At 42.4% G+C, this 119,673-nt stretch overlaps 1 protein-coding gene across 7 annotated transcripts; it reads left to right on the top strand.

Moving 5' to 3' along the window:
- The first annotated feature begins 4,835 nt into the window (after window positions 1–4,835).
- zc3h13 (zinc finger CCCH-type containing 13) lies at window positions 4,836–97,611 on the top strand. 7 transcript variants are annotated; one of them, XM_078409392.1, is made up of 20 exons: window positions 4,836–5,040; window positions 21,909–22,041; window positions 28,732–28,841; window positions 34,547–34,658; window positions 38,370–38,484; window positions 43,332–43,471; window positions 44,420–44,568; window positions 49,269–49,469; window positions 52,177–52,362; window positions 57,528–57,835; window positions 63,287–64,684; window positions 66,846–67,037; window positions 68,834–69,281; window positions 74,210–74,307; window positions 75,592–76,590; window positions 79,183–79,644; window positions 82,946–83,095; window positions 88,881–89,081; window positions 90,322–90,485; window positions 97,179–97,611. In XM_078409392.1, the coding sequence occupies exons 2-20, from the start codon at window positions 21,925–21,927 to the stop codon at window positions 97,347–97,349; spliced, it is 5,721 nt and encodes a 1,906-aa protein (XP_078265518.1). In that variant the 5' UTR covers window positions 4,836–5,040; window positions 21,909–21,924; the 3' UTR covers window positions 97,350–97,611. The 7 variants fall into 7 exon arrangements, with proteins under 7 accessions (XP_078265518.1, XP_078265517.1, XP_078265516.1 ...); XM_078409391.1 differs by having other exon boundaries at window positions 4,837–5,040; window positions 57,531–57,835; window positions 82,943–83,095; XM_078409390.1 differs by having other exon boundaries at window positions 4,837–5,040; window positions 82,943–83,095.
- The last annotated feature ends 22,062 nt before the right edge of the window (window positions 97,612–119,673 follow it).

Genomic DNA, 119,673 nt, shown 5'->3' with positions numbered 1-119,673 from the left:
GTACAAGCTATGATTAAAGACCTTCTTTTGAAGCTTTTCTTTTACAATAGATTTATATTGTAAAATGGTTTACAGCTTTTACAATATACGATACAATAATACTTTATTGTCAGATCAAGTCTAAAATCTTTCTTGCATCTCAGCAGCTCCACTTGCAACATCAACAAAGACAAAGAATGTAGGACAAGAAACAAGGCTACATTCACCATAACATTACAATCACAAATGACGACACATTCAAGACCCTTCAACGTACATTTGATCTGGGATTAAGTTCTATGTTTAGTTTCAGGATTGACTGGTGCACAAAAGAGTGCTTCAGTCTAACCTTATTAAATCTTGGTACCCTTTACCTCCGATTTGATGGTAACAATTCGTATTCACTGTTCAGGTCATGGTCAGGGTCAGAGACAATGTTGTTGGCTAACCTTAGCATGTTATTGTTGTAGGCTGATTCATAGAGTTTCTCAAGGAGTTGACTGACGATCTTTGAGCAGATTTTCATTTGGTGGAGCAGTTTTGACTTTAAAGTGGTGGACAAACACTTGTACCATGTAGTATTACAATACTGAAGAACACTCATAATCACAGAAGTAAGGAACAAAAGAATTTGTCTACTCACCCCAAAGGATCTAAGGCAGCGAAGAAAATAATAAATCTATTGACAGTGTGACAGACATTGATAATGCTGTAGATTATCCTGTTGAATTTTTAAATTCTGTCACCAACTAGTGTGCCATCACATAATCTTGAACTAAAATTATGCTACTTGGGAATGTGGATCCACCAAAACAATGCAACAGCACTAGATTATCAGTTCACAAATTATTACCCCATGTAAATTAAGCTACCGTAACAAGTGGCAATACAGATGGAAAAAATATCTTCATCCCTCGGGGACCAGTTATCCCATCTGATCTACCGATTCAAAATCAAGTAATTTTGTTCTCTGTTCAATTTAGTTTTGTATATCAAGGTGCAAAGACAAATCATTAAAACTGCTTGGTCTTAAACTCAAACACAATGTTTTTTCCATTATCGTGGAAGATAATTTGTCACTTATCCTCATATGATCTGTGGGTCAGGAAGTCGAAGATCCAGTTGCAGTGGGAAAGTGCTGACTCCAAGTTACATGAGTTTGGAGGCGAGTTTGGTTAGGATAATAGTATTGAAAGCAGAGCTATAGTCGATAGTTTGACGTAGGTGTTGAATTGAATACTTTATTGCCACATGTGACAAGTCACAGTGAAATTCTTTGCTTGCATACCCAAGGTCCTCCCCTCCATTGTTCATCCCCCTCCCTCACGGCGGTCCCCCCTGAGCCGGGTCCTCCTTTGTTCATTCCCTCAGCAACAGCATCCTCACTTCCATGTGTCCGTCCTCATCCATCGGTTGGCAGCCATCATCGACTGACACACCCACCTCCATTATCGCTGCCGGGTCCTCTCCGGATCCCTCTGTGCTGCCAACCCAGGTCCCAGCTGCGGGCTCCGGCGACCCAGGCACCATTGGCCGTGAGCTTTATCAGTTCGTGAGGCTCCACCTCCGACCTGTGAGTCCCAGGCTCAGGCCCGCAAGGCTCTGGGCCCCGAGGGCTGGCCTCGGCTTCTCAGCGGCACCTCCAGTCGGCGTCTGCTGCAGCGGCACCTCCAGAAGATGTCCTTCTTATCCAAGTCTGCCAGCAATAAGTGTTGGGGCAGGGAGATGGCTTCAGCTGTGGACCTGTTGTGGCAGTAGGCAAACTGCAGTGGATTAAGGCTGCTTGGTAGGCTGGAGTTAATGTGTGCCATAACTAGCCGCTCGAAGCACTTCATGATGGTGGTACCCATCTTCTTAAAGTGGTGGCGGCGGTAATATGCCGATGACCGGAGAATCTAGTATGCTTTAAGTACAAACTTGACCAGTAGCCTAAATTGTTGCATGAATCATAGCCTCCTATATTTTGTGTCATGTGTTTAATGAGGCCTCTTGCCCATACCTGACAATTATCCAGTGGGGAGAGGAAACAAGGCCTTTGGGATCAAGTTTAATTTTGGACAAAGTAACCATCAATTGAAATTTTGAACCACCTGTATTGAACTGAATAGTATTTTGACCTTAGTAAGAATGCAGTACCCAAGGCCTTGTTGTTTTGCCATCCAGCCAACCTACTATCCATGCTAGTGTCTTCCCTCTGATATCATGGGTTCTCATCCTCTTTAGCATTCCTCTGCACAAAACACCTCCTCTGTAGGATAGACTAGGAATAGAGTTCCCCTGGTCTTCCCATTCTACCCCACCAGAATACACATTCAATTGATAATCCTGATCAATTTCTCATATCTTTAGTGAGATTCCACCACCAGACACATCCCCCCACATTCAGTATTTTAAAGATTATTCCTTTCACATCTACTGATTCTGTTTTCCATCTTCACAAACCACTCCGTTTTCAGCATTTTCTCATGTCCTGCCAAACCTGCAGTTACAATGAGGCCTAACACAAACCTAGGGAGCAGCATCTCTTCTCATCTTCCATCTGAGCATATCGCAGCCTTCCAGACCGTACCAAATTCTGCTATCAGAACAAGCGTGGTCATACCATCTGTGACATTGATTTTTTTCCTCTCCATTAGCACAGCCTGACCTGATGGATACACCCTGCTCTAGTCAAGAGTCAAAAGTGTTTTATTGTCATGTGTCTCAAAACAGAACAATGAAATTCTAATTTGCAGCAGCACAACAAATGTAAACATAGTGTAGGAAGGAAATGCAGATGCTGGTTTAAACTGAAGATAAGACACAAAAAGCTGGCGTAACTCAGCGCGATAGGCAGCATCTCTGGAGAGAAGGAATGGGTGATTTTCGAGTCGAGAACTTTCTTAAACATACTCTGTAAGCACTATAAACAAACAAACTTGTGTATACAAAACAACCAATACAAACAATAATAGTTCAGTGACAAAAACAATGCCTCCCAAGTCTATGTATTTGGAGGTTATAGAGTTTATTAGCATGATTGTTGTTGGGAAGAAGCTGCTCCTGAACCTGGACATTAGATTTTTCAGGCACTGATACCTTCTTTCTGATGCTGGAGTGAACTAAGAGTGTGGGCAGAGTGGCGTGGGTGTCTGATGATGATGGCTACATTTTTGAGGCAACGACTCCTGTAGATCCCTGTGATGGACTGAGCAGTGTTCACCACTTTTTCCAATTTGTTTGTTCCTGGGCATTCGAGTTGCCAAACCAGGCCATGATGCAACCAGTCAATATGTTCTCTACTGTGCACCTATAGAAGTTCAAGGGAGTATTCATCAACATATCAAATCCCTTCAATTGTCCAAGGTAGTAGAGGCATGTTAACTACCTGCAACAACCCATGAACCGATGACCTCTACAACCTATTCTCCTGTACAACACGGTGGTGCAGCGGTAGAGTTGCTGCCTTACAGCGCCGGAGACCCAAGTTCAATCCCGACTATGGGTGCTACCTGTACGGAGTTTGTACGTTCTCCCCGTGACCGCGTGGGTTTTCTCCGAGATCTTTGGTTTCCTCGCACACTCCAAAGACGTACAGGTATGTAGGTAAACAGGCTTGACTGAGTGAATCGGAAAATCCAGTGGCGGGCTCTGGGCCAGTAATCCTTTAGTTTTTAGTTCTGCAAGAGATTGGGATACTGCCAGTAAATAGTTCCTTAGGAACACGTCGTTCCCTGGTATTGTTCCCTCTATCTTTCCTAAGTACGGGAGCCCGAATAACATTTCATATGGTGATACCCCTATGTCTTTCCGAGGTGCCGTTCGGATTCTTAACAAGGCTATCGGAAGGCACTCGTTTCCTCTATTAACTTGGTGATTTGGGTCTTAAAGGTGCCATTCATTCATTCCACCTTTCCGGAACTCTGGGGATTCACTTCATTTTACAATTGTTACACCTTTAATTCCTCCCCTTCGGGCTCCTTCCAATCGGAGCACTGAGGTGCACAATCTACCGTCACTGCCCCTGTTGCCTTCCACATCATACAGTAATATTCATTTATTTCATTAGGCAAGCGCAGTACTTCCCCGGCTACCAGGGTCATGGACGGGAACCTGTACCCTTACACAACTAATGATGCCCTTCACCATAGCAGTAGAGCATGCGGTCAAAATCAATGAAGGAGGCCGACGACAAAGGAGAGAGGTGAGAGGATCATTCGACACACACATCTATATAGATGCAATAGGGGTGCCAAGAGGGGTACCCGATGAATTCAAAGCCAGAAACCAGAGTCAAGCATGGTCGAGTCAGCTATTTCTCAGGATCCTTAGTCTAAATCAATTATCCCTTTTTACCCCTCTCTCACAGTATAAGTGTCAATTGTCCCTAATGTGTGTAAGATGGTGTTAACGTGTGAGGATTGCTGCGCCTGTTTCCGCGCTGTAAACTAAACTAAACAACCGTAGCCTCATCCTACCAGGTATATTCCCACTGTCCTATCCATCCCCACACCAATTTAATACTAAAACAGACACAACGGGCTGGATTAACTTAGTGGGTCTGGCAGCAAGTCCGGAGCACATGGATAGGCGACGTTTCGAGTCGGGACCCTTCTTCAGTTCAGAATAAGTTGTTTTCTCTCCTTTCCAGTTCTGATCGACAACGGTTTTCGACCCTAAAACATTTACGCTCTTTCCGCGGGCTGTTTCCGCTTTAATTCTTATATTTCTAGATTTTCGTTCAATTAGTTGTGACGAAGTCTGGTCAACCAAAACTGTAAGTTTGATTCTCTGCCAGACCCGCTGAACGTTTCCAACATTGACCGTTAATGTTCAAGTACACGCCTCGCGCCTTCCTGCCGCCACTCACAACGTTCGCGTCCTCCACGCGCATCGCCTGCGCACACCAAAGGAGCACCGTCGCGCGACGATGACGTCCTGACCGAAACCGGACGGGAGCGCGCGTACGAGCCCGAGGGAGGAGACGACGACGGCGAGGAGGAGGAGAAGGAGAAGGAGAAGGACAAGGACCACCACCACCCCCAGCCCAGCCCAGCCCAGCGGCGACTTCAACCGCTCCAGGTAACACGGTCATCTGCATCGCAGCCCTGTGTCCACAGGCCACACACTGACGGGCGAGGAGAGGGGAGGCGGATCATGGCAGCATCTGCTGAGGCCTACCTGTCTGATGAACCTCGGCCCTCAGACAGTTCAGGGTGGTCCGATGGATGGTCCCCACAGGACACAAAGGCATCGGCAGGCCCCGATTGTTTTTTTAAAATCTAGCGTAATCAGTGTGCGTTTAAGGGAATCGGGGATCAGCCATCTGTGTGTTTTTAAAAGGAATCAGCCATCGGCGTGTGTTAAAGGGAACCCTACCTGTGTACATTCTATTCTCACTATTAAGACCTCCCTCAATTCGTGCCCTCAATCAGCACAGATATTCGCATTATCTGTCCTTCTTTCTTGTAGGTAGTACCGTAATTTGCACTAGAAGGATGACTTTGGGTGTTGAATTGCCTTCCCCATGTGTAAACATCTTGTAGAAATATGTCCTAAATCACATTGTCTACTGTAATTCTCTTTAATTCTGTTAATTCTTTAATACTTTAATTCTCCTTCCCATTCCTACAACAGACCTTTCTGTCCTCGGTCTCCTCCATGGTCAGAGCGAGGCTAAATGCAAATTGGAGGAACAGCATCTCATATTTCGCTTGGGCAACTTACAGCCCAGTGGTATGAATATTGATTTCTCTCACTTCAAGTAGCCCCGGCATTCCCTCTCTCTCTATCCGTCACCCACCCAAGTTGCACTAGCTTCTCATTTTCACCCTACAAACAGCTTACAATGGCATGTTTCCTTAATCATCGTTACTTTTTTGCACATCTCTCATTCATTGTTCTTTATCTCTCCACATCACCTATATCTCTTGTTTCCCTTATCCCTGACCAGTCTGAAGAAGAGTCTCGACCCGAAACGTCACCCATTCCTTCTCTCCAGAGATGCTGCCTGTCCCGCTGAGTTACTCCAGCTTTTTGTGTCTATCTTCGGTTTAAACCAGCATCTACAGTTCCTTCTTACACATTTTGTCTACTGTGCGGATCCTTGCTGTCAGTTTTGTGCCGCAACCGAAGAGTTACCACTCTATATTCCTGAAATAAGAATTTTAGAATTACTGAGTGGGTCAGGCTGTGTCTGTGGATATAGAAATATTACAATTTTGCAGATCTATAGTACTTTGAGATCCTATGTGCATTGAATTATTTCATTTGAAAATATTAGATACCCTTTATTTGAAATTCTCTTGTTGTGGCTCTTCATCCAGAAAAGCATGCTGCCAGTTGGGGGAGTAAAGTACTAACTTAAGTAGCAGTATTGTGCGCTAGCTCTTGGATGTAAACTGAAGTTCTGATTCCTGTTTTCAATCAGTTTTCCATTAATTAAATCATGGAATGGCAGCAAGGATAGGTACTCAACTAAGTGAATTCCATGCGGATAATGAATGAACAGCAGTTCCGCAGACTTTGTATCTACTTAGTATTTTGTTTTCTGATGTATCTACTTCTCTTTAGCCAGGGCTATCAGCTTGATGATCCATCGTAGTTTCCTTCTGAAATCCTTGCCATGATAGAAACTGTTCCTCAGCCAATTTGCTTCACTCAAGGAATGGCTGAGAATGCTGGATTTAGCTCAGGCAACGAGATCTGACTGGAGACACAAGGAATTGCAGATGCTGCAGGAGGAATGGGTCCTGATGGAGGGCTTTGACCTGAAATGTTGACTATTCCTTTTTCCCCCAGTTGCTACTTGACCCACTGAGTTCCTCCGGCAGATTGTTTGTTGTAACTTATTAGCTGTGCTGTCAGAGATTTGCATCTCAGAGGTTAAAAGAAAATGCAAATGCTGGAAGTCTGAAATACAATTAAAATGCTTCTGTGCAGTGAGTATTTTGAGCAAATTTGAGAGTCCTAGAATCATACACCACAAAAGCAGGCTGGAAATAGGCTTGACTTGCTGAAGGAGACCAAAGTGACACATCTAAGCTACTGCGATTTGTGAGGTTTGGCCCATATACATCTAATCCTTTGCTTTACATGTTACTATCCAAATGTAATTTAAATGTTGTTATTGTACCAGCCTCAAGTAAGACAAACTGGATAAGGCATCAAAAGACAAAAACTGTACTTCTTCAAGGGTTTCTGTCAGAACTGGTGAGAAAAGTAGTGATAGAAAATGTGGAAAAACTGGAGATATTGGCAATGGATGTGGTAGAGTGTATTTTGTGTAGAGGTTAGAAGGGAAATGCAATTGTGGACGATAATTCACAACCAATTCATATTAAAATAACTCTTTTACAGATCCCTACTGAAGCATCAGCTATTTATTGATCATCAAGCTTTTGTCTTGTCACTTTATTTAAAAAACTATATGTCAAAAACAAATATTTTTTTAAATGATTTAAATATATATATAATTTGGAGGGTGGCGCAGCTGATGGAGCTGCTGCCTCAAGTGTCAAAGACCGAGGTTCGAACCTGACCTCAAGTGCTATCTATGTGGAGTTTGAATGTTTTACCCGTGACCATGAGGGTTTATTCCGGGTGCTCCGATTTTTTTACCACATCCAAAAGATATGTGGAGTTTGTAGGTTAATTGGTGTCCATAAGAATTGTCCCTCGTGTGTAGAGGAGTGGCTTCGAAAGTAGAAAAATATAGAACTAACAAGTGGACCCGTTGGGTCCAAACCTCTCATGCATTGGTGCAGCACCCTCCCCTCCCCTACGCCCTCCCCCTCTCCCATCCCCTTCACCCCTCCCCTCTCCACCCCTCCCTCCAACCCTCCCCTCCCTCCCCCCTCAGCCCAACCGTGGAGCCATTGCCGGGCGGGGAGTGCCCCTGTGGCCATGGGTGGGCAAGGGGGGACAGGGAAAAAGCACTGACCTCGCCCCGTTTCTCCTGCGGGCTGGGCGTGGAGTCGAAGTGTCTCCTGACTGCATGGACCCGTTGCCGGGTGGGGAGTGTCTCCCAGGGCCGTGGGTGGGCGAGAGTGGATAGGGAGAAGGCAATAACCATTTCGGGCTGGGCGTGGAGCTGAAGCCTCTCCTGCAGCTCGGCTGCGAGCGGCGGGGACGGCCATCTTGTGGATCTTCTGCTGCGCGCTGCACCACGAGAGGAAGGTCAGGCGCAAGGCACGCCGGGACGGGCGCTGGTCCTCGGGGGGGGGGGGGGGGGGGGGAGACAATATAAGATAAATTGTTTTTAAAAAGTAGTAAAGGTGGGTTTATTCAGACCACAGGGGAATAGTGAGTAAGGTGGGCTTAAAATTGTCGTGCTATCGTGTACCGTTTTGGCGTGTCAAGCCCCAAACCATATAATGCACAAACAAACAGTTTTAGTAATATATTTATATATATATACTAGACCAAGTGGACCCGTTGGGCCCATTCCTCTTAGAGGGGGGGGGGGGGCAGGGAAGGGGAGAGAGTGTGAGTGAGCCATGGACCCAAAGCCTCTCTTGTATTGGTGTAGTACCCTCAAGCCCCTCACTCAATCCCCATTATCCCCCCCCCCCACTGACCCACTCAATGCCCCCTACCCCACCCCAACTTGCCCCTCCCCTGCCCCACCCCCAATTACCCCTCCCCTGCCCCCATTCCCCTCAGCCCTGTCTCCACCCCATTCCCCCCTCCCCAGGCCCCCACCTCCCTCCCCCACCCCCATTCTCCCTGCCTGCACCCCACTCTCCCCCCACCCCAATCTTCCGTCCTCCCCACCCCCACTCTTCTCTCCTCCCCACCCCATCCTGCCCTCCCCAGTCCCACTCTCCCCCCTACTCTCCTCCCTCACCCTCACTCTCCCCTATCCCCCCACCGCACTCTCTCCTCCCCCCACTGCCTCACCCCCACTCTTCCCCACCCCCACTCTCCCCTGCCCCCCACTGTCCCCTTCCTCCCACCCCATTCTCTCTTCCCCCCCACCGCTGCCCCCCACCCCCAACTGTCCCCCACCCCTCCTCCTCACCACCCCCACTCTTCCCCATCCCACCCTGCCATCCTCCCCAGCCCCACTCCCCCCCCCACTTCCTCCCACCTGCACCCCCTCCTCCCCCCACCCCTCCCCCCACTCTCACTCTCCCCACCCCCCTTTCCCCACCATCCCCCTCCCCACCCCCACTCTCTCCTCCCCATCTCCTCCCCCAATCTGCCCTCTTCCCCACCTCCACTCTCCCCTGTCCCCCTCCCCCAACCCACTCTCTCTTCCCCCAACCCACTCTCTCTTCCCCCACCCACGCTCCTCCCCCCACCCCCTTCCCCCATTCTTGCCTCTTCCCCACCCCCACTCTCCCCGACCCCTCCTCCCCTACCCCCCTCTCCCCCGACCTCCTCCCCCCACCCCCTCCACTCTTCCCCCTCTTATAATTCCTGTAAATTATAGTTTTCCAGAACTTTTCTTATCACAACAGGTGGACTACATGGGTCATTATGAAGTTGTAAATTGCTTGAATTGCTGAAATAAAATGAAAAGGGGACATGTGGAACTAGGTTGTGGAGAAATTCTCCTCACCGTGTATTTAAGGCAAGATATACTAAAACCATTGTGAACGATTGGTAAAATTTTATATTTCATCATGGATTGAAATTAAAGGCTTTGTTGCTCCTTGGCTCTGAATGCATCTTCATGGTAACCTGTCTCTTGAATGATAGAAAAAGTAAAAAGATAATAGGTGAAAATATTCCATCTAAAAACTAGCAGTTCTACTTGCAACTGGCATAATTTGCCTACGTAACTGGTTAGAAGATGAATACTCTGAATTTTGGTTGAAATCCTGCGTTCTGCTCTGCTGCTCAACAATCCTGGAATACCTGTACTGTCTAATGGTTTAATGCAAACGTGCTCATATTTCTCAGCAAATCCAAATGTTACATCAAATGGGAAGAGGTTTGGGGCAGCACAATGGCGTCAGCAGTGCCGGAGACCTGGGTTCGATCCTGATTATGGGTGCTGTCTGTACAGAATTTGCACGTTCTCCGTTTGGGGTTTTCTATAGGTGCTCCGGTGTCCTCCCCCACTTCAAAGATGTTCAGGCTTGTAGGTTAATTGGTTTTGGTAAAATTGTAAATTGTTCGTAGTATGTAGGATGGTGCGATTGTATGCGCTGGTCGGTGGGTACTTGGTGGGCCGAAGGGCTTGTTTCCATGCTGTATCACTAAAGTCTAAATAGCTGCAAATATGTTAATTTCCTTTTAATTTGATTTTATTGAGTTGATTTAATATAGTTAAGTGTTTTAATTGCCCTAGTCTCTTCGTGGTTTAATTTTATTTAAAATTATTTAAAAAAGTTAATTATTTTAAATGTTACTGCTTCTTGAATTATTTAATATCTGTTAATGTTAAAGATAGTCTGCCATAGATAGATTTCATTTCCTTGAGCTTAGGTCCACAGGATGGATCAATGTAAAATGGTCAGGGGTAATTTGTGGATTATGGTAATACATGTATCTCAAAAGGCCAATGTTACACTTTACAGATTATTGTTTATTATGTTTGCAGTAAAGCCACATCAAAAAGAATGTATAATTTATGCTAGAGTTGCAATTGTTTCTTGATGCAGTTGTCTTCAGTGTTGTTCTGCCATTCCTACCATCGCTCTGTGTCTGGAATACTTTGCTAAACATTTCTACAATCCGCATAATTTGTCAGCATAAACCTACGGGTTTAATTTTGAATGTATACGATCAACAGAAGGTGTTGGAAGGGTCATAGGGAGAGACACAGACAGCATGGAAACAGACTTTTCGGCCCACCAAGTCTGCACCAACCATTAACCATCCATCCACATAGAACGTGGCTTTTAAATCGGGATTCTATGCTTTCAGAATCACTGCTAAAGGTTAGTGCTGATAGAGAATACCTGGGGTCTGGAGAGTGAAGATAATTACAAATGGATTCTGACCCTAGTTTTTATTTTTTTTCTGTTAATTTTGAAGCTTTGTTTCTTTGATGGAAGAAATAGCCAATTGAATCTTAGGTTTGAGAATCTCTTGGACATTAATATTTTGAAACCTTTTTGAGGAGACTAAAGATGGATCTATCATGTTCCAGCCTTGTATCCCAATAAGGATTTAATTCAAAGTTTTGATGAACCTAATCATGATGACAGTGTGGATGTGGTGCACTCTGTACTGGGGCAGCACAGTGGCGCAGCAGTATTGTTACCTTGCAGTGACGGAGACCCGGTTTCGATCTTGACTACTGGTGCTGTCTATATGGAGTTTGTACGTTCTCCCTCTGACTGCGTGGGTTTTCTCCGGGTGCTCCAGCTTCCTCCCACAATTCAAAGTCATGCGGGTTTGTAGGTTAATTGGCTTCTGTAAATTGCCCCGTGTGTAGGATAGACCTAATGTGAACTGGAGATTGCTGATCAATGTGGACTTGCTGGGCCAATCCGCAATGTATCTCTAAAACTAAAACTTTTACAATTTGAGTTGGAGTGCTTGCTTTCCAATTTGATAAAGGGCAACATTTGAATCACTTTCTCATTATAAATTTGAATAATGTCATCCAAAGCCCCCATACAAACCATAGTTGTGAGGAAATCTGGGGATAGGGTTCGGATGGGGATTGTTGCTGATATACAGACAGCACCCTTGACTGCTCCTTGAAAGTACTCACTGAAGAAGGGTCTCAACCCAAAACGTCACCCATTCCTTCTCGCCAGAGATGCTGAGTTACTCAGCTTTTTTTAATCAATCTTCACTGAAATAAACATGTTATTCTTCTGTCATTGTGTCAGTTGAAACCAATTTAGCCAAAACAGTCTTAAATGGGTACATAGTAATGAGTACAAGTTCCATAAGCTGGTTAACTTCAGATTAATCATGCATGATTGTGGAATTTTTGATTCAATGGGCAATAATTAAATTACAGCAATTCACAGGAAAGAAAGAGTAGTCAAATTTCACTGTGAGCTTCCAAATTCAAGAAGTAGGTTCTACTTCTAACCCCTTAGTTTGATGGCAGTTGATATATTTTGTGTGTAGGATGAATGGTCAAAGAGGTCCACAGTAATAGTGGTATAAATGCTAAGTAATGTGATTTCCATCCATTAGTTGAAATATAGTCCTTGGCATTCTCAGTGAGAATGACAAATCTTAATTTGTTTATTTATTACATTCTGATTGGGATGTATGCACGCTCATATCTCTGACCTCTTTCAGTGGTGAATGTAAGCACTCAGTTGCATTGGGAAAATAAAAATTAAATACTTGAAGTGGGACATGAGTGTCAAGCAAAGTCAAGGAAGCAGGACACGTGTCAAGCGACGTTTTCTTTATTCCTCAAGCACCATACAGCTCACCAAAAAAACTGTTCAAATCCTCCTGGAACTTCACTACCAACTGTCACTCCTTCCCATTCCAAGTTCCGTGACCCCACCCCCGGAGCCGAGGGTTTGCACTACGCATGGTTCACCACCATGGACCGCCACAGGACCCCCCCCAGAACCAAAGGCACGGAGCCGAACGAGGCAGCCAGACCTCGTGCATACATCTACACGCACAGGGGACACACGCAGTATAGACGAATTTTGGGGTAACCGGGATGGCGGAAGCCCCCGATGACGAGGCTGGGTACCCGCACTAAGGTCCAAATGGGCCGGCTTCAAACGAGCCACAGACACAATCTCCCGCCGACTACCCATGTTCAAAACAAAAGTAGTAAGCCCATGAGGTAAAGAGACCCTCATATGGGCGCTGCAAAGGCGACCTGTGGGCGTCGTGGTGCAGAAAAACACGAACAGTCCATGAGAGCCGGAGGCACATGGGCAGGAGCCACCCCATGGCGAGACATCGGGACAGGAGACAGGGCGCCGACCTTCTCCCGCAAACGGATCAACACAGATGACGGCTGCTCCCGGGACGCACTAGCGGCCGGAATAAATTTCCCGGGAACAGTGAGCGGGACGCCATAGACTAATTTGGCTGAGGACAAAGCCAAATCCTCCTCCGGGGCGGTCTGACTACCCAGCAAAACCCACGGCAACAGCCATCCATTCGGGGCCTGTGAGGCGTGCCTTCAAAGCGGCCTTGAGATAGCGGTGGAACCGCTCCACCAACCCATTAGACTGGGGATAATACGCCGTTGTGTGGTGAAGCTGTGTCCCCAACAGGCGAGCCATTGCAGACCACAGCTCAGACTTGAACTGGGCATCCCGGTCCGAGGAAATGTCCAGCGGCACACCGAAACGGGCAATCCAGTGGTCCATGAGGGCGCGAGCACATGACAGGGCAGAAGTGTCCATGAGCAGAATGGTCTCCGGCCACCGCGTAAAACGGACCGCCACTGTCAGAAGATGCGAGGCATCCCGGGATATCGCTGCCCCACGAACATGGTCAAAGCGCCGGCAAGGCACTACAAACTCCTGCACTGGCGCCCGGTCATGCCGTTGCACCTTCGATGTTTGGCACGGAATGCATGTCCGTGCCCAACAACTGACTTGCTTCCGCAACCCAAGCCACATGAAACGTGCAGCCACCATCGCGACCGTCGCACGGATAGACGGGTGGGCCAACCCATGAATGACGTCGAAAATCCGGCAACGCCAGGCAGCTGGGACAATGGGCCGCAGCTGCCCCGTGGAAACGTCGCACAGGACAGTAACACCAGAGAGACCCAACGGCACGTCGTCCAGCACCAAACCAGGAACCGCAGTTCACTAGGCTGGTATCTCATCCGCCAGCTGCGCCGCAGCTAAGACGGAATAATCTATGCCTGGGGCCACGTCGAGGACGGCCTCATTAGCTGGTCAGGACAGGGTGTCAGCAGCCAGGTTGCATTTGCCTGCAATGTGGCGGATGTCGGTCGTGAATTCAGAGATTGCCGTGAGCTGGCACTGCGGCCGAGCAGACCAGGGATCCGAAACCTTAGCGAATGTAAAGGTAAGGGGCTTATGGTCAGTGAAGGCAGTAAAGTGCCGGCCCTCCAGGAAATAGCAGAAGTGTTGTACTGCCAAGTGCAAGGCGAGGAGCTCCCGGTCGAACGCGCAGTACTTCAGTTCCGCCGGGTTAAGCTGGCGACTGAAAAAGATTGGTTTATGATTATTGCCACGACTGACAAATATTATTAATAGAGCTTTACATTTCTTTGTTGCTCAAAATGCACTGTGCCCACAAAAGTGTAATGATCTCTGGACTCCAGCATTCATGATATCATCAAGTTGGCAAGCTAATCAGTCAGATCTTAAAAATAATATTCAGCGAATCAGGTAGCAAAATGCATGATTATCTTTTTAACAATGAAAATAATTAGTTGCCTCTATATAGTTAATATGCAGAAAATAAAATAAAATGTCACAAGCTTTGATTGTTTTAAATAAACATTGAAAGATCAAATATTAATGAGAGAAATACAATCTACATATACGGTGCATTCAGAAAGTATTCAGACCACTTCACTTTTTCCACATTTTGTTATGTTACAGCCTTATTTTAAAATGGATTAAATTTGTTTTTTTAATCATCAATCTACACACAATACTCCATAATAAAAAAGCGAAAACAGGTGTTTAGAAATTTTTGCAAAGAAATTAAAAAATAACTGAAATATCACATTTACATAAGTATACAGACCCTTTGCTCAGTACTTTGTCGAGGCATCTTTGGCAGTGATTACAGCCTCAAGTCTTCTTGGGTATGACGCTACAAGCTTGACACACCTGTATTTGGGTAATTTCTCCCATTCGTCTCTGCAGATCCTCTCAAGCTCTGCCAGGTTGATGGGGAGCGTTGATGCACAGCTATTTTCAGGTCCCTCCAGAGATGTTCGATCGGGTTTAAGTCCAGGCTCTGGCTGGGCCACTCAAGGACATTCACAGACTTGTCAAGAAGCCACTCCTGCGTTATCTTGGCTGTGTGCTTGGGGTAGTTGTCCTGTTGGAAGGTAAACCTCCACCCCAGTCTGAGGTCCAGAACGCTCTGGGGCAGGTTTTCATCTAGGATCTCTCTGTAGTTTGCTCCGTTCATCTTTCCCTCGATCCTGACTAGTCTCCCAGTTCCTGTTGCTGAAAAGCAATACCACAGCATGATGCTGCCACCACCATGCTTCACCGTAGGTATGGTATTGGCCAGGTGATGAGCGGTGCCTGGTTTCCTCCAGACGTGATGCTTGGCATTCAGGCCAAAGAGTTCAATCTTGGTTTCATCAGACCAGAGAATCTTGTTTCTCATGGTCTGAGAGTCCTTTAGTTGCCTTTTGGCAAACTCCAAGTGGGCTGTCATGTGCCTTTTACTGAGGAGTGGCTTCCGTCTGGCCACTCTACAATAAAGGCCTGAGGTTGTCTTTCTGGAAGATTCTCCCATCTTCACAGAGGAACTCTGGAGCTCTGTCAGTGACCATTGGGTTCTTGGTCACCTTCCTGACCAAAGCCCTTCTCCCCCAATTGCTCAGTTTGGCTGGGCGGCCAGCTCTATGAAGAGTCCTGGTGGTTCCAAAGTTCTTCCATTTAAGAATGACGGAGGCCACTGTGCTCTTCGGGACCTGCAATGCTGCAGAAATTGTTTTATACCCTTCCCGAGATCTGTGTCTTGACATAATCCTGTCTTGGAGGTCTACGGACAATTCCTTCGTCTTCATGGCTTGGTTTTTGCTCTGACATGCACTGTCAACTGTGGGACCTTATATAGACAGGTATGTGCCTTTCCAAATCATGTCCAATCAATTTAATTTACCACTGGTGGATTCCAATGAAGTTGTAGAAACATCTCAAAGATAATCAAGGGAAACAGGATGAATCTAAGCTCAATTTTGATTGTCATAGAAAAGGGTCTGCATACTTATAAAATGTGATATTTCAGTTATTTATTTTTAATTGCAAACATTTCTAAGCACCCGTTTTCACTGCTTCATTCTGGGGAATTACAAAATGTGGAAAAAGTGAAGGGGTCTGAATACTTTCTGAATGCACTATAAATTTGTTTATTTTTTATATGGGGCAGGGGGATTGCTATTTATGATTTATGGTTTAGTGCACATTTAAAAAGCTATTGTAAGCATTGTGGCAAAGTATGTACCAATTACATTAATAAATTGATTCGGATGGATTGGGAAATTAGATTGAATAGTATGAGTTGATGAATAGTGGCACAGATTTTTTTTAAGTAATTGCATTCCATTGGAGAAAAAGATATAAAGCTTTTATTTGAAATTATGTTTCATCCTATGATTAAGGATAGCATTGGATTAAAATAAGAGGCTATAATGTTTAAAAAAAACGTAAACCTGAAAATTGAGGCAGTTTAAAAGAATGATCAAAAAAATTTAAATTTAATGCATTGTACATCAGCCAAGAATATAAGCATATGTTGTAAGTGCTCCAATGTATGTAAAAAGGTTGAAAATAATGAAAGTAAACAATGTCAAGGCCGGAGTTGTGATTGGGAACTGTGCCTGAGACATTAATTAAATATTTCGCACCAGGCCTCACACAGGAGCATTCTAGACATTGTGAGGAGAAAATGGTTTGATCTTCACTCTATAACTTCTATAAAATCTGGCACATCCTCCATCCCTACTGGCTTTTATACTAAGTTCCAGAAGAGGTGCCACAATGATCTTGGAAAATTTCCTAGATTTTAGAATAGTTTTCACAGTTGCAAAGCAGCAAATTATACGGGGACTGCTTAGTCTGGCAATAGTTTTTTAGAAAATATAGTCTAGTATTGGGAAAGTGATAGTGGGATTAGATTAGAACAATATGATTAGACAGAGTCATTATGATTTTGTGCAAGTGAAATCATGTTTGACCACTTTATTAGAGTATTTTGAGGGTGAGACAACAAGCATTTTTAAAGGGGAACTGGAGGATAATGTATTTTGATTTTCAGAACCTACTTCTTGAGGTGACAAAACTTCACATTTCCTGGTTCCCACTACCTCATCTTTGCCATGGAAATCCAGTTCCTTTATGCATCCATTCCCCATCAGGATAGCTGTGCGAGTCAGTGGGAATGTAAAAGATGTCTGTGGATAGTATGGCTTAAATAGAGTCAGAGAAAACAAGAAAGCAGAGAGTAATGTCAGAAATGGACCAAGTGAATTTGAAGACAGGGTGGAAGTTGGAGGTAAAATTGATGAAATCAACAAGTTTTGCATCAATGCCGTTGTCGATGTAACAGGGAAATAGTTTGGGAGTGGTGCCAGGGGATGTTTGGAACAAAGAGTGTTCAATGTAGCCAACAAAAAGACATTCCATGTGAGTGCTCATGGCAACACTTTTGACCTAAAGAAAGTGAGGGGAATTAAAAGAAACTGTGCTGAAGGACAAGATCCACAAGGTGGAGGAGTGTCAGCTGAAGGGAACTGATTGGGTCTGTTCTAAACACCCCCAAAAGGCTCTGATCAATCAAAATTTTCAAGACAAATCTCAATGGGTTTTTGTTTTTGTTTAGTTAGAGAATTGAAGAAGTAATAGAAAAATTATAGAGTTGAATTATATATTATTCTGAACACCAACAGAACTGGCAAAACCTTCATTGACTATCCTTTACGGGCATTATAGGCATATCACTGGGCCAGTTATTTGGTTCACATTTTTGTGTTAATTGTTCTTAGACAGTCCTTATGAATTGAGAATGACTTACTTCCACTACAGCTTTGTGGGTGAAGAGGTGATTAATACAGGAACCACTGTCTTTTCCACCAATGGGACTAGAAGCGGCTATTAGGGTGGAGTATTGGTTGTTTGTGAGCTTATGCAGGGATATTACATGCTCCAGATCCATGGCCTTGAGGTGCTTAATACCGCCCCACCTGCTCTTTATTCACTTTGGTCAGAAGTTTCCAGGAGACCTTGTGGATGTTACACTTCAAGAAAGCTTCCTCCTACAACAGCTCGGAATATATTAAGATGCACGGGATTCACAGTGACTTGGTCATATGGATTTAGAACTAGCTTACTGATAGAAGACAAAACGTTGTGGTGGAAGAAATTATTCAGGCTGGAGGTCTGTGACCAGTGACGATTTGCAGGGAAGATAGAAACAAAATGCTGGTGTAATTCAGTGAGTCAGGCAGCATCTCTGGAGAGAAGGAATGGGTGACTTTTCGGGTCGAGTCCCTTCTTCAGACTGATGTCAGGGGAGGGGGCGGGACAAAGATAGAATGTAGTCGGAGACAGGAAGACTAGTGGGAGAACTGGGAAGGGGAGGGGATAGAGAGGGAAAGCAGGAACTATCTGAAGTTAGAGAAGTCAATGTTCATTCCGCTCTGGTGTAAACTACCCAAGCGAAATATAAGGTGCTGTTCCTCCCATTTGCGCTGGGCCTCACTCTGACAGTGAAGGAGGCCCAGGACAGAAATGTCAGATTGGGAATGGAAGGGGGAGGTGAAGTGCTGAACCACCGGGAGACCAGGTAGGTTAAGACGGACTGAGAAGAGGTGTTCAGTGAAACGATTGCAGGGGAAAGTACCTGGGGAAGGGGTGCTTTGGGTGGGAAGGGACAAGTGGACCAGGGAGTTTCGGAGGGAACGGTCTCTGCGGAAAGCAGAAAGGGGTGGAGATGGGAAGATGTGGCTAGAAGTGGGATCCAGTTGGAGGTGGAGAAAATGTTGGAGGATAATATGTTGTATGTGATGACTGATGGGGTGGAAGGTGAGGACAAGGGAGACTCTGTCCTTGTTACGAATAGGGGTAGGGGGAGTAAGAGCGGAGCTGCAGGATATTGAGGAGACCCTAGTGAGAGACTCATCTATAATGGAAGAGGAGAACCCCCGTTTCCTAAAGAATGAGGACATCTCCGATGCCCTAGTATGGAACACCTCAACCTGGGCACAAATGCGGCGTAGACGGAGGAATTGGGAGTAGCGCAAAGGGTGGGAAGAAGTGTAGTCAAGATAGCTATGGGAGTCAGTAGGTTTGTAGTAGATGTCGGTCAATAGTCTGTGTCCTGTGATGGAGATGGAGAAGTCCAGAAATGGTAGGGAGATGTCGGTGATGGTCCAAGTAAATTTAAGAGCGGGATGGGAATTAGTGGTGAAGTTGATGAAGTCAGTGAGTTCTGCATGGGTACAAGAGGTAGCACCAATGCAGTCGTCGATGTAGCGGAGGTAGAGTTCGAGGATAGTGTACGCCTGGAACAGGAATTGTTTGACGTACCCTACAAAGAGGCAGGCAGAGCTCGGGCCCATGCATGTGCCCATAGCTACACCTTGGATTTGGAGGAAGTGGGAGGCGTCGAAGGAGAAGTTGTTGTGGGTAAGGACCAGCTCTGCTTGGTGGAGGAGAGTATTGGTAGATGGAAATTGTCTGGTTCTGCGGTCGAGGAAGAAACGAAGGACTTTAAGACCCTCCTGGTGGGCGATGGAGGTGTCGAGTGACTGGACATCCATAGTAAAGATGAGGGAATGGGGGCCTGGAAAACGGAAGTTATTGAGGAGGCGGAGAGCATGTGACGTGTCTTGGACATAGGTAGGGAGGGATTGGACCGAGGGAATGGGATGGAGTCGAGGTAGGTGGAAATTAATTCGGTGGGACATGAACAGGCAGAAACAATGGGTCTGCCAGGACAGTTATGTTTGTGGATTTTGGGGAGAAGATAAAATTGGGCCGTGCGGGGCTGGGGAATGATAAGGTTGGAGGCTTTAGAGGGCAGAGAGCCGGAGGTGATGAAATCAGTAATGGTGTTTGAGATTAAGTCCACCTCCAACAGGATCCCACTACTGGCCACATCTTCCCATCTCCACCCCTTTCTGCTTTCCGCAGAGATTGTTCCCACCGAAATTCCCTGTCCACTCGTCCCTTCCCACCCAAACCACCCCCTCCCCAGGTACTTTCTCCTGCAACCGCAGGAGATGCAACACCTGTCCCTTTACCTCCCCCCTCGATTCCATCCAAGGACCCAAACAGTCTTTCCAGGTGAGGCAGAGGTTCACCTGCACCTCCTCCAACCTCATCCGCTGTTCCAGGTGTCAACTTCTCTACATCAGCGAGACCAAGCACAGGCTCGGCGATCATTTCACTGAACACCTCCGTTCAGTCTGTCTTAACCTACCTGATCTCCCGCTCCCATTCCCAATCTGACCTTTCTGTCCTGGGCCTCCTCCATTGTCAGAGTGAGGCCCAGCGCAAATTGGAGGAACAGCACCTCATATTTCGCTTGGGTAGTTTACACCCTAGCGGTATGAACATTGACTTCTCTAACTTCAGATAGTCCCTGCTTTCCCTCTCTATCCCCTTCCCCTTCCCAGTTCTCTCACTAGCCTTCCTGTCTCCGACTACATTCTTTCTTTGTTCCGCCCCCTCTCCTGACATCAGTCTGAAGAAGGGACTCGACCCGAAACGTCACCCATTCCTTCTCTCCAGAGATGCTGCCTGACCCGCTGAGTTACTCCAGCATTTTGTGTCTTCCTTCGATTTAAACCAGCATCTGCAGTTTTTTTCCTACAAGTTTTGCAGGGATCTGTGCTTAGGGGGTCTGTTGTTTTTTTCATGTACATAATGACTTGGATGTAAATGTAGATGGGTTGGCTAGTAAATTTGCAGACAATGCCAAGATTGCTGGAGTAGCTGACTGAGGAAAGCTGTCAAACTATATAGCAGGATATTAATCAGCTACAGAAATGGGTGGAGAAATGGCAGACGCAGTTTAATCCGAGCCATGTGAAGTGCTGCACTTTGGGAGGTCGAATGTGAGGGGAAAGTGTGCAATTAATGGTAAGAGCCTTAACATTGATGTACAGAGGGATCTTGAGGTTCAAGTCCAGAAAATTCCTGAGAGGCAACACAAGTGGATAGGGCGATAAAGAAAGAATATGAGACAATAACTGCAGATGCTGGTACAAATCGAAGGTATTTATTCACAAAATGCTGGAGTAACTCAGCAGGTCAGGCAGCATCTCAGGAGAAAGAATATGATATTCATTGGTCATTGGTAATGATTATAATAGTCAGGAATTCATGATGCAGCTTTATAGGACTTTGGTTAGGCCACATTTGGAGTGTTATGTGGAGTTCTGGTTGCAGCATTATTAGAAGAATGTAGAGGCTTTGGAGAGAGTACAGGTTTGCTGGAATGATGCCTGGATAGGGGGTATTAGCCATTGGGAGAGGTTGAGCTGACTTGGATTGTTTTCTCTAGAATGCCAGGGGTTGCAAGGCGACCTGATAGAGATATAAAAAATTATGAAAAGTATAGTTAAGGTAAGACACTCAGATCCTTTTTCCAGCATTGAGGGCATAGTTTTAAGGTGAGAGGGGCAAAGTTTAAAGGAGATACGCAGCGCAAGTATTTTACAGAGGATGGTGTGTGCCAGGAACTTGCTGCCAGGAATGGTGGTGGAAACAGATACGATAGTGATATTTAAGAGACTTTTAGGTAGACACATGGATATGGAGGGATGTAGTTCATGTGTTTGCAGCTGAGATTAGTTTCTTTAGCATCATGTTTGGCATAGACAATGTGGGTCGAAGGGCCTGTTCCTGCGCTGTACTGTTCTATGTTTTGGCAATCTAGTAAGTTTGAGTATATTTAGCATTCATCCCACAGAATGATTGCTGCACAGAATGGGTAGCTGGTTCTAATAACAACAGTAAATGGGCAATCTATGTTGGGTTGAACTTTCCCACATTAATTTTTTCTGTGACCTTTTGAAAATCTTGGCTGTGAAGACTGTGGAATACATTTTTTAGAGATTCATGGCTGGACAATCCCATCAAGTGCAATTAACCAAACCCCAAAGCAGGTTTAAACCAAAGAAGCCTAGTCTTATAATATTTGTGTTTCAATTTGAAAATTTATGTTCCTGAGGAAACACTCCTTTGTTGTATAATCTACTTAATTCAGAGCTACATCTGATGCTTTAGTTTTCAGTTTATCGCAATTAAAGCTAAAAGTGCAAATGAAGAACCTAAATTTTGTCCTTTACACTTTCATATGGTTTGTCTTTTTATTTTTAGCTTCCAATGAATCAGAATGTCAAAAGTGAGACGGAAGGTTACAGTTGAAAATTCAAAGACCATTTCTGAGAGCACGTCTCGTAGACCCAGTGTGTTTGAAAGGCTTGGGCCTAGCACAGGGCCAAGTGCTGAGGTCAGTATTTCATGACTGGGACAGCTTTTACTTTTCACTATTTCTACTAAACATTTTCTTAAAAGGATGGTCTTGTTGTTGTTGTTGTTGTTCGTCCTTCGGGTTCGAAGATGACCATGACTTCACTTTCAGTTGGTGGATTGGTGAAGCCAATCCGGGCCCGGAAGGCACGCCCACACGTAGGACACAAGTGGATGGGTGCTGCAGTGGAAGTGGAGGTAGCCCGGGCCTTGCGCCCGGTGCATTTCCTCTGGGCCTCTGCAGTGCGTCTGTTCTCTGCTGCACGGGCTCCTGTGGTGAGCTTGCTACGCCAGGTTGGACGGTCCAGAGCAAGAGACTCCCAAGTGCTGAGGTTGATATCCAAGTCTTTGAGGGACACTTTGAGGCAGTCCTTAAACCTTAACTTTCTTCTGTCCTCATACTGAGCGCTTGCCCTGACACAGTTCTCCATACAGAAGTTGTTTTGGCAGTCGACTCTCGGGCATTCTGACGACATGGCCTGCCCATCTGGCTCGGGCTTTCCGTAGGAGGGTGTGGACGCTGGGGATTCCGACCCGTTCCAAGGCCTCCGTGTCGGTAATTTTGTCCTGCCACCTGATGTGAAGGAGTCTGCGTAAGCGGCTCAAGTGAAAGTGGTTGAGCTGTTTGGCATGTCTGCTGTAGACAGTCCCCGTCTCACTGGCATAGAGAAGAGTGGTGAGTACCACTGCACAGTAGACCTTCAGCTTGGTGGTAAGGCTGAGTCCTCTCCGCTCCCAAAAATTCTCACGGAGTCGCCCAAAGGCAGCGCTGGCCTTGGCAATCCCATTGTTGACCTCAGCGTCAATGTTCACCTCTCACGAGAGTGTACTACCCAGATAGGTAAAGCTGTCGACTGCCTGTAGATTCTGCCCCTTCACCGTGATGTGTGGTTCCTGGTAGGGCTTTCCAGGCGCGGGCTGATACATAAATTCAGAAGTTTTGGTGCTAATGGAGGGACCAAGTTGTCACAGGCCTGTGAGAAGCAGTCCATTTCATGCTGCATCTTCTGCTCTGTGCTGGCGTTGAGGGCGCAGTCATTAGCAAACAAGAAATCTCTGATGATGGTCTCCTTCACCTGGTCTAGATATACAGCAACAAATAACTTAATATAACAAATGGCACAATTACATTTAATTACTGCATTGATTGATCTAAGACCTTTGATTTTGAATTACTATTTACAGATGCAAATTTAGAGTATTTTGGCCCACTTGGAAATTTATTTCTCCACTTTTCTACATGCCATTCTCCAGCTGTATAATGCTTCATGAATTAAAAATAACTAACAACTGCGACATTGTACATTTTAGCTCCGTAATATTCTAGAACATTAACTCACTCACATTTTGAAAAGCTTGTGTGTTTTTGTTTGCCCTATACAATACAAAATGTGTATTAGTGGCCAGAGGTCTGTTGAACTTTATATGCAAATGATTGTTGATGAAAGAAATTTATGATTTCAGGAGATTAAGTTTTTAAAATTAAGTATTGAGAGCAAGGGTAGAGTAGTGTGAAAAATAATTGCAAGTTTATGCTTATGGAAGAGATTGAATGAGATTTAGTCAGTAATAAATACTTTCTAAACCTTAAACCAAACATGTGGGGCAACAGAGACATTTATAAAGTAAAAATATTAACGCAGACGATAAATAGACTCAGTGTGAACTCCTGAAATGTCCAGATATTTTATGAAGTATTGTCAAATCCCAAAGTTAATTGTAATGAAATCAAAGTTTTAACTATTAAATGTGTTTCAGAATATTAATTAATTTACACCTTTCTTATTCACCCTCTTTATTTACTTTTTTCTTAATATACCAACCATATCCCTGTAACTAGTTTGTTTATGCATTGTCTTGATATTTGCAGGTACAGTCCTTATTGATGACTTATTGAAGTCTGTTTTTTACAGTCTTGTCCTTCAACAAGCTGGAAACCATGGCCTTCTATAAAAAGTCTTGAAACTTGAGGATTTGAATGACATTGCAGCATCTTCATTATTTAGATGACATCTTTGTGTAAATGTGTTTAGCAGCTGAGGATTGAATAGTGATCTCGGAACCAGACTGCAATGTTTGAGATATATGTGAAATTCACTGTGACTCCTATTTTTATCATGGGACTTGAGCTTTAAATAAAATGCACACAAATAACTTCAGTTCAGTTGGCAGCCTTGTTGAGAGAGAGAAAACAAGGTTGTTGGTGAAAGTACACAAAATGTTATTGTTACAAAAGAGGATGATTATCTGAAATGGCAATCCATTTTTTTTACACAGGCCATACACTAATTGTAATGTATATCAGATATGAAAGTACTTGATGAACCCAACACCAAAACCAGGAAATTATTCCAGTTACAATCATTAATATGTCATCTTGATAACCAAATTCACAAAAGCATAATAAATGACATTTAATATTTCTCTGGTTCCCTGGATTATAATGAAAAACGTATTATTGAACTTCTTGTGTGTTAAATGATTTCAAGGTTCAAGGTCAGTTTATTGTCACATGTACCAATTTGGGTACAGTGAAATTTAAGTTACCATACAGCCATACTAAGTGAAAAGCAACAAGGCACACAATCACATAAAGTAAAAGTTAACATAAACATCCACCACAGTGGATTCCATATTCCTCACTATGATGGAAAGCAATAAAGTTCAAACTTCTTCCTCTTTGTTCTCCCATGGTCGGGGCAGTCAACCCATCTGCAGTCGGGGCGATCAAAACCCCCGCAGCCGACGATCGAAGCCTCCATCGGGATGATCGAAACTCCCGCATCGGGGCGGTTGAAACTCTCTCCGCGGCATGGAACTCCCGAGTCAGCCTCTTCTTACCAGAGACGGCTTCACGATGTTAAAGCCCACAGGCCCTGCGGTTGGAACTTTGATCCCCGGCAAAGGGATCACAAGCTCCGTGATGTTAAAGTCCCGCAGACTCCCGTGGCTTGGAGAGACCGTCGGTCTCCAGCAAAAGCCGCGCCATTTCACGGTGTTAGGCCGCAGTAGGGACGGAGATACAATATGGAAAAACATTGCATCTCCGTCGAGGTAAGAGATTAAAAAAAGTTTCCCCCAACCCCCCCCCCTCACACACACATAAAACAAACCAATGAACACCAAAACATACTTTTAACACATACTTAAAATACCAAAAACAGAAGAAACTGTTGGCGAGGCAGATTATGTTTTCACAAATCAGTTTGTGACGGGGTGCAGCCATGACATCCAAAATCAAAGCATTAAATTGCAGCATTGAATGTTAGACTGATCCTAATGATTCATTACTGTGTTAATGTAGGCTCTGCATTTTTCACTTTATTTCACCTGTTGTTTATTCTCTTATTTAAAAGTAAAGGCACAAATTGCTAGAGTAACTCAGAGAATCAGTCAGCATCTCTGAAGAAGGGTCCCAACCCGAAATGTCACCTAGCCTCCAGAGACGCTGCCCGACCTGCCAGGTTACTCCAGCACTTTGTATCTTTTTTGTAAACCAGCATCTGCATTTGCTGTTTCTCTCTTATTGTTAACAATTTTTTGTTAATTGTTCTACCACTACCTTATTGATCAACATAAAGTTTCTCCCTCTGGTGTTATATCTTAAAAATGTCTCCTTCCAACAAATTAAACAAAATGTATCAGTTTGGTTATAGGTGCTAAAGCACCTCTGATTTAGCGGAGGGGAGAAAGTTTTCAAATTCATATGCTATTGTTGTATTAAATGTCCACAAAATCTAGGGTCAACATTTTACTATTTCCACAATTACAATATAATGTTCCTCTGCTTATGCCAGCCTACAAAATACTACATCTGAATACATTCAAGAAAAACCTTGTATTAACTACCTCTTCATATATTATAATTACTGGAGGCTAATTTCGTATGTCCAGTATGACTTTACAAATCACCATTCTCGACACCAGTTTCATTCCAATATTTATTTTGTGAGCATGTTTCATAGTCACTATACAACATTGACTATACCTTCTAGCCCAAAGATAATTTACCCATAACTTTAGAGCAAGAGATCACAAATGTTCCTGTAAAATTTATGCTGTCATTGGCGTGCATTTATTGAGTAATAATTGCCAGAATTATCTGAGATGAAACAAGACTGTCTCAAAATCTAACTGTAGAGGTATTTGTCATGTGTTTCAATTATATTGCTCAGAAATCAACTATCGCCTATTATTGATATTGATCGAGTAGGATAAACAAATTTAAGGTTTGGGCTGATGCCTTGTTTAGGATATTTTTAGCCAGATTGTGAAGTGGAGTAGAGGGAAAGTTTAACTTGTCATAAGGTGAGGTAGCAGCATCTGTGATTTTACCACCTCGCCTCGTCTGCAGCCATTCTTGTTCGTATCTCTAACTGGCTTCCACCCTTGTTAAGCACATTGGATTTTGTGATTAGATGACAACCAACCTCTCAACTTGCTCTGCTATGGTTAGGATTTAAACACTTGGCTGGGATGCATGTTCTGTTTATCAACTTTATTTACTTAAAAGTAAATGATATCCAAATAACAATTAATTCAATAAAATTACACTTGTTATATATATCCAAATTATTTATTCCCTTTCATTGCCGATCAAAACAGAAACATTATTTGTTTAATAAAATTATAGTGTCTAATCAGTGCAGCATTATCGCTGAAAAATAATCTCAGAAAGTACTCTATATGAATTCAGAACATGGGCCTTCAATGTTGTATCCATGTTATAAATGAGCAAAATATGTTTTTAACCACCTATGAAGTAATAAAACAAGAGAGACCCTTTGGAGTAAATGCATAAGCAACCATCCTTTCCACATATCCTGCCTGGCTGCTATGTGGTCCCAGCATTTCTGTTTTTGTTTTTTTAATTTTCATTAACCATAGAATTTTGTTTTTACACATTCAAACAGTCTGCATTACCTAATATTTGAAAAGACATCCAAATTACAATCTTTGACATATGAAAGTTTTGCTTTTAGGAGCTTTAAACCTTCATAATGTACTTTTTTGGTGTAGTTACTAAGGATTTCTTAAATCAGTTTTCAGACCCATAAATGTACTCTTTTTCTTAGTTATTAAAATGGTTAGGATTGAAAGTTTGTACCTTTATAACAATATTAACAAAATGTGGCATGCATCAATGGTTTGAAGTCTTGTAATTCTTACCTGCACAGATGAAAAAGAAGAGCTGAGTTTGGAAACGGACCTTACCTCCTTAGTTTCCAAACGTGACAGAAGTTATGAAAATTAATTTACCAGGATGATGCAGCACTCCGAATCAAATTCATTTTATGTTCAAAACAGAGAAAAGGTGCGGGTTGCTTTAATTAAATTAAGAAGCTGTGAGGGTTGGTGGATATATTCCTGTAAAACTAGGTTTTTATATCTTAAGTTGTTGAATAAAATGCATAATCCCCAATCCTTCAATAACAGGATATCCAATGGGTATATTTGCCCTCTGTTTACCAGCTTACCTTACTGTCAAAAACTACATAATATTGCAAAGTACAGGAAACTGCTTTCTGAACATTTTAAATCTAAAACTATCAGCCATTTCTTGTAAATTCTCGAGCCCACAGATCAACAATTTTCTTAACGATGTGTTCTTAGGTAGCACAAAATGATATGGAAACAAAAACTAACGTGTTTGCAGTAGATGTAACTTTTGTAATGCATTCTCCTCTACTAAAATGTATAATTTTAATAATAGTGCTTTGTATTGCATTTATCAGCTATCAAAAAATAAACTATGATCCAGGAGCAAGATATGAGGCACATGCCGATCTAGTTTTCAAAATCCTATATGAACAGTGTTTAGTTTCTAATAAGGGTATCATTGCCGAGCCAGATGAAAGGTAATTTGGCCTAATTATTATTGATGATTGTTTCTTCTCTTTCATAATAATCATTATCATGTCAGGCTAATTCTAGTTGGAAATTAACATAGTCATTCCACTGATAATATAACTTCCAAGGTGGCTGCAGACAATTTCTAAAGAGTTTGCGTTATTTACTTCAGGAGGTAATAGTTAATTAGGTAGTATTTTGTTTCATTGTATGGTAGAACTTTGGAATGGTTAATTAAGTATTTGATTGCTTTAAATTTCACTATGAATTCAGTTAAACTGGGAAACTTATTTGAAAAAATCAAAACTGGGATGTGAGCATTAAGAATATTGTGTGTTGTGCTCACGTCATGAACTCTTTATAATCGTGCCTTTCACAGAATTTTGTTTGATCATTTCAAAATTTTGTCACACCTTACATTGTCATGTAACACCAATGTTAGGAATGTATGGTATAAATTAAATACAACAATTTAATTCGGGTGTTATTTTATATTTTGGTATATTGGCTATCTACACTGCTGCATTTGAGCTTGTTTGCATCATAAAGTGTATGCAACTCTTTGTGAAAGTTATATTGTATCAAACCCATTAAAGCGCTGACCCAAGAATTAGTCATACACAGAGGGGATAAATGTTAGAATAATTGTAATGAAATCAAAATATCTCTGCACAGATGTATCTCATTACCTCTATATAGCATAAGATTTTGTGTTTAAAGTCGTAAGGAGGACAATCTCTGTTTATTGTATGAATCAAATATGTTTTTAAGAATTGTTCTAAACAATTGTATAATTAAACATTTCTGTGTTTTAACCTAGACACAATGTCGTAATTGGATGAAAACTGGTCATTGTCCATATGGGAATACATGTAGGTTTACTCATGGATCCTCCCCTAGAGGTAAAGGATACAGTGCCACATACAGAAGGTAAAATGTAACTGATTCTTGAGAACTTAAATGTAAGGGTAAAAAGACCCTAATGTGAGTTATCTATAGGCCCCCAAACAGTAGCCTCGACATAGGGTGCAAGTTGAATCAGGAGATAAAATTGGCGTGTCACAAATGTAATGCTACGGTGGTTATGGGAGATTTCAACATGCAGGTAGACTGGGAAAATCAGGTTGGAAATGGACCCCAGGAAAGAGAGTTTGTAGAGTGCCTTTGAGATGGATTCTTAGAACAGCTTGTACTGGAGCCTACCAGGGAGAAGGCAATTCTGGATTTAGTGTTGTGTAATGATCCTGATCTGATAAGGGGACTAGAGGTAAAAGAGCCATTAGGAGGCAGTGTTCACAACATGATAAGTTTTACTCTGCAAATGGAAAGGCAGAAGGGAAAATCGGAAGTGTCAGTATTACAGTATAGCAAAGGGGATTACAGAGGCATGAGGCAAGAGCTGGCCAAAATTGACTGGAAGGAGGCCCTAGCAGGGAAGACGGTAGAACAGCAATGGCAGGTATTCCTGGGAATAATGCAGAGGTTGCAGGATCAATTTATCCCAAAGAGGCGGAAAGACTCTAAGGGGAGTAAGAGACACCTGTGGCTGACAAAGGAAGTCAAGGACAGCATAAAAATTAAGGAGAGGAAGTATAACATAGCAAACAAGAGTGGGAAGACAGAGGATTGGGACTCTTTTAAAGAGCAACAAAAGTTAACTAAAAAGGCAATACGGGGAGAAAAGATGAGGTACGAGGGTAAACTAGCCAATAATATAAAGGAGGATAGCAAAAGTTTTTTTAGGTACGTGAAGAGGAAAAAAATAGTCAAGGCAAATGTGGGTCCCTTGAAGACAGAAGCAGGGGAATTTATTATGGGGAACAAAGAAATGGCAGACGAGTTAAACCGTTACTTTGGATCTGTCTTCACTGAGGAAGATACACACAATCTCCCAAATGTTCTAGGGGCCGGAGAACCTAGGGTGATGGAGGAACTGAAGGAAATCCACATTAGGCAGGAAATTGTTTTGGGTAGACTGATGAGACTGAAGGCTGATAAATCCCCAGGGCCTGATGGTCTGCATCCCAGGGTACTTAAGGAGGTGGCTCTAGAAATAGTGGAAGCATTGGAGATCATTTTTCAATGTTCTATAGATTCAGGATCAGTTCCTGTGGATTGGAGGATAGCAAATGTTATCCCACTTTTTAAGAAAGGAGGGAGAGAGAAAACGGGTAATTATAGACCAGTTAGTCTGACATCAGTGGTGGGGAAGATGCTGGAGTCAATTATAAAAGACGAAATTGCTGAGCATTTGGATAGCAGTAACAGGATCGTTCCGAGTCAGCATGGATTTACGAAGGGGAAATCATGCTTGACAAATCTACTGGAATTTTTTGAGGATGTAACTAGGAAAATTGACAGGGGAGAGTCAGTGGATGTGGTGTACCTCGACTTTCAGAAAGCCTTTGACAAGGTCCCACATAGGAGATTAGTGGGCAAAATTAGAGCACATGGTATTGGGGGTAGGGTACTGACATGGATAGAAAATTGGTTGACAGACAGAAAGCAAAGAGTGGGGATAAATGGGTCCCTTTCGGAATGGCAGGCAGTGACCAGTGGGGTACCGCAAGGTTCGGTGCTGGGGCCCCAGCTATTTACGATATACATTAATGACTTGGATGAAGGGATTAAAAGTACCATTAGCAAATTTGCAGATGATACTAAGCTGGGGGGTAGTGTGAATTGTGAGGAAGATGCAATAAGGCTGCAGGGTGACTTGGACAGGTTGTGTGAGTGGGCGGATACATGGCAGATGCAGTTTAATGTAGATAAGTGTGAGGTTATTCACTTTGGAAGTAAGAATAGAAAGGCAGATTATTATCTGAATGGTGTCAAGTTAGGAAGAGGGGATGTTCAACGAGATCTGGGTGTCCTAGTGCATCAGTCACTGAAAGGAAGCAAGCAGGTACAGCAGGCAGTGAAGAAAGCCAATGGAATGTTGGCCTTCATAACAAGAGGAGTTGAGTATAGGAGCAAAGAGGTCCTTCTACAGTTGTACCGGGCCCTGGTGAGACCGCACCTGGAGTACTGTGTGCAGTTTTGGTCTCCAAATTTGAGAAAGGATATTCTTGCTATTGAGGGCGTGCAGCGTAGGTTCACTAGGTTAATTCCCAGAATGGCGGGACTGTCGTATGTTGAAAGGCTGGAGCAATTAGGCTTGTATACACTGGAATTTAGAAGGATGAGGGGGGATCTTATTGAAACATATAAGATAATTAGGGGATTGGACACATTAGAGGCAGGAAACATGTTCCCAATGTTGGGGGAGTCCAGAACAAGGGGCCACAGTTTAAGAATAAGGGGTAGGCCATTTAGAACGGAGATGAGGAAGAACTTTTTCAGTCAGAGAGTGGTGAAGGTGTGGAATTCTCTGCCTCAGAAGGCCAGTTCGTTGGATGCTTTCAAGAGAGAGCTGGATAGAGCTCTTAAGGATAGCGGAGTGAGGGGGTATGGGGAGAAGGCAGGAACGGGGTACTGATTGAGAGTGATCAGCCATGATCGCATTGAATGGCTGTGCTGGTTCGAAGGGCTGAATGGCCTACTCCTGCACCTATTGTCTATTTAAATAAATCTTTTGTGAAGCATTGTTAAATGATTTTTTTTTCTCCTGTTCTAACCAATTTTTCATTTAGCATTTTATATAATTTTTTAAATGTCAATTAAAATTTGTGTTCTGGGCTCTTCACTATCCTGATTCACTGCTGAGCAGGTTTGATGATATTACAACTGACGGACACCATGAATCAGAACCAGTGGTCATAGTCTCAAAATAAGAGTGGCCACTCAGGACAGAAATGAGAAGAAATTTTAAAACACAAGGGATTTTTGGAATTCTCCATCCAAGAGGGTGATGGAAACATGGTCACTCAGTATATTCAAGACTGAGATTAATAGATTTTATAGATAGTAGCGCAGCGGTAGAGTTGCTGCTTTACAGCGAATGCAGCGCCGGAGACTCAGGTTCGATCCTGACTACGGGTGCTGCACTGTAAGGAGTTTGTACGTTCTCCCCGTGACCTGCGTGGGTTTTCTCCGAGATCTTCGGTTTCCTCCCACACTCCAAAGACGTACAGGTATGTAGGTTAATTGGCTGGGCAAATGTAAAAATTGTCCCTAGTGGGTGTAGGATAGTGTTAATGTACGGGGATCGTTGGGCGGCACGGACTTGGTGGGCCGAAAGGGCCTGTTTCCGGCTGTATGTATATGATATGATATGATGATATGATAGGTGAATCAATGAACGTAGGTTAGGAGTAAGTAGTCAGCCTCAATCCTATCTAATGACATAACATACTTGAGGGGGCAAGCAACCTACTCCTGCTTTTAATTATTGCGACCAATTTGCATAGCTTGCTCTTAGGGTCAGGGTTAGTTTGTTATTGTCACATGTATTGAGGCATAGGTAAAATCTTTGTTTTGCATGCAATCCAAACAGATCAGATATACCATATATAGATACAATTAGTTTAAACTCAAGTACGATAGGTAAAGCAAAAGGGAAGATACAGGGTGCAGAATACAGTTCTCAGCATTGTAACACATCATTTTCTTAGACAAAGTTCGTTGTCCTCAATGGGATAGAGGTGAATCGAACAGTACCCTAGCTTATGGAAGGATCGTTAGATGGACCGTTATGGATTGCCATATCAATACTTATGGAAGCTTATGGAAGGACCGTTAGAATCCTGATAATGGAGGGGAAGAAGCTGTACATGATTCTGGTGGTGCGTGCTTTCAAGCTTCTGTACGTTCCCGGATGAGAACAGGGAGAAGAAGGAATGACCGACCGGGGTGGAACACGTCTTTGATTATGTTGACTGCTTTTTGGAGGCAGAGTGAAGTGCAGATGGAGTCATTGGTGGGAAGTCTGGTCTGTACGATGGATTGGGTTACACTAAACCTAATTTCTTGTGGCTTGGGCAAAGCGGTTCTCAAACCAAGGTATGATGCAACCTGACAGTTTGGTTTCTATGGTACACTGGAGACATTCCAAAATTCCTCAATTTCCTCAGGAAGTAGAGGTGTTGGTATGCCTTCTTGGCTGTCGCATCAAGTAGTTGGTCCGCGATCATTGGTAATTTTACCATCAAGGAACTTGAAGCTTTCAACCATTTCCACTTCCGCACCATTGATGCTGATTGGGGCATGTACTCCACCATGCATCCTGCAGTCAATATCTTGCTCCTTCGTCTTGCTGACATTGAGAGAGTGGTTATTGTCACAACTCCGTCTTTGTGGTACATCTCGCATATTAGCAGCTTTAACACAGTAAATAGCAATTTCCACATTATAGTGGCAAAGCAGCTCATTTTTCCAATTCATTATTGCCACGGAGTGATTTAGAAATTGAGGGTATGAACTCGTTGGTTTCCATTTTTTTCATGTAATGGTGCGGTTTGATTGCATAGTCGAGTACAAAACATCAGCACTATATATCACATGATATGGGCTATGCTTTGGGACATTTTTAAGAGCTGTGGCAATATGATATAAGTATGGGTTCTTTGGTAGCATCAAACTCAATATGTTTTAATGTTCATCTTTAATGGAAAGATGTAAGAATTAACTTATTTGAAGAAAAAAACTTTACAATGTACTTTATGATGTCAGGATGTAGTTGCTGTGACTTAAGAATTGATATTATGATCTCATAAAGTTATATCTTCCCTGTGAACAGTGAAATTTATGACTAAATGTCCTTGAATGCAGACCCAATCTCATATATGAAAGGAACTTAATTTTTTTTGCCATCCATGTGGGCAACTGAATACCTCGCTTGTGCCACAGGTCCTAATGAGTTGTAGGCATGCACTTGTGATTTTTTCCATTACTACTAGCCTGATGTGTATGTAATATGTGCCAATTACATATTCTTGTGTTGCAACGTTTAACATTTATTAGAGCTACGGTATCTGTTGTGGATGCAGTAATCAACTTCCATGCATTAGAACTTAAAAAGATCAATTGTGAAATTTATGAATAATTCCACATTACAGTCCATAATCTCACTGTTATTAAAATCTGGCAGACCATAAAGTATTGTCATCCACTACTTAATATGCAGCAGAATTGGAGTAGTAAAACACTTAATTGACATCAAGCACACATTGCAAAACAATTATTGCACATGTACTAACTGATTTGGTTGTACTAATCGAAGTTCTGGCTTTAAATATCTGTGTTTGGATATTTTTAAAGCTTTCATAAAATATTTGCATTTCTCTGCAACTAACTTAAATTGTAGGACTATTCTATATTTAAATAATTTATGATATATCAAGTTGCAGATGTTCTTGAGTTTATGATATTCTTTATTTGTCCCTTAATATTGTACTTTAAATTTTGGAGTCGACAAATGTTCATTATTTGGTGATATCCCATTGATAATTGGAAAAAGTGCTTGCATCAAGATTCTGTATTTGGATGTGCCTGACATTTTGTTTATTGGGTTAATGCTGATCTAGAGATTCTATAAATGAAATAAAAGTCTGGGATATCTGTAAATATAAATTCTAATGTCACTAAAACATTGGTTGTATACGTTCCTTTATAAATTTTAGCTAGACGATAGAAACAAAAAACCTTTAAAGGAATCCCTAATTTTTCAAATTTGTCACTTTTTTGTGGATATGCAGATCTCCAGAAAGGCCAACTGGTGATTTACGAGAGAGAATGAAGAATAAAAGGCAAGATGTAGAATCTGAACCACAGAAGAGAGCCCAGGATGAGTCCTCGTCTCCAACGAGGGTAAAAATAATTGTCATTCTAAATGTATCATTTACAGCAATCTTCCAGTTAGAAACATAGAAAATAGGTGCAGGAGTAGGCCATTCGGCCCTTCGAGCCTGCACCGCCATTCAATATGATCATGGCTGATCATCCAGCTCAGTAACCTGTACCTGCCTTCTCTCCATACCCCCTGATCCCTCCAGCCATAAGGGCCATATCTAACTCCCTCTTAAATATAGCCAATGAACTGGCCTCAACTACCTTCGGTGGCAGAGAATTCCACAGACTCACCACTCTCTGTGTAAAGAAATGTTTTCTCATCTCGGTCCTAAAAGACTTCCCCCTTATCCTTAAGCTGTGACCCCTGGTTCTGGACTTCCCCAAAGTCCATATCCCTCAATTTCCTGCCTGTTCATGTATCTGTCTTAATGCCTCTTAAACATCACTATCCAATCTACCACCTACCCTGGCAGTGCATTTCACTCCCTTTGTAATGAAACATATACAGGAATCAAGGATTTGGATCAATGAATGGAGGAAGCACACGGTGAAGAGCACAAATAACTATTTATTAAGCAAACACAAGTAAAACACAGAAAAACTATCAACTATCAATAACGAAACAATACAAAATAACTCTTGCGCCCCTCTGCGTATTCAAGTCTCCTATCTGCATTGGCTGCCAACGGCACACACTACGGTCCAAGCTCTTCCTCTCTCTCTCTCTCTCCTTGGTGCAGCTCTTTTCTCGCCCTGAAGATGAAGCTCATGCTCTCATGGTAGAAGCATGTATTTATATAATAATTTTATCACTAAGAACAACAGATGATTATGTGTCAAGCTCGCTACCCTCCTTGGTACCATAATCGTGTGAGTTATGTGTCCTATGACACCGAGCTAGTCTCGGATGTCTCTGGGAAAGCAAAGCTTATCTCAGTGACCTCGCAGGTGTCCTCATGATCTACTGGTCTCTTTGAATTAGCCCAAGCATTCTTCGAAAACATCTACTTGTTTTCCTAAGCAGGGTTCAAAATACGGTGCTGCTAATTTAGCTGACAACTCAATTTCAGCTCACAGTCTGTTTAACCCTTACATTGCACCCTTAAACACTTTCCCCTCTCATCTCAAACTTCTGACTCATCTCAAATCCCTGGGTAAAAAAATTGACCATTTGGTCTATTCATATTTCTCATAATTTGACACACCTCCATCAGATCACCCTCTGATGTTCCAGTTAAATTAACCTTTCCACCTTGGGCTTGAGAACTATTTTTTTAATGAAAATATAAATAAGTTTCAAGTGTGAAAGGAACTGTAGTTCTTCTTTCACAAAAGTGGAATTCAAGTGGAATAAATAGATGTCTTTTTTTAGTTTCATGAGCACTTTATTGCATGGGAACCTTAGATTTCAGTATCTATGGATTTTTAACCTAAACAATCCCATAGAACAGACCTGTCCAAAGTCCGGCCCGGGGGCCAATCGCGGCCCGAGGTCAGATTTTATACGGCCCGCAGCTTCCGTCTTAAAATTTATTATTTATGGCCCGCCAGCACTGTCTAACAGAATGAAGGTAGGGGGAGAGGGCGACTACACCTCCCGGCAGACAGCGCTGCCCGACCTACATCCCACCGCCCCCCCGTCCCGAGCGGGAGAGGCGACGGCGACTACACTTCCCGGCGGCGGGGTTCAAGGCGTGCGGGGGACGGGAGAGCAGCAGCTGAGCTCTCCACACCCAGCACGCTCATTGGTAGGCGCTTCCGTCAGTCGGGCGGGTGCCGCTTTCCCCCCCCCCCCCCCCCCCCCCCCAGCGGGAGAGGCGACGGCGACTACATCTCCCGGCGGTCAGCGCTGCCCGATCTGCGGATTGTCAGACGCGAGGTCCGGGGGGAGCGCATTAGTTAAAGGGGGGGGGGGAGCGCATTAGTGAAGGGTCCGGGGGGGGGGAGCGCATGAGTTAAAGGTCCGGGGGGGGGAGGAGGAGGAGGAGGAGGAGGAGGAGGAGGAGGAGAGCGCATTAGTGAAGGGTCCGCATTAGTGAAGGGTCCGGGGGGAAGGGGGAGCGCATTAGTTAAAGGTCCGGGGGGGGGAGCGCATTAGTTAAAGGACCGGGGGGGGGGGGGGGGGGGGGGGGGAGCGCGCGCATTAGTTAAAGGTCCGGGGGTAGCGCATTAGTTAAAGGTCGGGTGGGGGGGGGGGGAGCGCATTAGTTAAAGGTCCGGGGGGGGGGGGGGGAGCGCATTAGTTAAAGGTCCAGGGGGGGGGGGGGGGGAGAGCACAAGAGTTAAAGGTCGTGGGGGGGGGGGGGGAGAGCGCATTAGTTAAAGGTCCGGGGGGGGGGGTGGGGGGAGCGCATTAGTTAAAGGTTCGGGGGGAGGGGGGTGGCATTGGCCCTTGGGTATTTTCACATTATCAAATCTGGCCCTCTTTGAAAAACATTTGGACACCACTGCCATAGAACATAAAGAACACAGAAGATAGAACAGAACAGTAGAGGAATAGGCCCATTGAAGCATCATGTCTGTGCTGGCAGTGATGCCAATCTAACCAATAGCATCTGCTTGTATATAGTCCATATCCCTCAATTTCCTGCCTGTTCATGTATCTGTCTTAATGCCTCTTAAACATTACTATCGTATCTACCACCTACCCTGGCAGTGCATTTTACTCCCTTTGTAATTAAATATATATGCAGGAATCAAGGATTTGGATCCTCTGATGTTCCAGCAATAAATAATCCAAGTTTGTCTGACCTTTCCCCATAGTTAACACTCTCCAATCAAAGCAACATGCTGGCGAATCTCCTTTGAACAATCTACAAGGCCTGAACATCCTTCCTATATTGCTACAACCAGAACTGCACACAATTCAAAATGTGGCCTAACCAAAGTTTTATACAGCTGAAACGTAACTTCTCAATTTCCACATTCAATACCGTAATGCAAGCCATCTCCACCACCGCATCCACCTGTGTTGCCACTCTCATGCAGCTGTGGATCACTCCCGAAGATCCCTCGGCACATCAATGCATCTAAGGGTCCTACCATCGACGAGACACCTGCACCCAACCTCCTAAAATGCATCACCTCATACTCAGCCCCGATTAAAACTAGCAGGCAGCGGGAAAGATTTAATGGGGTTCTCAAGAGTAGGTTTTCACGGAGTGGATGGTGGATATATGGGACGAGCTGCCAGAGAAAGTGGTGGAGATGTAATTACGGTTTACCAACATTTAGACATGGGGGTACATGGATAGGAAAGGTTTAATGGGATACGGGCCAAATGCAGACAAGTGGGACTAGCTCAGGTAGGCAATTTGCTTGGCACGGATGAACGGCCTGTTTCCGTGCTGTGCTCTTTGACTCTAGGATTCCATTCGCTATTTCTTTGCAAAACTTAAAATTGTGTATGGTAATTAATGGCTAAAATAAAGTTATATTTGAGATGAGAGTTGCATGCAAAGGTAGGAAATAGTGGAATAGAATTTTGCACTTGTAAATGGATAATATTTTCCTTGTATCAGTATAAAGTTAGTGAGATATAAAGTCATAAAACAAGAAACATCAACCCACCATGCCCATGCTGAACTTCAGGAACCCCTTTATACCAATTCCATATTTCCAAAACAGTAATTTTTTATGCAAGCGAGATTTGTGGCAAAATGAAACCAGAGAAGATGATGTGCAATAAATGCATTTTTGTTTTCTGCTAAAACAAGTTATTTTATTTAGAGGGATGCTTCAAGAAGCAGACGTCGAGAAAAAGATGATGCTAATCTGAAAATCACAAAGGAACGCACCCCAGAAAGTGAAGAAGAATCAGCTGAGTGGGAAACAGGCAGAGATGGTAAATTGGATTTTATCAGAAAATATTTAATTGTGACCATTGCAATTATAAAATGAATTAGCTGTGATGAAGCTAACTATATATAGGTTCTTTCACAAAAAACATGCCTCGCCCCGCCGCTCACCTAGCCTTGCCTCTGGCCTCGCCGCTCGCCTGGCCTGGCCTGGCCTCGCCCCTGGCCTGGCCTGGCCTCGCCCCTGGCCTGGCCTCGTGCCTGGCTTCTCGCCTGGCCTGGCCTCGCTGCCCGCCTGGCCTCGGCACGCCTCGCTGCTCGCCTTACCTCGCCGCCAATCAGCGCTGCACTCACTGGGCACATGTAAGTCGCTTTCACTGCCAACGGATCCACGAATTGGTAGTGTGAGGCCTGTTGATGTTGAGAGGGGATGGGGTGGGTGAATGGGGGGTGGAATGGGGTTAGGGGGAGGGGGGCAGGGGAGTGGGGGGAGGAGTGGGGGGGAGAAGGGAGGTGTGGGGGGGGAAGGTAGGGGTGGGGATAGGGGTTGGGGGGGTCGTGGACCGTTGTGATTTGCTGTTGACCACTGGAGCAAGTATGTCTTCAATAAAATTGGGTATGTGCAGTTTTAAATGAAATTTTCTTCATAACTTAGTCACACATTTTATGACCATTGTTCTTTTATTCAATACCAAGAGAATGAGATGTGTAAGGAAAAAGCAAAATAGAAAAAACAATACAAAACAAAATTTTCATTGTGTTATATAAAGTATTTCTGTTCAATAACCTTTCTATAAATAGTAGAATATACTCATGATAGGCCTGACATTGTACATGTAGTCCAAGAACTATAGACTTTTGGAAATAATAGTCGTTTTTTTCACACGTGAATGTAGTGCAACACGCATGCGCATTTGGCATGCATAATTTTTTTGCGGAAAAGTTGCATTACACGCCATATTATGAATTTTGATGTAAAATTCTGAAATTTGGGCATCAAAATTATGAATTTATAAAATCAAATGTTGGGAGGTCTACTGCTGTAACCTGGGGAGGACCTGTATAGGTAGATTTAACACATGTAGTGTAAGAATGTAGGTGAAGAGACTATTCAAAAAGAGCACTAAAGCAATTTGGGGGGATTTTCCCTGAAGGTTTGGCACATGTTTTTCAGAAGAATGCAACATGTATATGCAGGGTTGAGACTAAGAAGGAACAATCGTTTATAATCAAATTTTCTAATCTAAGCTATTTTATTCATGGAGATGGAAGAACGTCTTCATCTAATAGCGATATTACGCCACCAATCATTTTCTGCCATTGTCCCTTCTATGGAAGTCTGATGAGGAAAATAATTGTTTTAATTGCCAACCCATAATTCAGAATCTGAGATGAAGAATCTGAACCAAAATGAAGGCATACATATCATAAATCCTGCAAGGATTAGGAGTGGAGGGTGCGTGGCAGTTAGTGAAGAAGTCGGAATCACTGGGATGTGAAAGAACTTTCAGAAACAATTTTTGATAGATTGGGAAAGGCGAAAAAAGATTTTAGGAGTGAATCTTGTTCAAAATACACTTAAACGATTTTCATGATATACCTGTAATAAGAGCACCAAAACATCCTCAAGAATGCTAACAAGGCTAAAACAGGAAAACATAGCTAAATGATAATACTGTAGAATATTAGCTTAGTCACAAAACATATGTCGAGTAGCAGTTGAACTATGATGAATAATTTTAATGTAATTTTAACATATGCCCTGATAATTATTCAAATACTATTTTTTAAATTGTAAATTTATTTGTTACATTGTTGCGTTGATGTCCTTGTAAAATTTGCAGCAAGTAAGAATTCCATTGTTCCATCTTTAGTGCATATGACAATTAAACACACTCGATCCCTTGATTCTACAGCTTATGTAGGGTTTAACCCCACTGATGCTATTCCACATCATGACATTTCCTATGACTTCTTCAGCTTGATATTCTCAAATAAAATATCTATTAATTTTTAGACTTCCCCTTCCTCTCCCTGGTAAGGTTCAAGTTTGACAGGAGACTGGCATTCTTTATACTCTGCAACTGTCTGTATCCAGTCAGGTTTCTGGGTGAACCGGGAAAGTGATAAAGGGAATTATCTTTGCCTTAGACAAAGGTAATTCACACCCTTCTAAAAGACTTACCTCGAGGATCAGTTGGAACAATATTAGAGAAAGGATGCAGGATGCCTTTCCCAGCATAATCTGATTTCCTGCGATGTATTGCTGGGGAACTGATCGAATACCTGTGCATTTTTGAAGCCACTAACCCTAAAGAAAACTTGGCATTTATCCCAAATACTAAAAAATTAGACATTTAAGTGCTAATAATTCTAAGAACATTGATTGAATGTTGTGGGCGTCTCTGGATTCCAATTATAATTTCAAAATCTCCTAACTCCATCATTGTAAGCCCCCCAAGCTAGGCAATTATAAATGAACAGATTTTCTCCACATCTGGTAATGCAATGCAGCTAAGCTAATTAAATCACCAAAACAAGGAACTGCAGATGTTGGTTTACAATAAAAAACACAAAGTGCTGGTGTAACTCAGCGGGACGCAGCATGGCAGCATCTCTGGAGAACATGGATAGATGACATTTAGGGTGGACCCTTTTTCAGACTGATTTTGGTTGAGGGGGAGGGGGGGAAGAAAGCTGTGAGAGAAGAGGGGCAGGATAAAGCCAGTCAAGCGATAGGTAGATACAGGTGAGGGGGGTTGATAGGCAGATAGTCGGACAAATGCCAGAGATGAAAAGGGAAATGCTGTGAGATATGGATAGAAGAGTTGTGAATTGTGAAGCCAGAGAAATGAATGGAGAGGAGGGGAAGGGAGATGTAGATGTGAGTCCAGGTGGGGCACAGGGAGCAGAGTTGGGGTAAGGATATGGCGGGGGGGGGGGGGGGGGGGGGGAGGGTAGGGGGTTCTGGTTAGTTACCTTAAGTAGGAGAATTCAATGTTCATACCGTTAGGCTGTAAGTTACCCAAGTGGAATACGAGTCGCTTTTCCTCCAGCCAGCCTGTGGCCTCACTCTTGCAATGGGGGAGGCCCAGGACAGAAAGGTCGGTATGGGAATGGGAGGAGGCATTAAAATGATTAGCAACAAGAAGATCCAGTTGGTTGGACCGAATGCACATGTAAGGCAAGACGGTCGCCAAGTCTACACTTTGTCTCACCAATATACAGGAGACCACATCGGGAATGCCAGGTGCAGTACATGAGGTTAGAGGAGATGTACGTAAACTGCTTTCTCACTTGGAGGTACTGTTGGGGTTCCTGGATGGATGTGATGGAGGAGGTTTAGGGACAGGTTACATCTTGTGCGATTGCAGGGAAAAGTACTGAGGGAGAGGGTGGTTTGAGTGGGACAGGCCGAGTGAACCAAGGAGTTGTAGAGGGAGCAATCTGCAGAAGGTGGACGGGGGTGGGGACGGGAAGATGTGAGAGGTGGTGGGATCACGTTAGAGGCGGCGGAAATGTCGGAGAAAGGTGTGGTGGATGAGGAGGCTTGTGGATAGTTTACAACGCAATGGTATAATCATTGAATTCTCCAATTTTAGGTAACTAACCAAACCCCCTCCCTTGCCCCCCCCCACCACCCTTCCATTGCCCTGTGCCCCACATGGACGTACATCTATTTCTCCCCTCCCCCTATCACCTATCTTCTGGCTTCACGATTCACACTTCTTTCATGTCTCTCAGCTTTTATCCTTTAGTCTCTGGCCTTTGTCCAACCATCTGCCTATCAAACCTCTGTATCCACCCATCATTCACAAATAATTGCGGCATCTTATTAAAGTAATAAATATTTGGAATTGTTGCAAAATTGCTTGTGTGGTATCAATGGAGGGAAGTGGACAGCAGGACAAAATGTTTTTAGAATCATTTAAGCACCGTTGTTGTTTCCAGTTTATGTAATCAACTTGCATGCCATTAAAGTTCTCAGGCTGACTTTGTTCTACAGTGTAAAAGTGATTTCAGCTTCAGTCAATGCATCACTACAACTGTCCCCTGCAATGCCCAAAGTGGTGCCTTGCTCTCTTTCAAAGTTTTTCAATGCTTTATAACTGTTTTAAATGTGACTTGTATTAAAAAATGTAAAATGTCAGTATTACAAAAAAAACATCGGTAAACATGCAAAATATATTATTATAGACATAAATCAACGAAATAATTAAGAACAAAGCAAATAATTGAATTTACCTATTGAATTGAATTGGATAGTTCTGATCTCCAAGTGGGAATCACAATTTAAATGAATAAAGATTCCAGTCCTCTGCAGGTTCTGATTGATATAGGTTCATGGAGGTAGGTTCCCTCGAGTGACAGATCACCACGAGAGATGGATCATCAGTACCTGTTATCCAGCTCGCCCTGGATTTGCATAAATCCAAGAATGAATAATGCGAGAGCATCTGAATGTCAGCAGACCCTTTGGAACCATCAGTCACAGCCAGGATGATTCATCTGATGGCTTGACATGCAATCACCAGAGGAAGTGAAATGTTGAATTATATGAGCAATTTAGCAGAGTACAATTCTAAGTGGCATTCTTTGACTGATTATTTATTGAAACCAGCAGTATTTTGAACTGTTAAACATTTATAGCCAAGTCAGAACACTTAACCACATTTAAGGTATCTCTTTTTTTGGCAAATAAAAGAAATGTGCCTAGGCTTTGATCAATGCGATACTTTGAAATCTCATAGGCTATTTTTAAGTGGCTCCTTTTATGACTTCGTCAATTTGGTAATCCTGCCCAATTGGAGAGAGATGGACTAAACTTCATACAATTTACTGAGAATATTTTAAAAGTATGGCTGGTTTGCTTTCATGGTTATCTGTGTTACAGATTCTGATAATGGGGATGTAAACTATGATTATGATCATGAGCTGTCCCTTGAAATGAAGCGGCAGAAAATACAACGGGAACTGATGAAACTTGAACAAGAGAATATGGATAAAAGAGAAGAGATAGTCATCAAGAAGGAGGTAGGTATGCAAGGAAGTTGCTTGTTTATAATATTGCAGTGAGAAAATCTAGAAAACATCATGGATTAATTTATTGCATTTAATACTGTGACTTTAAATGAACTCTGAACTAAATATATAAATTAAGAATTAGGAAAAAAAGAGTTTTTGTACTGATGATATAGACTGTACATCTCTGAACAAGATGCAGTTATAAACTGTGAAAAAATAATCATTCAATTATTATTGAATTATTGAATTATTCAATTATTATTTCCGGCTGTATATATATGATATGATATGATATGATACAATTACAACCAGGAGCATTTTACAATGTTGAAAATTTGTGACAAAATACTGATGCCAATTTGTTAATGTCAGGGACGCTGGTGGACGCAGATACAATAGTGGCATTTAAGAGGTTTTTAGATAGACAAATGGACATGGATCATGTGGAGGCATGTGAGATTAGTTTATCTTGGCATCATGTTTGGGATAGACATTGAGGGCAGAAGGGCTGTTCCTGTGCTGTACTTTTCAATGTGCCAATGGAATGACCAGAACCGCACACAATACTTCAAATGTGACCTAAACCATTATAGTGCTTTATAAGTCTTATTATAGAACACCAACATGGTTGAAGTAAAATAACCTTCATCACTTCTTGAAAAGAAGTTTGCTAAACTATCATTTTTTATAAACTCTGTTTTTGGCATTTAAGATATGTTGTTGATATATTTTACACCCACAACTGAAGTTCCACATCATTTGGTTTATAAAGTGGATGTTTGCCTTCCTCTGAAAATTGGTGTTAATGACAAACTAAATTTGCAGCATGGAAAAACTATGTTGGGTAATACTGGTACCATCAGATGAGACTGCTGTTAGGCACGTTTTACACGGAATGACTTCATTTTGCCGTAAATTTTAATGCCTCTTACCAAGTAAAATGTTTCTCTATTAAAGATATCTCCAGAACCAGTGAGAAATAAGCACTCCCCATCTCCAAGAAATGCAAGCAAATCGCCTAAACATAAAACTAGTCCAAAGTTGCCTTCTGGTAAGAAGGAGAAAAAAGGATCAAGATTGTCATCTCCCCCAGGCGACCAACAAAGGTTTGTATGATGAATTTAAAATGTTGATTAAATTAAGATTATTGAGATTGTTTTTTAATATTGTACAGTTAAAATTAACCGTAATTAATTGCTATTTTATTCGTATAGTTGAACAGTAATAAAGTGCAATTATTTTTGAATGGTATGTGGTAATAACTTTTATTTATAGACTAATTACTTAACTTAAAATTATTGTCTAAATTTTGTAATAATAGTTGGCATGTAGAGTCTAAGTTTTGTTACCAGTTTATTTTCCTGTCATTTCCACCCAGGTGTTTTTAAACATGTTGAGGCATTCAAATAATCTGTGGTTCATTTCATTACCTTGACATCACCATCCCTCTCCAGCAAGCAGTCAGAATGAGAGCAAATATTTAGCAAGTTTCAGTGAAGTTCAAAAATAATAATTCTGAAAAAGTAAACAATCTGGGTGGAATCTTAGGAAATGAATAGGCCATTTGGCCCTTCCAGCATGCTCTTCCATTGAATAAAGATACAATATGGTAACGTGATTATTGAAACTGAAGGCATGCATCCTGTTAAACAGGTACTTTGTTTGTTTTGTGGAAGAGGGAGCTTTCCATTTAGAGTGAAAAATATGAAATTTTGGAAATGATAAACATATTCAGGGGCAGAATCTTTAAAACTGGACAATTTGGCATTTATTCTGAAGTACTAAAAAAAAATTAGACATTTAAGTGTTAATATTTGTTGGGCTATTGTTTGAATATTGTGGCCATCTCTAGATTCCCGATGTGCTCATGTAATTTCAAATACTGAAAATGTAAACCTACTAAGCCAGGCAATTATAAATGAACAGGTCTTCTCTACATCTGGTAATGCAAAGCAACTAAATCAGCCAAAACATGACCACCTACCTAGTCCTCCGTGTGCTGCTAAAACAGCGACGACCCGCCGAGGCATGGACTCTACAAGGCCTATGAAGGTGTCCTGTGGTATCTGGCACCAAAACACCAAAACATTAGCAGCAGATCCTTTAAGTCCTGTAAGTTGCGAGGTGGAGCCGCCGTGGATCGGACTTGTCGATCCAGCACATCCGACAGATGCTCAATCGGATTGAGATCTGGAGAATTTGGAGGCCAGGGCAACATTGTGAACACTTCATCATGTTCCTCAAACCATTCCCGAACAATGTGTGTGTTGTGGCAGGGCGCATTATCCTGCTGAAAGAGGCCACTGCCATCAGGGAATACCATTGCCATGAAGGGGTACCTGGTCTGCAACCATGTTTAGGTAGGTGACAGGTGTCAAATTGATGTCCAATGAATGGCTGGACCCAGGGTTTCCCAGCAGAACATTGCCCAGAGCATTACACTCCGTCCACCGGCTTGTCGTCTTCCCACAGTCGTTTCGGACCAGACGGGATAGCCTTCATTGCCCTTGCGCATCGATGAGCCTTGGGTGTCCAACACCCTGTCACCGGTTTGTGGTTTGTCCCTCCTTGGACCACTGTCGATAGGTACTCACCACTGCTGAGGTACTCACCACTCACCACAGCCTTGCCATTTCAGAGATGCTCTGACCCAGTCGTCTGGCCATAACAATTTGGCCCTTGTCAAAGTCGCTCAAGTCTTCACACCTGCCCATTTCTCCTGCATCCAACACATCAATTTCAAGAACTGACTGTTCACTTGCTGCCTAACATATCCCACCCCTTGACAGGTGCCATTGTAACAAGATAACCAATGTTATTCACTTCACCTGTCAGTGGTCATAATGTTTTGGCTGATCGTTGTATATTGCCATTGTGCATTCATAAGAAGGTGGTCCATAAACAACCCTGTGGACTTTTTGCATGTAATCTCCCAGTTGTAATGTAGAAAACCTCTTTAGGGTGTTGTAACTAAATTTACAATTAAGGATGTAGCATGGTCTCTCAATATAATTTTCCGATTCTTTTTGATGGCAATATCGTGTTAAAGAAACGGAGGCGGCTAATGTCATGCAGTATTTCAAAAAGAAGTGGTCAACCTAAGTAATCACAGGCCTGCTACTCCTAATATTGATGATCTACAAGTTATTGGAAAGTTTCTCTTGAATAGCGAGAATCAATATGTAGAGAATCACTGTTAATCAAGAACAGTCAACATTTTAACTACTGATTAAGATTGTTGAGATTGCAAGGAAAGTCGCTGAAGATAAAGATTTTACACGGTCCTCGTGGAGTTTAGTAAAGTGCTACATGGTTGAATGATCAGTAATGTAAAAGCCTTCAGGCCTGACAAATGATATGTTGGAAAAAAACTGAGTAAAACAATGGCAGTTAGGAGTTCTAGTGATGAAAGGTTCCATGCAGTGGGATTCTGCTGATTACATAACTTGCCTTTCATGTGTATTAAGGATCTTGACATGAAGGTTTGAGCTATGATTTTGTTCCGGATTATAAAACCGGCAGTGTGTGATTAATATGGAGGAAGAGGTTTTGTAGGCTGCAGGGTGATATTTACATGGGCATAAGCATGACAAATGGAATTAAGTCCAGAAAAGAATGAGATAATGCATTTGCAAAGGGTAAATAAAGTGTGAAAATACTAAAAATGGTAGAATGCTAAGTGTAGAACAGAAACTTTAGAGTGAATGTCCACAGATCCCTAAAAGTGTCAGGACCAGTATTTAAGTAGGATACAAAAGCATATAGGTTACTTACATTTACCATTAACACTTAGAGTATAAATGTAGGGAAATCATGTTGGGAAACAATAAAACATTAGTTAGGCCATGATTAGAGTTCTGCCTGTGATTCTGGATACCACATATTACAAGAAGCTGGTCTGCACTTGATCATTTGGTTATAATAAATTTAAAAAAACAAATTGCAAAGCTTTTGAACTATGAGGAATTAATCTATCATCTAGATTTGAAAGCTGGTAAATAATCAACTTCTTATGGACCCAGAAATAATATTTCAATTTGCAGCAATCATGTAATGGATGTAGTCAAAACACAGAGAGTCTAATATTTCAGAGACTGAACAAAAAAAGTTCAAACTGAAATTCAAATTATCTTTAAGTAAATTAATTCAAAAGTAAAATCAGTGCCCCATAAGTGGCTAAGAGAAATCGTGAAAGAAGCAAATGAGATTGTTCTTTTTGATATCAGTTTAATCTTGAAATCATTGCTCTAGCCATTGTTTTACATGATTTAATATGTGATATTTTAAGTATGCAGAGCTATTATTCCTTCACTAAATGAATATTCCAAACTCCATTTGATAACTTTAAAAAAATTGTTCCTTGACAGTACATTTTTTCTGACTGAAGTGTTACTTTTGAAGCTAAGACGTAGCTACGCCTGCCTCTTTGTCGGGTACGTCGAACAATCCCTGTTCCAGACGTACACTGGCCCCATCCCCGAACTCTACCTCCGCTACATCGACGACTGCATTGGTGCTACCTCTTGCACCCATGCAGAACTCACTGACTTCATACACTTCACCTCCAATTTCCATCCTGCCCTTAAATATACCTGGACTATCTCTGACATCTCCCTCCCGTTTCTGGACCTCACCATCTACATCACAGGAGAAAAACTAGTGACGGACATTTACTACAAGCCCACCGACTCGCACAGCTATCTGGACTACACTTCTTCCCTCCCGGTCCCCTGCAAAAAGTCTATCCCCTACTCCCAATTCCTCCGTCTACGCCGCATCTGCGCCCGGGATGAGGTGTTTCCGAGATGTCCTCGTTTTTCAGAAAACGGGGCTTCCCCTCCTCCATTATAGATGAGGCTCTCACTAGGGTCTCTTCTACATCCCGCAGCTCCGCTCTTGCTCCCCCTCCCCCCACTCGCAACAAGGACAGGATCCCCCTCGTTCTCACCTTCCACCCCACCAGCCAGCGGATCCAACATATCATCCACCAACATTTCCGTCACCTACAACAGGACCCCACCACTGGCCATATCTTCCCATCCCCTCCCCTCTCTGCGTTCCGCAGAGACCGTTCCCTCCGCAACTCCCTGGTCCACTCGTCCCTACCCAAACCACCCTAACCCCGGGCACTTTCCCTTGCAACCGCACGAGATGCAACACCTGTCCCTTTACCTCCCCCCTCAACTCCATCAAAGGACCCAAACAGTCTTTCCAGGTGAGACAGAGGTTCACCTGCACCTCCTCCAACCTCATCTATTGCATCCGCTGCTCTAGATGTCAACTTATTTATATCGGCGAAACCAAGCGCAGGCTCGGCAATCGCTTCGCTGAACACCTGCGCTCGGTCCGCATTAACGCAACTGATCTCCCGGTGGCCCAGCACTTTAACTCCCCCTCCCATTCCCAGTCTGACCTCTCTGTCATGGGCCTCCTCCAGTGCCATAGTGAGGCCCGCCGGAAATTGGAGGAGCAGCACCTCATATTTCGCCTGGGCAGTTTGCGGCACGGTGGTATGAACGTCGACTTCTCCAACTTCAGATAGCTCCTCTGTCCCTCCCTTCCCCTCCTCCTTCCCAGATCTCCCTCTGTCTTCCTGTCTCCACCTATATCCTTCCTTTGTCCCACCCCCGACATCAGTCTGAAGAAGGGTCTCGACCCGAAACGTCACCCATTCCTTCTCTCCCGAGATGCTGCCTGACCTGCTGAGTTACTCCAGCATTTTGTGAATAAATCGATTTGTACCAGCATCTGCAGTTATTTTCTTATATTATAATTACGAGGGTGCCCTTGTTTCTTTTCTTTACAGAAAATCTTCAAAAGTACAGCAGAGTAAAAAGAAAGGACCTCGTACTCCAAGCCCACCACCTCCTATTCGTGAAGAAAGTCTAACAACAAAAAAGCATAAGGAAAAGCCACGGGGAAAAGACAGAACTGAAGAAAAAGCACGAGAAAGTAGAGAAAGAGGAAGGGATATAGAAAGACATAAAGAGAAAAAAGAGAAACACAGGTGGGTGATACTGTGCTTGATACAGTTTATTTTATTATTTCATTTTCTTATTAAAATTGGTAGAGCTGCCGACAATGAAGAAGGCTGTTAAAGGTTACAGCAGGTTATAGATTAATTATAGATATGGGCAGAGAAATGGTTGATGGTGTTTAATCCATGTAAGTGTGAGATGTTGCGCTTTGGGAGATCAAATGTAAAGGGAAACTATACAGTTAATAGCAGGACCTTTAACAGCTTTTATGCAGAGAGACTTGGCATCCAAGTCCATAACTCCCTGAAAGTAGCATCACAGCTAGATAGAGTGGTAAAGAAGGCATATGGTATGCTTGCCTTTCTCAGTTGGGGCATTGAGAATCAGTAAGTCATATTGCAGCTTTATGAAACTTGGAGTATTGTGTGTATTTCTGGTCACACCAATATAGGAAGGTTGCGGAGGCTTTGGAAAGGGTGCAGAAGTGGTTTACCAAGATGCTGTCTGGATTAGAGGGTATTTAGCTATAAAAAGAGGAAGGAGAAATTTTGATTGTTTTCTCTGGAGCTTTGGAGGCTGAGGGGGAGACCTGGTAGGAGTTATAAAATTATGGGAGGCATGGATAGGCAAAGGCAATCAGTTTCCCAGTGTGGTGAGGCCAAATACTTTAGCTTTTAAAATCAGAGGGGTTTAAGTTTAAAGGGAAGTGCAGAACAAGTTTTTTTTTTTTACACAGAGTGGTAGGTGGCTAGAATGTGCTGCCAGGGGTGGTGGAGGAAGCAGATACAATTGTGGGATTAAAGAGACTTTTTGATAGGCACACAAATATGCTGGGAATAGAGGGATATGAATCACAAGCGGGCAGAAGGGAGCAGTTTAATTTGGCATCATGTTTGGCAAAGTCATCATGGGCTGAAGGGCCTTTCCTGCATTGCACAGTTCTGTGCCTATTACATTGTGTAATTATCTACCATTGCTACTGTACATTAAACAGAACAAGATAAATCAGGATTTGCTTGGGTTATAATTAGAGTTGCAGCCCTATTTAAACATAATTCCAGCACATTATTTAGTGTTTTTACATAGATTCTATAAAAACATCACAGGTCATAAGGTAGGAGAATAATTATCCTTTGCACATGAAGACCCCTTTCCCAGAACAAAATATTTTATTTTTAGCAACTTTTCGTAAAGATATGCTATGCGTTATTTCCCCCTGAAATTAATAGTCCTGAAATCCTAACCATAAAGCAAAAAAAACCAGGAATAATCAACAAGACAGTCTGAAGAAGGGTCTTGACACAAAATCTCACCTATTCCTTTTCTTCAGAAATGCTGCCTAACCCACTGAGTTACTCCAGCATTTTGTGTCCATTTTTGGTGTAAACTAGTATCTGCAGTTCCTTTCTACATAAGACAGGCAGCATGTTTTGAAAAGGATGTCAATGTCATGAAACCGATTTATTTTCTAGCTTTTCAGGCGATGGCTAACTACAACATTTTCTCTTTACTTTCGAACTCCCAGCTAATTTGTGTTTTTAACTTCATAATTGTATTTGGTTCCTGATCTGAATTCAGTGTGCTTTCTTTGCCCGCATTTAAACAGCAGCTAAGTACACAGGATTGTATACAAGATTGAGAATTTCAAATCATCAGAGCTTTTCAGTTCAAAGTATTAATGATGTATTTGAATTAAAAATGCCTCTTAAAAATACATTGATTTAACTTTGCTTATTGAATATTACCGTAACATTCTTTAACCTATTTACACTGATATTTTTGAACGATCTGTATTGATTGTTTCTAGAAAAGATAGCCTCTTTACATGCTTGTAATGACACAAAATGTAGAATTATAGTAATTATATAAGTTATGAACCATGGGTCCATGTTACATAGTAATTCATTTTCAACTAGTTGTTTGAATGAGTCTTCAGGAGGTTATACCAATAATATTTTCCATTGCTCTGCCTTCAGGTAGGCATCTTTAACATTGAAAAAATTCAAACATAATTTGAACCGAATCACAAAATGTTAAGACATGTGACCAAAAGGTTCATCAAGGAGATGTTCTGAGGAGATGTTTTCATTTCACTGGGATAAAAATAAGGATGATAGTTTTAAAATCAAATAGTTATGTAACCAAGAACCAATGCAGGTTAGCAAACACAAGAAATGGGTGAACATAATTTGAAATGGATCAGTGCACAGGGTTCCCGGCTCATGCAAACAATCGCATATTTACAGATGTTAGAATGAAGGATGCTGGTCAAAGAGATGAACTAGCAGTATACTCTTCAATTGATTAAATAGATTAATAATTTAAATATGAAAGAGACTTGCAGAATTGAGATGCCTGGACCATAACAATATTGTGAAAATGGAAAAACAGAAATATCAGAGTAAAGGTACAATGCAGATTGGGCACCTTTTCCTTGCCTTAATCAGCATCACTTCCTAGAGAACTTTATACTTGCAACAAAGGTGTAAACATTATCTTTATTGAATTGATGAAGATAACACAAAAATGTTGAATGTATTTCTGTGTTTTCATCATATGTTATTGTGCTGCTGCACAAGTCATCTCTGAAATCTATTTATATTATCACATATGAAAGAAACTTGAAAACTCTGAATAGTTTACTGAATGGATGGGTACTGTCATACATTGTAGATAGAATGAAGAAATTATACAATAGACATCGCAGGTTAGGTCTCTGTCTTGTTCAACTTTCAGGGATCACTCTGATAGTCTTCGTAGACAGAAGAGGTCTATAAGCCCTGAAGAACAGTCTGGCAGCACCTCTTCTCGTTCCAGAGAATATTCCCCACCGGCAACAAGGAGAAAATCAGCCTCTCCAGCTCCACCTAAGTCAACCTCTTCTTCCTCTTCTCGAAAGCATTCCTTCTCACCACGTCACAGGTATAGAATCCTCAAACTTGTGTCGACAAGAAAGTGGAAATGATGGGCACAACAAGTTATCTAGAAATATATGACAAACTCATAATGTGCACAGGTACACGTAGCAGTAATTAGCAGAATTGTTTTTTTATGGATGCACAATAACATAATTAAACAGGTTAGGATTCAAACCTAGGTTGATGTTCACCCTAATCACTGATTTGGCATTTCTGCACACAACAAACAAGGCAAACCTAATTAAGGCTGGACTAATTAAGATTTGACTGGAAGATGGGATGTGGAGGAAGCAAATGATGGGTAGATTTATTTTCATAGTTGTGTGATAATGTACCAAAGTGTACTAAAGTGGATTAGATGAGAATAGAGTTTCTGTGATCAGCCCTTTCTAATGCTGATAAGAGTGAAACTGAGAGACTGGATCATACTCGTCTGGGCCCGCTGCCTAGAAACACCACCTGCAGTGTATGAGCATCCACAGTTACCTGGGATGTGTTAGTATCTTGCTAGCCCTCCACATATATGAATCTAGCAGCCAACTGAAACAATTGCTTTGAAGGAAGGCAAGGCTTTGGGTGGAATTTGGTCTTCCTTTTAATTTCAATAACTTTTAATTTTCTTTGACATTCAGAAACACTAAAAGAAACTTAATTCAATAAAAGTTAAATTATTAAAAAATAAAAATAAAGTTAGTTAATTATGGATAAAACCCATAAATGTTTTGAATAGTTCTAAATTAAAGTAATTTTTAAAAAGTAAATATGCCTTTTTTCCCCTTACCTCTTCAAGTTTCTACCTTACCAATTCCACTGCAGTCAAGTGATGATTCTCCAGTGTAATGCAGAGAAATCACAAGACAGGGTTAGCTGACATATTCAGGCACCTGAATGCAACAAAATGCAGGACTGAATTCAGTCTGAGTGATTGAATGGTTATGTTTCCATTAACCCTAATCCTACTACACCCCCTTCAACAATATGCTTTAAGCAAACTCTAGCCATCTGTATAGTTCTGGAAGACTGGAGGGTGGCTAATTTTGTATCGTTATTTAAGGACAAGGAGAAGCCACAAAACTACAGGCCGGTGAGCCTACATCAATGGTGGAAAAGTTGGTGGAGTGGATGCCAAGGGGGAGGATTTACCAGCATTTTGATAGGCAAGGGCTAATTGGAGATAGACAGCATGGTCTTGTGTGTGAGAACTCACGTCTCACTAATCTGATAGTTTTTCTGAAGACATCACCGAGGATTGATGAGGGTAAGGCTGCGGACATTGTTTATATGGACTTCAGCAAGGCCTTCAACAAGGTCTCATTGATAGGCTAGTCTGGAGGGTTAGATCACTTGGAATCCAAGGGTGAGCTAGCCAGTTGGATTCAAAATTGGCTTGGAGGAAGAAGACAAATGGTAGTCTGAAGAAGGGTTTCAACCCCAAACTTCACCTACTCATGGTCTCCAGAGATGTTGCCTGACCTGCTGAGTTACTTCAGCACTTTATGTCCTTATGGGTATTTCTGGAGAGTTTTCCTAAGTGGAGGCCTGCGACCGGTGGTATGCCACAGGAATCGGTGCTGGGTCAACTGTTGTTTGTTATCAACATTAACGATTTGAATGACAATGTAGTTAACATTGTTAGTAAATGATAGATATATGAATTAGAAGTGTTTTGAGGGGCGTTGACCAAATGCAAACAGATGGGACCAGCCCAGAATGCCAACTCTGTCAGCGTTGGCAAGTTGAGCCGAAGCACCTGTTTTCAAGCTGTATAGCTTTATGACTCAATAAATGGTATTTAGCTTGAACTAACATGAGCCCAGCCTAGGTGCATAAAGTGAAGGGGAATTGGATTAAATGAAGACGTGGGTCAGATCAAAATAGCACATAGTACTGAGGCTAATAATCTCAGGTGAAGAAAACAAAACAAAAGGGACAATTGCCCTGCTCCCCAGAAGCATAATCCAAAATATTAGTGTAAGGAGCATTGGGACTGAGAGTAGCTGAGATATTGTTGCCTGTTTATCCCTTGTTAATAGCTTGCTGTGGTTTCCTAGTTAGGGTCCCAGAAGAAAACTAACAGATTAATGTTGTATAAATTTACTTTGGTGGTTGAACATGGGGTTATTATTAGTTTGGTTTTAAATAATTGATTACTTCTGTAGGATCTTTGAATTTAGGAATATGAATTAGAACATATGCATGCAGCTATTAGTCAGTGATAATGTACTATAATACAATGGCATTAATTGGCTTGGTAATTTTGATTTCCACTTTCTGAAGTGATTTAAAAAATACAGATAATGAAATCATTGCATGTTTTTTTACACAAGTTTTGAAAATGTATATTTCTCTTGAGAGACTTTTTAACCACATTTATCATTACAAAGAGCTTTGATATTAAAATCAGGTGTACTTGCCAGTTGCATGGATTAGAAGACTAGTGATTACCAGCAGAAGATCATCATTTTTGTTGATCATATTCCATAAATCATTGTTCAAGTTAATGTTTAATTATTCTTTAGTTGGACGTTAGCCCTATTAAATATTGAAATGCATCGAAGTTCAATTGCTCAATCCATTATTTCTAATACACAGAATCCTAGTCATAGCCAGTTATTCCCTCCCCTTTTATCCATTTATATGAACAAGATTATGAATGACAAAAAGGACATTACTGAAGCTTTGGATTAGAAGTTGACTGGGCATCTTTTTTTTAAATGTAGGGCAGTTGTTAATGCTTAAGTGGAGAAAGAGCATTCAGGGTGCGATTGAAAACCTCAAATCCATGGATTGGGAGTTCTGCATAAATAGCAGAAGCAGCATACCACTTTACAAATTATCCATCTGTCTGATCAGGCATCTTCTGTCCCATCTGTTGAAGAGCCGGTAGTTCCCACATTAACCTCATTGGTCATGTCAGAATCTTCAACACTGTAGTGGAAGCAAGTCATCCTCGAACACGAAGGATTGCAAAAGAAAATGAACCCCATACACTCAGGTTTAGAAGGCAAGATAATCTTCTTAAAATTGGGGTTCCTAAAGACATTGGGTTCCTCGGAACAGTGTTCTGCACTCAAACGTCATTAGACGCTTCATCAATAACCCTCCACCATAAGATCTGAAGTATGGATGTTCACTGAAAACTGTCTAATGCTTAATTCTATTCCAAATTCCAAAGCTAATGCAATATGCCATTCCTGCATGTGTTAAGATCTGGACATGGTTTTTCCAAAATGTTGCGGATTTTGGAAGAGGTGCTGCAGATCGGAGGGTGATAAATGTGACCCCCACCTAACAATGGACAGTAGAAAAATGCTTGAGCTGTTGTTAAAGTTATTGTAGCAGACTACTTAGAAATATTCAATATAATCAGACAAATTCAATATGGTTTTGTCAAAGGTCTAATGTCTGACCAATTTATTGGAGTTCTTTAATGGAATAGCATGTGCTGCGCATAATGATGTGTGGTGGATGTACTGTAAGACTTTCAGAAGATACAATAAGGTGCTGTATTAAAAATTATTGGGAAAGTAAAAGCTCATAGTGCAGGAGGTAACATAGTGGCATGGTGAGAAGATTGACTGACTGGAAACAGAGTAGGCATAAATAGGTCTCTTTTTGGTTGCTAAGATGTAATGAGTGGTGTGCTAGAGAAATTATGCTGGGGCCTTGACGTTTTTACATGTCTTGGATGATAGGCATATTTGCTAAGTTTGCTCTTGACACAAAAATAGGTAGGAAAGCAACTTGTGGAGAGATGCAAGGAGAAAAGGTATTGATATATTATTGTCACGTGTCATGATACAGTAAAGCTTTCCATGCTATCCAGTCAAATCATACAAAATCAAGCCGTACACAAGTACAACATGTAGTGCAAAGAGAAAAATCCCAGAGGGCAGAGGAAGGGGGAAAGTAAAAAGAAACAGGTATAAATAGTTTGAGTGTGCCAATATGTGGCAAATACGAGAGAATGAGAAATTGTCCCTTTAGCAGAAAAAAATTAAAAAGCATATCATCTAAAAGGTGAGAGATTGCAGAGTTCTAAGATGCAGGAATCTGAGTATTGTACTGTATGATTTGCAAATGGCGAGCATGCTGTTAATGCAAGTATTTAGAAACCTACCAGAACATTACTTATTTATGGAAGAAGTGAATACCTTAATATAGAGATTTTGCTTCAGTTATATAGGGCACTGGTGAAATCACATCTGAAATATTGTGTACAGTACCAATCTCCTTAATTAAAGGAGTATGTCAACATGGGCGGCACGGTAGCGCAGCGGTAGAGTTGCTGCTTTACAGCGAATGCAGCGCCGGAGACTCAGGTTCGATCCTGACTACGGGTGCTGCACTGTAAGGAGTTTGTACGTTCTCCCCGTGACCTGCGTGGGTTTTCTCCGAGATCTTCGGTTTCCTCCCACACTCCAAAGACGTACAGGTATGTATGTTAATTGGCTGGGTAAATGTAAAAATTGTCCCTAGTGGGTGTAGGCTAGTGTTAATGTACGGGGATCGCTGGGCAGCACGGACTTGGTGGGCCGAAAAGGCCTGTTTCCGGCTGTACATATATGATATGATATGATATGATGATATGGTAGAAGTAATTTTGGAGCAGCTTTACTAGACTAGTACCTGGAATCTGTGTGTTTTATGAGGAAAGATTGAATAGGCTAGGTCTGTATTTGCTAGAACTACAATAAAACAGGGACTCCCTGGGTTACGAATGACCAGACTTTTGGAAATCTGACTTTGTTGTGCATTTTTAGGGCATTTTTCAAGATAGTAACAGTAATGGTAATAAAAGATTTCATATTAATGAGTAATGACTGGATACCGTATATGTTCCATTAGTTTACTTGTGAGTAGTTAAATGATTATTCAATAAGTGAAAGAAGTATGGCAGGTGTACGTAGAGCAATATGATATGGGTTACAATAGATAACAGATGTTTCTGACTTACAGAGAAATCAGTTTTCCGACAGCTTTTAGTTTTAGAGATACAGCATGGAAACAGGCCCTTCAGCCATGCTGACCATCAATCATCTGTTCACACCGGTTCTGTGTTCTCAGGATCAAAATCCTTAATTAACCATAAGTAAAGCCTTGCTTGACAACTGTTTCACAAAATACTTCCGATATTTTAAATTACCTTTTCAAATGTCATCTTTCCAGCAGATCACCTTCTTCCCAGCGACAACATCAAACTCCCACAGTGTCAAGACAGCACTCCCCATCATCTCGGTCAGGTTCACCTGCAACGAGAAGATCGTCATCTCCTCGCCACAAACGTTCCACTTCACCATCCTATCAGCATGCGGCATCTCTGACTCGAAAACGATCCTCTTCACCATATGCTCCACGTTCTTCATCTCCACAGAGAAAGCAAAGTCCAATAAAACATAGGTCCTCTGGAAGAGAAAAAGGCAAACATGAGCTAGAAAAATCACCGTTACAAGAGCGAAATCATCAGAAAAGGGCAGGTAAAACAGTTCAAGTTTGCTTTTTTAAATCAATTCCAAGTGATGCTTAATTGTTGATTCTTTTTTATATTTAAGTGATATGACTTTGAAAAGTAGTTATTTTGTCAATTTAGCATGTATCATACTAATATGCAAAGTGAGGTTTAGTCGAGCTTAGTTTAGAGATGCAGTGTGGAAACAGACCCTTTGGCACACCGAGTCTGTGTGACCAGCTATCACCCGTAGACTAGGTCTATCCTACAGGAATCCAAGAGGCAATTTACAGAAGCCAATTAACTTACAGACCTGCACGTCTTTGGAATGTGGGAGGAAACCTGAGCACACAGAAAACCCACACAGTCACAGGAAGAACATATAAACTCTGTGCAAACAGTACCCAAGGTCATGATGGAACCAGGGTCTCTGGCGCTGTAAGGCAGCAACTCTAACGCTGTGCTATTGTGCCGCCTATAAAGTTCAAGTTCAAGCTTGTCATTCTCTATGTAGTGAACTCCTTTGCATCAAAGGTTTTGGAATGGCTAAAGAGGGAAAACTATCCTTCGTTATCTTTCCTTCATTCAGATCAAGGTTATGTCTCATAATCGGAGGTAGAAAGTTGTGATATTATAGACAATAGGTGCAGGAGTAGGCCATTCGGCCCTTCGAACCAGCACCACCATTCAATGTGATCATGGCTGATGATTCTCAATCAGTACCCCGTTCCTGCCTTCTCCCCATACCCCCTGACTCCGCTATCCTTAAGAGCTCTATCTCGCTCTCTCTTGGATGCATTCAGAAAATTGGCCTCCACTGCCTTCTGAGGCAGTGAATTATCAAATACATTCCCCCCTGTATACATTTCAAAAATTGGTGGAAAATAACAAGAGGTTTAGAACATAACTTGTGCATCCATCCTTGATGGTGAAAGTAGTGCAGATGCTTCCCAAGGCCGAATGCTATATTTATTAGCATAACATTTTCCATGGAACTATCAGTGAAAGCTATAATTTTTCAAAGCAGAGAGAAAAGGAGAAAATTTGGCAAAGAAATAGCCTTGGAATTGAATGGCACATGGAAAGTTAAGGATATGCCTCTTAGTTGCATTAAGAAAGAGAAAAAATATAATGGATAGATTTTGGCCACTGGAATTGGTTGAGCACCCAATATTTTATACCAGACTGGCTACAAACGTTCTGTATAAGATTTTTTGTCAGTATTTACCAAAGAGAGGAGATGGATAATCCATCTGTTCTGAAAAGAGACCAAGATAGTGTTTTATAATTTACATTACCAATGCGTCTTGTTGCTGCAAATAAAACTGATAGATGGAATGCCTTCAAGAATCCTGAATGAAATAGATTTCAGGAGCTCTGGTACATTTCTTGTAGAAATCCTTTAAATACTGGAATGATGACTGGACAAAAACAACTCTGTTTTCTCAAATAATAGCAAAAGCGAACCAAGAAATTATGGACTTTGATGTACAATCTGGATCAAAATAGATTCTTGAGGGATGACCAAGGTGGGCACTTGAAAGGAGATCGTATCAATCTTGCTAGTTTTCTTTCAAAAGTGTTTGATCAGGGTAAAATGTAATGTGTTGGAAGGAAATGCAGATGCTGGTTTACACCGAAGATAGACACAAAATGATGGACAATAGACAATAGGTGCAGGAGTAGGCCATTCAGCCCTTCGAGCCAGCACCACCATTCACTGTGATCATGGCTGATCATCCAAAATCAGTACCCCATTCCTGCCATCTCCCCATATTCCTTGACTCCGCTTTAGAGCTCTATCTAACTCTCCCTTGAAAGCATCCAAAGAATTGGCCTCCACTGCCTTCTGAGGCAGAGAATTCCACAGCTTCACAACTCTCTGAGTGAAAAAGCTTTTCCTCATCTGCGTTCTAAATGGCCTACCCCGTATTCTTAAATTGTGGCCCCTGGTTCGGGACTCCCCCAACATTGGGAACATGTTTCCTGCCTCTAGAGTGTCCAATCCCTTAATAATCTTATATGTCTCAATAAGATCCCTTCTCATCCTTCTAAATTCCAGTGTATACAAGCCCAGTCGCTCCAGTCTTTCAACATACGACAGTCCCGCCATCCCGAGAATTAACCTTGTGAACCTACACTGCACTCCCTCAATAGCAAGAATGTCCTTCCTCAAATTTGGAGACCAAAACTGCACACAATACTCAAGGTGTGGTCTCACTAGGGCCCCGTACAACTGCAGAAGGACCTCTTTGCACCTATACTCAACTCCTCTTGTTATGAAGGCCAACATGCCATTAGCTTTCTTCACTGCCTGCTGTACCTGCATGCTTACTTTCAGTGACTGATGAACAAGGACACCCAGATCTCGTTGTACTTCCCCTTTTCCTAACTTGACAACATTCAGATAATAATCTGCCTTCCTGTTCTTGCCACCAAAGTGGATAACCTCACATGGAGTATCGCAGCGGGTCAGGCATCATCTCTGGAGAAAAGGAATAGTGAGGTTTTCGGTTAAAACCATTCTTCAGACTGATAATCAGGGGGGGGAGTGAAACTAGAGGCACGAAAAGGTTCAGAACAAATCAGAAACGGCGCCAATGACCAAGGAAAGATGGAGCCCACAATGGTCCATTGTTAACTGTGGAAGAGATGAAAACAAAGGGATGTATGGATGCGTGCAGTGGACTAGCAGGACGGCTGGGGTGGGGGATGGGCGGAGAGAGAGGTAATGCAGATGTTATTTAAAATTAGAGAAATCAAATTCATACCGCTGGGTTGTAAGCTGCCCAAATGAAATATGAGGTGCTGTTCCTTCAATTTGCGTGTGGCCTCACTCTGATAGTGAAGGAGTCCAACACAGAAAGGTCAGTATGGGAAGGGGAGTTTAAATGTTTGGCAATTGGGAGATCACTTGGGCCAAGGCGGCCTGAGTGTAGATGTTCAGTGAAATGATCGTCCAGTCTGTGCTAGGTCTCGCCAATATATAGGAGTCTACACCGAGAACAATGGATACAGTCGATGAGGTTGGAGGAGGTGCAAGTGAACCTCTGCCACACCTGAAAGGACTGGGATCCCTGGATGGTGTCAAGGGAGGAGGCATGGGGACAGGATCCCTAGATGGAGTCAAGCGAGGATGTATAGGGACAGGTGTTGCATTTCCTACGGTTGCAGAGGAAAGTAAAGTGTAATATGCATGGTTTTTAGTAAGGCAGATACAATCTGAAGCATAATTTTGATGAGTGGGGTAATGTATGGAACAATCTTCACAGAAAGTTGTAAAAAGAATTCATAATAATGAGATGGAGTGTGCGAATATGGTGTGAGTGTGAAACTTAGCACACTCGAGAGAAGTTGACTTTGCATGGATGATTCCCACTGCTGATGAGGAACAGCACCACATATTTTGCTCGGGTAGCTTACAACCTAACGGTATGAATGTTGAATTCCAAATTTTAAGTATCTTCCATTAACATTCCCCTGCCCCCCAGCCCCCTTCCGCCACCCTAGTCATTTAACCAGTTCCACAGTTCGCAGCAATGTATCCCTCTTGAAATTACATTTTTCCTAGCCAACAATTGGCCTACCAGGGAACCATTCTGCCTGAGGTTATCTGCCCCAATTTGTCCTGGTCTTTTCTCCCCTCCAGTGTATTCTCCCCCCAACCATCTCTATTTTCATTTTGACAAAGGGTCCTGACCTGAAGCTTCAGTTTTTCTTTTTCTTCAGAGATGCTGCCTGACCCTATGATTTACTCAGGCAGTTTGTGTCTATCTTGGGTATGTAGATGGATTCAATCCAAAGAAGTGAAATGTAATGTTTTTGGTGCAGTCACACAGTATAAGGCTCATTCAATAAATGAGTGGATGCTGTGCAGAAAGACAGTGTGGGGCATACACACGGGTCCCTGAAGTTAAAAGGGTGAGAGATAAAGTGATAGTGAAGGTATGCAGGATGCTTCCATTTTTAGGATAGGGCATGGAATACAAAAACAGAGAGACTGTATTTGAGCACATAAACACTAATTGGGGTTACAGTACAATTCAGTTCAAAAGAGGATAAGGGAAGCAGATTTATGATGTCAGGACTGGAAAATTAGTTACATGGAAAAATTGGTTAGAATAAGATAATTTTCTTTGGAGGTTGGGTGATACTTTACCGAGGAGTACAAAATAGTGAGGGGCTTAAACAGATGTAACAGGAAAGACATATCAGGTAGGTCAATATCTAGGAAACACACATTTAAAATAATTGTAGATGGACCAAAGGTGAAGGATTATGAAGGTCTGGAACTGTGACAACAAAGGAAATGGAGGCAGAATTCCTCAGCACATTAAAAATATGTACAAAAAACTACTAGGCATGGGACCACGAGTTTTGACGTGGGAATTTTTTCAGATTATTTAGTAATTTTTCAGCTGCCATAAATTTCAATAATAATGATTGAATTCTGTAATTGCTGCGAGAGTAGAAAATGGACTAAATTGTGTTTTTTTTTCATCTGGCACTTTCTTCATTCCAAAACATTTGTGTTTTGTTGACCTATAAATGTCATTTTTACACTTAAAAATTGAAAATATTTAGTTGTAATTTAGTCTCACACTTTCTTTATTTGAATCCTTAAGTGTGTCAATCTCTTATTTTAATTGACAACTAGCTTGCTAGAAGGGGGTCCTTGTATCATGGCTCATTGGAGAATCATATAAAATCATTCAAAACTTGATAAAAGGATGAGATTTTAAGTTTATTTCCCATTTCCTTGTATGCTTCTTTAATCTGACCAAAACTTCTCCAAGTTGAGAGCATCCTTGCCTATTTCATGATTGCAGCCATGTTTTTTCAAATGTGGATGTTTGACCTGTCTCCATGATAATTCATTAACCCCTTTTGATGTACCCTGTACTTTGTACCATGAACTTTTATTAAATTCTGTCTGACCCATTTGACTTGAAAAAGAGGTAGTAATGTCAACTCCCGTGTCTGTTACAAATTCACAAGTGCCATCCCTTTAGGAATGTCTTGAAAGCCAGCCACCAATCATTATGTTCCATTATTTTGACGAGTGTATGCTCAAAGCGGAGGATAAATTATATCCTGATATTCAAATTAAACCAATGCATTTCACTGATTTTAATATCTTTGTCACAAGATTAATTCATTTTTATATTAAATTGATACATTAGTATAGTGACACTTCTGTTTGTTTGACAAACAGAATTTATATTTTTGGACTTTGACTAAAATAGAACCATCAATTTTATTAAATTACTAAGAAGTGATTAAATAACTATTAATCAGCATTGTTTTATCTAATGGTTTTCCTGTTTTGGCTGCAGATGTCACACTGCTCTCTAGTGCATTAGGATTTTACTGCCTTATAACTTGGGATCATCCACATCTTTAAACAAGTTTAATTAGCTTGCCCTCATCGTTAATACGGGATATTTTGTTTAGATACTAATGCAGATTTTCTTCTCAGGAAGCAGAGGAAAACGGGACCGAGAAAAGGAGAGCAAGGATATTCGAGACCGGCGAGGCTATGAACTGGATCAGAGTGTACTCCAAGAAAGAGATGAGCGCACAATCAGGGATACGCGTGATAACAGAAACAATCGGGATCATAAAGAAGTGAAAGACAACACTGAGCGCAGAGAGACCAGAGAATCTCATGAGATTCGTGAGACAAGAGATACTCGAGATTACAAGGAGAGCAAAGACACTCGAGATTACAAGGAGAGTAAAGACTCTCGAGATGTGAGAGAGTCTCGTCCTAGCCGTGATACTCATGACTACCGAGAGAGCAGGGATTCTCATCGGAAAGACGAACAGCATCATGAAGACCGCAGTTACAACCGGAGTCATGGCAGAGATGAAAGTTCCCGGACTGATGTCAAGAATGATCGTCAGAGTGAAGTGAGGATTGAAGGCAGGAATGAATCCAGGGGTGATGTTCGCAGTGAGATCAGGGGTGACAGTCGGTGTGAGGCTAGGGGAGATGGTCGCAGCGAGTCCAGGGTAGAGCTTCGCAGCGAGACCAGGGGTGAAAGCCGGAATGAGGCCAGAGGAGATGGTCGCGGCGAGTCCAGAGGAGACAGCAAGATCGATGCAAGGGGAGACAGCAGGAGCGATGCCAGGGTAGACAGCAGGAGCGATGCCAGGGTAGACAGCAGGAGCGATGCCAGGGTAGACAGCAGGAGCGATGCCAGGGTAGACAGCAGGAGCGATGCCAGGGTAGACAGCAGGAGCGATGCCAGGGTAGACAGCAGGAGCGATGCCAGGGTAGACAGCAGGAGCAATGCCAGGGTAGACGGCAGGAGCGAGACCAGGGGAGACAGCAGGAGTGATGCCAGAGGAGACAGTAGGAGTGACGCCAGAGGAGACAGTAGGAGTGACGCCAGAGGAGATGGCAGGAGCGATGCTAGGGGAGACAGCAGGAGCGATGCCAGAGGAGACAGCAGGAGTGATGCCAGAGGAGACAGCAGGAGTGATGCCAGGGGTGACGGCAGGAGCGAATCCAGGGGAGACAGCAGGAGCGGATCTAGGGGAGACAGCAGGAGCGATGCCAGGGGAGACGGCAGGAGCGAGACCAGGGGAGATGCCAGGGGCGATGGCAGGAGCGATGCCAGAGGAGATGGCAGGAGCGATGTCAGGGGAGATGGCAGGAGCGATGTCAGGAGCGATGTCAGGGGAGACAGCAGGAGCGATGCCAGGGGGGACAGCAAGAACGATCCCAGGGGAGATGTCAGGAGCGAAATCAAGGGAGACAATAGGAGCGATCCCAAAGGAGACAATAGGAGCGAGGCCAGGGGAGATGGCAGGAGCGAGACCAGGAGTGAAAGGGGAGGAAGAGGAAGAGGACCAGAATTAACTGACAAAGGTAAGGTACAATTATTTTCATTTTAATCATTCAGGCCCAATATTCAATTGTTATGCCACGAGCTTTCATATTTCCTGACAGATCTCTGACAGTGAAATCATGAGTATATTCCTATTTATGTAGTGCCAAAAAGAAATCTTCTCTCTTTTATGTCCTTGTGCATACCTTAACTTCTATGGTTTAATTTTTGTTGTTTTTCTATAATTATATGTCTCATTCTATGAATTACCGTTGACTTCATTAAGTAGTTATATTTAAACTAATTTGTTCAGGTTGGTATCGTTAGTATCATGCAAGTAAAGAATTTGTGATCTTTGTTAAATTTCAAAGCTGCCCACCTCATGTATTGCATTTTTCCCAATGTCCTTGGCATTTAAAGAAAAATGTGATCGATTCTTGAATTAAAGCCAATAAAAATGTACAGAGAGACATTTGTTGTCTCACTAAAGCTCCTCATGAGGAGCTGAATTTAATAGCTGGATCCATGTAGCTTTGAACAGGTGGTGTTCTATATGTAGAGGTTGACCTACATTTTCAACAGCAGAAAAATGACCAGAAGTGAGAATCCCCGAGCTTGGAATTAGGAACGGAGCTACAACTTGGGTGGCTGATTTATAAACAAATTATGAGTGGTACCATGAGTAAAGCAAGCATTTGAAAAGAGGTCATCTTGACACACTCATGGTTTCCCAAAGTCAAGAGCAACTGAAAATCAAGACAATAGTCATCAACATCCTGGTGGTTGTGTAAGAAGGAACTGCAGATGCTGATTTAAACCGACGATAGACACAAAAAGCTGGAGTAGCCGACCCGAAACGTCACCCATTCCTTCTCTCCAGAGATGCTACCTGGCCCGCTGAGTTACTCCAACTTTTTGTGTCCTAACATCCTGGTTGTTGCTGTGTATGAGATTGCCCAAACTTAGCCATCGAAGGTGAATGCTGCCAACAGTCGAGAGATGTATTTATAATAGAAAACCTAAAACATGATTCCTTGGTCTCATCTGCACTGCATCATGAGTCTTGGTTTCAAATGGGCATCAATACTATGGGCATGTAATCTAGGCGGATACTTCAGTCTTCATAGAGTCATACAGTGTGGAAACAGGCCTTTCAGCCCAACTTGTCCACACCGGCCAACATGTCCCAGCTACACTAGTCTCACCTGTCTACATTTGGCCCATATCCCTCTAAACCTGTCCCGTACCCCTCTAACTGTTTATTAAATGTTACGATAGTCCCTGCCTCAACTATCTCTGGCAACTCATTCCATACACCCACCACCCTTTGTATGAAAATGTTACCCCTCAGATTCCTATTAAATTTTTTCCACCACCTTAAACCTATGTCCTCTGGTCCTTAATTCCCCGACTCTGGGCAAGAGAGTCTGTGCATCTACCAATCTATTCCTCACATTTTTATACACCATTTTTTTACACCTCTATAGATCACCCCTCATCCTCTTATGCTCCAAAGAATAGAGTCCCAGCCTACTCAACCTCTCCCTATAGCTCAGACCATCGAATCCTGGCAACATCCTTTTGCTGAGGAATTTTGCCAAACAAAGTGATTTAAATGAAAAAAGTTCTCATGCATGAAATAGAAAGACAGAAAATGCTGCAAAGATTCCATAGGTCGGTAGCATCCATAAAAATAGAAATAGAAGTAACTTTTCAGATCGAAGATCCTTTCAAATACACATATAAACTAGTTTTCTGACTTTGTTGAATTTGATATTGATTCCCATGCAAAAATGCTGTTCCTCAATCTTTTGTTGTGCCTTGTTGGAAGAGTATAGAAACCACAGACAGGTCAGAGTGGGATGAAGAATTAAAGTGAGAGGTGTTTATCCAAATGAAATAAGTACAGAATTGTCATACTACAAAAATGCTATCACAGATGAAGCTACTGTTCATGTATAGGGATGATTCACATCTGGGAAGGAGTTTGAGGAAGAAAAAGGCATACAACAATGTTTTTGACAACCTCCCGTTTTGTGTTCTGGTAAATTTATTTTTGTTTGTTCATGGAGATTTATGGGTTTTTTTTAACTCGTACCTTTATAGTAACGCTCAAAGATAGTGTTATTAAGTGAGTCTGCTGTGTTTCTCACGAAAGTCTTCATTTTGTACTACAAAATAATTAAAACTTGATTGCTCCAGGGAGCCGAGGAGCAACCAGAGGCGCACAATTTGACACACATGGCACGAGCAATAATTACCATGAAAACTGGGATACAAGAAGTGGATACACAGAAAGAGATCGAAATGATCGAGACCAAAGCAGAGATGCATCCTTTGACAGACGTGGCCATACGGAAAGGGAAAAGCGTGAAAACAGAGATAGAGAGAGAGGTAAAAAGAATGTTTATTTATATGCTTGTATTTTTGTTTATCCTGGATTTAGCAACAATTCACAAGGGCAGAGATGGGAGGTGTTCTTCCTGATTTGGAAATATGTGGTCAGAAGTCAACCCCAGTTGGATGCGATGGCGATGATGTGTATAGTCTGATTTAGCCTGAGTCTGTGGTCGCAAGAGAACAATTGGTGATGGTAGCCAAAGAAAATGGCTTTTCAGTATTTAACTAGAGCGTCTTTTGGTCATGAAGGATTGAATATCATCGAAACAATACAGCAAATGAGAACCAATGGAAGAGTTGAGGGACTATTTTTTCCTTTTTCTTTCTCCTTTCTTTCTCTTCTTTTCTTTCTCTTCTTTTCTTTCTTTCTTTTCTTTCTTTCTTTCTTTCTTTCTTTCTTTCTTTCTTTCTTTCTTTCTTTCTTTCCTTTGTCTTTCCTTCTCTGTCTTTCCTTCTCTTTCTTTCCTTCTCTTTCTTTCCTTCTCTTTCTTTCCTTCCCTCTCCTTCTCTCTCTCTCTTTCTCTCTCTATCTTTTTCTTTCTCTCTCTATCTTTTACTTTCTCTCTATCTTTTACTTTCTCTCTTTCTTTTTCTTTCTCTCTCTCTTTTTCTTTCTCTCTCTCTCTTTCTTTTTCTTTCTCTTTCTTTTTCTTTTTTATTTATCTTTCTTTTTATTTATCTTTCTTTTTCTTTCTCTCTCTTTCTTCCTTTCTCTTTTTTCTCCTCTCTCTCCTCTCCCTCCTCTCTCTTCTCATTTTTGTCTCGTTTCTGCTCTGTCTTTTCTGCTCTGTCTCTGTCTATTTGCTGCTCTCTGTCTCTTTGCTGCTCTCTGTCTCTTTGCTGCTCTCTGTCTCTTTGCTGCTCTCTGTCTCTTTTCTGCTCTCTGTCTCTTTTCTGCTCTGTCTCTTTTCTGCTCTGTCTCTTTTCTGCTCTGTCTCTTTTCTGCTCTGTCTCTTTTGTGCTCTGTCTCTTTTGTGCTCTGTCTCTTTTCTGCTCTGTCTCTTTTCTGCTCTGTCTCTTTTCTGCTCTATGTCTCTTTTCTGCTCTATGTCTCTTTTCTGCTCTGTCTCTTTTCTGTCTCTCTCTCTTTCTGTCTCTTTCTAAATGGGAAATATCTCCCCTTCACTCTCCCCCTTCACTCTCCCCCTTCACTCTCCCCCTTCACTCTCCCCCTTCACTCTCCCCTTCATTCTCCCCTTCACTCTCCCCCCTTCACTATCCCCCCCTTCACTATCCCCCCCTTCACTATCCCCCCCTTCACTCTCCCCCCTTCACTCTCCCCCCTTCACTCTCCCCCCTTCACTCTCCCCCCTTCACTCTCCCCCCTTCACTCTCCCCCCTTCACTCTCCCCCCTTCACTCTCCCCCCTTCACTCTCCCCCCTTCACTCTCCCCCCCTTCACTCTCCCCCCTTCACTCTCCCCCCTTCACTCTCCCCCCCTTCACTCTCCCCCCCTTCACTCTCCCCCCCTTCACTCCCCCCCTTCACCCTCCCCCCTTCACTCTCTCTCTCTCCCCCTCTGTCTCCCCCCCCCCCATATTATTTGCCTTTGTGACTCATTTAGAATCCATGAAAAATGCCAGAGATAATTTTATTTTTTTAAGATGACTTGGGAACACTTTTGGTTTGTGGGTTGGGGGATATTTTACAATATTAACTCTCAAATGGGACTTAGGTACTTGCTTATCACTGACAGAGTAAGACTAATTAGATATACATATTCTCTACGGCAAGTTTCATTGACTCTACAGAACTTGTTTTTTATTATTTCATGTATATTTATTTTGCAGACCACACAATTAACACTACTACTCGACATCTAGGGAGGACAGATGATCACGACCATGATGAGAAAAAGGATGAGCGGCGTTCAGATCGTGAAGACAGGCGTGATGATAGACTAAGGGAAAGAGACCGTGACAAAGATCGTGATAGAGACCGAGAGCGAGAAAGGGAAAGAGAACTGGAGAGAGAGCGTGAAAGAGTCCGTGAACGAGATCGAGAAAAGGAACGAGAACGAGAGAGGGGCAAGGAGAGAGAGCGGGAAAGGGAGAGAGATAGAGAGAGAGAACGGGACAGAGAAAAGGAAAGGGAGAGAGTTAAAGAGAGGGACAGGGAGAGAGAGAAACAAAAGGACTGGGATGAGAAAGATAAAGCAAGAGATGAACGCAAAGATAAAAAGGACGATCAACGGGAGGAGCGGGATTTTCGAGAAAGTCATGGGCAAAGAAAAACAAGGTATGTTGATTCAAAGTATATTTCTAAATGTAATCTGTGGGCTGTAACTGAATGTTCCATGTCATTTCCAAAACTATTTAAAGACAAATTAAGTAATACATGGGAGTGATAATCTGGAATTAACAGAATAATTAGTCCAAATTCATGAGAATGTAAGAATTAAGATCAGGGGTAGGTCATCTGGTTCCTAATAGCTGCTTTGTTGTTAAGGAAGTGTAAGGAAATAACTGCAGGTGCTGGTACAAATCAACGGTATTTATTCACAAAATGCTGGAGTAACTCAGCAGGTCAGGCAGCATCTCAGGAGAGAAGGAATGGGTGATGTTTCGGGTCGAGAAAATCCCAGATTTCCCATCTTCTGTGAAGAAACCTCCCCTCATTATTTGTAACTAGAAGTGAAATACGGGTGATTCCTGCATTACAGCAACTTGGATAGTGTAAATTTCCCCTTACAGAATTCACAAACCACTAATCAAAGCTTTGAGATACAGAGTAAAATTTGCTCTCGTGAAATTTGTGTAGATAAATCTTTCCTTTTATTTCAACTTGCGTTTCTTGACGCATGCACAATTGACGTGCACAATTTAACCTACAAGGGGGAAGGTGAAATCGGATGTGTCGGTTTTACAACTGAGCAAAAGAGACTACTGAGGCATGAGGGAGGAGCTGCCAAAGATTGACCTGAAATGGGCTTTAGTAGTAATGACGGTAGAGCAGCAATGGCAGGAATTTCTGTGGATAATTTGGAAGGTGCAGGATCATTTCATTCCAAAGAGGAAGAAAGATTCCAGGAGGAGAATAAGATGACCATGGCTGACAAGGGAGGTCAAGGACAACGTAAAAGCAAAAGAGAAGACATATAACATTGCAAAGATTAGTGGGAAGTCAGAGGATTGGGATGTTTAAAAAAAAAAAACAACAACATGTAACTAAAAGGACATTATGGAGAGAGAAGATGATGTACGAATGTAAGCTAGCCAATAATATAAAGGCGGATAGTAAGAGTTTCTATGGATATATAAAGAGTAAAAAAGAAGCAAGCGTCGATGTTGGGCCACTGGAGAATGATACAGGAGAAGTGATAATGGGAAATCAAGAAATGGCAGTGAATTGAATAACTTTTTTGCATCAATCTTCACAGTGGAAAACACTAACAGTGGGCCTCCAATCCTAGAGAGTCAGGGGGTGGAAGTTAGTGGAGTGGCAATTACTAAGGAGAAGGTGCTAGGAAAACTGAAAGGTCTGAGGGTGGATAAGTCACCTGGACTGGATGGACTGCACCCCAGAGTTCTGAAGGAGGTGGCCTCAGAGATTGTGGAGGCATTAGTTGAGATGTTTGAAGAATCACTAGAGTTATGAGTGGTTCCTGAAGATTGGAAAATTGTGAATATCACCCCGCTGTACAAGAAGGGAGCAAAGCAGAAGAGTGGAAACTATCGGCTGGTTAGCCTGACTTTGATGGTTGGTAAGATTTTAGAATCAACTAGACCAAGTGGACCCGTTGGGCCCATTCCTCGTAGAGGGGGGACAGGGAATGGGAGAGGGTGTGATGAGTGAGCCCTGGATCCAAAGCCTCTCCTGTATTGGTGTAGCACCCTCAACCTCCCCCACTCAACCCCCCTTATCCCCCCCTCCTCCCCCCACTGACCCACTCCATCCCCCCTACCCACCCCCACTTGCCCCTCCCATGCCCCCACCCCCACTTGCCCATCCCCTACCCCCACTCCCCCCAGCCCTGCCCCCACTCCCATTTTCCCCTCCCCACCCCTATTCCCCCCTCGCCCCCATCTCCCTGCCCATACCCCACTCTCCCCCCCACCCCCAATCTTCCCTCCTCCCTACCCCCACTCTCCCCACCCCCACTCTTCCCTCCTCCCCGCCCCCACCCTGCCCTCCTCCCCACCCCCACTCTCCCCCCGCCCCCTCCTCCCCCACTCCCTCTTTCCCCCACTCTCTCCTCCCCCACCCACTCTCCCCTCTTCACGATCCCCACTTTCCCCTGCCCCGCACTGTCCCCCTTCCCTCCTCCCCCCACTCCCACTCTCCCCAACCCCCTTCCCCCCACCCCCACTCTCTCCTCCCCTCCGCCTCCTCCCCCACTCCCCTCCACACACTCGAACCCCCCCCCTCCTGCGGGCCCGGCATCCGTGCGAGGGGGGAGAGGAAAGGGGAAAGACACTGAGCACGGCACTGTCGTCAGTCGGGCGGGTGCCTCTCCCCTCTTCCCCACCCCCACTCTCCCCTGCCCCGCACTGTCCCCCTTTCCACCCCCACTCTCCCCTGCCCCGCACTGTCCCCCTTCCCACCCCCACTCTCTCTTACCCTGACCCCCAACCCCCTCACCTCCACACTCCCCTACCCCCACACCCACTGTCCCCTTTCCCCCACCCCTCCTCCTCCCACTCTCCCCGACCCCCTACCCCCACTGTTCCCCCCACTGACCCCTCCACCCCCACTGCCCCTCCCCCCACCCCCTCCTCCTCCTCCCCCCACTCTCTCTTCCCCCACCCCAATTCTCCCCTCCCCCCACACCCACTCTCCCCTACCCCCACCCCAACTCTCCTCCTCCTCCCCCCTCGCCCACTCTTCCCCCTCCCCTCCACCCACTCGGTCGCCACTCCCCTCCTGGGAGCAGTTGGCTGCGAAAGGCACTTACCTGTGCCCGTGCGTTCAACGCTGACTGCCGACATGCGAGCCTCGGGCGAGGTGAGAGGGGGGAGGTGCGAGGGGAGGGGAGAGGGAATGACTGAGGCTGGGCGGGTGGCGGAGCTGCCGGCGGCCATCTTGTTTTGGCGAGTGAGGAGCAAATGAAGTTGAACGTGGAGCATTGTGACGTCATGCGCTGAGGAGTTTCAGGGAATGGGTTAGAAAGTGATTTTTTAAACTTTAAAATGTCTGTAGCTTTATAAATGTAGCTTCAATTTGAATGAGAGTTGTCAGATTATGCCCAGGATAATGATGAGTAACGTGGTGCAAAAATTGTGGCGCTATGGTGTACCGTTTTGGCTGTGCGAAGCACCAAAGTTATGGTATGCACAAACACACATACACACAGACAGAGAGTTTTAGTAATATACTAGACCAAGTGGACCCGTTGGGCCCATTCCTCATAGAGGGGGGGGCAGGGAAGGGGAGAGTGTATGATTGAATGAGGCCTAGACCCAAGGCCTCTCTTGTATTTTAGCACCCTCAACCCCCTACTCAATCCCCCCCTCCTCCCCCTACTAACCCACTCCATCCCCCCTAGCCACCCCCACTTGCCCCTCCCCTGCCCCCACCCGGGATCGCGGGGGGATGGAGTGGCTGAGTGTTAGACCAATGCAGTAAAGGTTTGGGGGAGTTTCCAAGGGGGTTCAGGGGGGATGAATTGGGTGAATGGAGGATGGAAGAGAGGGGGGGATAATGGGGCTGGGGGATGGAGTGGGTGAGAAGAGGATAAGGGGGTGGGTTGTGGGGGGGGTGATAAGGAGTTGAGGGGGTGTGGATGGAGTGGGTGAGTGGGGCTCTTGAAAAAAAAAACCTGAAACCAATTTAAGTTCATGCAGCACAGGTTTGGGGGAGTTTTAAGGGGGATTAAGGGGGGAATGGAGTGCGTGAGTGGGGCTCAGAAGAAAAATCCTAAACACAATTTCAGTTAATGCAGGAGAGGTTTGGGGGAGTTTTAATGGGGGGTTGAGGTGGGAATGGAGGGGGGTTGAGGTGGGAATGGAGGGGGGTTGAGGTGGGAATGGAGGGGGGTTGAGGTGGGAATGGAGTGCGCTCCCCCTCCTCCTCCTCTTTCCCCCCCCCCCCTCCTCCTCCCCCCCTCTCCCCTTCCTCTCCTCCTCCCTCCTCCTCCTTTCCCCTCTCCTCCTCCCCCCCTCCAGAAATCGAAGGTGCAAAGTGACTTAGGCATGCTGGTGTCGGACTCCCAAAAAGTTAATTTGCAAGTCGAATCGTAAGGAAGGAAGGCAAATTCAATGCTCGCATTTATATCAAGAAGAAAAACAGATGTAATGCTGAGGCTCTATAACGCGCTGGTCAGGCTGCATTTGGAGTGCTGTGAGCAAATTTGGGCCCCATATCAAGGAAGGATGTGCTGGCTCTGGAGAGGAGGTTTACAAGAACGATTCCAGGAATGAATGGGTTAGCATATGATGAGCGTTTGACAGCACTGGGCCTCTACTCGCTGGAATTTAGACGGTTGAGGGGGGACCTCATTGAAACTTACAGAATAATGAATGGCATAGATGGAGTGGATGTGGAAAGGATGTTTCCACTGGTGGGAGAGTCTAGGACCAGAGGTCATAGCCCCAGAATTAAAGGGCGCTCTTTTAGAAAGGAGGTGAGGAGGAACTTCTTTAGTCAGAGGGTAGTTAATCTGTGGAACACATTGCAGAGGCCTGTGGAGGCCAAGTCAGTGGATATTTTTAAGGCAGAGATAGACAAATTCTTGATTAGAACGGGTGTCAAGGGTTATGGGGAGAAGGCAGGAAAATGGGATTAGGAGGCAGAGATCTGCCATGATTGAATCATGTAGACTCGATGGGCCGAATGGCCTAATTCTACTCCTATAACGTGACATAGCTCCTTCTTACCAAAAATTGCAATTGTGGCCGGTTTTCCAGGAACGCAAACCTCTTCCCCTCCTCTCATAATACAGGAGGTGCCTGTAAGTAGTAATTGCAACCTGGACTTTAATTAAATGTTTGAGCGGCTACCTTATCTCTTTTCCGAATAACATTAGTAGGAATCATTTTCTTGTAAGTCAAATGTATATGACATGGCTGCCCGACACTAGATTTGGTGTGCTGTGAGTTAATTCCCATGTTGATTTTTAGTTTTATGCACCAAAACTGTCCTTATGTCCCAAACTGGTCAAGTAATTAGAGTTTACAAGTTACTGTGTACCCATGAAGTGAATGTATTTCTGATTATGTATTTGCAAGAAAACGTCCTCGGACAGAAAGCAGCCCGAGTCCAATGGCAAAGCGAGCCCGTGACGAATCTCCTGATAGTGATACCTACAACAGTAGTGAAGAGAGAAGTAAGTCTGAACATGTTTGCATGCAGAGTAGTAACGGGTTAATAATATATAAATTCCCTAATCAGCTCCTGGTATTCCTCAAATGATATCCTGCAAAACATTGTTTTCACGGCATCCTTTTTGGTGTTTAATATGTTGTAAAATGTTTTGTAAGGAATTATAATAGATCAGAAAAATCTGGTCTTATTGATTTGTCCTCCATGAGAAATAATTGCAAATGACTTGTTCAGGGTGTGTTGGAATTTTATAGTCACAGAATTTTGAAATTTAATATTATGTTCAAACTTAATTCATTAAGGAGAAGTAAGTCTTTGGGTCAAAGGCTTGAAGCATGAACACTGTATGCAGCTTTTAGTACGGGCATATTTTAATTACATTTTATGGTTAAAAAAAAAGATTAATTAGGCTCCATTTGTATTATGTAATGATTGCCAAAAGTCCTTTTTTATTTTCTTAATTTATTCCTTAATTTCAATCACTATTAATGTTTTTTTATTATTCTACATGGACACCAAAGCGTTCCATAGATGTGGTAGCAGAGATGTGTTTCGTTTCGCTGAACACCTTCGCTCAGTATGCCTGAACCCACCTGATCTCCCAGTTGTTAAACACTTTAATTCCCATTCCCACACTGGCTTTCTTCTTCAAAGTTACTCCAGCATTTTGTGTTTATCCACACTGACCTTTCTGTCCTAGGCCTCCTCCATTGTCAGAGTGAGGCCAAACACAAATTGGAGGAACAGCATCTCATATTTCGCTTGGGCAGCTTACAACCCAGGGATATGATTATTGATTTCTCTAACTTCAAGTAACCCCTGCATTTCCTCTCTCTCCATCCCTCCCCCACCCAAGTCACACCAGCTTTTCGTTCTCACCTAGAAAACAGCTAACAATGGCTTGCTTCCTTTATCATTGTTACTTTTTTGCATATCTTTCATTCATTTGTTCTATATCTCTCTACATCATCGTCTATATCTCTCGTTTCTCTTTCATAGAAACATAGAAAATAGGTGCAGAAGTAGGCCCTTCTAGCCAGCACTGCCATTCAATATGATCATGACTAATCATCCAAAATTTCCCGTGACTTTCAGTCTGAAGAAAGGTCTCGACCCGAAACATCGCCCATTCTCTCCAGAGATGCTGCCTGTCCCGCTGAGCTACTCCAACATTTTGTGGCTTTGAGAATGTTGTTTGGTGGAGGAACACAATAATTGTAATGCCAATTAATATCAAGGTTAGGTGGTTACAGTCTTGTTGGAAATGATGATTGCATGTTTGTTCTAGGTGAAAAGCATCGGTTATTAAGTCAGGTGGTACGCCCACAAGATTGTCGGTCAGTCAGTCCTCCACGTGTTATTGAAGATAGAACAAGCAGCTGGAAAGATGATGACAGGAAGTCAGACAAAAAGGAAAGCACAAGGAAGCGTGATGACCATACTATAAGAGAAAGAATATCTTCAGGGGACAAGCAAAGAGAGCACATTGTGGATACTGTTGAAAGTTCACGAAGCAGAGAATCTGACAGTACTACACACCCCGTTGGCGATGATAGACAAGGACTGACAGCAAAGCATGAACAGAACAAGAAAAAGAACAAAGGACAGCGCAAGTCTCAAAAGAAAAACAAAAAAGATGATGATTGTGGATCCAAAAAATACATTGCTGAGCCCTTAGTAGAAACAGTTTTGTCACCCAGGAAAGCATCAAAGAAGAAAAATGTCGAGAAAAAGCGTAAACGCTCCAAAGGCGATTCAGATGCTTCTGATGAGGAAGTAGTTCCACAAGCAAAAAAGTGGAAGGGCCCTAGAACTCCACCTGTAACAGTAAAGGAAGAATCTGTTGAAGATGTGTCTGAGAAGAGCGCTGAAGGAAATGCCCAGGGAGGGGGTGATGTTGTTTTCAGTGATTGGTCAGATGAAGATGTGCCAGATCGAGAAGAAAGTATAATTTCTGACAAGAGCGTTGAGGATTCTCGAAGGAAAGTTCAGAGAGCTGAGGTGGAAAAAATAGAAGCACCTACCGTGGCTGACAGTCGTCCATGTAAAACAGATGAGCACAAACGGAGCAGCAGCCTTGGCAGCAATCGCAGCCAGACTTCGAGCCGTTTACGGTCACCATCAAACGAATCTACGCATCGCAGTGGAGATGATCAGAGTGGCGGGAAGAAACTACCGCATGGAACTGCAAGAGATGGGCAGAAGTACAGAAATATTGAACCTTGTGAACGTAAATCTCGAATAGATCAACTCAAACGTGGAGAGCCCAGCCGCAGCACCTCCTCAGGTAACATAAGAATATCGCCTCTCCATGGCATGTTAAATGTGAGCAGTAATACATGCCAAAGTAAATATTTATGTTTTTATGTCCAATAATCACAACAATATGGAACATGAGAATTTTAGAAAATAGTATCTTATAGAAACATATAAAATTATAAAAATCTTATAGGAAACACATAAAATTATAAAATTTTATGAGGACTGTACAAGCTAGATGCAGGAAAAATGTTCCCAATGTTGGGCGAGTCCAGAACCAGGGGCCACACTCTTAGAATAAAGGGGAGGCCATTTAAAACTGAGGTGAGAAAAAAAAAATCACCCAGAGAGTTGTGAATTTGTGGAATTCTTTGCCACCGAGGGCAGTGGAAGCCAAATCACTGGATGGATTTAAGAGAGAGTCAGATAGAGCCTCTAGGGGCTAGTGGAATGAAAGGATCTGGGGAGAAGGCAGGCACGGGTTATTGATTGGGGATGATCAGCCATGATTACAATGAATGGCGGTGCTGGCTCAAAGGGCCGAATGGCCTCCTCCTGCACCTATTTTCTATGTTTCTATGTAGTAACTAGAGTTGGCTACTTTTTTTCGAAAGCCAGCCCAGCCAGCATTCAATTTGATCATAGCTGATCAGGTTCTGGTCTTAACTCCTCTTCTATGCCATGTTACAAATTGAGGTCAGAGATTCAGGAGAATGAAAATGAGAGTCATGGCTTGGGGCCCTAGTGGTGTAGGAATTTCTAGTCAACATTACGGATTTCATTGCCACTTTGGCTTAGGATCATAGTTTCAGATGGATGAATTCCAGTTTCTAGTACCAGGGCTGCTGCATTGTTTAGTCAGACAGACTGATTGGTCAATCCGTGTACCTTGGGATAGTTTGGATGACATCTTTGCCATCCGATGTCATTGTAAAATTGTTGCCTCCCTTTGTCACCGTGAACGTAGAAAGTTGATTCAATACAGCACTAACCAAGGTACCAGTGTATAAACAAACAGACTTCTGGCTTCTTTTAGTGCTCATAGTCCTCCGCTTCGAAAACAGGTTTGAACAGAATCCTCAAAGTTGAGGGCTCAGAGCCTTAAAACAAGCCTTGTGGGGCAGCCAAGGGTGTAAATAATAAATAATAATTATGTGACTACTCTACAGGAAACCTGCTTTCTGCAGACTCTCTTGCAGCAATAAGTCACCCATGGAAGTGTAGATTGGCCTGGGGCAAACGATTTTGCCGCCCAACATTGGGACATGGAGTTTAATTTAGATAAATATGCAGTGTTGAATTTTGGGGAATCAAATTAGGGTAGGGCCTTTTCAGTGAGCAGCAAGGCCCTGGAGAGTATTGCAGAGCAGAGGAATCAATGAGTACAAGTACATAGTTCCCTAAAGGTGTCATTAAACAGGGTGATGAAGTAGGCTGGCCTTCATCAGTAAGAGAAATAAAAATGGAAGCTGGGACATTAATGTTATACCCATACAAAATGCTGTTGAGACTATACTGGAGTATTGTGTTCAGTTTTGATTACCCTGCTAAGGATGGGTGCCATTAAATTGGGAAGGCGCAGAGAAGATTTATGGGCATGTTGCCAGGGCGTGAAGCCCTGAGCTATAAGGAGAGGTTGGGCAGGCTAGGACTTTATTTCTTGGAGTGTAGGAGGCTGAGGGATGATCTTATAGGGGAATATAAAATCATGAGAGGAATAGTAGGGTGAATGCACATCATCTTTTTCCCAAGGTAGGGGAATGAGAACTAGAAGACATAGGTTTAAAGTGAGAAGGGAATGATTTAATAGGAAACTAAGGGGAATTTTTTCTCACAGATAGTAGTGGGTATCTGGAATGAGCTGCTAGAAGAAATAGTTGAGGAGGTTATAATAACAGACATTTAAGAGGCATTTGGACAGGTACTGGGGTAGGAAAGTGGGATATGGGCCAAACACTGGAAAATTCGACTAACTGAGATGGGGCATGTTAGTCAGCATGGACAAGCTGGACCGAAAGGCCTTGTTTCTGTGCGGGATGATTCAATGTCTCTATGGCTCTTAATACAGTGGACAGATTCAAGCTATGGCTTTATTAAAGTTATAATTACCCTTTTTTGCACTGATTCTGTTTGTGTTCTTGTTCCTGGGATCACATCCTGAGCACTAAGTGAGGTACCAGTGTATTATGTTTGGAGGTCACAAAAGATTTCAGAATATCAGTGTAAGATATCACAGATCCTAGCCACCAATTTTGAGCATGATTGCGCAGTAACCATGGCAAGGTCTTGTTTTGATCTAAGAAGTAACTAGTAAAGGCTTCGTATCAGTGTTTCAGCTCACTTGTTTCTAAACTTATCCTAAGCACTTTTTATGTTTAAATATCTGTTTTCTCTGTTTCATTGCTGATTATATACTATTTTAATTGTCACTGATTTATACCACATGAATAAATGGAGCAATCAAATGGGAAAACATGAGATGGTTTCATCATATGGCTGCCTGTGATAGCAGGTGTCGTCTCTTTAATATGGAATACAATAATTAAATGGAAATGGAAAAATAAATTTATGGTTATTTATTATTTTTTTCCTGAGCAATGTGTTCTTGCCACATTTTCAGATCGTCAAGATTCTAGAAGTCACAGTTCTAGACGGAGCTCCCCTGAATCGGATCGACAAGGGCGTTCCAGGACTGGATCCGTTGAGAGCAGAGAAAAGCTTCAGGATAGTGAACATGACCGGGATCGAGAAAGGCGAGAGAGAAGAGAATGGGAGCGGGATGGAGAACATCGGGATTGGGGTAAAAGCAGGGACAGAAATAGAGACAAACGAAGAGAGGTCCTGAAGGAGAAACAGAAACCACCAGCAGAAGTGCCTGATAAAGACAAAGAACGAACTCTGGAAGCTGTTTCCATGTTGGAACAAACCCGAGTAGAACCACGACCAGGAAGAGAAACTGAGAAGCAACTTGAGCAAAATGAATCTGCAGCTGCAGTGACATGTGAAAGAGATGTAAAGGAACCAGTGAAGGACACGGAGAATGAAGAGGTCCACAATGATGAACCTGTTGATAACGTTGAAGGTAGAGTTAAAATGTAAAGATTAATCACAGAATAGAGAATAATCACTTAAAATTGAACTGAGGCCACTTTAGTCAAAGATAAATGCATGAGAGAAAATCATTGGAGAAGCATCCAACCTCTCGTGCTTAGATGTTGAGTAGTGTGCAAATATTTTGAGAGTGTAAATTAGGGGTAAGCTGATTTTTTGGTTTAGTTTAGAGATACAGTGCGGAAACCTGCCCTTCGGCCCACTGAGTCCGTGCTGACCAGATATCCCCGCATATTAACACTATCCTACACACACTAGGGACAATGCTTGACATTTACCATGCCAATTTACCTACATACCTGTATTTCTTTGGAGTGTGGAAGGAAAGCGAAGATCTCTGAGAAAACCCACCCAGGCCACAGGGAGAATGTACAAACTCCGTACAGACAGCACCCATAGTCGGGATCAAACCCGGGTTTCTGGTGCTGTAAGACAGCACCTCCACTGTTGCGTCACCGTGCCGCCCGTCTGGTATGTGGGTTGATAATCAGAGGAGACGTATTTAAAGTAATGGATCGAAGTGTATGAGAATTGTTTTTATATGATCTGAAGGGGTGAAAGAATCAGCTAAATTGGAAATTGAAAAAAGGGAAAGATTCAAGAATATTACAATAACCAGGACAATGACAATTATTAGAGTTGCAGACCGTCACGTCTGTACGCACTGATGGTTTTCATCTTGGATTTTAATACTGGTGCCAGTACGATAATTGATGCATTGATTTTAATTTTCCAAAATTTCCTGGATACAGCAACAGTTACCTGGAAACAAATTTCCTGGATACAGCAAGCTTTACATTGGAACATAGCAAATGTATTCAAAAAGGTAGATAGAAAACAGGTAATTTCAGTTAGCTTAACAGCAGTCATAAGGAAAATGTTAAACACTTTTATTCAGGCATGGTTTTGTGAAATTATATCATGTTTAACCAGTTTTATTGACGATCTTTGTAGAAGAAGTAACGTGTAGTTAATAAAGCGAAAATCAGTGGATATACCTGTTTGGAGGAATGAGAAAGGGGGAGATTTGATTGAAACGCATAAGATCCTGGAGTGTTTCAATAGGATGATGATCAGGGAATGTTTCCTCTTGTGGAAAAAAATTATGAATGTTTGGTACTCTATTCCTCAAAGGGTAATGGACGCAGAATCTTTATGTTTTTTTAAGGCAGAGGTGGTAGATACTTGATAACAGTGGAGATGAAAGGTTACTATTTGTTAACAGGAATGCAGAGTTGAGGTTACAATTAAGCCAGCCATAACTTTATTACATCTGTGGACCAACTTTATTGACTGTGGACCAACTGGCATCTGCCCGGCTCCTAATATGTGTGTTTGTTTTCATTGGTAAGATTTGAAGGGGTTCTGGGTTTTGCACTTTTGGGCAGTTATTTCAAAGAGCTGGAACAGGCATGATCGGTTGAATAGCCACCTTCTGCACTATACAATTATATGATTGGCAGTAGCATGGGAACGCTACTTGTCATGTACAATTTGTGATAATTGGTTATAGAATGGCATTGATAGACATCTGAAGTTGCAAACAGGTCTAGAATTACCTGGTACACATCTTCAAACAAACTATCATCGTTTCAGGTATAGGACTTGAACACACAGTCTTCTTGGTACCAACTGAGCCACAGCTGGCACTTCAATTAAAACTATCTTTCTATAAAGAATAATCCTGGATTTTTATTTTTGGCTTGTTCTTCTCCACCCATTGTGCTTGATAATCTCCTGGTATATTTTATAAGCATTGCCATAAAAGTGATATATTCAGGTTAAATGAGAGTTAAAGACGTGACACAGAGGTGGAAATTTAACTCTTATTTTTGGATGATACTGGAATTTAATATTATTTCTAGTTAGATAGCAAAATTTACAGCAATTATGAAATACTGTCTGATTGTTCTATGGTACAGGAGCGAGGATAGGTAAAAACCACCGCGGATTGGAAGTGTAATTATAATATAACAGATTTCATATTTTTATTTACAAATGTGGATGATGAGTTATCTTTACAAAATTGACAGAGGTTGCCTATTTTTAATTTTTAATTTCTGGAGTATTAATGTTGAGCATGTACATTTTGTAGTGCAACACTCATTTTCCCTGAAATTGTTAGAGTATCAGATTTTAAAATAAACAGAGTCTATTAACAACGCTATGTCAACCATTGATTGAGAGCTGAGGCAAAGCAAGCATTGGGCTTCTCAACGTAAGCAATCGATTATACAGCAAAAAAAAAAAATTTACTCAGAAAAGCTTCACCAGCAGAGAAGCAAACTGCAGCACTTCAAACGAAGCCCAAAAGCAAAAAATATTTCAATTTACTTTGCATCTTTTGGATTGTCAGGACATGTTAAAACCCTTTACTGGTATTTGAAATGTTATCAGTGTTGACATAGTAAAATCCATTTTGTTGTGGCCAGGCTTAGTTGGAGGAAACAATGAAGTCCAGAGGATGTGGTAATGAATGGGATGATGGGGCATGGGTAGTGCAATGTTTTGCAAAAGATTTAAGTAGGGCCAGTGAGATTCACGAGAAGATTTGCTGTCGGGTCGTATCCTATCCTGTTTTCAGGAGAGTATGTTGGAATACTGTCTAGTTTAATTTTCAGATTCAGACAGTTCCAGTAGGGTGAAAACGTGAGACCTGATGATGAAGCCTCACAACTCCAAGGACCAGGTTGGATCCTGACCTCAGGTGCTCTCTATGTTTGTTTATGAGCCCCTCACATTCCCCCCACATCCCACAGATGTGCTGACCAGTGAATAGGCCATTGCATATTACCTCTTGGGCGTGAAAGCATCAAACGGGAGGTAGCTGGTAAGTGGATCCAAAGGAAATTGATGGCATGAGAGAGAAACAGGAAAAATAAGCTGGTGGGTGGTGGGGTGGAATGGGACAGAATGGATTGCTCTGTTGGAATATGGCCTTCTGGGCACTTAATATTATTACCCTAAGCTTATTTAACGGGATAGAACAAATAACTTTTTAATACATTTAAAATAAAAGAATAGGGAGCAACATCACGTAACATGTGGTTAAAGCTAAGAATCACCATGAAGGTGCCACCGACTGCCAATGAACACTGCATCTATCAGTCAGAGATTATTACTAACAGTATTTTACTGTGTCTTAAGTAACAGACGCCACCAAAACAATTGATTTAATTTAATGTACGAGAAATCAAAATGATTGTAAATCAAATGTTTTTTGTTCAATTGTTCCATCAATTTAACCAGCATCGTTTTTGTTATATTAGCAGGTGAGCAAGATGGAAAAGTAGATGATGCCCAGTCATCCATGTCAGGAGCTTGTGAAGAATATGAACCAATTAGTGATGATGAGCTGGATGAGATTCTGAACGATGATGCAGGAAAAAGAGAAGAAAACCAGGATGAAGAGAAAGTATCAGGTAACCTTATTAAACACCGACACTGTTTCTATAAAATGTGTTTTGTGTTGTGTATTTTACAATTTTTTAACAATTAATAACTGCATGGATTAAGAAATGAGGCTATTCAAAATATTTCAATTGAATATCTCCCTTCACAAACTGCCTAAAATGCAAATAGGTAAATTTGTCATACTTAAATGTCCTATTAATTATTTTTAATGGTAAAAGAGTATTGCTATTTACTGTTTGATATTATATCGCAATAGACGCTTTTCCATCACTACAAGCTTAAGTACCTTGTTTCCAATGTCATTGCAGTACACAGGAATTCACTGTATCTTTTCACTGGCATAGTGGGGGGGGGGTTCAAATGGGATAGACAAGGATGGTGTTAAAGAGAAAGAGAGTATAGGAATAATTAAGAAATATCCCAGAATTAATAGGACAGAAAGCTCGCGAAGCAATAGGAGAGAATGGCCAAGTGTAATAGGAATCGATGTGGAAGCTGAGATGAGCTTTTTGTACTATATATGAATGCACAAAGTATAAGAAGTAAAGTGGGTGAGCTTGAGGCTCAGTTAGAAATTGGTAGATATGACATTGTGGGGATTACAGAGATATAGCTGCAGAAGGATCAGGACTGGAAACTGAATATTCAGGGTTATACGTCCTATAGAAAGGACAGGCAGGTGGGCAGAGGAGGTGGGGTAGCTCTGTTGGTGAGGGATGGAATTCAGTCCCTTGCAAGGGGTGGCATTGGGACTGACGATGTAAAGTCACTGTGGACAGAGTTGAGGAATTGTAACGGTAAGAAGACACTAATGGGAGTTATCTATAGACCCCCAAACAGTAGCCTGGATATAGGGTGTAAGTTGCGGCAGGAGTTAAAATTGGCATGTAACAAAGGTTATGCCAGGATTTCAATATGCAGGTAGACTGGGAAAATCAGGTTGGTTCTGGACCACAAGAAAGGAAGTTTGTAGAGTGCCTCTGAGATGGATTCTAAGAGCAGTTTGTACTGGAGCCTACCAGAGAGAAGGCAATTCTGGATTTAGTGTTGATCAATGAACCAGATTTAAGAAGGGAACTCAAGGTAAAGGAACCGCTTGGAGGTAGTGACCATAATATGATTAGTTTTAATCTGCAATTTGAGAGGGAGAAGGTTAAACCAGGAATGTCAGTGTTGCAGTTGAACAAAGGGGACTATGAAGGCATGAGAGAGGAGCTGGCCAAGGTCGAATGGAAAGGGATCCTAGCAGGAATGATGGTGGAACAGCAATGGCAGGAATTTCTGGGCATAATCCAGAAGATGCAGGATCATTTCATTGCAAAGAGGAAGAAAGATTCTAAGGGGAGTAAGATGCAACCGTGGCTGACAAGGGAAGTTAGAGATGGAATAAAACTTTTAAAAAAGATGTATAAGATAGCAAAGAGTAGTGGGAAGCCAGAGGAGTGGGCAACTTTCAAAGAACAACAAAAGTTAGCAAAAAGGGCAATGCGGGCTGAAAAGATGAGGTACGAAGCGAAGCTGGCCAAGAATATAAAGAAGGACAGTAAAAGCTTCTTTAGGTATGTTAAGAGAAGAAGATTAGTAAAGACAAATGTGGGCCCCTTGAAGGCAGAAACGGGTAAAATTATTATGGGTAACAAGGAAATGGCGGAAGAGTTGAACAGGTACTTCGGATCTGTCTTCACTAAGGAAGACACAAACAATCTCCCAGATGTACTAGTGGACAGAGGATCAAGGGAGACATAGGAACTGAAAGAAATTTGCATTAGGTGAGAAATAGTATTGGGTAGATTGATGGAACTGAAGGCTGATAAATCCCCAGTGCCTGATGGTCTGTATCCCAGGGTACTCAAGGAGGTGGCTCAAGAAATCGTAGATGCATTGGTGATCATTTTCCAATGTTCAATAGATTCTGGATCAGTTCCTTTGGATTGGAGGGTAGCTAATGTTATCCCACTTTTCAAGAAAGGAGCGAGAGAGAAAATGGGGAATTATAGACCAGTTAGCCTGACATCGGTGGTGGGGAAGATGCTGGAGTCAATTATTAAAGAGGTAATAATGGTGCATTTGGAGAGCGGTAAAATGATTGGTCCAAGTCAGCATGGATTTGAAGAGGAAATCCTGCTTGACTAATCTTCTGGAATGTTTTGAGGATGTGACAAGTAAAATGGATGAAGGAGAGCCAGTGGATGTAGTGTATCTAGACTTTCAGAAAGCCTTTGATAAGGTACCACACGGCAGGTTGGTGAGCAAAATTAGAGCACATGGTATTGGGGGTAGGGTATTGACATGGATAGAGAATTGGTTGGCAGACAGGAAGCAAAGCGTAGGAATAAACGGGTCCTTTTCAGAATGCAGGCAGGAGAGAGTGGAGTAATAATATAATAAATAATATATTCCTTTATTCGTCCCACACCGGGGAAATTTAGTGTTACAGCAGCAAAGTGGATAGCAAGGGATCATTCATTATAAATAAAAGTAAAGACAAGGATAAATTGTCATCCGTTTACTGTATATTCCTTAACTGTTCCTGTTGACTCATCTGCTGGGAGCAGTGCTGGTTGTGCAGTCTCACAGCAGCGGGAAGGAAGGACCTCGTATATCTCTCCTTCATGCACTTGGGGTGAAGGAGTCTGTCACTGAAGGAGCTACTCAGTGCAGTGACAGTGTCCTGCATGGGGTGGGAGACGTTGTCCAGCAGCGATGTTAACTTTGCCATCATCCTCCTCTCTCCCACCGCCTGCACTGAGTCGAGGGGGCAACAAAGGACAGAGCTGGCCTTCCTGATCAGCTTGTCAAGTCACTTTCCCTCCACCGCTGAGATGCTGCTGTTCCAGCAGACCACTCCATAGAAAATGGCGTAAAAGTGCCGCAAGGCTCGTTGCTGGGGCCGCAACTATTTACAATATATATTAATGATTTGGATAATGGAATTAAAGGTAACACTAGCACGTTTGTGAATGACACAAAGCTGGGTGGCAATGTGAACTGCAAAGAGGATGTTAGGAGGTTGCAGGGTGACGGACAGGTTGAGTGAGTGGGAAGATGCAGTATAATGTGGATAAATGTGAGGTTATCCACTTTGGCGGCAACTATAAGGAGGCGGATTATTATCTCTGGTGTCAGATTAGGTAAAGGGGAAGTGCAACGAGACCTTGGTGTCCTTGTACACCTGTCATTGAAAGTAAGCGTGCAGGTACAGCAGGCAGTGAAGAAAGCTAATGGCATGCTGGCCTTCATAACGAGAGGATTTGAGTACAGGAGCAAAGCAGTCCCATAAATTCACCACAAATATATTTCAATAGTGCTTTATTTGTCACATATGCAACTGCACAGTGAAATTCATTTTGCATTTATTACACATGTGAGCGCTGCCATTTTTCAAAATCTGGTCAGCCTGCCCTCACAATGTACTGGACAGAGTTGGCATGAACCATCGTCCCTCTTCTCACCCGGCCATCTTTGTGTCCCAGGGATGTCTCTTGTAGCCCACCTTGAAGGCGTTGAGGCAAAGAGTTAAGACCAATAGTTTATTTATTTTTAATTTAAAACAATTCTTCCTTCCCCTTCTCCCACCTTCCGTGTGCCCTGCCTAAACTCCCCATTTTTCCCCTTTCATCTATATTCCTTTCACTGGCTTCACAATTCAAACCTCTTTCTCTTTTCATTTCTGGCCTTTGTCTATCAAAAAACCCTCTCATGTGTATCCACCTATCATTTGCCAGGCCCACCCCTCCTCTCTCTCATCAGCCCCCCCCCCCTCCCTGGACCACAATCAGTCTGAAGAAGGGTCCCGATCCAAAATGTCACCGATCCACGTTCTTCAGAGATGCAGCCTGTTCCCGTGAGAAACATTAAGACCATGAACACAACTCTGCACAGGAAATTTTCCTTTTATGAAAATCAAAAAATCTTATGAAAAAGTGTACATTTGTACACTTGGGAGGATGGGTTTCAAGCAGCATCAGATGACTTAATCTGAGCCTAGTTCATTCTTACTTACGTAGTACATGCAGTTTCACTGGTAGATGGCAGTGTTGTCCCTGTGCGTTGGAATGCTAGGGAAACCATACATTGTTATTTCCATCCATTGTTTTTCAGGGTGTTAGACCATAAACAAATCTTTGGAAAATTATGGGTTTCTGCTTAAATTATTACCCATTTGACATGCTTTGCAGAACCCCAAGGATCTAATCCAAAACAATATTACCTTCTCTCACATACAATAAATCTTCACAGTATATATATAATATTTATATATATATAAACTATATTCAGTAATAAACTATTTTTGATCGATTTGCCCTGATATTCTAAGCCAGTGTGTGTCTGCAGTTTCTACATTTACTCCCTTGCAGTCATCGTGCATTTGTTATCTTTTCAATTTTGCATGTCTTACATTGTCAGCTAACCTCAACTGAGGCAGTAATTGGAGGCCCTAAACCGTGGCCCTAATATCCTGGGACGAATAGGTGGAGATGAGATTAGTTATTTCTGACCATAATCAAGGACAAGTTGCATCCTGGCCACTCCCTCTTCTCCTCCTCTCCCATCAGGCAAAAGGTATAGAAGTGTGAAAATGCACACCCCCAGATTCAGGGACAGTTTCTTCCCAGCTGTTATCAGGCAACTGAATCATGCTATCACAACCAGAGCAGTGCTGAACTATTATCTACCTCTTTGGTGACCCTCGGACTATCCTTGATCAAACTTTGCTGGCTTTACCTTACACTAAACGTTATTCCCTAATCATGTATCTATACACTATAAATGGATCGATTGTAATCATGTACTATCTTTCTGCTGACCTGTTAGCATGCAACAAAAGCTTTTCACTGTACCTCGGTACACATGAGAATAAACTAAACTGAAGAACTAGATTGCCCTCTAAAACCAGCAGCCACATGTCAGATGCCTGCCATTTCCAACAAAAGCACTCACCTCTGGCTCCAGAGATGGAGTGCAACGGTAGTAGTTAAAATTAGCAAGATGTGCAACAAAAGAAAGACATTTCCCTGTGGAACTCTTGCAGTAAGTTCTTCAGGGCAATGTTTTCACTTAACCATCTTCAGCTGCTTCACCAATGACCTTCCTTCCATCATAAGGTCAGAAGCGATGGAGTTCATTAATGATTACACAATTTCACTTCCAACTTCCAACTTCTCAGCAAATACATTAATCTGTGCTGCATGCTGCAAAAACCTTGCCCTGAATTTACTCAATGACCGCAACATTTTTGTGTGGCATTAGACTATTTTAGGGCATTTTGTTCTTGATTCCCATTGACATGTTCCACCAGGTCTCTGAAGTTAAGGATACTCCTCTCACCTCAACTTTAGAATTCAGTTATTTGATAACTTTCAGACGTTTGTGATCAGCTTGTTATCCTGCATAGAGCAAGCAGGAGACTATATTTTTAGCCTCGGCCATATGTCTAGCGACTGATAGTGCCCTGATCTAATGGTTAATGCATGAAATTTGCCTCTCTTCAGAAGTAAATTACTTCATTATATAAATACTGAATTAAGTTTTAATAAAACTTCAACAAAAATGTATATTATTGACATTAACGAACTCTTCCATGATAATTGAGGATGTTTTCATTTATTTCATTGTTCATGTGTTAACATATACCATGCTAAAACAAAAATAATTGCAAGACTAACAAGTAAAGTAAGCCTCATAATTTAATAAATGTTGGTTTAAGAACACCACCTATTTTTACGAGTGTTTTGTCACCTAATTTAAAAATGTGTTATGGGTAGTAAAATAAAAGATCATTTTATTTTGTAGATCCCATGGATGTGATCGATGTCGATTGGTCAAGCCTGTTGCCCAAGCAGCCCAAAGAGCCAAAGGAGCCTGGAGCTGCTTTGTTAAAATTCACTCCTGGTGCAATCCTGTTACGAGCTGGAATATCAAAGCGCCTGGCTGGTGCAGAATTGTTTGCCAAAGTCAATGAAACTTGTCAGGCTGCTATCAACAACTCGAAAGGTAGGTCACACCATTTTTTAAATCTTGGTTCTGATATACAATATGACCTGAGCAGTGGAAGACTACTTCTAAATGTATTCCTGGAGATTCTTTTGCAGAACTAGAAGGAAATACATGGTGGTGCACTATTGAAAATGACATCCGTAGTGCAGGTTTCTGTATTTCAACACTGTTGGGGAAATTCCACCCCTGACTTCTTAGAGGATTTAAGCTGGCATCTTTTTTTTTAGTGTAAACATCCCAAAGTGACATCAACATTGTGCAACCCTTAAACTTTCTCCAATGTGATTTTCCGCCACTCTAATAAAAAAAACAACAGTTGTTATTTACTCACAATAATCAGCTTGTACTAACCTTGCTTTCCTTGAAATTGTGTTATTTAACGGACCAACACTCAAATTGCATTCAATGTCCTCATTCAGATATATCACCTCCTGCAATATCAGGTACTAGCTCGAGCATGTCCCTAGACTGCTTTCCCCCTAGGAAGTTGAAGTCATTCCAGGCTGTTGCTGCTGATTTCTGCCATAACTTGCAGTGGTTACTTTTTGCTTCATTCTGAAAATCACTTATAATTAAAAGAAAAAGACTATTTTCAATTTTCCATCAGCTCACAGAGACAGTCAAAGCAGTAATTTGCAACCATTACAGTCTTCCACAAGCTGCAGACATTCATAGGCTGCATGTGTCTATTATTCCTGAGAGATTTCTCTCAGAAAGTGCCTGGCTGGAGCTCTGGGGCCTTCACATAAAGAACTTGCCTCTTACAAGTAGCCTTCAACTGGCTGAGCACTGGCGGCAATGAGAATTTGTAATAGGTTAATGCATTTGCATGGAAACTGATGCAGCATAATGTTGGTACAGATAAACTCAATCAATCATTTCTGGGAAAGTTGTAATTAAAGACCATAATATTAATGGATCTTCTAAAAACACCATCAGGGTAACACACAGCATTAAATACCATTTAAAAGCAGCAAATCATTTTGAAGCTAAGGCATTTTATTAAGAGTGCTACTGAAAATGAGTTGTCCTTCATGATTATAATGAAACTATAAATGGATATTTTTTCTCATATTACTGCGTGTCTATTTGCCCACAGTCCATCAACCCTTCAGTGTTTGCATATTCTGTTGTACTAGTCCGCTTGTCTTTTTCATGCTTCTCTATGGATGTTTCTGCTTCATGCATTCTTAATGATAATACAATTTTCCTTCATTGTACTCTTCTTTCTGTCCAGATGCAGACAACATTTTTAAAGATGAACTTGGAGCCCTCAACATGGCTGCTATTCAGAGAAAGGAGGAGAGAGCCCATCTGCTGAGCAATTTGGGACCCTGCTGTAAAGCACTTTGTTCTCGTAGGGATCTTGCTATCCGTAAACAGCTAGTAAGAAATGAAAAAGTACGTGCCTATCTTCTTATTGAGTACAAGCATTGTTTTATCCTTGAGTATAAAAATTGGTTTGCTTCAAGATCTTTGCCTGACACAGGGAAATACAGACATTTAGCATTTTGTTAGTAAATATATGTTTACAATATTTGCCTATGAGTCGTTGTGTTGCTTGCTGCACCATACCTTATCAATTATCTTCAGACTTTCTCTCCATTCCCTTTCCTCACTTCCACGTTTCTCTGACTCCATTCTTAATTCGCCTAGTACAAGACATTTGTTTTCCTTGGATCCTAAACTATTAACATGTGAGTTACAAATCCTAAATTCCAGAATTCTAGGGCAAAAAAATACTATCAATGCGGAGGTCTTACATCGAACATAACAAAGTACAGCACAGAAACAGGCCCTTCAACCCACGTTGTCTGTGCCTAACCGGATAAACTAATCTCATCTGTTTGCATGATTCATGCCCCTCCTTTCCCTGCATATCCACATGCCTATCTTACAGCTTCTTAAGCACCATTATGGTATTTGCCTTCGCTGCCACCCCTTGCAGGTACTCACCACCCTCTTTAAAAATATTGCCCCGCACATCTTCTTTAAACTTTGCCTGTTTCATCTTAAACTATGCCCTCTAGTCTTCATTTCCAGCCCACTGTCTAAAATTAATCCCTCCTAAATACCACTGCCTCCCCTTCCCAGTGATCACGACTAGGCAGTGCCGGATTAACATAATAGCAAAAGTAGCATTTGCTACGTGCCCCGCACTTTCGAAGGCCCCGCACTAAATGCTTAAAGAGAGCATATGGTTCAGGTGAGAGAAGTTTAAAAGTCGATCTGAATAATAATTTCCTTTGTCGCAGAGAGTGGGTGATATCTGAACGCACTGCCAGAGCGGGCGGTGCAATTAGATCCTCACCACATTTAAGAGGCATTTTGATAGATAATTAAATTGGCACGGGAGATTAGGATATGGTACTAATGAACTAAAAATAGGATTATTGTAGTTGGGCCAAATGGTTAGCATGGATGTACAGTTCCACCATCGATTTTCCTGCACCTTTGGTTCCAGAGCCTTTGCTGGACCAACAGAGGTCATGGCCTCCGAGGGGAGCCAAACGGTACCAGAACAGTCCTAGGCCTCCGAAATACCAGCCCACTAATCGCCTGTGGAAGTCAGCTATGGGAACGGATCTGTCGGCCCCGGCTGGGCCAGAGTTCCAGACACCCAGCTGCAGGGGGCAAATGTGACCCGCCGATCAGCCGTGGAAGTCCCGATGAGGTCGAGATCAGCCACCTAATCCGGTCTTGATGCCTCATTTTCGAAGGGACTTCCAGGGGAGGGGGGGATTTCAAGTGCGGGCTCACAATTTTGTCCAGATTAAAGGAGGTGCCGAATCATTAGTTGCTGAAAAATTGATGGTGGATCTGTGGTGGGCTCAAGGGCCTGTTGCCTGATGTGTGTGGGCAGATGCCCAGTGCTCTGATGAAGCCGGTTGTGTCCTAGTGCACGACTCCCTGGCGGATTCATGCCATGGGAGGGGAAACATCTAACTCGGCCATCATCATTACTCAGCAGGTACAATGACCTTTGCCTTCCTCAACCCATGGGATCTCGGTCACTCGTCTTCATCAGAAGCGCATAGGACCTCTGCCTTATGTTGTCCTTTATGAGCTCAGTGGGCCAAGGGCCCTGTTTCCGTGCTGTAACTCGATGTCTCTAACTAAACTCCAGTGCCACCCACTAGGAGGATCAGCATGTCCAAAGACGCAGGGTGGTCAATGACCCAATGCTATAGAACTTAGGATGACTTAGTTTTAGAGATACAGCATGGAAACAGGCTCTCTGTCCACCGAGTCCATGGTGCCCATCGATCACCCACTCACAAGAAGGGTTTCGACCCGAAACGTCACCCATTCCTTCTCTCCCGAGATGCTGCCTGACCCGCTGAGTTACTCCAGCATTTTGAGTCTACATTCGATTTAAACCAGCATCTGCAGTGTTTTTTCCTGATCACCCGCTCATACTAGTTGTATGTTATCCCATTTTTGCATCAATTCCGCACACACCAGTGGCAATTTACAGAGGCCAATTAAAGTACAAACCCTCTCGTTTTTGGGATGTTGGAGGAAACCGGAGCACCTAGAGGAAACCCACTTTCACATGGAGAACGTGCAAACTCCACATAGACTGCACCTGAAGTCAGGATTGCTGGAGCTGTGAGGCAGTAGCCCGACCAGCTGCACCACTCTGCCTATTGCTGTTCATAAAACCACGTGTCCTTTAGTGTCCTCTGCCCCCCCCTCTCCCTCCCCTAACCTTTGGCACCTCCCTCTTATATCCTTCTTGTCTCCCTCTAATAGACCCAAACCTCATAAACTCTGTTATCTCTTTCCTAAGCTCTTGGAACTTCTATTTCTCACATTGCGCCTCAATCCTCCATATCTCCCGCACTCCTAAACGCTATCTATCCGCTGTCCCTAAATCCTTGGTACTCCCACACTGTCCCTAAGCCCTCCGAACCTCTGTATCTGCTGCCCCTAGGCCCCCCCCCCCCCCCCACCAACAAAGCGTAATATCCAAATGATCTGAGATACAAAGGGATCTTGTTTGCCTTATAGAAGAAAAGAACGGCAGATGTTGATTAAAACCAAAAATAGACAGTAAGTGCTGGAGTAACTCAGCGGGCCGGGCAGCATCTCTGGAGAAAAAGGATAGGTGGCACTACAGGTCTGAACACAGAAACATAGAAAGTAGGTGGAAGAGTAGGCCATTCGGCCCTTTAGCAGAAGGAGGCCTTTCATTTTGTGGTAATGATGAAACTGTTGGCTCTCCTCATAATGGAAATTACTTGGGGTTGTTAGAATTACTGGCCAAGTTTGACCCTTTTCTGGCAGAGCATGTAAATACTCATGTAAACAAAGGAAAGGGACATAAATCATACCTGTCTAAAACAACAATTGAGGAATTCATCAATCTGATTGGATCCAGCATACTGGATCACATTATCGGTGAAGTGAAGAAATACAAGTATTATTCTGTTTCATTGGATTCTACTCCAGATATATCTAATGTGGACCAGCTGACTTTGACTGCGCTATGTTTTGTCGTCTGGACCAATTGAAAGATTTGTGAAGTTATTGGATATGGAAGGCCATAGTGCTGAACAACTCGTTCAAAGTTTACTTGACTTTTTAAAGGAAAATGACATTGATATAAAAGATTGCCGTGGTCAAAGTTATGACAATGCCAACAATATGAGTGGCAAGTATAGTGACTTACAAGCACAAATTAAAGAGCTGAATGAGTTTGTGGATTACATTCCATGTTTTGCACAGTCACTAAATTTGGTTGGAAAATGTGCTGCTGAATGTTGTCAAGAAGCATTAATTTTCTTTGACTTTTTAGAAAGCCTGTACACACTTTTTTTTCTGCTACTTATCGGTGGGATCTCCTTTCAGCTACATTATCTGATGGTGCTCATTCACCCATTGTGAAAAGAATGTCAGATACCAGGTGGTCAACTGGTGCAGATGCAACAAAAGCACTTTTACACAGCTTTTCTGCAATAAAACAAGTCTTGGGTGACATTTCAAATAACAATGTTCAGAAGGCAGAGTGTCGCCAAAAGGCTCGTGGACTACTTTCAACCATGATGAAGTTGGAAACAGGAATAGTGGTCATATTGTGGGATCAAGTATTACAGCGTTTTCAAATGACCAGTGCTTCTTTGCAATCTTCGGGCCAAGACTTGAACACAGCTTGTGCACTCTATAAATCCTTGCATGGATATATTCAAGCTATGCGGTCTACTTTTTCAGACATTGAGCGAAAAGCCAAGGATCTGACTGAGTGTGAAGATTATCAACAACAAACTCAAAGAGAACACAAGCAAAATCCCACGTATGATGATTTCAGTGGTTCCGGCACTCTTGATCCACATGTTGAATCTCAAACGCCTTCTCAGAAGTTTAAAAGCCAAACATTTCTTGCCATTATTGATAGCTTGCTTTCTGCCCTGTCAAAACGCCAGAAAGCTTATCAAAGGTTGAATGGTGTATTTGGATTCCTCCATCAGTTACAGTTGTTTACACCTGAAGAGATTGTAAAGAGGTCATCAAATCTTATCAAATCATATCCGGAAGATCTGGAAGAAAGTCTTGGTGAAGAATTTGTGCAGTTTACTGAACTGTTGAAAGCTTATCTTGCTTCTTATATTGGCGCCGAACAAGAAAGACCTTGTAGAGTTACAGTTGTACCGTTTGATAACTGACAATTCTTTGGATTCTTGTTTTCCAAATGTAGAAAATGCCTTGCGCATCTATTTGTCATTCATGGTTACCAACTGCAGTGGAGAACGCTCATTTTCAAAATTGAAAAGGATTAAAAATGAACTAAGGAGCACCATGGGTCAAAACAGATTGAACAATCTCACTCTAATGAGCATTGAACATGAACTTCTGCATGAAATAGACATTTCCAATATCGTCAACAAATTTGCTCATGCTAAATCTAGAAAATTGTAGTTTTGTTACTTTTGACATTTGAAATTGAAAATGTAAATAATTTATGTTTTAATAATTATGTGTATTTTTTTAATTTAAGGCCCCTTTATAACATATGCTACGGGCCCCGCACTAGCTTAATCCGGCCCTGCGACTAGGGTTACATGTGCTATGGAATTTTCCATATCTAAAATAAATATCTACTTCCCCATATGGCTTTGATAAGGGTGCCAATTTTCTGGTAAAATCAAAGGAGCCTGTGGGGTTTTTACTTTGAAACCATAAGCCAGTTCCAACTACAGGTGCTCCTCAGCTTACAATGGGGTTACGTTCCGATAAACCCATTGCAAACAGAAAATATCGTACGTCAAAATGCATTAAATACACCTGACCACGTGGCCGGAAGCGAGCTATGGGTCACTGCCTTTGCCCAGCGTTTGCTCCATTGTAAAGTCGAAATATAGTATGTCGAAGCATCGTTAGTCGGAGAGCATCTGTACTTGAAGGGTGCTGCCAGTGACATCATCAGAAAGAAACATTTGATCAGGAGCAGAACCGTGGAGCCTGGTGGACATATATAACAATGCAGTTGAGCACTGGAATGCAGAAGTGTGTCTGCATAGCATTGAAGTACAGTACTGCTGGCACTTGTTTGTCATAGTTTAACAGCACTATAATACTGGCACATGTCTTTATATGACACTCTGGTACAGCACTGAGAAATACAAGTCTGCAACAGATTAGCACTGGAATATAGTATTGGTGGCATAGACCTATCACTGTAGGTGTTGGTGGGGTCAGTCTGTCAATATATAACACTGGGTGAAGCATTGGTTATGACATTTCGGTCACTGTAAAGCATTGTACTACAGTACTGGTGAGGACAGGTCTGTCATCGGAACGGGTACAATACTGGTGGGCACGGGTCTATCACTGGGAAGGCAGTAATGGTGGGCACAGGTTTGTTTAATGGGTGTACTGGAGGTCACACGTCTGTCCAGTATATAGTACTGGGATGCAGTGCTGGCAGGCATAGGGCTGTCACAATAACATAGTGTATAGTACTGGTGGGCATAGATAACTTTAATATGGGTAATCCTCTGATGGCCACATGATGTCTGTCATAGTGCCACTGTGTAACACTAAAGCACTGATGGGCATTAATCTGTCATTATGTAACATTTGGGAGGCATACTGGGTTTTTTTGGGGGGGGTTCTCAGTGTGTAACACTTGGTGTAGTACTGTTGAGTCCAGATCTTTAACTCCACAGTATAACTAGAATATATTGCCAAAGAACCCTGGCTGGAATTGATCCAGTCCTTATGGGTCTATTGTTTACGATTGGGGTATGGCACAGATATGTATAGGTCTGTCACTTTAGATTCGGGAAGTCATTCAGCACAGAAACGGGTCTTTCGGTTCACCATATCCATCTCAACCATCAAGTATACATTTAAGCTAATCCCATTTGCCAGCACTGGTTTCTGGCCTTCCATGCCTTGTGAGTCAAATACTCTTCCAAATTTCAAAGAAGTATGAATAACTGTCTCCATCAATATTTCAGGCAGTGCAGTCCAGATTGAAACTACCGGGAGAAATTACATTTCATAAGATCTCCTCTAACTCGCCTTACGCCAATGCCATCTTGTTTTACATGCCTCTATTTTGGAGAATAGTTTCTCACTGTCTGTCCTATCTGTACCCCTCAATTGATCCCCTCTCAGCCACCTTTGCTCCAAGAAAACAAAGTCAGCGTGTCCAATCTCTCACGTAGCTGAAATGATCCATCCTCCCAATATTCCAATAAATGTCCACTGCACCCACTGCGGTGCATTCATGTTCTTCCTATTGTGTGGAGACTAGAACTGAACACATTACTCTGGTCCTACCCTTATTAGATTTCCCAAAATGCATCACCTCTGTTATAAACACCCCTTAGACTACTCTGGGATTTTTCTGTATTTATCACCTGCTTCTCTGAAGCACTTAATGTGACTTTTGTAGAAATTTAGCTTTACTTTGCACAATGTCAATACTTTCCTAACTGTACCTTCCTTGAGCCCCCTTACACCAATGTGTACGGAAATTTGTGCACTTTGAATTGACTACTTGAGGGAGATTTATGCAAGAACATTTCTGATGCTGGTGAAAAATCTAATTATTGATTTTAATATTTTGATTGTTATTTTTATCAGGGCGCCTCCAAGCATATGTATACAAATCAACCAGTTGTGGACAACGATCTTCTCAGATCAAGCCTTCGGTTATTCAAACGCAAAGCTCTGTGCCATGGTCACATGCAGGAAAAAAGTGATGACAGTAAGATTTCGCGACCCAAGGTTAAACAGGAAGTTTGTGTTTCATAAATTTTTGGCAGTATCATGAATTGATTTTGATATTGGAAAATCTCTATACAAAGAATTGGTTCCTACACCTGAACATTTGGAAGGATGTCACTTGCTTAATTACAAACCTAACTGGCCTGGTGTGGTCAAACCTAATTTTCCAGCTTTCAAGACTATTTGTTTTAGGAATTCAAATACTGTTCTATCTACTGGACAATTGAATGTTTCATTTTTGCAGTACAGATTTGAAATCTTTAATAAAACCCTCACAGTTTTGTTTAAAGGTGTCGTTTTTGTTTATATGTAAAAGGAGATATTCCACTGGAATTATGGGTGGTTGCAATTTCATGCCACTGATTTTGTTGTTGTTGAGCTGTGCAAAAATAAATTTCAGTCTGACGCCAACTGGGATCTGTGGAATTCAGAAACTGAAGTTACCAAGTAGACTGATCAGCCATTCAGATTGAAGAATTCACAGACTGAAAAGCAAGAAGTAGAAAACACCACTAGCTGCTCTCAGTTTTGCAACAAGTAAAATAGTGAATGGAAAATGCAGAATCATTCTGAAGTATCATCAGGAAGCTTTTAAAAAATGTTCATTTTTATTGTTTTTAATCTATAGAATGGGGGAATGGCATTTCACACATAACGTTAGTTTATCATGGGCATCCAGATTGTCTGTAATTGTGACTTGGTATATTGCTAAAAATATGGTTGCATCTCAATCGATAAGGCTTAGTATCTTCATTTTTTTTAAACAATGAGTGCAGTTCATAAAGTGAAGTTGATGAGGATGTATTGATTATGTTGGGGGCTCCAGCAAATATTTTAACATTGAATCTTGTGGAGGACCAGGGTATCGTTAACAGAAACGTCCTCATTCAACTGTATATGTGCAGATGCTGGTAGTTTATGTCAATTTTATATATAATAACAATAGCAAGCTTTCCATAATTACAATCATAAATTCCAGGCCAGTAAATCCATTGACTTCATCCTCATATTTATACTAAAGTTTAGACGGTGAGTATTTTGTGCTAAATACTGTGTCACAGTGGAGAACTTCATTTCATCCTTAGCTTGTGACTTTGAAAGAAGGATCTCTCATTAAGTAATAAGAAAATATACAAATGGCTTTGCTACGAATGTAACTTTTTTAAGAACCAGGCAGATTTTATGGTGATGGAGCAATTTAGCTTACCAGTAGTAAATGGTTAACAGACCTATGGATGCAAATAGCCAGGATTTCCTTTAAATTAAGCAAAATGTTTAACCGTGGAGAAAGCAACTATGGATTGGAAGTTGTGAGCAGATGTATTTCCACTCAATGTTCCTATTATCAATGTGTGAATTATATTGGTATCCACAATTGCACAAATGTTTTTATTTGAAATTTTTCTAATGTAAAACCATTGAACTATAGAATGATGGAGCACAAGATCCATAACGAAATGAATAAGTTTGTACAAGTTTGTAAATTGATTTGCATTTTTTGATACTGATTACACAGAAGGTCACTTGAAGGAATCAGCTTATGCCACATTATGGATAAGACAACATTTTTTTAATATATCTATCCTATAGCAGCCAACCTTACCTTACTAAACCTATATTTTGTCAGAATTGTAGTTGTAGGATATCTGACCTAATGTGAACATTTTTATTTGTTTTGTTTATGTATTAAATTGGTTTTTTTAACATTTTTATACTTTGTGTCCATATTGAATTTTAAATAAATATGTTAGTTTTAGTGTGTCGAAATGGTCTCAGTTTGATATTCACCATTCTAAAATGGTAAACTGCAATGACCCACATTTAACCTCCGCTCACAGATCAACTCTTGAGCAAAGGTCAAATTAGACAAACATAAACAAAATTAAATACTAAAGTCATAATGCAAATATTACCTGGAATAGAAGTTTGTTGTAATGTGTTCTACAATTAAACAATGACTGTTTGTTAAGGTAGAACTAGTAAAATGATGACATCCGCACCTCGATTCCATCTTGCTTGATTATTTAACAAAAGTCAATCTCGGTCATTAAAATTCTCATTGCTCCAGAACCTACAGCCTCCCAAGGGAGCGATCCAGATTGTCACAACTTGGTGTGGAAAAATTACTCTTAAATTTCACTCCTGCCACTAATTTGACAATATCCCTTTATTCTTTAGCCCTTGCGAGATAAAATAATTTGTTGTCATCTACTGTGATTAAGTACATTCCATAAGTATCAGAATGACTATTTATGTTGCTCCAAATGGGGCTTTGTTCGGACTGTTGCCTTATGGAAAAATTATGTGAAAGCATTGTGCTCTGATAAAGGCAATTCTACAACATGTGAAGTGCTCAATGTAACAAAGGTTAACAAGTTACAGAAGCTGGTGGGACAACATTGGAGATCCTTTGTGGTTGTTTTGACGATGCTTGCCTGTTAAATCTTTAACTTATCTAGTGACTTTGCCTATGGAATTTTGTTTGGGTGGAAATGGATTGTGAACTGTAATTGATTTAGTGGATGACTAAAGAAGGCCTCACTGCTCTACAGTAACAGCGGCTGGTATTAGAGCCCATTTGGGCTGAAACCAGCCCTTCACAGCACATAATTCTCTCCCTAACGTCAATGAGCAGGTTTGGTGATTCATCTCTTCATACCTGAAATGTTGTTCTCTCTTTGAAGTATTCTCTTAAAAGTACCATGGAAAAATATGAATAAAGTTTATCGGATACCAATACCGGATGAAATGTCCTTTCAAGGGAGCATGTATGATGTATTGTACTGAGTAAAGCCAAATGTAAAACATTATAATGAATAAACAAACCGACTCATTGTGTATTGTGAGCAGATTATTAATCTGTGAAAATGTTGACCTTGGTGTTCTTTTTTGATAACCTCACTGATATCCCCATGGCATGCAGTGAAAACAGGGCCATAAATCTTAACATGAATCTATGGCCTTCATTGCAGCATATTATTTAAATTATGAAGGACTCTGCCATTTAACCAATGCACTATTTATTGACTGTATTCTGTTGAAGTGCAATGCCCAAGGACTTATTAACTTGTGGCACACTATCCTGAACAAACAGTATTCTATAAAAATTGCATTTTATCTCTAGAGTTTGTTTTTTTAATATATAAACATAGCACAAAAAGTAAGGAAATTTGTGTTTGGTAGATTATTTATTTTTTGTAACAATGCTTCTTGGCAATAAATCTTATACCGTTGGAAAGCCTGTTTATTTCCCTTTTAAATGGTGCCACATTTGTAAGGAACATGCATTTGTGGGATGAGCAGCAGAGCTGAGTATGTGGGTTGCGCCCATGAAAAATCTGCCAAATCTTCTCTGCCAATGCCAAACAGCTTATTCTGCCATTGACTTGTTCGGTGTTGTTTGGTGGATTGGATGATTGAAGTCTGAAGAAACAAGACATATTGGCAATTTAACAATTTATTCATTTAATAAACAGGAGCCTCAGTAGCGTGTGGAAGAACCATACACAGCCACAACAGCCTGGCACCTCCTCCTCATGCTGGTCACCAGCCTGGTCACACACTATTGTGGGATGGCATCCCATTCCTCAACCAGCATTTGTCGCAAGTCAGCCAACGTGGTTGTGTTGGTCACTCTGGCACGAACAGCACGCCCAAGCTGATCCCACAAGTGTTCAATGGGGTTGAGGTCAGGACTGCTCGCAGGCCATTCCATCCTCTCCACTCCAAAATTCTGGAGGTAGTCTCTGAGAAACCCTGCTCTGTGGGGGCAAGCATTGTCATCTTGGAGGATAGAGTTCGATCCCAGACTCTGGAGATATGGGATTGCCACTGGTTGCAGAATCTCATCTCGATATCTCTCTGCATTGAAATTGCCTCCAATGATGACAAGCCTTGTTTTTCCAGTGAGGGAGATGCCGCCCCACACCATCACACTGCCTCCACCAAAAGATGTTACTCTATCGGTGCAGCAACCAGCATAGCGTTCTCCGCGTCTTCTCCACACTTTGACCCTATGATCCTATGATCCAACTGCCGTAGGCAGAATCTGGACTCATCGCTGAACATAACGTTCCTCCACATGTTCAGGTTCCAGTGCACGTGTTGCCGACACCAGCGCAAACGGGCCTGATGGTGAAGGGCAGTCATGGCAGGCCTCCTGGCAGCCCTATGAGGCCGGAGATCGGCTGCGTTCAGTCTGTTCCGAATTGTCTGGGCAGAGAGCCGTTGGCCATATCGTCCTGCAAACCTTGACTGCAAATCTGTAGAAGACAGCCTACGGTTCCCAATTGCTGACAGGGTGAGGAAACGGTTTTCTTCGGGCGTCGTCTTCTTGGGACGCCCACTTCGCGGCCTGGCTCTGACATCCCCCGTTATATGGAACTTGGCCTTCACTTTGGAGATGGTACTAGGGCTCACTCTAAATAATGCCGCAACTTGGTTTTGCAGAACACCAGCTTGAAGTTGCCCTATCGCACGGGCCCTATCCAGATCAGTCAAGCGTGGCATGCCGATTCTTGGAGCAGACACCTACTGACCACTGTAGCAGGGCCCATGCTCACAGATGCTGCCAATCAGGTGCCAATCAGGCACCTGATTGTCAGCACCTGGGGGTACCAGAAGCTTAAAACAAGAGTCAATAGCAACAGCAGAATAAGCTGTTTGGCATTGGCAGAGAAGATTTGGCAAATTTTTCATGGGCGCAACCCATATACTCAGCTCTGCTGCTCATCCTACAAATGCATGTTCCTTACAAATGTGGCGCCATTTAAAAGGGAAATAAACAGGCTTTCCAACGGTATAAGATTTATTGCCAAGAAGCATTGTTACAACAAAGAAATAATCTACCAAACACAAATTTCCTTACTTTTTGTGCTATGTTTTTAGATAAACTGAGTTAATTTCCCAAGATGTGAAATTCATACACAAAAAAGGCAATTACATGATGGTCCAGGAATGCATTCTAAGTATAGAAACATAGAAAATAGGTGCAGGAGTAGGCCATTTGGCCCTTTGAGCCAGCATCGCCATTCAATATAATCATGACTGATCATCCAAAATCAGTACCCCGTTCCTGCTTTTTTCCCCATATCCCTTGATTCCTTTAGCCCTAAAAGCTAAATCTAACACTCTTGAAAACATCCAGTGAATTGGCAGAGAATTACACAGATTTACAACTCTAGGTGAAAAAGTTTTCCTCATCTCAGTCCTAAATGGCCTACCCCTTATTCTTAAACCGTGACCCCTGGTTCTGGAATCCCCCAACAGGGGAAACATTTTTCTTGCATCTAGCCTGTCCAATCCCTTAAGAATTTTATATGTTTCTATATAACCCCCCTCTCATCCTTCTAAATTTCAGTGAATACAAGCCCAGGTGACCCATCCTTTCATCATATGTCAGTCCCGCCATTCTGGGAATTACCTTGGTGAACCCAGGCTGCACTCCTTCAATAGCAAAAATATCCTTCCTCAAACTAGGAGACCACAATTGCACACAATACTCCAGGTGCGGTCTCACCAGGCCCTGTACAACCGCAGTAGGACCTCCTTGCTCCGCCCTCCATGAAGGCCAACATGCCATTTGCTTTCTTCACTACCTGCTGTACCTGCATGCTTACTTTCAGTGGCTGATCTACAATGCCCCCCAGGTCTCGTTGCACCTCCCCTTTTCCTAATCTGACACCAGATAATAATCGGCCTTATTGTTCTTGCCACCAAAGTGGATAACCTCACATTTATCCACATTTAACTGCAACTGCCCACTCACCCAACCTATCCAAGTCACCCTGCAGCCTCATAACATCCTCGCAGCTCACACTACCACCCAGCTTGGTGTCGTCTGCAAACTTGGAGATGTACACCGTGTACTGATGGTTCAAGTTATATCCATTACGGGATGTTATGAAGTCATGCTCTGAAATTAGATGGCACTATAATACATTGTTTTTTCTGTAAAATTATGGATTACATTTTCAAAAATTCACTTAATTATATCTAACTAGTTTTGTTTTACCTAACTCTGGTATCATCCATCAGTAAACGAGTGCCTTCTTGATTAATATTATGAGATCTGTTAATCCATTTGACAACTAGACCAGATATTGCCACTGAAATTTGTTATTTTGGGGGTTTTTTTCATTCAAAATCACCATTAAATTTCATTCATTTAGATTGAAAAAGGATCAAGGTTTATCACTGAAAATATACACTTATCCCAAACTTAAACAAATATACTTTGATCTGAGGTCATTCATGAAGAAGATGTGGGATCTGCACTATTTGCTCATAATTAATTTTTCAAAGTTAAATCTCCATTTGCAAATTAAAGTAATGATCTAAAATATATCTGTCACCCATTCCCTCTCTCCTAGATGCTACCTGACCTGCTGAGTTACTCCAGCATTTTGTGATACCTAAAATATATTTAATGCCATTTCAAAAACAGGTCAGGTTTAGAGGGATATGGCCAAGCACAGGCAGGTGGGACGATGGTAGCTGGGTCATGTTGGCCCGTGTGGGCGTTGGGCAAAAAGGACCTGTTTCCACGCTGTATGGGGTGGGTGGGTGGGTAGGGCTGGGAGCAGGGGAGGGGGAGTGTGGAGGGAGGGCGGTGGGGGGTAGGGGGATGGAGTGGGGGGCAGAGGGGGGAGTGAGTGGGGGGGGTTGAGGGTGCTGGACCAATACAGGAGGGGCTTTGGGTCCACTGCTCGTTCTGGCTGCAGCGCTGACGCCACGGAGCAGAGGTGAGTGGCGCCCTCTCCCCTTCCCTGTCCCCCCTCTACGACGAATGGGCCCAACGGGTCCACTTGGTCTAGTACATATTAAACTCGTGCTAGCAAGAAAATTTAATGTTTTTTTTAATCAAGTAAATATAGAATAACTTTTATCAATGTGCACTAAAAAAGGAACAAATTCTTTAATTTTTTTTGCCAGTTTACAAGCTTTGTTATTTACAAATTGTTCCAAAGTTGGATGGGCTTTCACCAAGGAAAGGGGGTGGGGTAGCATGAACTCTACTAAACTGTTTATGCAATGTACATTTTGTATAATAATAGCATCCAATCACTGTCAATGTTAAGATCCTCTGAACTCAACACAATCAACTCAACACTCAAATCTGGGGCCTTCCTGATGAACATGGTTATCTGATGCAACATCTACATACTACCAGGGCTACAGTGGGAGCTGTAAAGTGGTTAATCTCATCCCTCAGTATGGTTTTTCAAAGCTAAATACAGGTATGTTAAATGATTTGATCTGTGTCTTGTTATTACCAAGTTGATCAGTCTTGAAACAGTCATTTAGAGCACACGTGGTCAGAAATAATAGATTTTTAGTGATCCTATAAACTTGAGGGTGTAACATGAGTAAATTTTGGATTGTAGCAAAATCTCGATATATTAGTTCTTTAATCGCAGCCAATTATCCTTAACATATGTATCATGCTCTTGTTTTAAGTTTATGTTTTTGTATTTTTTACTCTTAAATGTTGTAGATGCAAATGAAAGAATGGTAAAGATGATGTTAATCCGGTCTAGATCCTAAACAATAAATATTTTATACCTGGGCTTCTGTCCAGAATATCCTACCCAGGTGCTGACAAGGGTTTGAATAATTGTGAATTATTATTTTAACTTGGTTGGAGAACATACACCGATGAGCCAAAAGATTATGACCACTGACAGGTGAAGTGAATAACATTGATTATCTTGTAACAATGGCACCTGTCAAGGGGTGGGATATATTAGGCAGCAAGTGAACAGTCAGTTCTTGAAGTTAATGTGTTTGGATGCAAGAGAAATGGGTAGAAGTAAAGACCTGAGCGACTTTGACAAGGGCCAAATTGTTATGGCCAGATGACTGGGTCTGAGCATCTTTGAAATGGCAAGGCTTGTGGGGTGCTCCCGGTCAGCAGTGGTGAGTACCTACCGACAGTTGTCCGAGGAGGGACAAACCACAAACCGGCAACGGGGTGTTGGGGCGCCCAAGGCACATCGATGCTCGAGGGCAACGAAGGCTATCCCATCTGGTCTGAACCGACAAAAGGTCTACTGTGGCACAAGTCACAGAACATTTTAATGGTGGTCACGGAGGGAATGTGTCACAATACACAGTGCATCGCACACTGCTGCGTATGTAGCTGCAGACCGACCGGTCAGGGTGCCCATGATGACCCCTGTCCACTGTCAAAAGCATCTATATTGGGCACGCGAGAGTCGGAACTGGACCTTGGAGCAGTGGAAGAAGGTCGCCTGGTCTGATGAGTCCTGTTTTCTTTTAGATCACATGGATGGCCGTGTATGTGTGCGCCGTTTCCCTGAGGAAGTGATGGCACCAGGATGCACTGTGGGAAGATGACAAGCCGGTGGAGGGAGTGTGTTGCTCTGGGCAATGTTCTGCTGGGAAACCCTGGGTCCGGCCATTCATGTGGACGTCAATTTGACACCTACCCAAACATTATTGCAGACCAGGTACACCCCTTCATGGTAATGGTATTCCCTGATGGCAGTGGCCTCTTTCAGCAGGATAATGCGCCTTGCCACACTGCACACATTGTTCGGGAATGTTTTGAGGAACATCATGAAGTGCTCACGGTGTTGCTCTGGCCTCCAAATTCTCCAGATCTCAATCTGATTGAGCATCTGTGGGATGTGCTGGCTCGACAAGTCTGATCCACGGCGGCTCCACTTCGCAACTTACAGGACTTGAAGGTTCTGCTGCTACCTTCAGGGGTCTTGTAGAGTCCATGCCTCGGCGGGTCGGCGGCACACGGAGGACCAACAGCATATTAGGCAGGTGGTCATAATGTTTTGGTCATCAGTGTATGTGACATTCTGTATTTGAATAACTTGCACTTGAATAGGCAGAGAAACAAAGGTCTTGCACTTTGTAGCCATCAGCTGCACTCTGAAGCTTTTCTATGGACAATTTGAGTCCCTCCATGTGATGTCACGAAAAAATTGAGAACAATGGATACAGCACGAGTTATGAGACCAGACAGCATCCCAGTTGTAGTCTGGTCTCCAGAACTAGCTGTGCCTATAGCCAAGCCATTTCAGTACAGGTGCAACACTGGCATCTATTTTTTTTAAAAGGGATTTTTTTCTTGGGTATTATTCACGAGTAGCAGGATAAATCCAATGTATCCGATTACAGTCCAATCAATCTTCTTTCAATTGTCAGAAAGGTGATGGAAAGTGCAATCATCAGTGCTTATCATGTTACACTTACCTGCACAGGACCTCTCCACTGATGCCAAGTTTGAGTTTTGCTGGAACCACTCAGCTGTGGACCTCATCACAGCGTGGACCAAACATCAGAATTCCAGAAGTGAGGTGAGAGTGGCTCCACTTGTTATTAAGGCAGCATTTGATGTGGGTATGCCATGAAACCACTGTGATTAAACTGATCAGTGAGCATCGAGGGAAAAATATCCAATGGACCGAGTCCCATTTCATTGTTGAGTTAAGGTCAATTATACCAGCCCCAGGACATCACTGCAAGCATTCCTGGGGGCTGTGTATTAGACCCATTCATCTTAAACTGCTCCACTGATGACCTTCCCTTTATCATGAGGTCAGAGGTGTGTATGTTCTCTGGTTATTGCAGATTGTGGTTCTGTTTTCAACTTCTCAGCAGTCCACATCTACATGTAGAAAGATCAAGGCATCTTTTGGGTTTGAGCTGCTGAGTGTCAAGTACAATTCATTCCTCAAAAGTGCTAAGCAGTCTCCATTCACAGCAGGAAGGTTTGACCACCTACACCTGATGTTCAGAGCCATTACTATTGCTGAATCCTTATTACAGGGGTCATCACTGACCACTAGCTTAACTGGGTCAGCCATATAAATGTTGTGATTCTAGGACCAGAACCATCTAACACCATAGAATCTTTCCACCATCTGCAAGTGACGGAATATTATTTTCTTGCCTGGATGAGTGCAATTTCACATTGTTCAAGAAGCTCAAGATCATCCAGGACCACGTAGCCTGCTTGGATGGTACCCCACCAACCTTCCTCAGCATCAATTTCCTTCACAGCAGGGATACAGTGGCACATTATGTAGCACAAAATACTCCACGAACCCAGGCTACCCCAATATGATCACACAAACCTGTGACTATCACCAAGAAATCCAAAGGGAACATCACCACCAGTAAGTTTAAGTTCAAGTTTTCGTGTACCTTGTCTGTTGTGACTGTTGGCAGACCAATTTCCCTCCGGGGATGAATAAAGTTTTATCGTATCGTATCGCACCCTGTGAGAGGTTTAACACTACGATGACCCAATAGAACTTTATAATTAATACTGTATTAAAATAACATTGGAATAGTCTAATATGCATCCAGTAACCAAGCAAGTAGTTATTCTCAAAAAATTGTTGATGCCCTTTGCAACGACTAATTTGATCACGGCACGATGAATAGCTCAGAGCAGTATGTGGCTGGTTGTTGTTGTTCTGTGTTATGCTCTTTCACATCAGGCATCCTGGATGGTTCTCCCAGTGACAGTCATTCAGACCATTTCATATTTCTACTTTAAAATGTGCATATTGTGTAATTAATTTAAGATTCCAAATCTGTTGCATCAAGGCCTGTATTGGCATGTCTTTTTAAGAAATATAGGGCAAGAGTGTGCACCAGATCGATCTTGCAGATATCCACAGTATAATCTTGAGCATGAAGATCGCCCAATGCTGAAATTGATATTAATGATAGAAATTGAGGAGTATAGTAGTTAATGAAACTGCGTGCAAGCACATTGTTTATAGAGATGAGTATTCTGGCAAGTACAGGCTTATAGATGGACTGAATGTAAGCATTTATGCAGCTTCATCTGCCTGACCGATGTTAAAACTAGTGGCACTTCATCAAGACGACTTAGTGGCTCAAATGTCTCAACTTTTGTACTGTATTTTTTATTCATAAATTACAATTTTTGATGGATGGTTGAATTCAGTGATTTCTTTCGGCTCTGACGATCCTCAACTCTATTGCATATTTTCACAGGTAGATGCAGTTGCTATTAATTTGCTGCCAAGGGATTTCCAAGGATAGTCCCTTTAATCATTACAGTGAATATATATATCATTGATTTTGGATTTAAAATTAAAGGCAATGCAATTTTGAAAAGTAAAAGTCATACCTTCGCAATGTTTCAAGAAGTATTTGGTATCATTACAACTAAACAAGAAAGATAGCCTGATCTCTGGAGGTAAGGATCACTGTAAAATATGGAGTCTCCCATTTAATGCAGAGGCACAAGGTGATTTTTTTTTCTCTGAAGGTCATGAATCTCTCTGGATGAATCTCTCTAGATTCTTGAGAGACAAAGGGGATACAAAGTTAAGGGATAAATGGATTAGTAGAGTTGAGGTTACATTCAGATCTCCTTGAATGGCAGAGCACCATCCAGTACAACAAATGAGTAACATGCAAAACAGCTGGGGGCTCAAAGAATTTTTGAGTTACTTGTTCATTTTGTTTTGGCCATTAGCTGGCGCGCACCGACATAAAAACAAATGACACTGGAAACATTCAACAAGTCAGGCAGCATCTGGAAAGAAAGGAACATGAAATACATAGGTCTCTAAATTCTTGGTGCATTTCAACCTCCTGATTTTTTTTGAATGGCCACTATTAGAGCTATTGAAATTTTATGATTATGTGAACAGACTGCATTCCCATTCAAATCCTAACTTGAAAATACATCACTGTTACTTCTAAATCACTGGGTCTCAATCATGGGGCTCCCTGCTCAGCATCACCGTGGGAGCACCTTCATCAGAAGGACCACAGCGATTCAAGAAAGTGGCTCAGTAGGATGCACTTGTGGGCAATGAAATAAGGAATTGCCCAGATCCCAAACAATTTAAATAATAAGTATTGACTTGGTTTAATATGTTTAAAAGGCTGAAAAGGACCTGATAAGGTATCCAGAACTATACAAAAAAAAATGTTTAGTGTCATTGAGCAGAAAAATCGGTTCGCTGCCTTGCTAAATTCTCTCCTGCAGAAGTCTATACTGCTCCAATTGAAATTTCATTAATGGGATCAATAGATTTTGTTGGGTAAGATATCAAGGTGTATTTTAAAGACATAATTAGCATTGAGATGTGATCTAAATGAATGGCAGAATAATTTCAAGGGGCTGACAAGCCAGATTTTATTCATAAACCTTCCAAGCTTATGTGTTGGTTGGAGGGTTGTGTGAGGGGTAAGGGGTAAAACTAATGAAGTAAAACTATAGGTGTGCCTGTTCTTGTCAGAAAACAAAATCTGATTTTCTGTTGAAATAGGCAGTCCTGAGAATGTCATTGCATTAAAAGACCAACAATTTAAAAACAAAATAAAACATTATTTTTTTAATTTACAAGAGCACGTCCAAACGCCTCCTCCTCCAGGGAAATGACCAGCTTTTTGGGTTCATTGTAATGGAATTTTAAAGCTATAAGATGTGAAATAAAATACCAAGGTTTCTTTCTAGGAATGTCACTGATCGAAGTTGTTCCTTAATAGCAGCTTGGTCTCTGAAAAGCACCAAAGCTTTTTAGACAGAAAAAACCCCCTCAATTTTGGTGTCATCTCAAAAGCCAAGGTAATTTTGACAGTGATTCTGCCACTCACATGGAAGTATGCCACCCTGCAGAGCAGTTGCTAGGTTACTATTACTCAAACTAATCTGCTGAAACTGAGAAGGTTGAGATGTCAGAGAAAGAGTCTGAACCCATTAGTTCACCATCCTGTTCTCAAGTTGCACTCCATTAAATAATGCCTAAAGCACTGTTATATTTCTGCTTTAGGTTTAATATTTTCTTATTTTGTGCTTGAAGTTCCGTGCTGGTTGTTGCCTTTTGTGTTTGACCTCTGGTTACATTTATTGTAGGGGCCTTCAGATGAGCTGCAGTTTATATTTTCAGTTGCTCAACCACTGATGTGTATTCTACTTGTAGCTCGGACTTGATGGAGATAAAGTTCATATGATGATCTGATGGTTGCTGATGATCATCAAAATGTGATCAATTTGTGAATCAGTCCTCAACAAACACTCAAAACATTGTTCTGTCTGTGGCAAACCATCTTTGTGGAGAAGTTAATTGGTCTTTGAGAATCACATGACTTCTACATCTCTTCTGCTGTTGGCATGATGTTACGTTTCCTGATCCACCACGAGTTCTTGAAATTGTAGTTCCTGTTTCTAGCGACGATGTCCAATTCCAGCCTTCCTCCCAGGGGTAATGACTCATAAATATCAATAAGATTTGGTGACCTGATGTTACGTCTCAGCTCCAGTGCACATGATTACCCTGAAGCTTACATGCAATCTGGGATCTGGTCCCAGATCCAAGTTACACTTCACTTTCGGCTCTGCTCCACTCTTACTGGCTCTGGATTCGCACCATCGTCGAATTCACCCACGACCAATTCACAATGTCCCTCCCAGACACTTTGCACACTAACCCTTAGCCTTTTAACCACGACACAACCTTTGGCCCATGTATTTATCCACCTTAGCACTTTTCACATACTCAACCTGATACCTTTACATAGAACGGTTTCAGGTCAGAGAGGCCATTTGGTCCCTCATGTCTATAATAGCAATTCATTACTTCCACTCACCAATCCTTTCTCCATTGCCTTGCAGATTTCCCCCCCCACTGTATATTTGTCTTCCATCTTGAAGGTCAATGTGGAACCTACCTCCCTCACATTTACAGGAGGTGCAATCCAGTCTCCAATCGTAAACTATTAAAAAATATATATTTTCTTCATGTTACCTCATTCTCTCCTCCTTTGTTACTTGTGACCTCCTGTCCTCAACCTCACTGCAAATCAACAATCTACAGCAATCAACTCTGTCCAACCCCCTCTTCATTTTATATACTTCTATCAATTCCCCCAACAATCTTTCCTTCTCCAAAGAAAATACTCTTGTTCTCTCTAATCTATCCATGTAACTGTGGATTCTCATCCCAGGAACCATTCTTACAAATCTTTTCTGGACACTCTAATATCTTCACATTCTTCCTGTGGAGGTGTTGACAGTTGAGCACAATACTCAAATTGAGGCTGAATCAATGTTTTGTGAAGGTTCAGCAATACTTCCATGCTTTTATACTCAACGCCTTCATGCTTTATTGCTAAAATCTTTTTAACCACTTTCTCAGCCTGCCCTAGCACTCTCAAAGTCTTTTAGCCATGCCCTCCAGAGATGTTGTCTGCCACACTGAGTTACTCCAGCACTTTGTATCTTTCTCTCGCACTTTGAATGACATCTGACCAAAACCCCAGATCTCCCTTTTCCTCTGCCCCTTGTGGAACAGTATCCTTATGAATGAAAATCCCTTTTCATTCATCCGATCAAAATACATCAGTTCAATATTTCTCTGCTGTAAATCATCTTCCCTTTCCTCCAGCCTGTTTATATTGTGCTGTTATCCGCCACTATCCTCTTCACTGTTCACATTACATGGCAATTTTTGTACCATCTGTAAATTTGGAAATTGTGGCTTGCACCGCCAAATCTATTCTTTAATATAGATGACAAAAGAGCAAAGGCCGCAATGCCAATCTCTGGGGAACACTATTCAAGTTCAAAATAAACCATTCACCACAAATCGCAGTTGTGTTATTTAGACAACTTCAAATCTGTGTTATCAATCTCCATTTTATACTGTACTTTAATTTTACTGATAAACCTTTGATGTGGCACCTTACTACTAGCCTTCCATTCTGTTCAAAACCTCTGCTAGAATATTAAGAATAGCAATGAAAAGCAGTTGGCTAACAGGATACAGAGAATCAGTCCAGGGACCTCAACTTTTTACAATTTATATAAACGATTTACAAGAAAGCTCTGACGATGTGGTTGCTACAGATAGGGTGGAAAATAGGTTATGAAGAGAACAGTTCAAGGAAATGCCTTTTGAACGAAAATGGCTAAGTGAATAAGTAAAGATCTGGCAAGCAGAGTATAATGCAGGAAAAGTTGGAGGGCAGACACAAAATGCTGGAGTAACTCAGCGGGTCAGGCAGTATCTCAGGAGAGAAGGAATGGGTGACGTTTCGGGTCGAGACCCTTCTTCAGACTGATGACATCAGTTACTCCAGCATTTTGTGTCTACCTTCGATAATGCCGGAAAATGTCATTGTCCACTTTTAGTTTAATTTAGAAATACAGTGTGGAAATAGGCCATTCGGCCCACCGAGACTGCACCAACCAACAATCACCTGTACACTAGTTCTATCCTACACACCAAGGACAATGTACAGAAACCAATTCATTTACAAATCTGCACGACTTTTGAATATGGGAGGAAATCTGAGCGCCCGGAGAAGGCTGTGGAGGCCAAGTCAATGGACATTTTTAAGGCAGAGATAGATAAATTCTTGATTAGTACGGGTGTAAGGGGTTATGGGGAGAAGGCAGGAAAATGGGGTTAGGAGGGAGAGATAGATCAACCATGATTGAATGGTGGAGTAGACTTGATGGGCTGAATGGCCTAATTCTACTATCACTTATGACATGAGCTAAAACCCTATGTGGTCACAGGGAGAACGTATAAACTCCAAACAGATCAACCAGTAGTCAGGATCGAACCCGGGTCTCTGACACTGTAAGGCAGCAACTCTACCACTGTGCCACTTGGTATGGACAAAAAAGAAGCATTATAATTTGTGAGGGAATGCAGAGCTTTGAGATGCAGATGGAACTTGGCATCAAAATGCATAATTCACAAAAGGTTTGTGTTGAGAAATAGCAAGCAATTTGGGAAGTTAATAGAATGTTATTGATAATCGCGAGGAGAATTGAGATCGCACCTGGAAAACTCATACTGTACTAACAAATTTATTGAAGGAAGGATGCACTGGAAGAGGTTCGGGGTGATTTTATCGAGTGGGGGGGCGGGCAGGCTGAAGGGAGTACTCCTGCTCCAAACTCGTATGTTTCTGTGTCCTTTATCAATCAGATTTTACTGAAGGAATGAATGATTGAGTAAAAACTATCTCCTGGATTGCTTTCCTCTGGATTCAGTAAACAAATCTCCTGAAACAATTGCTATATCCCCAGTGAAAGTAAATTATTGGACTTTGTTTAAATGCTGTTGGTGCAGGTCTATTCCGAGGATGAGCTTGATTCCAGATAAACACGCATCACCTTTTGTTTTCACTCAGACTGCTGCTTTAATGAAATTGCTCCAGGTTCGAGTATATTAGTTTTTGGTGGAGATATTCAATTCACATTACGTTTGGTCTTTGAAGCAAAGATTTATAATATCACAATCCTAAAATTGACAGTCAAGTACTTATTTTAAATTTGCTGCTACTTCTGTATTGTTTTCGAAATTTCTTTTAAATTAGCCTGCAATTTTCCTGAATGTGATTTCACCTTGAGGTGAAAATTTCAACAGCAGCTTGTTCAGGGCAGGAGAGGTTACAGGCAATGGCAATGTGATAATCACAAACAATTTCAAGATCTTGGCAATAAAGTGAACAAGACAAAGGACAATAATAGGATGACTCTCAGAAGGACATTTGCAGTGTGCCAGATAAATTGATCTTTGCAAGTTGATGAAGTATACAAAGTGTGCTATACTTTATTATTAAGCAGTTAATATAGCTAAAAGTCCATCAAGCAGACACATACACACAGAACCTGCTGAACTATATGAATCTATACAATGTAAAATACAATACAATACAATACAATATATTTTTATTGTCATTGGACAGGCGTACAACGAGATTGGGAATGCGCCTTCCATACGATGCAATAAATTAATTAGCTAATCAGTATAAATTTATACAACCCAGTGAAACAAAATTAGAAACAGTTATAAAACAGTATAAAGTTCAAGTAGGTCTGTGCCGGTTCACTGTGCGATGTGACCATCTGGCTCAGCAGGACCGGTTCATAGCAGTTACAGCCATGGGGATGAAGCTGTTCCTGAGTCTGGAGGTGTGGGCGTAGAAGGCCTTGTAGCATCTGCCCGATGGTAGAATTTCGAACAGACTGTTGCAGGGGTGTGAGGAGTCTTTGTGAATGCTGGTAGCTTTTCTGAGGCATCGTGTGTTGTAGATGTCCTCCAAGGCTGGTAGCTGTGTTCCGATAGCCTTCTGAGCTCTATGGACTACCTGCTGAAGAGCTCTCCTCTCTGCCTCCGTACAGCTGAGATACCACACAGGGATGCCATGTGTTAGGATGCTCTCTATGGTGCAGTGGTAGAAGGTCGTCAGCAGCTGTTGGGGCAGACCAGACTTTTTCAGTGTTCTCAGGTAGAACAGTCGTTGCTGCGCCTTCTTGACCAGCGACCATGTTAGTGGACCATGTGAGATCCTCCGAAATGTGAGTGCCCAGAAACTGGAATCAAAATACAATGAAATCTGCATAGAATATAAACATAACTCTTACTTTCTTGGGAGGTGGAATGATGCTATTCAGCCCATTGAGTCTATGCCGGCACTCAAACCATTCCCATCAATTCCATTCCCACACTTATTCCCGCTAATTTAGTCATTGTGAAACACCTATCATCTCTCCATTGGTTTTCCTGCCTCCCTGCTGCAGTAAAGGCCATTTTCAGCAGCCAGTTCACCAAGTACCCAAGACATCTTTGGGATATTGTAAGAAGGTAGTCATAGGGAGAACATGCAAACTTCACACAAACAACACTTGAGGTCTGCATCAAACCTGGGTCTCTGAAACTGTGAGGCAGCAGAACTACCTGCTGTACTTTTGTGCCTGTCCAGCAAGAAAGTTTATTTTAATAAAAAAGAATGTACATTCAAATTTATAGATTTTATGACAGTTTCAATCAAATTCAAAAATGGTGTGAAAGAAAAGACTTGCATGTGATTTAACACCTTTAGTACTATTGCAATATCATCATTCTTGCAGAAAGATTTTCTTTATTCCACTTAGGTTCTAACTGGGGGGATTTGAAAATTCACCCTGCCTGCTGAAGCAGAGATTTCAAACAAAAATGACAGTTCCAAGAGAGCCAAATAAGCACTTTAAAAATTGCAGTTTTATCTGAATTATTTTAGAAATCTCTGTGAAATTCATTGTGACGTTCTCCTAAAATAGCTACAAAAGCATTGACTATATGGAAGGCTGGCAGTACAGGTGTATGTCCATGCGCCACACATATAAAGTAGAGAAGGTCAGGAACAACCCCACAGCGAACAATGGACCCCAATTTGCACGTTCAAGGAAGGACCTCACACTTTCTCAGCTGCTTAGATTAAAACAGCAAACTGTTGAATTCGGAGGGGTCACTAGTGGGTGAGTCTTTCTGGCCATTCCAGTTATCTGCTCTGATTTCTATTTACGGTTCTCACTGCAGAGGAAACAAGAATCAAGGGACATCGATTTTTTTTTTTAAACGCAGGTGCATGGAAGTTGAAATGGTAAAAAGAAAATAATGAGAAAACTCAGTGGGTTACGCAGCATCTGTGGAAAGGGAAATTGCAAATGTTTCAGTTCGGAGACATCACGTCAGAACCAACAAAAAGGAAAGGTGGGCAGAGGTTGAAGTCATTCGAAAGAGAACCAAAAGTAGCAAAAGCTTATTTTTACACAGAATCTAAGTAGGGTCTAGCATGCATGCCAGCACTTATGCAGAGAGATTCATTTATGGCATTCAGAAGGAAGCCGGATAAGCCACTGAAAGCATGGAATTTGGAGGGTGATTAAAAGCGGGGTAGTAGTGATGGTGAGATTACATGGATAGCTGTTGCATGGAGCCAGTACCGATTTAACATGCTGAATAGCTTCCTTCAGCACTGTAACCATTCTCAGAACATAGACGAACACAGCATATTCGGCCGTTATTGCTCTTCCGTTTGTGGTAAATTGCTGTGGGAAATTGTCTTCTGTGTTTCTTGCATTACTAAAGGGGGAACACTTAAAAAATGTATTGACAAAATGTATACACCACCTCCTGCCCAGCTTCTTGAAGGACACCATTGCCTACGTTCAAGTGTCCTGAGGCTGTGGGCATAAAAATGAAAGTCTTTTTTTTCCCTTGTTCACAATCTGAATCTACCTTGTTTCAGGATGTTAATAATGTCCTTGTCTCTCTGAGAAACAGTGCTCAAAGGACACAATGTCTGGGAATGAGTGATGGCTGAGGGGAATGGGATCTCATCAGGAACAGGTAACCTAGAGCAGCAGTTTCTGGTCGACTGGTAATAGACTGTTCTGAAACATTGAACCTCTGGAAGTAAATGTTGCTTCTGTACAATCACAAAGGGCTGGAAAAAACAGAATTAGAGATGCTTTGAACAGCCTAGAAATTGAATAAGATGATGAAGAGACTTAATCCTCCTGAGTAAACTCCTCGTTGTTGGAAAGTGGTTAGAAGCACCCAGAAAACAGTGGGAAGAGACAATATTCCTTTCCCTACGTTGCATCAGTCACAGCCGGATCAATTTTGCCCTGAGCGTGTTACTCTGGTGGACAGTGTGCTTGAGCCAGAGAGCCAGACTATTTAAAATGAGTCTGCTGAGGTCTTGTGTGATATCGAGGACATGGATTTCCATTATAAAGTGCACCAGTTGGAGTGTGTATGTGCAGGTCTGGCAGTGTGAGGGGGCCAAAGAGGAAAGAAAGATATAGATATGTATTTAAACAGCTTTGTTCAAAATAGCAAGTTGTCCCACAGTTCTTGACAACAAAACAAGAATGTTTTGAGGTGTGGTCAGCACTGCAACGTTGGGGCGGAATAGCCAGTTTATGGCAAGGTTTCTCTGAAGAGGGACCTGCAGGTGAGAGAGGATTTGGTTTAGTGCAACCTCTCACACATTGAAAAGTTTTGACTCAAGCCTCCCAGACCATTCTCTCTCCTGTCCACGATCTCCCTGGTTTACGTTGATGTCCCAACTGAACTTAGAACTGCAGAGACCATTTTACGAGGTTGATGCTTTGCTTCTGACTGGTTACCAAAAACCTTCTCTACAACTTTACAAAGGCAGGGGAGGGTGATTGGATGCAGCCCATTAGGAAGGATGCGAGGGTTGAGGCCACACTAATCTAATCTTTAGTAGTAAGCATAAGAAGTTGGCAGTTGTTGTTTGAGTACCATTAATCATATTGTAATTAGATTTAACCTTGTTGCATCCTCTGGGAATAAAGTGCAATAAAATTAACAAGAGGCTGCTTGCAGATGCATCGAGAGTTGGTGAGAAGTATGCAGCATGGAAACAGACCCTTTGGCTCATTGAGCCCATACTGAACACCAAGCACCCCTTTTCCTGCACATCCCATGTTCCCTACAACTCCCTCCAGCTTCCACCACTCACCTAAAGACATTGTAATTTACAGCAACCCACCCGCATGTCTTTGGGATGTAGGAGGAAACAGGAGCACCTTGGGGGAAACCCACGCTGTTCCAGAGAGAATTCCACACAGACAACTTCGAAGGTCAGGATTGAACCTGGATCGCTGGAGCTGTGAGGCAGTGACTCTACCAGCTGTGCCACTGTGGGAGTTGATGATGATGTAAGAGAAAAATGGGATAAGCATAGGTGGGTGTTTGATGATCAGGAAGGACATGGTGGCCAGGTGGCCTGTTTTTCCACTTTATCTCGAGAAATGTGGGACTCCCTGGCTTATCATTGTGCAAAGTGGATGAGAAGCGATCTATGGAGTACTCTGCCCTAGAGGACTGTTGAGGCACAGTCATAAATCAGAGATGGATGATTTTTTTTTAATTAATAAAATCAAGGGATAAGGAGTTAGCGCAGGAAAGTGATCCTGATGATTTATTGATTGATGGAGCAGAATGGAGAGCCCACAGCCTCCTGCTTAGTCCTCATGCAGGATCTTGACTCAAAAGTTGACATTTCCTCCCCCCCCCCCCCCCCCCCCCCCGCCCACTTCCCACAAATGTTGATTGACCTGCTGGGTTCCTCCAGCAGTTTGTGTTTTGCTCCAAATTGCAGTACTGGGTTTGTGCCGACCAGCAAATCCCATATACCATCACTATCCTACACACTAGGGACAAATTTACAATTTTAATAATAATAATAATAATATATTTATTTTATATAGCGCCTTAACACATGCACAAAGTGCTTTACAAATACAATTAACATAGAAACAAACAGACAAACTATCCTGACGGAAAAGCGGCGAATAATCAACGCCAGCGTCCTCTCACGTCAGGGTCCGGCAGTAGACATTAAAGAACACAAGACACACAGATACAATTTTTTACACAAAACAGCCATCACAGTGATTGCTCTAGGCATACCCTCACTGTGATGGAAGGCAAAGTCTTATCTCCTCCTCGTTTTTCTCCCGTGGCGCCACGAGGCAGTCGAGGCTCCCAACCCCTTGAAGCCCCCACCGGGCGATGGAAAGTCCCAGGGTCGAGCCGAGCAGGCCGATGAAAGTCCTGAGCCCCCACCGGGCGATGGAAAATGCCACGGCCGAGCCACGCAGGGCGATGAAAGTCCTGAGCCCCCACCGGGCGATGTAAAGTGCTGCGGCCGAGCCACGCAGGGTGATGAAGGGCCTGCGGGCGGGTTGATCGTACCTCGTGCTTCGGGGCGGTCGAAGCTGCTACGGCTGGAGCTCCCAAAAGCCGGTCGCCAGCCAGGGACCTGCGAGCTCCCGATGTTGCGGTCTGCAGGGCCCACGGCCGAAGCCTCCGAGATGGTAAGTCCAGGCCCTGCGACCGGAGTCTTCGAGGTCGATCCCAGCTGGAGGCCGCCGACTCCACGATGTTAGGCCGTTGCGCGAACGGAGATACGACACGGTAAAGGTCGCATCTCCGTTGAGGAGGAGATTTAAAAAAAGGTTTCCCCCAACCCCCCCCACCACCCCCCTACATACACAGAATTAAAAATAAAACAAAACGTACATTTAACATCAACAATGACAAAAAAAAAACACAAAAAAAAAACCGGAGAGACTGCCGGTTTTTACCAGTCAATTAACTTACGAGCTATATGTCTTGCAATGTGGGAGGAAACCGGAGCACCCGGAGAAATCCCACGTAGTCATGGGGAGAATCTACAAACTCCGTACGGACAGCACCCATAGTCAGGATCGAACCTGGCGTTGTAAGGCAGTGACTTTACCGCTGCGCCACCATGCCGCAAGGTGTCTTCATTGTATAAATCTCTACATTTATATAGAGCTTTGCTGCCTAAACTTTCAGCTAATGAAATTTGATGGTGTGGTTATTATGACATGGGAAATCTAGAAAACTAATTCACACTCCAATATCCCACTAACAAGATAATGATCAAATCAAAATAAGTGGACCTTAAGTGGGTTAATCTTGAGCAAAATTATATGGAAATTTAGAGCACAATAGATGGCCTTTCAACTCAACAGGTA

Source organism: Rhinoraja longicauda, chromosome 12 (genome assembly GCF_053455715.1).
Source record: "Rhinoraja longicauda isolate Sanriku21f chromosome 12, sRhiLon1.1, whole genome shotgun sequence".
In the NCBI taxonomy this organism is placed as follows: Eukaryota; Metazoa; Chordata; class Chondrichthyes; order Rajiformes; family Arhynchobatidae; genus Rhinoraja; species Rhinoraja longicauda.
Note: the sequence above shows the minus strand (reverse complement) of the source record. Positions and strands in the feature narration are given on the sequence as shown.

Excerpts from the sequence above, each read along its gene's own strand:
- zc3h13 (XM_078409390.1), top strand. The coding sequence starts at position 21,925 with ATGTCAAAAGTGAGACGGAAGGTTACAGTTGAAAATTCAAAGACCATT. Across the intron at positions 44,569-49,268 it reads CCCCCAGGCGACCAACAAAG|AAAATCTTCAAAAGTACAGC; the intron begins GTTTGTATGATG and ends TTTTCTTTACAG. Across the intron at positions 67,038-68,833 it reads AAACAGAGATAGAGAGAGAG|ACCACACAATTAACACTACT; the intron begins GTAAAAAGAATG and ends TTTATTTTGCAG.